General features: G+C 39.1%; 2 protein-coding genes across 4 annotated transcripts; both read left to right on the top strand.

Moving 5' to 3' along the window:
- Window positions 1-9436: 9436 nt before the first annotated feature.
- On the top strand, window positions 9437-22957 carry IDO1 (indoleamine 2,3-dioxygenase 1). Its single transcript, XM_045779165.2, has 10 exons — window positions 9437-9626; window positions 12177-12272; window positions 12390-12509; window positions 15475-15593; window positions 16761-16775; window positions 18713-18812; window positions 19561-19678; window positions 20724-20775; window positions 21215-21363; window positions 22391-22957. The coding sequence occupies exons 1-10, from the start codon at window positions 9528-9530 to the stop codon at window positions 22705-22707; spliced, it is 1185 nt and encodes a 394-aa protein (XP_045635121.2). The 5' UTR covers window positions 9437-9527; the 3' UTR covers window positions 22708-22957.
- Window positions 22958-38604: 15647 nt separating this feature from the next.
- Window positions 38605-100721, top strand: IDO2 (indoleamine 2,3-dioxygenase 2). 3 transcript variants are annotated; one of them, XM_045779107.2, is made up of 11 exons: window positions 38812-38874; window positions 48801-48852; window positions 56782-56877; window positions 62564-62683; window positions 64920-65038; window positions 67204-67218; window positions 68730-68829; window positions 70150-70267; window positions 92179-92230; window positions 98660-98808; window positions 99992-100721. In XM_045779107.2, exons 3-11 carry the CDS (start codon window positions 56812-56814, stop codon window positions 100345-100347), a joined length of 1095 nt encoding a protein of 364 aa, XP_045635063.2. In that variant the 5' UTR covers window positions 38812-38874; window positions 48801-48852; window positions 56782-56811; the 3' UTR covers window positions 100348-100721. The 3 variants fall into 3 exon arrangements, with proteins under 3 accessions (XP_045635062.2, XP_045635061.2, XP_045635063.2); XM_045779105.2 differs by lacking the exon at window positions 48801-48852 and having other exon boundaries at window positions 38608-38874; XM_045779106.2 differs by lacking the exons at window positions 48801-48852; window positions 62564-62683 and having other exon boundaries at window positions 38605-38874.
- The last annotated feature ends 43458 nt before the right edge of the window (window positions 100722-144179 follow it).

Here is a 144179-nt window from a genome sequence, read left to right as displayed (position 1 = left end):
ATTTTTGTAACACTGTTCTTAATAGCAAAACCAAGAAAACAAATAATTAAAAAGAAACAATAACCCAGAAATAGCTTTTATGTACAAAAACATGAAAATGAATAAAGTCTAACATATTTATAAATTGAGTGTAATAAAGCAGTGAAATTTAGTGACAATTAACATATTGATATGGATGAATGTTACAAAGATAATGATCATTGAAGAAAAGGAAGTTGTGAAACATATGCAATAGAATGTCATTTTCAAAATTTTCAAAAACAAATAATAGTAAACATCATATTGTTTAAGATTACATGCAGGGGCGCCTGGGTGGCACAGTGGTTAAGTGTCTGCCTTCGGCTCAGGGCGTGATCCCGGCGTTCTGGGATCGAGCCCCACATCAGGCTCCTCCGCTATGAGCCTGCTTCTTCCTCTCCCACTCCCCCTGCTTGTGTTCCCTCTCTCACTGGCTGTCTCTATCTCTGTCAAATAAATAAATAAAATCTTTTAAAAAAAAAAAGATTACATGCAAACTTTGTAAAACTAAAAAAAAAAATGAAAGTAATGATTAAAAATGCATTCATATCTATTCAGGTCCTCTGCCCATTTTATCAATCATATTGTTTGCCTTTTTGGTGTTCAGTTGTATAAGTTCTTTATATATTTTGGATATTTAGACCTTCTCAGATATATCATTTGCAAATATCATCTCCCATTCAGAGGGTTGCCTTTTTGTTTTGTTGATGGTTTCCCTCACCGTGCAGAGTTTTTTGTTTTTGCTTTTGTTTCCCTTGCCTTAGATGATAAATCTGGAAAAATGTTACTGGGACCAATGTCAGAGAAATTACTGCCTGTGTTCTCTTCTAGAGTTTTTATGGTTTCAGGTCTCACATTTATATCTTTAATCCATTTTGAGTTTATTTTTGCATATGGTGTTAGAAAGTGGTCCAGTTTCATTCTTTTACATGTAGCTGGCTGGTTTTTGCAGCATCCTTTATTGAAGAAACTGTCTTTTCCCCATTGTATATTCTTTCTTCCTTTGTCATGGATTAATTGACCTTTGGGTTTATTTCTGGGCTATCTACGCTATTCCTTTGATCCTGGTGTCTATTTTTGTGCCAGTGCCATACTATTTTGATTACTGTAGCTTTATGGTGTATCTTGAAATCTGGAATTGTGATAAGGAAGATGTGGTACATACATGCGTGTGTATGTGCGCGCGTGCACACACACACACACACACACAGGAATATCATGTAGCCGTAAAAAACGTGCCATTTATGACAACACGGATGGACCCTAGAGGCTATTATGCTAAGTGAAATAAGCCAGACATGAGAAAGACAAATACTGTGATTTCACTCATGCGTGGAATCTTAAAAAAAAATGGATAAACAAACAAAAAGCAGAATTAAACATGAAAACACAGAGAACAAACTGATGGTTGCTAGAGGGGAGCATGGTCGGAGGTTGGACAAAATGGATGAAATGGAGTGGGAGATACAGGCTTCCAGCTATGCAATGAATAAGTCATGGGAATAAAAGGCACGTCATAAGGAATATAGTCAATGTAACAGACAGATGGTAGCTACACTTGTGGCAAGCATAACATAATGTATAAACTTGTTGAATCACTGTCTTGACACTTAAAACTAATGTAACATGTGTCAACTACATTCACATAAAAAAATGTAATAGGAAAAAACATCACACTTGCATTCAGGATACTGTTTCTCTGAAATAGGAATGGGGGTCTAAGGGAATGTGATTGAGAAAGAGCATCCAGTCTGGGTATTTGGTGATGTTCTGTTTCTATAGGTTTGTTTTAGTATTAGCCTTTATAACTCAAATGTAAGTTTTCGTATGTTCACTTGTCTTTACTAACCACATTTCATGATAAAAATATTTAAAATGTAAAAAAGAAACCAAACAAAAAACAACCAAATATTAGGTGAAAGATACAGTGATAAATAAAGAGGGATTTCATCACGAACATGTTCCTGAACCTTGTCTTTGTATATTTGCATCTGACAATACTTTATATTCTTGGCTCCTATCCAAAATATTACAGATCTATTTGGTAGAATATTTAGATGGTTGGCTTGGCAACCTGGCATTCCCCTTGGCATTAGAATCAAGTAATGAACTCAAATACTTCCACATGTTTTTATGAATTTATTTAAAAGGAAATTAAATAATAATTTCCTATTGTCTCAGAATTTTGGTTGAAGCTCAAAGCAGAGGATAATGTTCAACTAAATTGATAAGAATTCTAATTCACTAATTTTTTATGTAGCTGTATAAATTCTGCTGTTTATTATGGACATTAACTACTTCTATACCAACCATCTGTGCTTGGTTTCTTTTTCCCTTTCCCTGTTTTATTCTTATTGCATATTGTTCTTCACTTTTCCTTTTATTATTTAATATCTGGAGATTTCTAAGTACAGTTAAGTTGGGATCTCTGACTAAAAATGTATTTGCAGCATTTAAAAGTGCTTTTTGAGTGTGGTGTGTTTGAACTATAAACAAATAGAGATATACTGGCATAAATTTCACAGAATTGTCACAACATGTAACTAGTTTGTAGAAATCCTCTCCTGGAAACTCATGTAACTTGTTAAACCCAACAGTGAAAGAAAACAAACAAACAATCAAACAAAACCAATGCTTTGTAATCTCTTAAGAGAGGCTCCATAGCATAATAGTTTTAAAATCATGGACTGTGGCACCAGACTGCTTGAACTCAAATCTTGTCTTTCCACACTTACTTTGTGAACTTGGACAATTACTTAACTCCTGCATTTATACTTCTCATCAGGAAATTTAGAATAATAGCATATTTAGGATGATCGCAAGGATGATATGGGTTAGCATTTGTAAATTGTTTTAAAAAATTTATTTAAGCATTTCATAATTAAAATATTGATGACTATTTGATTTACATGGCATGCTTTCAAAAATTTCATAACAAAAAACATATTTACTCCATATAATTGGCACTTCTTTTTAGTTAAAATTTGCAACAACAAAAAAAGTGTCTCATAGTCTCACTTGAATATTAATACATTTTAATTGCTTGTCCATTGTAGTGAGGTTCCTTTTTTCATTCCTGACATTAGATATTTTCTCCTTTATTTTTTCTTTATTATTCTTATCAGGGGGTCACATTTTTTTTTCAAATATATGTATATATTTTTCTACTTCATTAATGTCTTCACTTATTTACTTCCTTTCATATTACTTCTTTTACATTTTTTGAGATTAATGCATTGTTTTTCCAAAATCATGAGATAGATGCATAGTCTTTTTTTTTTAAATAATTTATGCGTTGTAGATTATACATTTCCCTCTCAATATACCTTTAGCTGCATCCCAGAAATTTTTTTTTTTTACCATTATTCAAGTCAGAATAGTTTCTTCTTTACATTTTGATGGGTTTTTTAACCTATGAATTATATAAACTTATATCTTCATTTTCAAACATACAGAGATCTTCCAGTTAACTTTTTGTTATTTATTTATTTAACCTGGGTTAAAATATGTTCTGTAAGATTTAATCTTATGAAATTTTTTTATAAAGATTTTATTTATTTGACAGAGATAGAGACAGCCAGCGAGAGAGGGAACACAAGCAGGGGGAGTGGGAGAGGAAGAAGCAGGCTCACAGCAGAGGAGCCTGATATGGGGCTCGATCCCACAACACTGGGATCACGCCCTGAGCCGAAGGCAGACGCTTAACCGCTGTGCCACCCAGGTGCCCCGAAATGTTTTGAGATTTTATTATGCACCTGCATATACGTATATGGTCAATTTTTGTAAATATTCCATTGTACTTGAAAATAATATGTATTTTGAAATTGATGAATTTTACATTTATACATATTAATTAGATAAGTTCATTAATCCTGTTTTTAAAATTGCTTATATATTTAATGATTTCTGACTAGCTATTCTATTAGTGAGATTTTAAATAAAAATAAAAATTTACAGTCGAATTATTAGTTTATCTCTCTGTCTTTTGTGTTCCATCTCCAACAGTTTTTGCTTTACATGGTTTTAGGTTATGTTGTTTAATGTATAGAAAATTTAATACTGTTATATCTTCCTGGTAAATTAAACATTTTGTGTTATAAAGTACTCCCCTTTTATCTCTGTGATAGTCTATTTTTTGTCAACCTGGCTTTGCTATAGTACCCACTTATACAATGAAACACTAATGTAAGTTGTTGTGAAGGTATTTTGTAGAAGTAGTTAATATATATAATTAGTTGGCTTTAAGTAATAGAGATTAAGTATAACAACTTGGGTGGGCCTCATCTAATAAGTTGAAAGGATATAAGAGCAAAAACCTAAGTTTCTCTAAAAAAGAAGAAATTCTGCCTGTGAACTGAAACGTTAGGTCCTGTCAGAGTTTCCAGTTTGCTGGCTTGTCCTCCAGATTTCAGACTTCTTAGCCCCCATAATCATTAAAGTCCATTTCTTTATATGTATCTCTTTATCTACCTATATTTCTATGTTACTATTTATCTATCATCTATCTACCTATCATCATTATCGTCATCTATCTATCATCCAACTCTACTTATCTAAAATATCTCTTTATTGGACCTGTTTCTCTGGAGAACTCTGACGGATACAATCTCTAATACTGTTTGCCTCAAAGTCTACACTACTTAATATTTATGTAGCTATGACAGATATTTTTATTGTTTGCTAATTTCTATTTTTGTTATTTTATTTATTAGCCTTTATGCATCTTTGTATTTCTAATTTTTATATTTCAAACAGCATATAAATTTGATGCTTTCAAAAGTCCAGTCTGATTATCTTTGTAATTTTAAATTGAACGATTTAGTTCATTAACATATAATGTAATTACTGATATATATGATTTAAATCCACCGTTAAACTATTTGTTTTTTAAATTTAATTAATTAATTCATTATTTTGAGAGAGAGAGAGTGAGATGGGGGAGGCTCAGAAGGGGAGGGAGAGAAAGAGGGAAAGAATACCAAGCAGACTCTGCATTGAGCATGGATCCCAATATGGGGCTTGATCTCATGACCCTGAGATCATGAGCTGAGCAGAAATCAAGAGTCAGATTGCTTAACTGACTGAGCCACGCAGGCACACCTAGCATCTTTTTTGTTGTTGTTGTTTAATGTTGTCTGTTGTATTGATTAAGATTTATTTATTAATAAGCTTTTCCCACCTATTGGCTTGTTGCTTTTCATTGTTACATTATTTATCTGTTGTTAGTAGCCCTAGAGATTAAAACAAATGCATGTAAGTTTTCAAAACGCTTACAAATTAGTTCTTACCAGAAAATGCAAGAAATTTAATGACATTTCTATTCCTCTTCATATTTATGCTGTTGTTGATATATATTTTTAATTCAATCATCTAAATAATTATTTTTCATTTCTTGTTATTTCTGAAATTAGTTTTCCTCTACAAAAATAAACACACAAACAGAAAACCTTAATTTTTCCTTGATTGTGGGCTAGCTGGTAACAGATTCTAATCTTTTGTTTGGTTAACTGAAAATATTTTTATTTTATTTATATTATTGAGTATTATTTTCTGTGCATATATAATTATGATTTGAATTTTTTTCTCAGCTCTTTTGAGGTATTATTCCATTGTCTTCAGGTCTCAATTGTTTCCTTGAGAATTTAATTGCCAGGCTGTTTAGTTCCTTTGTAGGTAACTTGTTATATCTTTTCTAATTTTAAAATTTAAAGATTTTTGGGATGCCTGGGTGGCTTAGTCAGTTAAGCATCTGTCTTCAGCACAGGTCATGATCTCAGAGTCCTGGGATGGAGTCCCACATCTGGTTCCTTGCCCAGTGGGGAGTCTGTTCCTCCCTTTCCCTCTGACCCTCCTTCCAGATCATGCTCTCCACTCAAATAAACAAATAAAATTTTGAAAGAAAGATAAAGGAAAATTTAAAGACTTTTATCTTTTTTTTTTTTTGCTGTTTTCCTATTATGTCTGTAGGTTTCATTTCATTTAGCCCTTTTAAATAGTGTTTTGTCTATTTGTGACTTAGAATCTTTTACCATGTTTAAAATTTTCTCAGCCTTATTGCTTCTTTCTACTTTCTATCTTTTCTTCCTTTGAGACTCAGATTGCATCTGTGCTGTATTTCCTCACTTTACCCTCTCTCTGTGTGCTTTACTCTCTTTCTCTCTTTCTTTTCTATCTTTTTCCCCCCTCTTCAGGCTTCAATCTGTATTTTCTTCTGCTATAGCTGCAAATTCCTTAATTCTCTTATCAATGATGCTAATTCCAGAATATTCATTTGGTTTTCACATTTTCTGCAAAATTCCCCAATCTTGTCTTTTATTTTTTGAATATATTAAACAAATTACTTTTAAAGTCTGTGTTTCCCTGTTCTTTTATCTAATTCCCCGTGGGTCTATTCTATAGATTGTTGTTTCCATGATATCACATGGTGTGCCTGATTATTTAGTTAATAGCTGTCAGATGTCTATAAAAGTGACAGAAATACTTAGGGGTACTTCTTTCAAGGCAGTATTTAGTTTTGTTTTGTTCAGGCAACTAGAGGCACAGAAAATCCTGAACTACCTTAATTTCTTCTTAGGGTTATCATGAGGATTTCCTCATAAGATAATAATGAATGTTACATTAGTTATTAAAAACAAAACTTTAAAATTCCTGACACAAATAAGTGTTCAGAAAATTTTTGATATTATTAATGTAAACAAAAAACAGTGGAAAACAATCACCAAAACAATGGTGACTATCAGTGGATATTGATATTTCAATGATTTTCTTCATTCTTCTTGTATGTTCTTGATCACTTTTTTAACTGAAAAATCTTTTATTTAAAACAAAGCTACTCTTTACATCAATTAGCATAACATAATGGCAAAGAGAAACTTGGATTATCATATATGATTGCATGTCATTGGGGAAAAAATTTGTGTCTGTCATGGTCCTGGATAAAAGTCCTTTTGTGGGTCTATTCACAATAGTTCTGGTATTGTGCCCTATGAAACAAGGTAACAGGAATTCCAGATGGAGATGTTCACCAGACACCTGGAAATGAAGTTTATAGCTGTGGAGATAAATCAGACAAGACAAGCATTATAGAGAAGAGACCGAGCCATCAAAACAGGTGATGTGTACAAGGCAGACAGATTCACATCTGTCAGAGCTGGGAGGCTCAAGGGCAAAATGCTGAGTTTTGACTTTCAGGAGCTTTCTTTCACAATGACCTGGCCACAGGTAAAAAGAAAAAGAATCTACAGATGATAGTAAGATTAAGATGTTTTTCTGAAGGCGTACCTGGGTGGCTCAGTCCATTAAATGTCTGACTCTTGATCCCCACTCAGGTCCTGACCTCAGGGTCATAAGTCAAAAGAATTTTTTTTTAATGTTTTTCTGACACCATGTGAAAAGGGATTTTCAATGGGATATGGTTATTGCTGAGGAAAAATCAAGATAAATGAGGACTAAGGATCAATTGAGAATGTAGTTTCTGAAATGTGAAAAGGGTAAAAGTGTGTAGGTAGAGATAAATGGGTAGAGAATAAAGTAGGATACTAAAATATTATTGTTTCTGCAGTCAAAGGTAGGATGGATTTTTTTTAAGATTTACTTATTTGTTTATTTATTTATTCATTCATTTATTTATTTTAGAGAGAGGATGTGCGAGCATGCACGAGAAGGGGAAGAGGTAGAGGAAGAGGACTGAGTGCAGGGCCTGAAGTGGAGCACAATATCATGACCATGAGATCATGACCCTGAGATCATTAACTGAGCCAAAGTCAAGAGTTGGATCCTGGGGCGCCTAGGTGGTGCAGTCCTTGAGCGTCTGCCTTCGGCTCAGGGCGTGATCCCGGCGTTCTGGGATCAAGCCCCACATCGGGCTTCTCCACTAGGAGCCTGCTTCTTCTTCTCCCACTTCCCCGCTTGTGTTCCCTCTCTCAGTAGCTCTCTCTCTCTCTCTCTCTCTCTGTCAAATAAATAAATAAAATCTTAAAAAAAAAAAAAGGAGTTGGATCCTTAACAGACTGAACCACCCAACCACCCCAAAAGTAGGACAGAGTTAATGAAGTAGTTGGATAAGCGTAGTCTAGAAAAGTTTTTAATAAGTCAGACTTCTTAAAAAAATCAGTCTTCAGAAACTTTTCCAAGACAGAATTTCTGAAACTTCATTACATGTATCTGTTTTGACTTATCCAGGAAAAACTCAGGAACAATGAGCGAAAAACCATAGGAATAACACATTCACTGATTCTTAAAAGCTTTTTGGAATTTTTGGCTTTCATATTGAAATGATTATCCAACATGATACTTTTTTTAGTTTGTTTCTTTTGCCTTGGTCCTGGTTTCAGAAATATCAGCCTTATGAATCATTCATTTTGAAGAAGCTTAGCCAAGTGTTCTCTTTGCTGTTAATTTTAGTTTCAATTTCTCTTACTTTTATTATAAGGAGACCGTATTCTTATAAAACTACTTATTAAAAAAGAAAAACAACCCATGACGTAATAGGAAAGAATAGTGTGATAACTATTCTAAAATGCAAAGTCATGCACCACTGAAAGTTATTTCAAGTACTGCATTCTTATAATGTACTGAACATTAACTCCTGACCTCTTTTCTCCTTTTGATCATCAAAAAGAACGATATGGTTTCTGCTTTTGCATCAGCTTTGAACAATGCCTGTTAGTGACCACAGAACCATATTCACCCACAAAAACCTTTACCAAATGCAATTTTAATTTGCATTTTGAAAGAAATATTTTCAAGGTCTTTTATCTTTTATTTACACTTTTAACACATTACAAGCTCTCCAAATGTGAAGGACTGTTGCCTCATCATCAGTCCTTAGCAGTCAAATATAGTAGAGATGCAGAGAAGTCTTCCTAAAAAGGATTTATATGGAATACAAAGAAGAAAGAACTGTATCATTGTGAACACAGATAAAAGATCGGGTAAGAAAATGGGGGTGAAAAGGAGTACTATCTTAATTTCTCCTTTGCTCAATTTTTTTCTAGTTCAGAGGGATTGACTAATAGTTCAATATACCACAGGTTGCATTTCATAGCTGCCAAAATAAGACACTAATATGTTCAAAGAACCCTGGAGACTTAAAGGAAAGCCAATGACAGTGCTGACTAAGTTTAGGACTTCAGCCTAGGTCAAATTCATTATATTATTTCAAAGATTTAAAAGGTCCCATAAAAAATTTTTTTTTTTTCTGGTTACCTATGTCATGGTTTTTGTTATTTCAGTTTCTTTCTGACTTCCCTGATGGCAGCAAACAAATGATGTTCCAGGGAAAAACACCTCATAGGAACATAAACTTTCATGTGATGAATAGTGATGCTTTTGTGGTTTTATTGTTTATTAAATTACAAAGAAAGAAAATGAAACTATTCCAGAAGTGGAAGTCATTTCTTATTGCCTACGTGAGAAGTTTGTGGTCATTGGCTATGGCAGCCTTTCTAATAAATAGATGCTCTGAAACCCCATCAAACTGAGGAGGGCCAAAGGAGGAGACTGCAAGGATGGCACATAACGGAACACCTCTTATGGAAAGTTCTCAGGAAATTTTTGAAAAATACCAGATAGATGAAGAGGTGGGCTTCGCTCTGCCAAATCCACTGGTAAGACAGGGCACTGAGATATGGGCAAAAATGTTTTATTATCATTGCTTACCTGGACAAGTTTACTGTGGTTCAGTGGTTCAGTAATTTTTACTAAACAAATGGATAAAGTAGTGTCAACACAGAGGCAGAGTTTTAATAAATGGTTCATCCTTAACTTAAAATTTTCTACCTAGAAATTTAGTATTAAATGCACTTTTTAGTTACCTTATGCAGATAAGGAAAGTGATGAGATCAGGAAACTATAGAAGTATTTTAGTTTAACACAATTGCATTTTTGGAGGGCATTTTGGAAAAAAACAAAGTAATAAATTATCCATGAGTCAAAGGAATCCCCTTTCTTGGCTGATATACCTTAAATTGTATGAAGTATATGTTTGTGCTTTGATTAGGTTTTTGAGATGGTATATCAAGCAACTTTGTGTTGTATTAATACTGCTTGTTGTTATTAAGCATAAGATTCAAATGAGTCTGAACTACCTCTTTTTTTTTTCTAACAAGCTTTGCCTACAAATAGCAAGACAGGTAGATTAAACGTTTGCCTTTAAAACTCATTTTTCTAAGTTGTATGCTAAAGAATGCCATGAAAACCATCTTATTATCTATTTCAATTATCAAATATTTATATAGCATCTTTAAGCAATTTACAAATATTCTTACTCCATCTTCACACCCATCCTAAAAGGTATTCTAAATTTTCCTGAAGAGAAATTAAAGCCGTGAAGAATTTAGGTAATTACCCAAACCCACACAGCTAGCAATGGCAAAAATGGAATGTGAACCTGACTAGTCTGGCTCCAGAGTCCATGATCTTAAAATTATTATAATAGGCTGCTTCTCTTAAGAGAAGAAGATATCATAAGGCATTGCTTTCCCCCTACCCCACTCTTGGGTTTAATAAGGTTCATGAGATTCCATATGATTTCTAGGAACCAGTTACATGTTGTGACAATTCTGTATACAAATATATATCTATTTATTGTAGCTCAAACAGAGTCTGTATTCTAGAGGACTTTTATTTTAGAGAGAGAGAGAGAGAGAGAATGAGTGAGGAAGGGGCAGAGGGAGAAGAATCTCAAACAGACCCCTTGCTGAGTGCAGAGCCTGAAGCAGGGTTCAATCTCACTACACTGAGATCATGACCTGAGCCAAAACCAAGGGTTGGATGCTCAACTGACTGAACCACCCAGGCACCCCTAGAGGGTATCTTTAAATGCAGCTAATATATTTTAGTAGAGATCCAATTTCACTGTACTTAGAAATAACATCCTATAAATACCTTGTATAATACAGGCAAATCTAAAGCAAATTCTTCCTCTCAATCTAATTATTCTTTTCAAATTATTAAGTTAATTTAATGTTATTGCTAAAAGCACCTAGTTTACCTTATATTTGCAAATCAATAATAGTCGGACTTGCTACTCATCCATTCAAGCACACCAAAGTGCTAGAATAAGATGGTTTCGAAAATGTACTTATCAGTGGTATAAGAACAAACAACTTCTTCAGAAACTGTGAAACGTCGTATCATTTTCCCACAGTAAGTTCTCTTAAAAATTAAGACAATTATGATAATTACGGAGACATCTAGAACAGATTCCAAGGGGTAAAGTAAAACCCCCAAAGCAAAGCAAAAAAAAAAAAAAAAGAAAGAAAGAAAACAACAAAACAAAAACAAAACAAAAAAACACACACACAAAAACCCCTTCCTGAACTACTTACAAAATAATGTTGCTATTTAAGATGCTTAGGAAGCTAGATCATGTCCTGAAACAAGAACGATAAATTAGGGGCTACTTTAATTTCTTCATTTAAGATCTTTCCTTGAAATTATAAACTCAAAAATGTCCATTTCACCTCTTATAATCAATCAGCTTTCTATTCCGAAAGAAAATAATGCATCTTCTAATTCCACATAGATGCAAAATACATTCTCTAACCTAGCAGAAGTTGAATGACCCTCTGTGTTATTCTTCATTGATTTGTATTATACCATTTAAATACCCTCCAAACCAGAAGTATATATATATATATATACATATATATATATTTGAAGATTTTATTTATTTATTTATTTATTTGAGAGACAGAGCACAAGCAGGGGGAGGTGTAGGCAGAGGGAAAAGCAGACTTCTCGCTGAACAAGGAGCCTGAGTGGGACTTGAGCCCAGAACCCTGGGATCATGACCTGAGCCCAAGGCAAACACTTAACCGACGGAGCCACCCGAGAGTCCCTGAACTAGAAGTGTATTATTGACTGAATTTTACATCTGTTGATAGTTCTGTCAAGTAGAAGGCTAATCATGATATATAACCAAAAAAAAAAATTCCATTATTTGGGGAAAATAGTAGCAACCAAAAATTTGGTTATGCTACATAATAAAACACAGAACAAAAAAAGATATATGTATTATTACTGGACAGGTAAGTGTATGACAGGACTGCGTTGCACAGAACAGATCTAGAGGAAAGACAGACTATCAGTCAGAAACAGAAATATTTTATAAAAACTTTTGCTACTAAATAAAAGTCCCATTTCTTTTCTTCAAGGAGGAGCTACCTGCGCCTTATGATGAATGGATTTCCATTGCTAAAAATCTGCCTGAACTAATTGACAAAAATGAACTGCGTGAAAAAGTTGACCAGGTTTGGAAGAGCATCACATTCGTCTTCCTCTATTATAGCTTCTCAACATTTTTAACTTGGCTTTCAAGCTGTGCTGTCACCCATATTGATTTGAGTCGACCTCTCTTTTATTCTCAGTTAAAAATTCACAGTACTGATGCCCTCAAAGATCACAAGTCGCAGCGCCTTGCACATCTGGCCCTGGGGTACATCACCATGGCATATGTGTGGAATCAAGGTGACGGAGACGTTCGAAAGGTTTGGAGATTTTTTGGTATTTCTTATGCTACTTGACAATTTACATCCAATGTAATGTAAAAAAAACATTCTAAAAGTATTATAACTAGATTTTTGTGATGCTTGGGTAACAGAAAAAAAATAAAAAGGAAAATAATCATTCACTGATTTAACATGCCAACTGCTTTCATTATTGGATTTTTAATCTCTTACTTATGTAACACACTTTCTCCCTCCTGTGTATATAGATGTATGTTCTGTGTCTTCACTGAAATTATACCGTAAGCATTTCTTAGCTCTTACACAATCCTTCTAGTCATCATCTGAAATCACTTTATAGTTTTTCATTGAGTTCCTGAACTTTATTTATTCAATCTTCTACTCATAAATATTGTACTTGTTTTTAATATTTTACCATTGTAAATGACACCATAATCAATATATTTGAATATGAAACATTTTTTCTATTTATGAGTTTTGGGAGATATAAACATATTATGGCTTTTCTTAATGTTAAAGTGCTATCTTACACCTGTCAACATGGAAGAACCTATGGGTTTCATTCTACTCTCATCAACAGTAGATAACTTTAGATTTAAAATAATATCATCTTGTATTTTATCTGGCAATCCTAATTACATGAAACCAATACAGACTGTAATACAGATTCTCTAAACCACAGAGAGAGAAAATAGATTCCAGAAGCAACTTCTGTCATTTAGGGAATTTTTTTTTTTTCCTTTTTGACAAAGGTAATTAGAAATTTATCTTGTTTGTCTTCCCACATCCTGTTTAAATATAGAACAACACATATTGTCTGCCTATGTGATGCGTCATCCCCTGATATGTAAACAGAAGGGAAAAGTTGCTCTGCATAATCGTGGGAACATCTTATACTTCTTTATAATCATCAAACTATCATGTCTAGATTTTTGATGACACAAAGGTTTAAGATAGCCTGACAACCAAGCACACAGCCTCACCAGACTTGCTAGAATCTGAGCCTAGCTAAATGTATAGGCATTGTATAGAAAGATCATCAGTAACAAAGGGCAGCATGTGCTAGGTACAGAAGCATGAGAGCCCAGAATAGCTAAAAAGTAGTTAGTATAATAATGAAATGCTTCAAGGAAGAAGTGGGACCAGAACTACCTCTTGAAATATTGGTAGAGCTTATCCAAAGAGGAGAGGAGTAGCAAAGAGAAAGACAGGACCAGCAAAAAATATGGAGACCAGAATGTACATGGGTTAATCAAAAGATAATAAATTTATGACAGTGGAGATCAGAATTGTAAATGAAAACATGAAAATATATTTTAAATTTATCTAGTTTTTGTATACCACATTTTTCCAAAAAGGATTTTAGAAGCCAGCAACAAATATATTTAAGTGAGGAAATTGTAGGAAAGAAAGATAAATGGTTAAAAAATAAGATACATCAAGATAAGACACAGAATGGACTAGAAACTACATCTGAGTTTCTTAGTAACTACATGTCTCTAATAGATTAAGATGTGTCTGAACATTTTCTTTCTTTTTCCCAAGTCATTTCAAATTAACTTTTTAATTAAGCAACTTTCCTTTTGTTTCCCTTTGATCTTTTCTTTAAATCAGAAAGAGCAAAAATTTCCTTTCGAAACGTGTAAATCATCTGCAAACCAAAATATTTCAATTTCCAGAGGCACAAGCTTGGCAAGGGGAAGCACACATCCAGGTGTTATTTTGATAGCCAATGTTTCTCCTTCTAACATTTTGTTCTCTTTGTTAAACCATCATCTCCAGGTGTATTAAGTTAATACAAAGCCACTTGGGTTATAGCTCCATGATTTTTGCGGAACTGTGGAGTGGGCCACCTGGTCATACCCCCTCTACCACTGCAGTCCCACTGCCCACTACTCCAGATGAGCTACACATCCCTGTCCTTTGCCTGGTTAGATACACATATTCCAACCACTGGCTGCTGATGACAAGGGTGACCTTAACTGTGACATGGGAGCATCTAGTTAAAAACCAAATGATAGTTAAATGAGGAAGTCAGGCAGATAAAGAATAAAGATTCAGTGTCATGACTATAGAGTGATTGGAAAACATGGCTTGCATGTGTGGCAACAATGGGCCTGCTAGGAAAGCATTTACCCATCAGAATTGCCCGTGGGGGTAGGAGCCTTTTAGAGTGTGGCCAGACACGGAGCAGAATCCTGAGTAATAGACTCAGGGAAAAAAGAGTTGAAGACAAAGTTTGCTGAGCTGCAATCCCACTCCCACACTCAACCATTCCTCTGGGAAAGGGTGAGTGAAAGAGCCAAGAGTGTCACTCCAATTGATAGACTCTGCATGGAAATAGAAAAGAAGGCTGGAGGAGATTCCTCCTGCTGACACGTCAGTCTTCAAGGATGAGCGCCAATGTCACTCTATGGCGAAGTTTTCTAAAAAAATCATCCAGGAGAGAGTTTCTGCCAGCACTGTGCTCCAAGGGCAGCAAACCACTTACACTTCTAGTTTGCATCATATCCCAAAGTCTTAATTACAAGTGGCTGAATTTCTTGGAAACAATTGCTTTTATCCTTGTATTGCCTGTAGATAAAGAGCTCCTCGCCTAGCTGAATTGCCGAACAAATACTCATGGGGTGGATGCACGGATATGTAAATGACTGCAAGTAACTCCCAGGTCATTAGAAAGTCAAGGAAGCATCCTTTGTTCCTTGTACCCTCTACCTGTTTTTGCTCTCTCTGACTAGATTATGTCCACATCAACCTACATCTAAAACATAAACATTTAATAATTACCAGGACTAAGTCAGGAAATGAGGAAGAGAAAATTACAGTTGTTTGGTTTCAGAGTGCCACTATGTAGAACAGCTCACGTTTCGGCACTAATAGCGCAGTTGGAAAGGTAGCGGGAGAACAGGTAGCGGACAGGTAGCAGGAAGCAGAAGAAAAGGTAAGACACTTCAAAGGTTAATATTAAATTTTGTGTTTTCATTAGGTCCTGCCAAAGAATATTGCTGTTCCTTACTGTGAACTCTCTGAGAAGCTGGGTCTGCCTCCTATTCTGGTATATGCAGACTGTGTCTTGGCAAACTGGAAGAAAAAGGATCCCAATGGGTATGTGAACTGAGATTATAACAGGAACTAAAGAGGTGCATGCTATTTACATCAATAGGGCAATTAGTCAGTCATTGGTTTAATTTTTGGCAGCACAGATTTCTTCTCTGTTTTGGGGGTATGATTTCTTTGGCTGGCATACAGCTACAAATGTATAAGAGAAAGGTGTGTTTGGTGATTTTGACTATTCTATACGCATGGAGAGCCCTAAGCAAGATACAGACTATCACCTCTGTAGCTCTTTCCATTCGATTTTCTCCTCTACCTCCAGGTAAACATATTTTGATTTGTCATATTAAAAATTAATTTTTTTCTGCTGTTGGATTTCATATTAATGAGGTTATGGAGTATGTACTTTTTTCTGTCTGGCTTTCCTTAATTAACATGTTTTGGAGATTCTACAAATTTGATTTTTAACTATCCAGTTGAGTTAAAGAGTAGACACATTTTCAGCAGTAAAGATGGCAATGCCTGGGCCTTCGGTGCCACCTGCTGAGGATCTAGGCCCCTCCTCTCCTTTAAGCAATGTGATCTATTACAATAAAGGGACCAGAGACTTGTGGTGCCCCAGGGCTCCCGGTGTGTATCTGCTGAGGAGTATTGTAGACAGGGAACGTAAATGAAAGGATTTGATCTAGAAAAGAATGGGAAGTTATCAGAGAATGAGAGGAACTATGAGAGACTCTAGGAAACTGAGAGTTGCTGGAGGGGAGGGGTGTGGGGGGATGGGGTAACTGGATGATGGACATTGAGGAAGACGCTTGATGTAATGAGCACCTGGTGTTATATGCAACTGATGAAATATCGAAATCTACATCTGGCAACTAATGATGTACTATATATGTTGGCCAATTGAATTAAAATTAAAAAAAGTTTATTAGTAACAACTAGTTTTGACTAACCTTGTGTGTTCCTTGAATATTTAAATTTTTTTACTTATGAAGTCCTAAGTTAAGTGTTTGCAATGCCTACTTGATAAATATTTTTTAAAAACACACAATATATGTATGTGTGGTTTTTTTAATCTATATCTTTTTTATCTATATCTTACCTTTAATAGATCAGTAGTATTAAACTGAATAAGAATAACTCAAAGCCATTTGATTTTTAAATTGATTTTCTTTTTCTCTTCCAATTGGTCCATTGCTTCATGGCTGCTTTCACAAGGCCCATGACTTATGAGTAAGTATTTGATTCTTATTTTATTATAAGAATTGTTATTCAAAGTGAGTATAGGTTTATAAATATCCTCCAAATGAACTTTTTAAAAGATTAATTGAATTCAAGCAAAAAATAACTCAAGTAATTGTTTAAAGAGCAAACAATCCCAATCCTTAATTAGATCTATGACTGTGATAGGACTGTGTCTGCTTGATATTGTAGCTATAGATATATACAAAAATAGCACTTGCATATATAAAAATGTAATTAATATGCATAAATGCAAATGCACATACATATGTGTGTCTTTGACTTAATGACCACAATGGCCAGATACATAAACCTGTTCTTTTTGACCCGATCCTTATCATTTTTAATCTACATACTAAAGGGATGCTAGGAGCTAGGGAAACAAAGGTAAATACCCCAGGAATAATCCTGCCCTGGTGAAGAAAGCAGATATAGGAAAATTATTCAAATTGCTTTATGATTAAGAAGAGAGTAAGAAGATAAAGTGCCGAGAACTTTACATAAAAGGGATGAAGAAGGAAACCCTGTAGCAAGTTATTTAAGCTGAGTTCCGAAGAGTGAGTAGGAAGGAATTAGCTAGAAGGAAAAGATGAGTGTTCATAGTGGAGGAAACAGCAAGAGTGAGGGCCTCAAAGTGACGAAAATTGTGATGCATTATTAGAACTGAAGGAAGGTTAGTGTCGGTGATAAGTAGTGACTGATGGACGTAGTAGTGTGGAAAAGGGATGAAGAAATAAACTTAGCAAAAGGATTATGTAGGACTTTGGCTATGATTAGGGGTTTAAATAGTACCTTAAAATCAATGGGAATGTATGGAAGATTTTTAAATGGGAGGATGATATCATCAGTCTCATTTTACAGATGAGAACACTGAGGCAGAAACATGTCATGCAGCAAATTAAGTTGCAGAGATGGACTGGCTTCAGAGACCATGAATTTAACCACCATGAATTTCATAGATCTACAAATACTGAGACCTTGTTTGCACTAGCGCAAAACTTCAATGAAAAAGAAAATAGGGGGGCACCTGGGTGGCTCAGACGGTTTCATGTCTGACTCTTGGCTTCAGCTCAGGTCACGATCTCATGGGTCGTGGGACTGAGCACTGCATAGGGCTCCACACTCAGGGAAGAGTCTGCTTGAGATTTTCTCTCTCTCTCTGCCCCTACCACTGCTTGTGCTCTCTCTTTCTCTCTCTCTCTTTCTCAAATAAGTCTTTTTTTTTTTTTTAAGATTTTATTTATTTATATGACAGAGAGACAGCCAGTGAGAGAGGGAACACAGCAGGGGAGTGGGAGAGGAAGACGCAGGCTCCCAGCGGAGGAGCCCGATGTGGGACTCGATTCCGAAACGCTGGGATCACGCCCTGAGCCGAAGGCAGACGCTTAACGACTGCGCCACCCAGGCGCCCCTCAAATAAGTCTTTTTAAAAAAAGAAAGAAAATAGGGTCTAATCGGTTATTTGCATTTCCCAGGTTTTTTGTAAAGCAGGTAAAGCACTGAAAAATTGAATCAGGTTCACAGATAAAAATATGGATATGAGTATATTTATTTAAAGCAAAGAGATTACTTAAAATTATGCCTCAAAAATGTCTCTGTAAGCATTAAATATGTATAAATACATAAATACGGCAATATATATGCATGTGAAAAATTAATGAGAGAATAGAAACAGAAATGGTCTTAGAATTTCTAGTCCAAAATTCTAAAATGGAATTTCAGGTCCCAACTTAATCTACTATTAGATCTTAGACAATGGACCTACACTCAAAATCCCAACAACGTAACATAGATAGTAAAACCTATCACACTTATCTCACGAGATTTTTTTGAAACTGAAATGGAATAAAAATACTTGAAAACTACAAAGCACATAAATGCACCAGTATTTTTGCTAAATTCTTGACTTCCTTGACTTGTTTTCTTAGGAACATGGACATTCTGTTCTGGTTTCCTGGTGGAGACTGCAGTAAAGGATTTTTCCTGGTTTCACTATTGGTGGAGATAGCAGCTGCTTCTGCAATCAAAGTATGTCCATCCCTACAAGCAAATTTTTATCTCCATTTGCATAAGCAGAGCAATCACTTAGTAACTGAACTACATTATGCATGAAATAACTTTATCTTGACTAAATACAGCATTCAATTATTTAATTGGATGTAAGGGATCATCTGGTAGAAATATTTTATTTATTTTTGTGTATCACCTAAGATATAAAATATAAGAACCAATTATTTATTTGTTTATTTATTTTAGATAGAGAGCACAAATGGGAAGGGGCAGAGGGAGAGAAAGAATTTTAAGTAGGCTCCACGCTCAGCATGGAGCCTGACGTAGGGCTAGATCTCATGATCCTGAGATCGTGAACTGAGCTGAAATCCAGATTTGGATGCTTAACAGACTGAGCCACCCAGGCGCCCCAAGACCCATATATTTAGAATTAAGTTTGAAACCATAATAGGAGAGATGCATTTTTAATGCAATTTGGCATTGAAGCTAGATCACAGAGTGACATAAATCTAATGGTTTTGACTATTAGAAATAGAAATAAAACTATATAAAACTATATAGGCTTATCTCTAAATGATAAATAAATAAGAATAAATTCAAGCTTAATTAAATATAAGGAAATTAGTCAGACAATAAAAGGGTACTCAGCCCAAAAATGAAGTGGAAATCTTACATTTAATTTAGGGATTAAGAATTAGGAGAATTTTATTCTATGCCAGTATTTAGTGCTAGGAAACCTTACATGTTCATCTTTTTTTTTTTTAAGGTAATTCCTGATTTATTCAAGGCAGTTAAAAATGAGGACCAGAATGCTTTGCAAAAAGCACTGTGCTACATAGCTTCTTGTCTGCGCCAAGCCCATAAAGAGTTTGAACAAATTAATGGTAAATATTATATGCCCGAAAACATTCAAAGCTCGCAGTCACGTGCTTCTGATTTTCTGAGACTAGAGTTGTTGAGAAGATGGAAGAAAAACACTCTCACTTAATGGGTGTGTTTTCGCTTTATCTTGCTAAATAACTGTACTTTCCGGCGGTAGGTTTTATTATGTGCATTTTATGGATGAGGTAATCTAATGGAGAGATAAGATAAGTGGCCCAAGGTTACACAGGTAGTAAACTGTGAAGCCAGATCTGCTTAACTCTAAATAATGTCATTGCCTCCCTCTGAAACAGTGCAGAAACTTGCGGAAGGTTCAGGGCGTTCTAAGTTCTGAAATACTTAGCTTCTGCTTTATAGGAACTCCCTACAAATTCTGCTTTTTCCCAAGTTAAGTAAGAAACAACATAGAAAACCCACTGAGCTCAAAAGCTATTACAAAATTAACAGCTAAAAAACAGCAATAACTAAAAAAGTACATAAACGAGGATTTACAAAAAAAAAAAAATTGTGCCCTACTGGACAGCCTTAAGAACTACGTGATTGTGTATCACTGGACTTTGAGTTACTGCTGATGGGTCCTTGGCAAGAAGATTCACTTTTAAATCAGAAAAGTTAGTAACCTTTGGGGAGGGAGACCCAGGGATGGTGTCCATTGGGCTCCTGAGGCTCTTGTTTCTTTTCATTTTGTGTAGGTTTATTTCTTTATGTAAGTAGTTTATATGTTATATCAGTAAACATATAAAATAGCTTTAAAGAAACGTTGACAGTTTAATTGTTCTCCTGAGGACGAGTCTTAGGTAGGCCTAGGTTCTTTGACCCAAGCTGTGTGTAGCCCTAGGCAGACCCTGTTCAGTGGATAGGGGGCTCCCCTCGAAAAGGTCAGGTGAGTGCGAGAGAGCTTGTCCTCAGGGACTTTTTCTGCAACCACTGACACAATGCCTTTCCTGCAGCCTAAACTGAAACCCACTATCAGTTGTTTACAGTATCTTGATCTCCTCTGAAAGTTCTGATAACTGCTTAATTAAGCACACCTCATCTTTTTTACAGACTATGTGGACCCAAGCACATTTTTCAATGTTCTTCGCATATACTTGTCTGGGTATGTAATCTTATGCTTGAATTTGTTTTCTCTTAAATGATTAATGTAAAGAGCACATCAAATTCCCACTGATGGTCCCCACTATCCAACGGGTTTAGGAAATAAATCCTATCACAAAATACATGTTGTAGAGAAAGAATAGACTGTTCTCCCTGTTATTACTTGGCCAGGCAAGCACTGGAGTATGGATAGGAAAGGTTGTCATTCAGAAAAAAAAAAAATGGAATGATCTTTGCTAGGGCAAAGGTCTTATGCCAAATTTGCTCAGAACCATGTTATTTATCATTCTTAAACATGAACATGAGTGGAAGGGGGGTGTGGGAGAAGAATAATGGGGTTGATCTCATGTCACTTTCCATTCATCCTCTATTATAAGATTTTATACCTGAAAATTTGGCAATTATCCAAATAGTGATTTTTTTTTTCCTTCCTGGCCTAGCTGGAAAGGCAACTCCCAACTGCCAGAGGGTCTGAAGTATGAAGGTTTCTGGAACACTCCACAAGAGTTTGCGGGGGGCAGTGCAGCCCAAAGCAGCATCTTTCAGTGCTTCGATGTTCTGCTGGGCATCCGGCAGAGTTCTGGTGAAGGTGAGTGGGCAATGACAAATAATATTCATCTCATATGTTAATACAGTAGTGTTTTAATATCTAAAAAGTAACTTCTCATTAGCATCTCATCTGAGCTTATCTGATACTTTTAGAAGAATTAGTAAGCCAAGACTGTATTGTCATCATCCCATTTCACAGACAATCAAGCAGGGACTTCTAAGTTTCTCTAGAGCATAAGTGATGGGCTCCTTATTAACCAGCTAGAAAGCAGTGAAGCCAGAACCAAAACCCAAGTTCATCACCCTCTTAATCTTGACATTTGGGCATGTTTATAAGGCCTAATTGACTGTGGTCATAGCACATGTTCCGAAAACGTACGCTCAGATTCAGAAAGACAAAGTCACCTGCAAATGGGATGGACCGAAGTTGAGGAGTTGGAGACCTCAGTTACAAGGGGAGGCTTGACACTGCTCTTGGTCGGTTTACTGCCCCGGCAGCTCAAATTTTAAAGATGCACCAAAGGTGAAATGAATCATATTCCTTATATTCCTTCTAGGGGTTTAGAGCAGGCAGAAGCTCCGGTAAGAACTTTGTACTTTTCTCTGTTTTCCTAAACTTCTACTTAATAGTCAAAGGGAAAAGCATTGGCATAGGTGAAGATATGCTTTTTTTCTTAGTTAATTCATTTATTTAAAAATTGTCCCTTAAAATCTCTTGGACTCAGTGTCATGATCTGTCAAGTGTAGATTATATATACCCTATCTATATCATCAGCTTTTTAGAAGGATACAGTAGGGAAGTGAGAAAAGACACACACACACAAAACTTTATAATGAAAGAATGAGTTCAGCTCATGTGGTTTTCAGAATTAAGTATATATTACAATAATTATCATTACTAATAGCAAGACCAATAGCATTCTAATAGGATGGTTGTAAACTCATTGCCTCTTGCTGCAATGGTGATGTGTGATCTCCTACCCACTCTGACCTCACTCTGCCCTTCTCACCTGGATTGGGGAATGCTTTGGCTTCCCTACTACCTAATCTCTTTCTTGTTCCTTCAGAATCCGCTTCCAGATTCCTCCAGGAAATGAGAAAATATATGCCACCAGCTCACCAGGAATTTCTTCTCTCATTAGAGTCAGGCCCCTCAGTCCGTGAATTTGTTCTTTCAAAAGGTGATCCCAAACTGCGGGCAGATTATAACGAGTGTGTGAAAGCTATGGTCTCCCTGAGAAACTATCATCTGCAAATAGTCGCTAAGTACATTGTGATTCCTTCAAACAAGCAAGAAAATAAAGGAACTGGAGGCACTAGTGTCATGACTTTCCTGAAGAGTGTAAGAGGTACAACTGAGAACTTCCTGCTGAGAGATAATTAATGTAACTCAAACAAGGGCACAGTTTGTCAAGACAAAGATGTATATGTATATTAGTGTCACTGCTCATTATATCAGACCCATGAATTAATAATGTACAACAACTCTTTAATAGTACTTATAAAAGATTTCAAAATGTTTTTCCAATATCTGTGCCTTCCTTGTATGAATATAATATTAGATGTGTTATAATCTTTATTTTGTAATTAGAGTATAATGATGAAATTCAATAAAAATTGATATGATATAATAAGAGGTCTAAAAGTTGCTCTATTCATAACTATAATTAAATACCCCTCTAGATGAAACCTAGTCTACACTGCTAGCTTTTAAACATGGTTAATCAATTCCTGTACTTTCCCTACAGTAATATCACACTTGTTTATAATTACCTGTGTACTTGTCTATATTCTCATTACATGAAAAGCTTCATGATGCCAGGGATACATTATTGTTTACTGACCCATGCATCCTCTGACTTTAGAAGATACTTTACAAATACCAGTTGAATGAATATATACAAGATTGAGTGACCTCAGGAATAAATTAATCTGGGCTAACAAGAAGAGGTCACTTTTGAAATATAATTTCTCCTGGGAGGTCAGGGTTATCTGGCACTCGCAGTCTGGCATGAATTTATTTAAAAATGGAATTTAAGAATGCTGGAGAGGACCTTAAAAATTATATGATCCAGACTCATTTTAAAGATTAAAGTTGAGGCTCAGAAGAGTGAAGTTGCTTACTTAGGGTCACACAAATACTTACAAATGGGAGGAAAACTTAAGTTTGTTGATGACTCTCATCTTTTCCACTGGACTTGTAGACCAGGTTCAAGAGGGAGGAACTTGGGAAGCAGAAGGGGAGGAAATGAGATGACTTGACAGAATCTCATGAGGTAGTAGTAAATGATTAGCTAGAGATTGGATATGATTTAAAGATGAGAAGAGAAAAAAGGCACAACAGTTGCCTGGATGCAGAATTAGCAAGAAGAACTTTCGATTTATCAAAAGCCCAGGTTGAGGAGATGGGTTGAGTGCACACAAGCAGATTCAAAGAAGGAAATGTAGTCACATATTTCTAAGGTCAAATATCTAAAAACTATTTTAATATTATTTTACAAATACACTCTAACCCAATGAAATTGATGAAATCTCCCTGCTCATAGCAAAATTTCACTTGATTCTAGAGAAAATATACTAAACGTCAATGGTAATAGTTTTTAGGTGCATGGGACACATTTTCTTCTTTATTCTCCTATCAGTGTTTCTGCAATGAGCATATATAAGTTTATAGTGAAAGAAGTATGGGGCCGCCTGGGTAGCTCAGTCAATTAAGTGTCAGACTCACGATTTCAGACTCGTGATAATCTCCGGGTCATGAGATCAAGTGCCACATTGGACCCCATGCCATGCATGGTTCCTGCTTAAGATTCTCCCTCCCTCTCCTTTTGTCCCTCCCCACTTGCATGCAGGTGCAAGACCCACATGCTCTTTCTTTCTTTCCCTCTCTCTCTCAAACAAAAAGTATGCATGCATGCATGAGTGTATGCATGCAGACCAAATATATGTATATGTGTAATTTTTAAGGGTTGGCCAGAAAGATTATCATATCTTAGGACTTGATGCAGTTCAGAAAGCATTAAACAGAGTCAGGAGACCAAGATGTGGGTTTCCTTTTGCACATCTATCATCTTTGTGACCCAAGCAAGTCATTTTGTATTTCTGTACAACGAGCATCATGATTCTTGTCCTGCCTCACTCACAAGCTTACTACTGAATGAAATATAGTGCTGAAATCTTAGGAAACTACAAAGTACTACTAGAATATAAGTAGGTAAATTGCTAAGGATCGTTTATTGGCTCCAAGTTAAGATTTTTTTCTGAACTGTCTTCTACACTGATCACTCTGGCTTCACAACTACACACCTAAAGGTTACGCATCAGGAATTTCTTCTCCAGAGTTGGTTTTACCTAATTAGTAATGAATCACCTTGACATGCAAAACATCTTTGAGTCCCTCAGTCAGACCTTGAACCCACATCTTCTCTTTAAGAACATCACATATATCTGACCTGGAGGGATGAAAAGTAGGTAGAGGAAGGGAGAAGCAGGGAGCATTGTTCCTAACACAGCATTGTTGTTACATAGGTGGTAGACAGACTGAAACTGGGCTTCAAGTTCTCCGCAAAGAGTGTGGATGCTTGTTCCTCAGAGGCTGTTATCTTCTATCTGTCCAAATAATAGAAATCATGATTCCTGCCTTTCTTCTAATTCAGTCATCTCTAGATTGGAAAATGTACAAAAAAATACTGGATGTTTCTAAAGAAGTCGTGGTATTCTTGCATCCATGCCATGTGTCCTCTGCTCATCACAGTGAGTGCTCCTGGGGGAGGGGTCATTGAATCACTAGAAGGTAAAGGTAGTCTACTACCATAAGAGAAGGTTTTAGCTAGATTCAGTGAATTCTTAGTAACATGGGCTCTATTTGAATAGAATTAACAGTAATTCCATCCCACTCTATGTCTTAGTAAAATCAGAAGTGTATAGTGGTATATTCCCTACACATTGTTTTCCATAAGTGAGGAAAACTTACCTGATAATACATATCTTTTTCATATCAAGGATTCAGAAAACTAAGTATTCTTTTCACCCTTCCTTCTATACTTAACTTTTGCACAATAAATGATTGACGTTCCTTACATATAATTTACATTTTTCTCACTCTAATATCTTAAATATAATATTACATGATACAGAGGGAATATTACTTAATTCATGCATTCTGGACTCCTCATACCATTCTGTAAGAGTTAATGCACAGAGACATACAGTTCTAATGGTGAGCCATAAACTAAAGATAAGAATTTATTAATTTCCACAGAATTGTTTTATAGAACAATAAACAATTGAAGGACACCTGGGTGGCTCAGTTGGTTAAGCATCTGCCTTCAGCTCAGGTCATGATCCCAGGGTCCTGGGACTGAGTCCCACATCAGGCTCCTTGCTCAGCAGAGAGCCTGCTTCTCCCTCTGCCTGCCTCTCCTTCTGCTTGTCCTCACACTCTCTCCCTAGCAGACAAATAAATAAATTTTAAAATCTTTAAAACAAATTAAAAATTGGAAGTTCAGACAGGCTAAAAATTTAGCATATAAACATGCACTTGGTGGTCTCTAACGTTCTTGCCAAGTCAGAGATACAATGACCCATACAACACATGAATCCCTCTCCAATGCCTCTGACAATATAGAAAACTCCTATTTGGAGCTTTCATATATCAATTCACTTCAGTATTTCAATGAGCCAATGAGATAAGTACTAGCTACTTTTAAGGAAATTGAGACCCAATGTAGTTCAGTGGCTTTTAAAAGCTACACAGCTAGTGTATGGCAAAGTGAAAGATTAAACCCAGGCAAACTGACTCCAGAATTGTCAAACCACTACAGAGTAAAAACTCCCTTAAAGGAAAAACTGTCTGTACGTGGCAACTTTGCCCCTTTTGACCTTTGCAATAGAAGTATTGGGTACTTGATTGCATGGGCATTCCCCAAGATTTCCAACTCATGCATGACTTTTTTATTATGTTGTAGTAATGAGAGTAGTGGAGGTAGGGTGGTATTTTTGTTCCCATTACTGCTATTTTGTCAGCCAGTCCTAGTTTTCTAAAATGGAAGTTCAGAGGCATATTCCTGACTTAAAAGATGTCCTGGAGACCTTTTTGAGGCTGTGTTTTTGCCACTGGAACTGTAGCCATGGAAACTTAGCCTAATGGGAACTGAGCTTAATAGGAGCAAAAATATGTATCCTGTATGGGAAAAATATGTATCCTGTAAAGGAAATTTGAAAGTTGGAAATCTGCTTGGTAAAGGATCATTTGCTTTTGTCTACAGAGCTGAGACCATTCACACTGGCTTTGAAGTGCAGTCAAAATAATAGCCAAGAAAGTTGGAATGGGTACAAATAGTCCAACATGTGGTGAAAAATCCATTGCCAAATTGGATCAGCCTTCTACTTTGGATCTTTATAACTATTTTGAAAATAGCAAGTATGTGTACTTAGTATAGCTCAATACCATGAAAGCCAGATGTGAAAAATCCACAGTGAATATCATTCTCAAGAGGGAAAAACTGAGAGCTTTTCCCCTAAGGTCAGGAACATGACAGTGATGCCCACTTTCACCACTGTTGTTCAGCATAGTACTGGAAGTCCTAGCTTCAGCAATCAGACAATGAAAAGAAACAAAAGGCAAAAAAAATCAGCAAAGAAGTCAAACTTTCACTCATTACAGATGACAAGATACCCTATGTGGAAAACCCAAAATACTCTACCCCATAATTGCTAGAACTCATATAGGAGTTCAGCAAAGTGGCAGGATATAAAATCAATGCACAGAAAGCAGTTACATTTCTATACACTAACAATGAGACAGAAGAAAGAGAAATTGAGGCATTTGATCCCATTTACAATTGCACCAAAAACGACAAGATACCTAGGACTAAACCTAACCAAAGAGGTAAAGGATTTCTACTCTGAAAATTATAGAACAGGTATGAAAGAAATTGAGGAAGATACAAAGAAATGGAAAAACATTCCATGCTCATGAATTGGAAGAAAAAATATTGTTAAAATGTCTGTGCTACCCAGAGCAATCTACATATTTGATGCAATCCCTATCCAAATGCCATCAACATCTTTCACAGACCTGAAACAAATAATCCTAAAATTTGTATGGAACCAGAAAAGTCCCCAAATAGTGAGAGGAATGTTGAAAAAGAAAAACCAAAGCTAATGGCATCACAAATCTAGACTTTAAGCTATGTTACAAAGCTGTAATCATCAAGATGGTATGGTACTGGCACAAAAACAGACACATAGATCAATGGAATAGAATAGAGAACCCAGAAAGGGACCCTCAATTCTATGGTCAACTAATCTTCAACAAAGCAGGAAAGAACATCTAATGGAAAAAAGACAGTCTCTTCAACAAATGGTGCTGGGAAAACTGGAAGGCCACATGCAGAAGAATGAAACTTGACTATTTGCTTATACCGTACAGAAAAATAGACTCAAAATGGATGAAAGACCTAAATATGAGACAGGAACCCAACAAAATCCTAGAGCAGGGGCGCCTGGGTGGCACAGCGGCTAAGCGTCTGCCTTTGGCTCAGGGCGTGATCCCCGCATTATGGGATCGAGCCCCACATAAGGCTCCTCTGCTGTGAGCCTGCTTCATCCTCTCCCACTCCCCCTGCTTGTGTTCCCTCTCTCTCTGGCTGTCTCTATCTCTGTCGAATAAATAAATAAAATCTTTAAAAAAAAAAATCCTAGAGCAGAACACAGGCAGCAACCTCTTTGACCTCAGTTGAAGCAACTTCTTGCTAGACACGTCTTCAAAGGCAAGGAAAACAAAAGCAAAAAATAACTATTGGGACTTCAAGATAAAAAGCTTTTGCACAGCAAAGGAAACAGTTGCTAAAACAAAAAATCACCTGTGGAATGGGAGAAGGTAATTGCAAATGTCTTATCGGATAAAGGGTTAGTATCCAAAATCTATAAAGAATTTAATCAAACTCAACAGCCCAAAAACAAATAATCGGCTCAAGGAATGGGAAAAAAACATATAAATGGCCAACAGAACCATGAAAAAATGCTCAACGTCACTTGGCATCAGGGAAATACAAATAAAAACCACAATGAAATATTACCTCACACCAGTCAGAATGGCTAAAATTAACAAGTCAGGAAACAACAGGTGTTGGTGAGGATACGGAGAAAGGGGAACCCTCTCACACTGCTGATGGGAATGCAAAGTGGTACAGCCACTCTGGAAAACACTATGGAGTTTCCTCAAAAAGTTGAATATAGAGCTACTCTATGACCCAGCAATTGCGCTACTCGGTATTTACCCAAAGATACAAATATAGTGATCTAAAGGGGCACCTGCACCCCAATGTTTATAACAGCAATGTCACAATAGCCAAACTATGGAAAGAGCTGAGATGTCCACTGGCAGATGAATGGATAAAGAAGATGTAGTATATTATCAATGGAACATTACTCAGCCAACAAAAAAATGAAATCTTACCATTTGCAATGATGTGGATGGAACTAGAGGGTATTACACAAAGCAAAATAAGTCAATCAGAGAAAGATAATTATCATATGCTTTCACTCATATGTGGAATTTAAGAAACAAAAGAGAGGATCATAGCAGAAGGGAGGGAAAAATTAAATAAGACAAAATCAGAAAGGGAGAAAAACCATAAGAGACTCTTAACTCTAGGAAACAAACTGAGGGTTGCTGGAGGGGTAGCTGGGTGGGAGGATGGGGTAAGTGGGGGATGGGCATTAGGGAGGGCACTTGATGCAATGAACACTGGGTGTTGTATGCAACTGATGAATCACTAAACTCTACCTCTGAAACTAGTAATATACTATATGTTAATTAATTGAATTTAAATTTAAAAAGAAATGTACCATAATAAAAAAGCAGATATGTAAAAAAACAGAATGAAAATCTTTTCAAAAACCAAAGTTTATTAATTTTTTCTATTAAGTTATGTTAGTCACCATAAAATAAACAATGAATCATGGAACACTACATCAAAAACTAATGATGTACTGTATGGTGAGTAAAAACAAAGTTTAAAACATCATGCACCAGATTGTCACAAGAATATTGTAACTTCATTTTCATTACATACTACCCTAGGAATTCACCTCTTATGTAAAATGTGAACATTAAAATGGCCTATTTTAGGCTAGCAACTTAATTGAAAATGGCATTATAAAAAGCACTATACTTTATTTGATACTCCTAATTACATTTACCCTAGAAATTGCAACTCACATTGCACATGGTCTTGAATAACATTTGATCCGTGGGCTGTATGCTTAGACATTACTTATTCGGAGGACAGCTTTGACATTGACAGTGTCAAAAATGCATTAAATAAAGTAGTATCGGCAGATTATAAAATGCTAACTTTTTTTTTCTAAAGAAAGCGAAACCTGAGGTATGGGGCCACAGTTGTGTTAGCAGAAACGTACATTGTGAAACATTACATCTTTTTTTTTTAACTATTTACAGGTTAAAATCAATCAGATTGAAAACCATAAATATGTTGGTAAATATGTTTTATTCAGAGAAGGGGTGAGTAAATTTTCTAAAGGAGTTCATATAGCTACTGCTCGAAATGTGATTATTATTTATTATCCAAATGATGGAAAAGGTTTTCTCTTTTTCATAGAATGTGCTTACCTGCTGACAACATCATAGGTATAGACTTGACAAATTACCAGACGTATTGCGGCAAATAGGAATATACTTCCAGGTTCAGCTTATAAGATCTAAGACTCTAAAAATGACCTATCATACAAGGTAGTATAAATGCACTTTGATGGAAAATTACCCTGTGTTGGCTTTGTGGGTTGGTTTTATGATGGGCCAAAATACCCTAAAGAGAAGATTTAAATCAGATGGTTGATAAAACTGGGAAATCTTACACCTTCATAGCAGAAAGTAAAGTTAATACTTGAAAGAGGACACAAAAGATATATATGGTCCATGTCATCAAAAGTCATTGCATTTGCTTCACAGCAGGATCCATAATTTGAGGAAAGGAAAATAAAATTTATGTCTACACAAAAACGTGCACGTTTAAATTTTTTTCATATTTATTTATTTATTCATAATTGCCACAACTTAGAAGCAAGCAAGATGTCCTTCAGCTGGTGAATGAGAAAAGAAACTGAAGTACACCCTAGCAATGTCATATTATTCAGCACCTTATAGTTTTTAAAGATTTGTTTATTTATTTTGGAGAGAAAGAGAGCGAGCTCAAGTGGGGGGAGGAGCAGAGGGTGAGGGAGAGAGAGAATCTCAAGCAGCCCCCCACTGAGTGTGGAGCCCCATGCGGGCCTCAATCTTACCACCCTGAGATCATGACCTGAGCCAAAATCATAAGTTGGACGCTTAACTGACTGAGCCACCCAGGTGTCCTTTATTCAGCACTTTAAAGAAATGAGGGATCAAGGAAAAAAAAAAAAAAAGGAGGAACCTACCAAGCATATTAACAAGTAAAAAAAGTCAATCTGAAAAGGCTACGTACTGTATGATTCCAACTATATGACATTTTGGAAAAGGCAAAAGCATGGAGACAGTAAAAGAATCAATGATTTTCAGGGGTGAGGGAAGAGGGACAGATGAATAAGCAAAACAGGATTTTTAGCGCAGCGCAATTATTCTGTGTGACACTACAATGGTGGATATATATCATTATACATTTGCTAAAACCCATAGAATGAACAACACCAGGAGTGAACCCTAATGTAAATTATGGACTTTGGATGATAGTGATGTGTCAGTGTAGGTTCATTGATTTTAACAAGCATACCACTGTGGTGTGTAAAGCTGTGCATGTGGGGGCAGAAGATTAATGGGAATTCCCTGTACTTTCTTCTCCATTTTGCTATGAATTTAAAACTGCTCTAAAAAAATAAAGTCTATTAAAAAGAAAACTACTATGTGAGCTTAAATAATTCACTTACCTTCTCTAGTCTGTCTGTACACATCGAAAAGATCAGAAATAAATAGATCATCTTAGGGTGACTTCCAACTCTGTGATTCAGTCATATATGTGACCTGCAAATTCATCCATGAAAAAAAATTAAACGACAGGCTAGATCAATCTAATGGAAATTTTAAACAACATAAAGTCAGCATGTGTTCAATATTAGAATAGCACTGATATTTCTTCTAGATTACAGTGATTTTGCTGTAATAGCTATTTCTATATATTTGTGTCTTTTACAAGTTTACAAAATCAACAGCATTGTTTCCTATCAATAACACTGCCAGTAAATCAGAACGGGAACTCTTTTTAGTTTTTGCTGATTTTCAAAAATGTTGGCAGCAGGTTGAATGAAGAAATGGCAATACCAGAATAACCTGTCTTTGGAAGAAAGCGTCATTTGAAGGATATGCATACCAGACCCTCCAATTTTCCAAAGAAGAGCAAAGCCTTGTGAACTCTGAGAAGAGCTCCAGTGATCATACTGATACAACCACCTCCCACATGTCCATTTCTATTTGAGAACCGATATGTTAGGCCATTGCCCAAACCCAAACTGAAGGATTAACTTGTAGAGAAGTTTCTCTCAACTCTATTCCCATAGATTTTTAAAATTCTCTGTTTGAATATGCCAGTTTTGCTCTTATCTAGTGATTATGGCACTCTCTTTCTGTGTGTATGTGTATTATTTCAGCTGCTAATTTACCGGTTCTCTATAGTTAGGATCCATGGCTTTTTCATTCTTACATCATTAGCACTTAGCAATGTGTTTAAAATATTGGCTACTAAGAGAAGAAATATATAAATGCTATATTGACTCAAGCATAATTTCATTAATGGTGTTAAATCTTACCCTATAAGCATCAGAATTTCTATCCTAAGTACTCATCGGTTCAATAACTATTTAGTAGGCAAACATGGTTTGCTAGTCCCTAAACTAAGTAACAGAGATGGAAAGATTAAGGACACTAACCATACTTCAAGGATCTCCCTAGTGGGGAAAGGGACAAATGAATTAATTCAGAACAATGGGATGGAAGCTATACAAATACAAACAGAGAGTGTGAGAGCAGAGAGGTATAGTCCCTAACCCAGACTAGTGGGCAGCAGAGAGAAAGAAAGGGCAAAACAGGGAAGGGGAGGTGGTACTGAAGAGTTGTGATAAGAATAGACTTTCTTTGATAAGGTAATATATGAGATGAGTTTTAAAGGGTGATTAATACATATGCAAGTAAAAGAAAGTTTTGAAAATTTCAGGAAGAGAGAAGAGTGTACAAAGAACAATGACAAAAGCATGGTCTGCCTGAGGAAGTACACATAGTTCAGTATGGCTGAAGCATAAAAAAATAAGGCTGACGTGTTGGCGAAGCTAAACTGTGATCAGCTTCGAGGGCCATGCAATGAAATAGTTTCAATTTACCTTGAAAACCAAGGGAAAGATTTTAAGCAGAGAAATGACATTATTATATTTGCTTTTTTGAATAATATTGAAATGAAAGTCTGCCCATCACAAATAAATAAATATTTAAGTGACTCTGGTAGTAGTTATAAAGAAATATTGTACGGGTGGGATAAAATGGAAGGTCATGATAAAGACAGGGATATGAATTTGGAGGTTGTAAAAGGAATTCAAGTCTCAAAATGGGAAAGAATTATGGGATTAGATTTGAGGCAGAGAGATCAGTTAGGGATTATGATGTAATATTCCGATAGTAAATAGCAAGAAATCAAAAACAATGGCAGCAGGACTGGCAATAAAGGGAAACACAAGAAATACTAAGGCAGCAGGACCAGCAAGACAGATGTTCTGTTGCATATAATGGAAACGACTTCCAGGTTTCTAGCTGGTCACCTGTGGCTACAGAAGAACCAGGGCCAGGTTCATGGACAGTCAAGCTCTACAGTCACAAAGGGTTTTGCATACAGAAAGGCCTAATGCTTGGCTTAATATTCTACTGTCAGTATCTTGAAATTCTGAATGATTTTGAACAAGGTCCTTACCTTTTCATTCTCCACTGGCCCCTCAGATTATATTGCTGGTTCTGAAGGATACCATTTACTAAGACATGGAATAGATGAGGCAGATGAGTTTTGTTATTATGAAAGAATAAATTGATAAGTACAGCTTGGACCTGTCATTAGTTAGTGGGCTCTCTGCTCAAGACCCGGAACTAGTTGCTGGAGGTTTTAAAAGCTTTTGCCCCTGCCTTCATGAAAGGTATCTAAGATATGCACTCTGTGTTACGATTTTCATATGAAGCTTCTATAGAACAGTGAAGTGAAGACCTCTAGTAGACGGCAGAAGAGATCCATCTAGAAATAAAACGTTGAGAATCATCAGTCTAGAAATGACAGCCAAAGTCTTTGAATAGATGAAGTCATCCATGGAGAAGGAACAAAGTGAGGAGAGGGAAGTTGGGATCTGAACTATGGAGATCACCAATAGTAAACTGTAACCAGAATTCACAGGAGAGAATAACCAAAGCAGGGAAGCCCTGCCCCTAGTGCTTAGTAGCGGTGTTTATTTTATTTTATTTTTATTTATTTTTAATTTTTTCCCCTCCATCTCCACTAGGAGTGGTGACCTTAAAGTCAGATTGTCTATGCTCCAGTCCTGACTCCACCACTTACAAAAAGTATGACCTTAGGCTTTTACTTAAGTTTTACAAGCTTCAGTTTTTTCAACTGAGTTATGGGAATAATAGGACCTAAGTCACAGGGCTGTGTGAGAGTTAAATGAGATAATTCAAGAAGAAGACTTGTCACAGAAGAAAAATCAATGAGTATTAACTATTTTTTCTTATTATTTTTAAGTACAATCAAACCAGAAGGAATAGACGTCCTAGCAAATGTTAAGAAGAGAAGAGAGTTAAAAAAAGGGGGGGGGGAGGGAGAAAGAGAAGAAAAAAAGGCAAAATGCCAGATTCCCGCATGGTTCACCATAGAGGAATGAAAAGTCCCACTGAATTTACAAACAAAGAAGGGATTAATGAGCTGTACAGGAATAGTCCCAGTGTACCAGCACTGTTTGGGTTGATTGTTTGTGACAAGTCAGATGAACTTTATCAGTTTGAAACTAAGCATATCTGAAATTGCCACCATTAAACATATAAATGATACTTTGGGGTGCCTGAGTGGCTCAGTCCGTTAAACTTCTGACTCTTGATTTCAGCTCAGATCATGATCTCAGGGTCGTGAGATTGAGCCCCACATCAAGCTCATGCTCAGCATGGAGTCTGTGTGTCTCTTTCCCTCTGATCCTGCCCCTGCTTGTGGTCTCTCTTTCACTCAAATAAATAAATAAATAAATAAATAAATAAATAAATAAAATCTTCAAAAAAAAAATAAACATATAAATAATATCTTAAAAATTAAGTTGTGAATGTTTTCCTTTTCTGAATACCCCTTGTTCCATTTCTAAAAAGCCCTAATTCCCAGTAGGACAAAAGAACCCTTGTTGCACACGGATACCACTGTAATTGATGGGAAAGCTAATTATAGAACTCAAGACTGAAATTCCAAACCTTTCTCTCAGGAAAGGAAGTTCCTGTCCACAATTATGTTTCACCACCTTCCTCTTAGTAAATAAGAAAGATGCCAGGCAGAGCTTCATGGAGTGTGTGGCCACTATGTTCCTTAGGGCAGAGTAAGTCTCTGGGGCGGGGCCAATACAAACTTCTACCTGGCATCAAGACCCTGGTTCTAAAAATATGGGGTCCACCATGAGACTCTGAGAGACCACTCATTTAACAAACACTTCTTGAGCACCAGACACTGGACACACGCTGCTAAAGGAAGATGCAAAGTTGGGTATGAATTCTTCAAGAAGCTTACATTCTAACAGAAAAGATGACATAAATGTGTTAGTAACTGTGAAGCCAGGAAGAACTTGAATAGGACATGAAAGAAGTCCAAAGTGATTGTACAATTTTGAACAGCTAGAAAGATGATAAGGGGTCAGGCGATGGACATTATTGAATGCCAGATCAAGAAAACTTGAACTTTATTTAATTTACGGTGAGGAGCTCTTTTTTAAAGATATATTTATTTATTTATTTGAGAGAGACAGAGAGAGCATGGTGGGAGGGGGAGAAGGAGAGAGAATCTCAGGCAGACTCCACACGGAGTACAGAACCCCATGTGGTGCTCAATCTCACGACCCTGACCCTGAGATCAAACCCTGAGCTGAAACCAAGAGCAGAATGTTTAACCGACTGCACCACGCAGGCACCCCACAGTGAGCAGCTCTTGAAAGATTTTCTGGTAGGACCTGAGATGTTCACTGACCCACAAGTACCATAGGATCTAAACCTTGGGAGCCAGAAAGGTCAAGACTGAATATGCAGCATTGGGAAGCTGGGCATATAGAACTGATGGCTAAGATCATATGGAAATACATAAGCATATTGAAGCAGAAAATAGTTGTAATAACACTACAAATATGTATATGTTCATGGCCAATATTAAAAAAAAAGGAGTCAGTGATTGAAATAGAAAAGGATATAATCAGAATGATAGGAAAGAAAACCAGAGAAACATACTAAAAAAGGATTTCCAGAATGAGATGAGAAGAGCATGAGAAAAATAGCATTTATTGTTTTCTGATAAGTGCTTCATTTAATGGTTTCTCATTTATTTATCCCAAAATGTCTCCGGGATAAATTTACTATTTCCTTCAGAGGTGGAAAAAAGAGGCTCAGAACCTTAAGCCACCTGTTGAAAGACTCATAGTGGATAGGTGACAGAAATTTACACGAAGGTAGGCCTGGCTGAGTTAACAGTGGAAAGTTCTGGATTGAGAGACACCAAGTCAGAATTCCAGTCCAATTCTTATGTGCACTTCCAGGATGACATTTGGTAAGTCATTTCACTCCCATATATTTCAGGTTTTTATACGTACAGTGAGGGTGTTAAACTAGATCATGTACTCCGTAATGTTCCTTTTTAGTTCTGATTTTATGATTCTATGCTTTTATAACATTATAGTAAATTCCGGAGAGGGTGCAGAGGGAATGGATGCAAAATAGCATGACTAGCATCAACAAAATAACTGGGACTTCTTTTCATCTGAAAATGAAGAAGAGAACAAGATGATTAAACATATGAAGTTTGAGAAATTGCACTTGGAAGGCATAGGAAACAATTTCAAGACTGGTTGGATATTGGGTTGAGGGAAAGTAGATAACTGAAAATGGCTCTCAAGTGTTTGATGGACCATAAATCAATTATGCTTTTGACATACAACTTTTAAAGTTGAACCTTCCATGGGAATTGTTCAATGAATGATCAGAGAACTTCCTGCTTTTAGCATGTTTTAAAAACATGTTATTTATTTATTTGAGAGTGAGAGAGCACACGTGATGGGTGGGGAGAGAGAGGGGTTGGGAGAGAGTGGAGGAAACAATCTCAAGCAGACTCTGCACTGGAGCCAGACTTGGGGCTCAATCCCACCACTATGAGATCATGACCTGAGCTGAAACCAAGAGTCCCATACTCAACGCTGAGCCTGGGACCCAGGCACACCTTAGCTTTTCTATTTATCTTAGAGAAAGGGAGGAAGAGGAAGATGTGTTTAGATAAATTATCTTCCAAATAAATCTGTTTGGGGAGGAGGGCACTTGGGTGGTTCAGTTGGTTAAGTGTCTGACTTTGGCTCAGGTCATGATCTCTGGGTGTTGGGTGTTGGGATCAAGCCTGCCTGGTGGGGAGTCTGCTTGTCCCTCTCCCTTTCCCTCTGCTCCTCCCCCAACTTGTGTGCATCTGTGCTCTCTCAATCTCAAATGAATAAATAAAATATTTTAAAAATATAGCAAATAAATTTGCTCACAACTTTATGACCCAAGTTCAGGGTCCATTGGGCAAAAGGCAGAATCTTCAGAATTTCCATAGAGCAGATCTGTGGCATGGAACTTGTAAGTGGGCTCATAGTTAAGTGAATTCAAGCTGTGATAGCACTTTTGACAGACAGCCTGGTATCCTGATCTGGTGAACACAGCAATGGCTTGGAAGTCAAGATACCTCAGCTCTAGTCCTCACTCTGCCAATAATTAGTAGAGTGACAACAGAGTTATTCACATGTGTGTGCCCCAGTTTACTGATCTGCAAAATCAGTAAAATTAATAGGTATTTCATAGGTAAAATCATGTATCTTTGTGGTAGGTTCTCAAAAGATGGTGAATAAAGGTAGAGGGTTAAATCGAATCATCTGTTTAGGCTCTTAAGTTTGTTAATATCCACTACCTCATTCATTAAACTTAAAAATATATATGTCCTTCCCCCAAAAAATATATATGTCCTCCTTATTGTGATTAAAGATCAGCATTGTCCACAATAGCTAAATCGTGGAAGGAACCGAGATGCCCTTCAACAGATGACTGGATTAAGAAGTTGTGGTCCATATATACAATGGAATATTACTCAGCTATCAGAAAGAATGAGTTCTCAACATTTGCTGCAACATGGACAGCACTGGAGGAGATAACGCTAAGTGAAATAAGTCAAGCAGAGAAAGACAATTATCATATGATATCTCTCATCTATGGAACATAAGAACTAGGAAGATCGGTAGGGGAAGAAAGGGATAAAGAAAGGGAGGTAATCAGAAGGGGGAATGAAGCATGAGAGACTATGGACTCTGAGAAACAAACTGAGGGCTTCAGAGGGGAGGGGGGTGAGGAATGCGATAGGCTGGTGATGGGTAGTAAGGAGGGCACGTATTGCATGGTGCACTGGGTATTATACACAACTAATGAATCATCGAACTTTACATCAGAAACCAGGGATGTACTGTATGGTGACTAATGTAATATAATAAAAAAACATTAAAATATAAATTTAAAAAAATAATAAAAAAAGATTTTGAAAAATTATTAAATATTATTTCTTAAAGAAAATCAAAGCAATTGTATTTTAGAGTATGTTGTTCAGTTAGAGTATGTTGTTGTTCAGAACCCTTTGAAGTTCTGACATGCGTTTAGAGTCTTCCTCTCCTCGCCAGTCATCACCAACCACTGAAATATCTGTCTAAATGTAACTAACTTCCAGTTTTAATTGTTTACTCTTTTGGGATAAAGACCCACTGTGTCAAAAGTCATTGTGGACCAGGTTACTGTCAGGGTATTTGGGATCAGCCACGCCCAAAGTTCTAGTTTATTTTTCCCTTTCCAAAGGAGAACATATTTGTGTCTGAATTTAAAATCAATCTTCTCATACTACACATGTGTGAAAAAAAAGGAGACAATTTTTTTTCTGTTATGGTTTTGTTTGCCTGTTTGTTTTAATCAGCAGTCTCGAATTATTTACTCAGCCTTGTGTCAGAGAAAGTTCATGGCAGTCTGGAATTCAACCTCAGACCAAGGTTCTTCTCTGTTGCTGAGGCACTGCAGAATTAACTTCGACAGGAAGATGCGATTCTGAAGCTCCCTTACCCTGGATCTTTGATATATTTGGGGTAGTGGGCACTCAGGAACTTAGGCTTCAGTGTAGACACTTCAAACAAAATTATGGAGAATCCAAGTCAGAATTTGAAGACAGCACCAGTATTATCTTTAAGAAGATTTCACATTTCTGAAGATTATGGCTTTCTTCTTCCAAATCCCCTGGTAAGTATAGAGCCTTGGACCAGGGCAGAATTGGTTTCTCGAGATGCTGATTTATTCCTTCTTTTGTTTGGTTAATTTATGTGGTCGTCAGGGGACAGGTGATCTAAATACCTGGACAAGATGCTACAAATAAGTCAACGTGTAATCATGAACAAAAGAAAAGTGGCAGCCGCAGCCCAGCACAGTACAGCTCAAAAGGAATGTTTTAAGGCCAGCTGTTTTTAATAGATTGTCATTCAGTCCAGTAAACTTATGAACAAATCTGTAGTTACCAAGGAAAAGACAGAACTTAAAGATCAATTGAGGGAGCAAATCAGTTTATCTTGGCTTGCTAGTGGGAGAACAAAAGAACACTGGAGGCCATGGGTACTTTGGGCATTTGGTGGGAAGAATCAGATAGTCACCGCCATTGCTGAGAAGAGTAACTAACCCTTGAGAACTAACAAAAACTATTTCTCAATTATACTGAAGATACAATCTGTAATGCACTTGTTTCATAACTTAACCTTTAACAGTACTGTTTACTCTCTGAACGGGGTCCGAAGCCTAGAATGTTAAGACTGTTAAAGAGTGCTTAGAAACCATCCGGTCCCAACTTCCTACTTTTACATTTGGGCTAGCTGAAGTTCAGAGGAAGTGACTTGCCAAAGTCATATTCGTGTCAAAAGCAGAACTAGTACCCAGGGCTCTTAACATCTTTTTTTCTACTACATCATAGATAAGGGCCACAACTACTTGGTTGAGAATCTAGGGGTCCAATATTGCAGTTACCGCAACAACTTAATAGATCCAATTCCCCCCCTCCCATAAGCCTACTTTGTCATTTAACTACAATTAAAGAATGGTCTAGAATTCAATGAGCTTTTATTGAATACCTACTCTAATGCCTATTTACTTTCAATTGGTATTTGAGGAATGCAGATGAAGATATCATCTATTCATTGGTTCCAAAAGCTGTCTGTAGAGCTGTTGGTTGAGAGAACAAGCCACAGATCTGCAAGTAACTTGAACTTTAAGTCATTAAGTAATGACTTCAAGGTGTTATGAAGAGTAGGGCTGTAGCCCAGAGTATAGGTTGTACTCTCTGGCTGCCACTAGGGTGACTAAGAATTTGCTTTTGCCAGGGACTTAAGGGATTCCCAAGATGTGGGTCTTTCAGGGCTAAAGCAGGAAAGTCCTGGGCAAACCAGAATATGTCAGTCACCCTGACTTGCACTCTTCTAACCCTGTATGAATCACAAACAGTCACATGTGACCCTGTTTTCACATGGAGTGGATAGAGATCTAGAGCCACTCCCACCGGACTGCTGTGGGATGAAACATTTTAATAAATCCAGTGAAAGACTAGAAGCAGTTCTCCTGACCTTCAGTCCAATGCTTATTACAAACTCCATTCTGTGTGTAAAACTTGATTCAGGAATATTCACATCATCCCTGGTTCACAAGGAAGAAGGGGCCAATAGGCTAACACGTTCTTATTGAGATTAAATAGGTACACTAAGCAGAGAAAAATAATCTTATAAAGTATATAACTTTATAACACCATGATGATTGAGTTCCCCTCTGTTTTTCCTTTCTGATAAATAAGAAAACTAGATAAGAAACAATAACAGGTATCAAGTGCTTGTGGTGTCCGGAACCAGATCATGTCTGTCTTGTGATTTGGTTAATGGATAACCCCTTAGAAGAAATTTCCATTTCTGCGTTCATATAAAAAATCCCCTGGCAAATTGGGCCTCCTTTAGAGTAGCTATATGTCAGATTTCTGAAAATGTAATTCTGTGTTTCAGTTTTAGTTTCCTTTCATTTGTGTGAAAATTTTAAACATCTCCATTTCTGGGAAGAGATGAGAGAAGGAAGTTTTCATCAGAATCTGCCCCAGGTTGCTCCATCCATCAGGAGGGATTTTGTCAGCAGTGATACCAGACAGCAGAGGTGCTGAAACTGATCACGAATTAGGAAATGTCTGTCACTGACTTTGCTAAGGGCACAAATAGATTTTGCTTTCCTTTAGTTGAAAGGCAAGTGATGGGAGAACTGTTCTGTCCTGTCAACTAGCCCAAAGCTAGCTTCAGCAAGCTAGCAAGCTTGGATGCTTACTATGAATATTTACTTCCAAGTCTCTGAAGAAAACAGTTAAGCTGATGAGGGGAGGGGGCTGGCTTGGTTTTAAATATTCTACCCCACTGTTTCTATCCACTCTCAAGCATTTCCAGGGGCTAACGTTTCAGTGTGGAAAATGTATACCTGTCAGACTCCGGTCCATAAATATGCTCCAAAACTCCTTTGCCAGATCACGTGTCCTGTGCGTGCGTATGTGTGTTTGGGTGGGGGAGATGGGAAGTAATTTTTCTTTAGACATAAAGAATACAAGGAAATCAGTTTGGCAGGAAAGGAGGGGCCTACTGTAGATTATAGTCAGAGATTGGATTGGTATGGAACAGAGGTCTCCAATGTTAGGCTCAGGAATTTGGATTTCACTTATCTACAACTGACATAACCCAACCGGCCTTTGAATATTTTGCCAGCACAACGTTAAGCGTAGGGTGGGTTAGAGCAGCAGTCCCTGGACTGTACACCGAAATCACTTGGGGAGCTTTAAAAAATATTGACACCAGAGCCCCACCCCAACAGTTAATTTGGGCTCCTAGCCTAAATGGCTCAGTGCTTGAAAGCTACAGAATACATTGAGGACAGTGCAGGTCCAGCTGAGAGATGAAGGTCTACACTTGAGAGGCTGACTATAGCAATAAAGGTGTCATGGCTACAAGAAGCATTGAGTAGAGCTGGGAAGTAATTTAAATACAAAACCAAAGGATGCTTCTATGAACATGAACTTCTTGTCAACTATTTACTTTGATGTACTGTTCTTATAAGGGCAGGAAAAACGCTTGATTCTTTCCTTTTCTTTCTTTCTTTCTTTCTTTCTTTCTTTCTTTCTTTCTTTCTTTCTTCCTTCCTTCCTTCCTTCCTTCCTTCCTTCTTTCTTTCTTTCTTTCTTTCTTTCTTTCTTTCTTTCTTTCTTTCTTTCTTTCTTTCTTTCTTCTTTCTTTCTTTCTTTCTTTCTTTCTTTCTTTCTTTTCTTTCTTTCTTTCTTTCTTTCTTTCTTTCTTTCTAACAGTTCCAAAGTGAAGAGTTAGTTCCCAGGCATCATCCAGAGTGACTCATAAATGAAGAATAAATGATGGAATTAGAATATCACCATCTCTCTGAATGTACCAAATGTAAGGCATAGCTGCCACAAAACAAGGCCACTGACAGCCCCCCTTCACTACTCACTGCTGCTCCAAGTACCTCTTGAGAGCCGGCTGTTTTCAGGCACTGTGGTGGGTGCTGGTGGCATGTGAGAGAAGTCCAGTCCTGCTCCTGCAGTTCTGGTCTGCTGGGGGTGCTGCTCTAATGACGACAGGATGGTCAGTGGAATCACAGAGTATGCAAGAGGATTGCCATTAGAGGAAACCTCCTGTCAGAGAAAAGCTTTGCTGAGCCCAGGCGCAGGGGGAAGGGGTGGGGGCAAGACAAGGAATTGGAGCTGAGGTCAGTTGTGAATCAGATGTTGTCACTGCATTCTCATCCTCTTTGGAATGTGGGCTGTGCTATAGGTATCAGAGGAGTGGAAAGATATGATCTGACCAGCTCTTGTTAAGCAGGTTCTGAAAAGGGGGGCGAGGAGGAGAAGGCACATCTGGAGGGCAAAGTCTGGCAGGTGGCAGGTATTGGAGAAGCAGTAACAGCCTGGAGGTAAAGGCACCAGCAGGAATGGAAAGGAGGCAGGAGCATGAGGCCTCCCATCTGGAATGGCTGGGAGGGTGCTTTCTGTCAAAAAGGATTCTAGTGCTGAATGTGCATTTAGCTGAAGGAGGAGGAACATAATGCCAAAGCGTCTACAGGATGACCTGTGGGCAATGGTAGAAGGGACTAAAGCTGTTCTGGAGAAGAGAAGCTTTAAGGGTAGAAAGCAGAATTGGGAGTTCAGAGGTGATCCTGGTGCACACCAGAAGTGATGGGGAAAGCTTCCTGGAGAAGACAGAACTTGAGCAAGTTTGCAAGTTTAATTGGTAGGTTTGGATAGACAGAGGGGACTCCCTGACACAGTCATCTTACCTTGACATAGTTTTAATGTTCTTGCTATTGGTTTGTCATATTTTAGTTTTCTTCTGGGTTGTTTTGGTAGCATTACTTACCATTTGCTTGGGGTTTTTTCTTAGTTTAATTTTGATCAAAATATTTATTAAACATATTTTATGTGAAAAAAAAAAGAAATACCACCATCTTATGAAACCCAGTGAAATAATGGATGGAAGAAAAAATAGTCAATGGTGGCTCAGAACCAGACACAATGCATTTCCTAATAGAAGTGCACATTCCTCACTGCCTATGAACTATTCTTGCCAAAAATTCTAATGAGGTTGGCGGTGCTTCTGATGGCTCAGTGTTCTCAAAGATGATCTTTGTCCACGGCTCAGAAGTTCTCACTGTTTAGCAATAAATCCCTAACTGGTCCTCCAGCAAAACAACAATAACAACAACACACAAAGGAAACAAACTGAGGGTTGCTGCAGGAGAGGTGGGAGGATGATGGGCATCAAGGAGGGCACTTGTTATAATGAGCACTGGGTGTTAAATGCAACTGATGAATCACTAAATTCTACGCCTGAAACTAAAAATATACTATATGTTAACCAAATTGAATTTAAATAAAAAATTTTTTAAAGATTTTATTTATTTATTTGACAGAGATAGAGACAGCCAGCAAGAGAGGGAACACAAGCAGGGAGAGTGGGAGAGGAAGAAGCAGGCTCCCAGCGAAGGAGCTTGATGTGGGGCTCGATCCCAGATCGCTGGGATCACACCCTGAGCCGAAGGCAGACGCTTAACGACTGAGCCACCCAGCCGTCCCTTAATAAAAAATTTTTTAAAAAAAGGAAAAGGGAAATTTTAAGTGTGCCATGGAGCAGGAGAAGAGGACTAGTACCAATAGTCATAGGGATGTTGGGAACTTTATTCTTTTTCTTTTTTGAAACTTTTTTATTTCGTTTTTTTTAATTTAAATTCTAGTTGGTTAACATACAGTGCAATATTGGTTTCTGGAATAGAATTCAGTGATTCATCATTTACATATGACACCCAGCTCTCGTCATAACAAGTGCCCTCCTTAATACCTACCACCCATTGAGCCCATCCCCTTGTCCACCTCCCTCCATCACCCCTCAGTTTGTTTTCTATCATTAAGAGTCTCTTATGGCTGTTTCCCTCTCTCCCTTTTTTTTCTTTTCCCCCTTCGCCTATGTTCATCTGTTTTCTTTCTTAAATTCCATATATGAGTGAAATCATATGGTATTTGTCTTTCTCTGACTGACCTATTTCACTTAGCGTAATACATTCTAGCTCCCTCCATGTCATAGCAAGTGGCAAGATTTCATTTCTTTTGGTGGATGAGTAATATTTCATTGTATGTATATACACCACATCTGCTTGATCCATTCATCAGTCAATGGACATTTGGGCATTCTCCATTGTTTGGCTATTGTTGATAAAACGGCTACAAACATCTGGGTGCTTCCCGTCCTGTAGGCTGCCTTTTAGTTTTGCTGATTGTTTCCTTCACTGTGCAGAAGATTTTTATCTTGATGAAGCCCCAATAGTTCGTTGAACTTTATTCTTTATAGTGATCAAATAACTATTTGGGAAAAATAGATACATATATACTGTTCTGTAGAAATTCACAACCCTTGATGGAAGCAGTGGACTCCAGATGGTTAGAAGGAGGAGTAGAAAAATAATTGCCTCAGTACTGTTTTGTAGCATTGGGGGCTGTAGTTTTCAGACAGAAGTTGTAGGTAGGAAATATTCAAATATTTCCCTGAGAAATTATTGCCACCTCCCCTAGTTTCCTGGGCATGCCTGATAATGTTGAAGGGGGATGTTGGGAAGTGATGGTAATCTAGTAGAAATAGAGACAAAGAGGTCAGATTTCATAATAGTTAATGTAGGTCAATAAGGAAAAATGTGTTTGGAGGTAGGGAGGTTGGATGGGGTATAGATTTCTGTGTCAAAATTAAGGAACCAAGAATGGGGGTGCCTGGATGGCTCATCCATTAAATGGCTGCCTTTGTCTCAGGTCGTGATCCCCGAGTCCCAGGATCGATGGAGCCCCACATCAGGCTCCCTGTTCAGCAGGGAGTCTGCCTCTCCCTCTGCCCCTCACTCCACTCTTGTGCTCTCTCTCAGTCTCTCTAATAAATAAATAAAATCTTAAAAAAATAAAAATAAAAAATAAAGGAAACAGGAAAGGTAAGTAGAGCCAGGGGGAAACTGGCAGACAGAGATAAGGATGTAGGAGCAGGGATAGCCAACACGGTCCTCTGGAAACTGGAATTTTAAACAATGATGCCACTTAGAGTTTTCTGGTTCAGGGTAGCTCAGTTGCAGAGAAACATGAGACAACACGGGGACACAAGCTGATGGATGCTAAGAAAGAATGAAAAATTGGCCACAGGAAAATACAAATCTGCTCCTTTCATTCAAAATGAGGCTCCGGGCATTTACTAGTTTCCCAGGACTGCTGTGACAAAATTAACACAGTTTTGGTGGCTTAAAACAACAGAAATGTATTCTCACAGAGTGCTGGAGAGCAAGTCTGAAGTCAGGGTGTCGACCAGACTATTTTCCCTCTGGAGGCTGGACAGGAGAATCCCCCCCTACTGGCCTCTCCTGTCTTCCTGTGGTTTCAGGCATTCCACTTTCATGGCAGAATAGCTCCACTCTCTGCGTCCATCTTCACGTGGCCTTCTTTGTGTCTGTGTCTTCTTCCTCCTGTCTATGTCTTCTCTTCTAAGGACACTTGTGCTTGGAGCCACCTTAATTCAAGATGATCTCATCTTGCAATCATTGACTAAACTACACCAAAAAGACCTTTTTTCCAGATAAGGTCACATTCACAGTTTCCAAATGGATCTTTCTTTCTTTCTTTCTTTCTTTCTTTCTTTCTTTCTTTCTTTCTTTCTTTCTTTCTTTCTGTCTTTCTTTCTTTCTTTCTTTCTTTCTTTCTTTCTTTCTTTCTTTCTTTCTTTCTTCTTTCTTTCTCTCTCTCTCTCCCTCTCTCTCTCTTTCTTTCTTTCTTCTTTTTCTTTCTCTCTCTCTCTTTCGCTCTTTCTTTCTGGAGGCATACATTCATCCACCATGAGGAGTGGGATGAAGAGATAGGTAGAGGGAGAGAAGGGCCTGAGCAACCAGAACGATTGTCCTAAGACCTGACCACACACGCATGGGACGGTGAAGACAATGAAAAGCAGAGTGCAAGATATCAAATAGTCAACAAGCCAAGGGACAGTTAAATATCATTGACCCGTTTTATCAGCATAATGTTCACCAATATGACCTTGATACTCTGAAGAAAAGGGACATCCTCTGATGTAAAATTGTACCTTTGAGGTCAGAGGAAAGCTGGAATATGAAAAAACATCATATGCCTTTGCAGAAGAGGGAAGAGGAGCAAAGACATATTCTTGAAAGTGCATAAGTACCAAGAAATTTGACTGTGTTTTCATTCTCTGACTGGAAATAAAAACAAAAATTTCATGTGATAATAATTTGCGATTGTTTCTATAAAATCATATTTTAGTTTCTTTCTTCATTTTTTCCAACTGAAGTCTTTGGATCCTTGGGAAATTATTCTCTGGGGTCCATGATGTTTCTTCTTTTAAAACAATTCTGGTTAGGAAACAGTGGATAATTGATATGACAAATTCTGATTAATGGCATAGTCAAGCTCTACACTAGTCAAATTGATTTGAGTTTGAATTCTAGCTGAAGCTCTTATCAGTTTGAAAACTAACAAGTTGTTTTTAATCTCTTTGAACCTGATTTTTTCTATGTGAGGATAACACTTCATGGGTATGCTACAAGGATGAAAGTAAGAAATCAGTAAAAGTTAGATATTACTGATCTATAAAGCCCCTTATAATTCTGACATTCTGGTTTGAGTCTAGTACTCAAGTCTAGTACTCAAGTCTGGGGCTTACTGACAACACGGTAAGTTAGGACAATATAGCCCAGAATTTCTAAATCATGACCAATTTGAAATAGAATATTTGATCGCATTCCATAACATAATTATGCCAATATTTATCAAGCTATGTGTCTTAATTTGATTTTGAAACATGGTTACCATGAATATCTCCCAACTGCTTTTAATAACATCTTATGGCTTTATTAGTGATCAAATTCTTTCAATTACATATAATCCACTGTTTGATATTTTACTTCACATTTCTTTTTACTGTTTATTCATTATTAACCTTTAGAAATTGGGAGACTACTGAAGTCTGGTGGGTTATCATTAGCCACAATGAGTGATTTTATGGAAAAATGTTCTAATTGTGGTTATTTTATTGCAAAATTAATAAAAGCATATTAAATAAATATTGGAAAATTTTTAAAATGTATAAACATTATTCATGGCTCCACCACAGAATCCAAATACCTTTGGTGTATTGAGGGCAATTTACCTAAGGGTGTGTCTGTCTGGGTGTGTGATTGTGTGTGTGTGTGTGTGTGTGTGTGTGTGTTTGCAAAGTCGTAAAGTTTCAATCCTGTTGTATATCCAAACCTGTTCTCTGCATGTTTAACCTGATATATAAAATAAACATTTGCCTAAAATTAATCAGTCTTAATAACATAATTTTAATGCTTCCGTCAAATCCCATTTGCATGATGTAACACTGCCATTTAAATGGCATTGTACATTTGTGTTAATTTCAATTTCCTCTCATAAATAAAACTGATACATGAAACTTGTGCATCTATTCCACCCTTGATGTTTTAATTCAGACCAAACCATTTATACAAAAGTTCCCTAACTTGTTCCTGAAAATAACTTTTCATCACCAGCTAATTTTGAGGGCAGCTGTTTAGAACTCTTCTGCATCCTACTTTATAACCTCCAACCATTGCTCGCTCTCTCTCTCTCTAGTGTCAAATTAATGACCTTCTCTGGATTTACTCTTCTCTTATTATTTATTTATTTTTTAACTGTGTTTTATTCATTGTTTTAACTTAGTAATTTTTCACTATTTTCTACATTGAAGGGCACTTAGGTAGATGCTTAGAACACAATAAAAGACCAAAACAAAATTTAGTTTAGTGCCAATTAAAAGTTATAGTCTGTACTATTTGTCTGGTGTTTATTATGGGGAATGGCGGTGCTCCCATTCTAGGTGGCAAGAGGAGCCAGAGAAGGTGAACTGCTCTCTATGGGAGCTGCTATTCAGTGCTCTTCAGCTTCAGTCTCAAATCTAGTTAGCCGTCCCTCAGGGAGAAAAACAAAAACGAAAACAAAAACAGAAAAAGTAAAGAAAAGAAAATATTTATTGTCAGGTTCCTTCTCTTTCAAGGCGTTTTAGCCATCATGTATTGTTACTCTGGTATGTCCTCCAGCAGCTTATGAAAATATTCGCTCCAAACATCTTTTATATTCTTTGTCTAGGTTTTCCTGATTTCATGCATAATAATAACTTTCTAATGTTTTAATAGACTCACAACAATGCTCAAAATTGATTGGTCTTTTGACATACTATTGAATTAAGTTAGATAATATTTTATTTAAGGATTATCCTTTTCTTTTTTTAAAAAAAAAAGATTTTATTTATTTTTGAGAGACAGAGAGAAAATGAGCTAGGGGGGTGGTGGAAGAAGCAGACTCCCCACTGAGCTGGGAGCCCGATGTAGGGGCTCAATCCCAGGACCCTGGGATCATGACCTGCACAGAAGGCAGATGCTTAACCGACTGAGCCACCTAGGTGCCCCAGGATTATCCTTTTCTATTCATAAATAACAGTGGTGTTATTCTTTCAAGGACTACTCCTGAGGTTGTTGTCTTCATAAGATAACGTTAGATGCTGTCTCATTTTTTTTCTATGCTCCAGAACAGAAAATAAATCATAGTTCCTGAGACTTCCTGAGACTAGAGAAATTTTAGTAAGTTTTTAACTACGTTTCCTATTGTTTTCTATGCTTATTGATTCGTTTAAGTTTCCTACTTCTAGATTTAAAACAAAAATGGATCTTTTACAGTGTTCCAAATGGCAATTCAATTCAGATTTTCAAATGTATTAACAAAATATATTTATACCATTTTCCTGTATTTCATTAACAGTTGAGTTTTTCTTATTTCCTATTATAAGCCCTTGATAATATATAATACAATAGTAGTAATTACTATTTAGTAAATGCTCACTTGGTACTCTGCCTGTGTTGACCTTAACTACACTTTACTCACCTGAGCCTCACAATAATCTTCGCTAGTCACAAATGATTCATTTGAGAATGAGTGGATTCCACTTTATCTCTGAACTGTACTCCCAGCTATCCACTCTCCTGGAATCCACCATCCCTTTCCCTTGGGCTATTGCCTTCCACCTGGTCTCATTTCCGCTTTGCCCAGCTATACAACACTCTGCACAACAGTCAGTTATGTTTCTTTCTTTCTTTTTTTTTAGCATTTTATTTAATTAATTTATTTTTTAATATTTTTTTATTATATTATGTTAGTCACCATACAGTACATCCCTGGTTTCCGATGTAAGGCTCGATGATTCATTAGTTGCGTATAACACGCAGTGCACCATGCAATACGTGCCCTCCCCACTACCCATCACCGGTCTATCCCATTCCCCCACCCCCCTCCCCTCTGAAGCCCTCAGTTTGCCTTAAAAGGAAAATCCAGCCTCGTCACTTCGCTCTTTCAAACGCTCCTTAAAACTCTCTTGCTGCTCTTTAGAACAAACCCAAATGTTTTGGTGTAGCCCCCAAGGCCCCTCATGTTGCTTACTTATCTCTTCAAAGCCGGCCTTTGATTTCTTTCACCTCCCTTGACTTTGCTGCAATGTCAGATTGCTTCTTTCCATTGACACAAAATCTTTTATTTCAGTTATAGCCATCTGCTTCAAATGCTAATCTAATAGTTTAAATTCTAATTTTTACAATATTCATATTGTCACCCAGCTTTGCTAATATTTCCCTGGTTTATTTTTATTCAGACTTATATTTTTAAACTTTCCGTGTTATTTTCTTAACCAGAAGTTTTAGTTAACTTAACCTAAGTGCTAATCTAACAGAGTTTATTATTCCTATAGGATAGATCCTTTTAAAAGTCTACTCTATTTTATATTATAAGCGTGTTGAGAAGAATTATCCATAATAAAGCTAAAGGATGGCTGTGTGTTCGTTTAATTATCATCCTGGACCCCTAACAGTCTCACCTGAGGATTATTTAGTCATCTAAGGAATGTCCTTTTGTTTGATATGCTACTTACTGTTGATTTTGGCCCAATCTATAAGGTTACATATTAACTTGAAGACTGTTGTACTAACAACCTACAATTGATTTCTTTTGAGTAGAAGATACACCCCTAAAGTTATGTACATTAATTGGATCATTGCTATTTTTAAGCCTAGTAATTTTATTTCAACATTCTTTTTTTTAAGACTCCGCAAATACCCAGTTTAACAAGTGCTTTTGAACCAACTTTATCATCCTGCTGATTTCCTCATTAAGGAACCAAATGTATTTTGAATATACATTCTCTATTTGTGTAATTTTTTTAAGTTTTTGAAAACTATACTTTGACAGATGTGTAAGCCTAGCAAAAGAATAATAAAATAGGAAATTGGTTTCTATAAAGGAAAGAAGGCCAAATATTTCATTATCTTTGTCCATCCCACTCCTGGATCTTCCAGTTATTGGAATGAGAGTAAGAAAAACACACAAAATTTCAACTTCCTATCCAGGTACAGCCGTATTCCATCCCCTATGTGCACTGTTCTCCCTGTGTTTATTCTGAGGCAGTAATAAGTGCACTGAACTCTGAGTAAGAGAAGGTTGTGTAACCTCAGGAAAATGGAAAGCCATCCAGCATCTCTGGGCTCTATTTCAAGACGGAAATGAGATAATATGTTCTTTTTTTTTAATGATTTTATTTGAGAGAGAAAGATAGCAAGAGAGAGCAGAAGCAGGGAGGAGAGGGAGAAGCGGGCTCCCTGTGAGCCTGACATGGGGCTCGATCCTAGGACCCTAGGATCACAACCTGAGCCAAAGGCAGACACTTAACAACTGAGCCACCCAGATGCCCTGAGGTAATGTGTTCTAACCCATAACATATACAACATAAATGTAGAAGGATTACAGTTGTAAGCATCAACAATTAAACCAGAAATAGCCTATACAAATATTGTTGGTATGGGAAGAACTTTCTAAGCATAATGTAAAAGCCCAATGCCGTAAATGAAAATATTGGTTCATTTGACTACCTTGTTGTGAATGGCTGTTTCACATACCTACACAAAATGCAATGATCAAAGCATATGAAAAGATATTCAAACTTGTTAATAACCATGGAATTGTAAATGTATACAATAGTATGATAGCATGTACAATTTCTAGAAAACCACACGAGAAACTTGCAAGTGTTGTCATTAACTAGATGGGAGGATGAGAATCAGGGTACTTTTACTTTCCACCTTATAAATTTTGTGCTTTTGGACTATTTTGTCATAAACATTGATTGCATTATTTTTTTTTTAAGATTTTATTTATTTATTCGACAGAGATAGAGACAGCCAGCGAGAGAGGGAACACAAGCAGGGGGAGTGGGAGAGGAAGAAGCAGGCTCATAGCAGAGGAGCCTGATGTGGGGCTCGATCCCACAATGCTGGGATCACGCCCTGAGCCGAAGGCAGACGCTTAACCGCTGTGCCACCCAGGTGCCCCTGATTGCATTATTTTTAATCACCATTTCCAGAAGAGGTATATTTCTTGTGAAGCTATTTTAATAAGTTTATTAAATATTAAAATAATTATAGAATTTTAATGCAATGATACACATGTCCTATCTTAAAAGTATAACGAAACAAAACAAAAAGTTTGGTAATGCTTGTGTCTAGAATCATAGCTAAGCTGGCACTCCCATTATAAATCACATACTGTAATTGCAATTATAAATTTATATAATTTTTATGTTAGAAAATCAAGAAGCGTTTTTCAACCTTTCCATGTGAAGAATCTTTAATCCAGCAAATCCACTTTCAGAAATTTGTTCTAATAATAAGAAAACATCCAAAAATACATGTATAAGAATGACCATTTCAGATTTGTTAATAGTGAAAAATTAAAAACAATTAGTAATATTCATTAATAGAATACTGGAATACCATACAAGTTTTAAAACACACGCTAGATATGTGTGAACTGACTGAAAAAGGGTGCTATTTCATGAAAAACTCATCAGCTAATCCTGTCTCCCACCTTGTAATTAAAAAAAAAAAGTCTGGCAATCAAAAAATATTTAACAATTCAATACCTTCTTCTGTCTCTAGAGGAAAAGCTAAGAAGAAATGCTACATTCTCAATAGTAGCATTACTATCTTTAAATATCTTTAAAATCCTTTCTCCCCTTCTTGATCATTGTCAAGGTCCCCACGTCAGTGGTTCTCAAACTTTGGAGTAAATCAGCTTCACCTGCAGGGTTTGCTAAAACACACACTTGGTGGGCCCCACCCCAGAGTCTCTGATTCAGTAGGCCTGGGGTGGGGCCCGAGAGCATGCATTTCTAACAAGTTTCCATGCTATTGGCTGAGGGACCACACTCAGCCCAGGTGATCACAAAAGCTCGTGGTTTTCTTGTGTGTGTGGGTGATATTCAGAAACTCAAACAGTAGAACTTTTTATTTTAATTTTTTTCTTTTTTTTCCTAATTTTTGTTTAAATTCTATTTAGTTAACATACAGTGCAATATTGGTTTTAGGAGTAGAATTCAGTGATTCATCACTTACATATGCCACTCTGCTCATCATATCAAGTGCCCTCCTTGATACTTATCACCACCTAGCCCCTCCTCCCCACCACCTCCCTCCAGCACCCCTTGGTTTATTCTAGGTTTTTAAGAGTCTCTTATGGTTTGTTTCCCTCTTTTTAAACAAGGGAGAGGAAAAAACAGGAGGAAGGCAGGGATTACTTTAGGAATCTAAGGAAAAAGAAAACATAAATACTCCACTGCAGCCTAGCTGAAGGCAAGAGTTAGTATGTAAGAATTTCCATGCAGGTGAGGAAAGCAGAAATCCAGGATGCCTCCATTTAATTTTCAGAAGAAGATTCCTTGTCTAGGCATCAAAGAAGGAAGGCTGGAGGTGATGATTTGGTTACAACTTTCCTGCTTAAAACCCATTTTATTTTTTTTTAATTTTATTTTAAATATTTTATTTATTTATTTATTTATTTGAGAGAGAGAGAGAGTAGAGGAGAGTTGGGGGGAGGAGCAGAGGGAGAGGGACAAGTAGACTCTGCAGAGTGTGGAGCCCCACATGGGGCTCAATCCTATGATCCTAAGATTAAGACCTGAGCCAGAATCAAGAGTCGGACACTCAACCAACTGAGCCACCCAGGTGCCCCTTAAAACCCGCTTTAAATATTATGACTCCACATCTTTGATTTTTCTTTTATGAAGATTATATTCCATTGTCTCTGTAAAATTGTATTCAGTTTTTGTTCATAAAACATATGCATCATACAAATGAGATAACAAACAAGTTGCCAGTTCAGAGTCCGTTTACCATAAATGTCTCTGCCTTTATTCTTGCTAATATTCTCAACTCTGCCACCACTCTGTAAATCCCCAAACTTGTGTCAATGTAGTTATCAGCACTCTTCAATTCTGCACACACTGCTAAGCATTGCTGGGGAAGATTATACTACCATGCTTAGAAACTTTTTCTCCCAGGGAGAAGAGCGGGAGACCAAGGCAGACTCCTTCCCAGAAGCAGGGGTATTGCGTGAAGAACACCTGAGGATGAGGCTCCTGGGGGGCTCAGTTGGTTAAGCATCTGCCTTTGGCTCAGGTCATGATCCCAGGGTCCTGGGATTGAGTCCCGCATCTGGCTCCTTGCTCAGCAGGGAGCCTGCTTCTCCCTCTGCCTCCTGTTCCCCCTGGTTGTTCTCACTCTTTCTCTCTCTCTCTCTGACAAATAAATAATATCTTAAAGGGAAAAAAAGAAGACCACCTGAGGAGGAGAGCGTGATGGGATTTTCTTCCCATGACATCTGAATCTATGGTAAATTTAAAAGTAATATGATGTTGGTATAATCTGATTTGTTGTGAAAGCTAGTCGGGGGTTCTCAGTTTGTCCTGAACTGATTCACTTTCAAAGATGAAAAAGAGAGGATTAAACAAAGTCTAATTTTCAGAGATTGTGGATTGGACATTAAATTCACCCAGGTTATGAATTAATTAGGAGTTTGAACCCAATTTTATCTCAGATTCTGAGAGACAGAGGACCGCCTCCAACAAGTGAGTTATGGGCAATTCATAGTTCCATACCTCTGCAAACGTACACTTTCCAAACGGTGCTGGGTCTTATACAGTATTATAATATAGTATAATGTACATAAGACATATTATAGTGTATTATTTTTATTCTTATGTTTAATTTCCTATTCCTTCTCCCTTCTGTAATTAATTTAACACCAACCCTTTTCCTTCAAGTCATAGAACCTGATCTTCACTCCCATTTGGTGAGAAATTGAGTTCATAAAGAGCAAATTCCCTCAAACTCCAGACTTTCTCCTTCTATCACTTCAAAGCCAGATGCTTCGTTTGGCCTCTTATTCCCCTTTTCCCCTTCCTCTGTGACATTTTGCCTGCCATTACTCCTGTCTGTCCTTTATCTTCAAAATCTTCCTCTTTCAAGACTAAACTGCTCAACGTTCTCATTTTAAAATTGAGACAGCTCTCAAACCCACATGCCTCCTTGCTAATGCCCTGGACTGTAAGAAAGATAGTAATTTACACTTTCAGTCTCTATATTCTCACTTCCTCAACACACTAAAATCTGAACCCTGCTTCCATGACCCTGACCTACCTTTCTATATATAGAAAGACTAATATACATGAGTATCTTCTTAATTTTTTTTTCCAAAAGAGACAGTCTTCCTTTAACTTTCTACTGATACACCTGACCTTCTGATGGGTCCCTTCTTTGATGTCTTCTAATGTCTTGACTTCTGTAAGGCGATTCTCTTCTGGCTCATTGAACCTGTCTTTGATCTGCAGGCTGGATTCACTTCCTCTGCCTGCTGTCATTATTCCCCAGTGTGCTGATCTGGGTCTTCTCCTTTCACATTGGGACTTCTGAATTACTTTATACACTCTCGTGGTTTTAATTACACGTGGAGTTTTCACCATAGTTATGCCTCCCAACCGTGCATTTCTAATCCTAATTTTTTTTTCCTGAACTTCATACTGCAGATGCACTCACCCGGTATGTGGCCATATCTTGACATTCCACAGACATTTTAGACTATAAATATTGAAAAATAAATTCACTATTTTTATGCCTTCTCTTTGACATCCCCCTGCATTTCTGTTTCAATCTGTGTTCCCATCAATACATTCAGTAACCTATTTTCTAAATGTGGAAATCACCCTTACGGCCTCTCCTTCTTAACCCAGAGACACAACATTCAGTTGCAAAATTTATATTCTGAAAAAGGAGGCCCAGACCATAGGGATAGATGAGGAGTTGGCAAACTCTTTCTGTAAAGGGCCAAACAGTAAATACCTGAAGTTTTCCATACCATATAGTTTTTCTGTTGCAACTACTCGACTCTGCTTCTGTAACGTGAAAGCATCCATAGACAATATGTAAACACACAAGGGTGACTGTATTCCAATGTAAGTTTACTTACAGCAATAGGTATAGTGCGCCATTTCCTGGGATGGAGTTAGGATTGCTGAAATTCAGCCTATGTTCTACTTGGCTAAACCCTGGATCAAGCACAGGCACTGCTATTAGACTAGAAGTCATCTTGCCCTTAGCCGCCCCCCGCCCCCGCCGCCACCCTCTAAATTTCCAAGGTTTTTTTTTTTTTTAAGATTTACTTATTTATTTGAAAGAGAGAGAGTGCAAGCTGGGGGAGGGTTAGAGGGAGAGAAACACAAGCTGGGGGAGGGTTAGAGGGAGAGAAACACAAGCAGACTCCTCCTAGCCAAGTGCAGAGCTTGGACGCTGGATCTCACCACCCTGAGATCACGACCTGAGCTGAAATCAAGAGTTGGACCCTTAACTGACTAAGCCACCTAGGTGCTCCTTCCCAAATATTTCTTGAACATTTCTTTCCTAAATTCATTGTCGTTGCCTAAATTTAGTCCTCAAATAGTACTTCAAAGCTTTCCTAATCTGACTTTATATTTTCAAATCTTACAAACAAAATTATCTTTCTAAAATTCAAATCAAACCATGTCACCAAGTATATGAAAAGTAAATTCTTATGTACTTCATAAAAAGCACATTTGATCTGATTTTCTGATCTCATCATCAATCACCTTTTCTCTTGAGCTTTATATTCCAGTAACACTGAGTCACCTGTAGTCCCAGGAAGCACCACTGTCTCTATATCCACTATCCCTTCTGTTTTACTGCCTTCCCATTTTCAAATTTCCCCCTAGCAAAGTCACCTTCAGACTCTAACACTGGCCCCAATTGTCATATTTCTACAAATACTTCCCTTTAATTTCCCACAACCGCTGACAGAATTAACAACTTCCTCTTCTTTGCAAGTTCTTAAGCTTATACACACATCAGTAATTGAACATATTACACTGCACTGGGATATATCTGACTACGTTTTTTTCTGCCTTACTAGACCACATGCTCCTTAAGCCCAAGGACTGTATTTCAGTCATCTGTGTGTTTTTAATGCTTAGCATAGGGACCAGCATAGACTGAATTGTCAATACTTGTTAAACTGAACTGACCTGAATTCTAATTTAAAACTGAAATCTGAAAGCAGCTACTCCCCCAAGGCTGTTTCCCAGAGAGGTCTAAAATACTGAGATGTTTCCATTTTGAATGCAGAAAGAACTTCCAGATCATTTTAGGCCTTGGATGGAAATTGCCAATGAACTCCCTCATCTGATTGAGAGTCACCAGCTTCAAGCTCGAGTGAACAAGGTATACCTTTTTTATTCTTCTCTTTAAGTTCTTTTTTTCTCTTTAAGTTCTTCTCACCATCCTATTTTCATTCCAACACCACATTCCTTTCTCAGCATTATGGAAGTGGGCCAATGGACCCAGGGACACCAGTTATGCTATTGAGATTACCAAGAAAGTTAACTCACCTTTTCCGAAGAGTGGAATGATTTTTTCCTCATATTATACGCATTTCCCTAAAATTTTCAAAGCCTGCACAAAACAACTTCTGGAACATATTAAGTACTCAACAAATATTTGTTTTCAGAAGGAAGGCTGTCTGGTTGGGAATTATAGGTAAGCTGATGGATAAGACCTAGCTGGAGAAGGGTAGGCATTGAAATTCTCAGTGTCCTCCTTGCGTATCACATGGTTAGTGTTCCTGTCCTTTGATTTTACCATCGGGGTCTCATAGAATAGTTGAGCCAAGAGAATTGCTGAGTTATAAAGTTAGGTTGGTAAGTTCTGTAGAAATAATTGATAAGAGGAACAATATTTTCCATGAATGAGTAAGAAACAGTGAAACTTCTTGGTCCCAGGGGGGAACTCAGTATCCCAAAGTAATACGAAGAAGATGTAACAAGAAAACATAGACTTTGAATCAGGAAAACCTGAGTTTGAATCTTGTTTTTATCACATAGTAGCTAACCAACTTGTAAACAAATTATTTCACCCCTGTAATTCTGCCTCTTTATTTACAGAAGGAGAGAGAAGTTCTGGTCTCATAGAATTGTTGCAAGGACTAAATGACTTCCTTAGTCCCTGCCATTCAACAGTGTTCAATATGTTTTTATACTTCCCTCTAGTCTCTTCTCCATGGGCTTTAATCCCACCAATGTGGAGTGCCATGAGGTTTCAGAGATACAAGAAAGGTTTTCCATTCTGCCAAATTCTCCATCATGGACTTAAACATATTTAATACCTATAAATACTAATGGATTTCAAAGTACTTACCAGATTCCTTCTAAGTGCAGACACAAGATTGGAAATCCTGTAAGAGATGCAAGAGACTGTCTTCAGTGTTTATGAAGATGGCAAACTAAACCTAGTTATTTTCCTGTTGCATAAAGTCTCATTAAGATGACCGAAGAAATACAAAATGAAGAAGAAAAATAAGAAAATATCTTTAAGTGCAGGAAAACAAGAGAAAGTATCAAAGGTGGATAAAACTTTAAGAATGTTTGTTTCATATTAAGCAAATTATATCAGAGTCTATGGTACCCACGCAAAGCATTCAACCAAAGCGAATTCAACTGTAGCCTCCTTCTCCCATCTCAGAGTAGCAGGGCATAGAAGCAAGGTGGGGTCAGGAACAGTTTGTAGAAGGACAGATTAAGTTTCAGTTTGTGAACTACACAGTTCTCTGTGCAGGCTTTCATTAGGCTTTATTTGACTAAACTATCACGAGTGAAGTGAAGGACTCATTGAACTGGTGCTCCTCATATGTTAAATATCAGTGAGAAAAGGCCGGGAGTGTACAGCTAACTTCTGGCTACTGAAAACGTGGAAGTTGGGCAAAGAGTTTAGTACAGTTGTGAAAATAATCCCTTGACACTTCTATTGGGTTGAATAGTGTCTCTCCAGAAATTGTCCACTTGGAACCTAGGACAGTGACCTTATTTGGAAATAGGGTCTTTGCAGATATAATCAAGGTAAATGAGGTCATACTGTATTAGGGTGCACTCTGATTCAATATGACCAGTGTCCTTATAAGAAGAAGGAAATGTGGACACAGACTCACATATACACAGGGAAGAACACCATGTGAGGATAGAGGCAGAGATAGGAGAGATGCATTGTCTACAAGCCAAAGTGTGCCAAGAGTTGCTGATAATCACCAGAAAGAAACTGGGAAGGGAACATGGAACAGATTGTCTCTCAGAAACTCCAGAAGGAACCAACCTTATACACAGCTTAATTTCAGATTTCTATAGCCAGAATTGTGAGAGAATACAGTTCTACAGTTGTAAGCTTCTGAGTTGGTGTTCCTTTGTGGAGGTGCACTAGGAAACTATTACAACACTCGTGGCCAGTTTCTACATTTCTAATTAGTTATAAAACATCTAACTACATGAAACCACTTTTAAGACTTCACTGGGGCACCTGACAGGCTCAGTCAGTAGAGTATATAACTCTTCATCTTGGGGTTGTAGTTTCGAGACCCACAATGGGTATAGTGATTACTTAAAAAGAAAAAAAAATCCTAAAAAAAAAAAAATAGACTTCACCAGCACAGGCTGAGACTGAATCAATTGGAAATCAGTCATGGAAGGCAAATATTATGGCTTCCAGGACCATACATGGAGCTACAGACCAAAAAATTGTACTCTTGAGTCCTTTACTTGGCACAGACAATACAATCATTGGATTTACATTTTTGATCTTAAAGTACCTCCAGGCCAGTCACCTTGCTCTTAGAAAGTTCCAGGAAGCCTATCTGTATTTTGGTAAAAAGCAAACAAAACTTGTTTCTTGGTTTAGGTACACCCATCCTATTCCAGAAAGAGTCCCCTTTCTCCACTCCACTGCCACGAAACACGACAGGCAACTGACTTGCTCCCAAGAAGCTACATAAGAGGAGACCCAGCAGCACTGTGGAAACACGATTAAGGGACGCTGCAGTAGCCACTAGTTCTGATAGAACCAACCACCGTTCCTGAACACAAATGGATAACACCAAATTACCATGTAATATGAAGAGAAGGAATAAGTCAAAACGCAGTAGGAAGGGACTGGACATTCACAACTAATGGCTTTGATGAGATCAGATTCTAATTAATGAGATCAAGTTCTAATTAATGTCTCCAGTGTATTTACGTCATAAAAATAAGTGAAGTTGTCCATAAAAAGAACTATTGGGGGAGCAAAGAAATAAGCAAGCAAAAAACTCAATATAAACTCAAATAAATCAGAGAAACATTGATTATAGAAAAAGGACACACTCTTTATAAAGTATAAAGCAAAAATGAAAGAAACGCCAACTCTCAGAAAGATAAAGTATATGCAAAGGAGAAATGGATGACCCAATTTCTACCAACTAGACTTCCTAAAACAGAGTGGTATAGGAGGAGGAAAAGCAAAGCTTCAAGCATAGAAGAACAAAGTTTTTCAGATCTTATGAAAGATTTGAGTACTTTATCAGAAAGACAATGGGGGTGGGGGGGCACACACAGATATCCTTGTGAAATTTCAAATTTTCTAGAACAAGAAGAAAACTTTGGAAGTTTTAATCAGGAAACAATAAAAAACAAAACCAGTTTACTTATGGAGTAACAGGATTATTTATAATAAGTATTAAGAGACAATTTAACACCTCTTTGAACAAATTAAAATTAAAAAAGAAAATTCAGCATAATCAAGTGCTGATGAGGATATGTACCAAAAGAGACACTCATTCATTTTGCTGGTGGGGATGCAAAAAATAGTACAGCTACTTTGGAAGACAGTTTGGCAGATTCTTATGAAGTTGAATATAGACTTTTCATATGACCCAGCAATCACTTTCCTAAATATTTACCCAAGTCAACTGGAAATTTATGTGTGTGGAAAAGCTTCTATGTAACTGTTTATAGCAGCTTTATTCATAATTCCTTAAACTAGGAATAACCAGCTTGTCTCTCAACAGAATAGTGAAACTGAGTACGTGGACTGAATGTTTTTATTGCTCCCAAACACAGATGTTGAATTCTTTTTTTTTTTTTAAGATTTTATTTATTTATTTGACACAGATAGAGACAGCCAGCGAGAGAGGGAACACAAGCAGGGGGAGTGGGAGAGGAAGAAGCAGGCTCATAGCAGAGGAGCCTGACGTGGGGCTCGCCATAACGCCGGGATCACGCCCTGAGCGAAGGCAGATGCTTAACCGCTTAACCGCGCCACCCAGGCGCCCCCAGACGTTGAATTCTTAATCCCCAATGTGATGGTATTAGAAGGTGGGGCTTTGAGGGGGTGAGTTAGTCAGGGTTCTCCAAAGAAACAGAAGCAATAGGATATAGGCAGACATAGAGAAAAAGATTTATTAGGAGGGACGGGCCCACTTGACTGTAGAGGCTTCAGCCTGCCAGTTAGGGGCCTAGGAAACCTGAGGGCCAAGGTGGCCAACAGTGTAAATCCCAGCCTGAGTCCGAAGGTCCGAGCACCGAGAGCACCGATGTTCCAAGCCAGTAGAAGATGGCTGTCTCAGCGCAGACAGAAAATTCATCCTTCCTTCACTTTTTGGTTTTATCCAGGCTCTAATGGAATGGATGATGCCCACCCCAGTCACTGAACACAATGTTCTTTATTCAGCCTACTGTTCAAATGCTATTCTCTTCCAAAAACACTCCCTCAGAGACACACCCAGAAATAATGTTTTACCAGTTTTCTGGGCATCCCGCAGCCTGGTCAAGTCGACAAATGAAATTGACCGACACAGAATGTAACTAGGTCGGGAGCGTGGAACCTTCATAAAGAGGATTATTGTGTGCTTATAAAAGTGCACTCAATAAATAACCATTGTTAGAATTTTCAGGCTGCTTCCGGTTGACACGCAACATCTCAGCAGCCACCCCCGCCCCGCCCCCCCACACACGCAAGCACGCGAGCCTAGAGCCCATTGCATTGCATTTGCGATTCTGTCCGAGCCAATTTTTGGGAGGAAAAAACACGCAGCTGCTCTGGCAGACAGACACGGAAAGGCTGCCCTCTAGCGGAGAACAGAAGGAGGATTCTGTCCCAGAGGCTCAGGCGCGAGCTGCAGGGAGGGAGCCTGGGTGAGAGAAGCCCCGGGTCTGAGGCTGCTCTGCGGTGCCTGGAGCTTGAAACGATACACAAGACGTCCGCTACCACCATTTGTGGCACTTTCGGACCCCAGAGAGGGGAAGCTCTGGATCAGGCTGTGTCTGGCGCTGGGGCAGCCGTGGGAGGAAGGAGGAGAGCAGAGGTGGGGAGGGGGCGCGCCAGGAAGCTGGCGCTCCTTGTTGGCGTCAACCAAGCCCGGCCGAAAGGGAGAAAGCGGCCATTGTTTAAGCAGGGCTGTCGATAAGTAAGTTCTGTGTACGGGGTGGTTTCGTGAGGACACCCTCTGTAAACTTCCAAGTGACACATTCCCCGAGGAAAAGGGCATGGGGAGGTGAAAACACCCGGCCAGGGTCATTGGAAGTGTTCAAAGAAGAACGGCACAACCCTGGACCCAGTTCCGCTAATGCGCCCTAGGGATTTGGTCGGGATTTGGTCAAATTCCCAACTCCCCTGGGCCGCCTTTCGCTTCAGAGGGTCAGGAGAGAGCAAGGCCCGCAGCGCAGGCTTGTTACCGCGCCAACCAAGCAGAGGCGCCTCGGTGGGCAGGGCTGGTTCTGTGAAGTAAACGACCCCGGTCTTGGGAATTCGTTCTTCGAGAACACTCTAACCAACCTGTCAGTTCGGTGGAGGCGACCAGTGGGTGGCACAACCATGGGGGCCATTTGGGAGCTTGGATGGAGTGGTTCGGTGTTGCCCGACCATGGTGCCTGGAATCCCTCCATACTGCGGGGTCTTCGGATCAGGGGGAGGATGGCTGGGCACGGAGGCGCTTCGTTCCTCCACTCAAATATAACCTGTTCCTTACACACGAAGAACCCTGCAAGTCAGAGAACCCCTGTGCCCATCCTCCCCCCTGCCGCTGATAACGTGTGGGTATTGCCGTGAACAGATGCCCCTCCTGAACTGCCGGTTCCTCGGGGGTTACCGGGAACAGCGCCTCGCCCACTTGGTTCTGAGCGTGATGACCATGGGCTACGTGTGGCAGAGAGGAGAGAACCAGCCCGAGGAGGTAAGGGACGAAGAGATGTCCGCCTTGTCTGTGGCAGGTCTGCTGCTCCTGGAGTATGCTCCCTGCTTGGCCTCACACTGTTTTTCTGGAAGATAAGTCCTCTCTTGTTTTCTCTGGCTCTCCGTTGAAGGAAGGGCAAGTGGCCCATTTCAATAAAAGAATTTTTTTCCCTAAGAAGCTTTTTTTTTTTTTTTTAAACTTGTAGCCTTTTCTCCCTTTCATTAGCTTTCCGGCAGTCATGCCTCATGATGCATTTGAAGGCAAGAGCTGAGGTCCTATAACTTAATGATAGCTTACCTTTCACGGCATTTTGTCTGCCTCTGCACTTACATTATCTCTTGATTTTCACAATCCCATAAGTAAAACTCCACTGTGCCCATTTTACAGACAGCTGAGGACCGCAGAAGGTGAGGTCCTTTTCTGAGGTCAGAGAGCAAGTGAGTGTAAAATGGAAGGCCATGCTCAGACCTTTTGATTCACCGATGTAACCTTTCCCTAGAGGCACTCATGGACATTATCAAGACTGATTTTAATTTTTAATACTACTTTCTTTCTACTGATTATTGGTCTCTTAATAATTTATTTAAATCTCTTCTGAATCTTGACTTAACGTTTTATGGTTTCATCCTGAACCTTGCGACGTGAAGTCTCTGAGTTCCACTAACGGCAGTAAAAAGCACTACTCCCTTTCATTTTGCAGAAGTGTGCCTTTTCCAGGAATCGGAGTTAGCATTGTTCGAGTACTTCATGTTCACTGGGCAGCCCCAGCCTATTTGGTTTGCTTGATTGATCCTGGCCCTTCCTTCCAAGTAAACAGGGAAACTCCCTAAGAGAAAAGGCAGGGAGGCTGAGAAGGGAGAGAGGAGGACGTAAGAGTTACTTCAGAGTTTTTAAATGTCAGTACATCTTATTTTTTAAAAATTGTGTGTCTGATAAAAGAAAGTTTGAAATCTAGGCGCACTGCAGAACATCCCACGGAGTTCCCCTCCCCCTTGTGTTCAAACCATAATCCTAGATCCGGGGAAGGGGTAGAGAAGGCTGACAGGACAGGGAGTCTCTAACTTCGAGGTGTGTGCTTCCAGAGGAACAGGGAGCCCCTGTTCACGGCCTTAGATCATCTGTGACCTTCTCTGCATCTCATCTTGTAACTTTTCACTGAAATAAGCACCTCCCTTCCACACTGCCCTCCTCTTTCCCTAATTCCCAAGGGAAGCTAAACTTAAGTTTGAATTTTAAGACTCTTTAAAGTTCTTCATTGTTTTCTTCCTAAAAAACAGTTCTGCCCCAAGTCTAATCTAAAAATCTAAGGGAAAACAAAGGCAGAAGTGGGGCTCCTTTAATAGGTACTTTTATCTTAGGGGGAAATAAAAGTGGAAGTGGAAGATAGGGAGTATGAGAATGTTCTTTTGGATCTAAGCTAATTTAGCCTTGTCCGCAGATAAGAGACCTCCTTGGTCCCCCATAGATCTGAATGGTTTTTCTGGACTTCTGGGCAGATAAGTCTCTTTGGAGTGGTCCTAAGATAACTTAGGGGTTGAAAGGGAACTGTCTTCAGGTGACTTACGTGAAGCTATTATTGGGTTTGACTTACGAAGTGATGGACAGTGTTGGCTGCCACACAGGATGAAGTGTTCTATCCTCCCCATTCCTCTTCCCGACTGACAGAGAAACACACACACGTACGTGTGTCTATACATACATACATGTGTATACGTGCTTGTGGTCTTATACACACAAACAGATATATCAACGTATTTAGGTAGTTGTCTCTGTCTGTAGATAAGTAGATAGATACAGAGATAGAGATTTTTTTCCCGCTATTCATCAACTCAGTCCCCAGTTTATGTTCAAACATTTGGTGATGCCCTTCTTTGCAGTCAATTTTCAGAGATTATATTGTACTGTATCTGTATGTATGTGCTCCAGCTTTGTAATATTCAGATATATTTCAGCTTGTACTTATAAACAATATATCCGCTAGATTGTAAACAGAAAAAATATGAGAGTAAGGTGTGTGTTTACGGATCACTCAGATAATACCAGTTTTATTGCTTCAGGTCATTTCTCTACCACAGGATTGCTGGACTAGAGGGCAACCATGAATACCTCCTCTGCTGCATTCTTTCTAAAATATACTAATTGTATATTCTGTCATATCATATTGTATGTGGATTTGTCTCTCTGTTGTATATTCTATCGTATCGTAATTGCATGTATCTGGATTTATATCTAAAAGGTTCTGCCGAGAAATCTTGCCATTCCCCTTGTCGAAGTCTCCAGGAGCTTGGGGCTCCCTCCTATCCTGGTCCACTCAGACCTGGTGCTGACAAACTGGACCCCTAGGAATCCAGAGAGGTAAGATGGGGAGTGAGCGCTTGGATGTGAACAGACTAAAACTGAGTCCTGTGACTTTTACTCTCCCTACAGTAAAGGCCCTGGCTTTTTCAGTGAACTTGTGATCAGAGATGTTCATATTTATTGTCTGCTTTACGGTTGCAAAGAAGGATGAACCTGAACACAAGTTCAAAATCGCAGTTCCCAGCAGTTTCACTCTGAATCATTGGTACAGGATACACTTTTCTTGTTTGCTTCTATATCCGATCTGAATTTCTCAACTCGACCTTCAAGCTCCTGCATAACTAGACTTCACTCAAATTATCTCCTGTTCCCTAACATGCCCTCCATTCATGTCAAGTTAGGACCAAAGACTTCAGTAAGTGATCGTGATATAGCGATCATAAATGAATGATTATGGGTGAATTAAGTGGAGAGCTCTGGATAAGCTGGATTGAGAACTGGATGAATGATGCTGTTTCTTCTACCTAGCTGGCATCAATCCTCTGAAAGTTGGGCTTGGAATGTAGGCAGGCATTAGTCTAAAGAAAAATAGCGTGAGTTTTTAACAATCAATAGAGTGGGTGGAAGAGAGGAAGTATTTAATTTCCCTTTGAAATTTATTATCACAGCTGGATTTATTTCAGGCTGTAGATACAAGAGATAGTGCTTTGTGACTTAATAAAATAGCTAAAGGGACATTTAGGTTAGATGTGAGGAGGAACTTCCTCAGCATGAGGTTTGTGGGTAACCACGGGATTTCAGAGGAGATGATGGGAATCTGTTCTAGAGGATTAAACACTTAACAAACAGTGTAACTTTCTGGACTAATTTGTGTGCTCCTTGGAAGAAGAGAGGCCATCTCATCTCTCTAAAGAGCTCTGAGCCCTTGGAGGATACATTTTCCATAATTATTAATAATGATCTTTGACCAATTCTACTTTCATAACAAAATTGATGATCAATATTCTCATGAAAAGCTGTTGAATCTGGCTCAGAGTTTTGACAGAAAAAAAATAATAACTGTGTGTGTAGAAATGATTCTGGTCGGGGCACCCGGGTGGCTCAGTTGATTAAGTGTCTACCTTCAGCTCAGGTCATGACTCCGGGGTCCTGGGATCAAGTCCCACATTGGCCTCCCTGCTCAGTGGGGAGCCTGCTTCTCCCTCCGTCCCTCCCTCCTGCTTGTGCACGCTCTCTCTCTCTCTCTAACAAATAAATAAATAAAATCTTTAAGAAAAAATAAACCTCATGCAAGCAAGTTTATTACCCCATTTAAAAAAAATTAAATTCAGACTTATAAAAAAAAAAAATCAGGAAGCAGCTTGGTGAGGGGGTGAAACTTGACCTAAGGTGTGTGCTAAAGGTGAGTAAGAGCAGAAGAGTTAGAACAGAAATGTGGGTTTGTGGCGATGACAAACATATGAAAAGAAGAAGATAATTTATGATGCTGGCCACAAGCTAAATGTTCTGGGGCTCGTGTGTGAGTTCAGATTCAGCTCACTCTGTCACTCCGTGGCTTGCAGGAGAGGAAAACTCCCTTCTTCCCTTCTAGGTTCGTTGGCTGGTCTGATAATTAAATGGACATCAGAGAGATTAATAAGAGAAAAACAAATTTAATTTTGTGCATACGGGAGCCCGTAAAAATATGAGACTCCAAAAGTGACCAAAACAAGAAGCTTCTCTGCTTTTAGAGAAGAAAGCAATACATTCAGGAAGGATTGACAAGACAAAGGGGTTTGGACAAGACAAAGGGGTGGCAAATTCGTGAAGAAGTAACAAAGTGTGTTTATGCAGGCTTCTCAGCCGGAAATTCCCTATTGCAGGTGATAAGGACACTTTCCATTCTCCTGGTACAGGAGGGTACCTTTCATGTAGCAGATTTATTTCCTGCTTTCAGGGGAACAAAGGAGGTCAGAGTGTCCTTCTTGTACCAGCTCTTTCTTAAGTAATGTTAGTTCAAATAATCAATGTGCCAAAGCGATGCATTTTACGGTGGCATATTCTGCTCACAGTGTAGTCACTACCTGTGACATCCCAAGTGTGCGTGGGTGTGCGTGCACTGCAGGTGCATTTGCACACAGGTGTGCGTGCCTGTGTATGTGTGACCGCAAAAGGCATACCCGGCTTACAAACTCATTTGTTCTTTTATTCTTTTTTTCTCTTTGTGGTTGTCAATACTGAAGACCCCTGGAAATCGGGTAAGTTCTCAGGAGTCCTTCACTCACTTTAGAATCCATACAAACTCAAAGCTTACAAATAAACAAAAAAGAAAGCACACTAATTTTTATGTATGGTATATAAACTACCTAAAAATGCCTGAAGAAAAAAGACTAGAAGGACAATTGCCAAAAAGTAGCAGTCCAAAAGTTAACAGTGGTGCCTCTGCTTTGTAAGAATTAGGGGATTAATTTTCTTTACTATGTTTTCCAATCTGTGCATAATGAAACAAAGTGCAATGGAAAGAAAGAAAGAAAGAAAGAAAGAAAGAAAGAAAGAAAGAAAGAAAAAGGAAGGAAGGAAGGAAGGAAGGAAGGAAGGAAGGAAGGAAGGAAGGAAGGAAGGAAGGAAGGAAGGAAGGAAGGAAGGAAGGAAGGAAGGAAGGAAGGAAGGAAGAAAGAAAGGAAGAAAAAAAGAACTCTACCAATTTTCTAATTCTCTGTGATTCTTTGAAGTCTGGTGATCTAAAAAAGATCCCTGGTCTCACCATAACGTCTGTGAATGGCCAAATTGCAGGCAGTGGCTGCTGCAGCCACAGAATGCCTTTGAAAGGTCTTGTTTTACATGGACTGGCGCTCGTGGGGCACGTCTGGTCCAGACATCCTCAGTCCCCTCTTTCCCCAGAGAGCAAAATTAGCCTCTGAATGAGGCTCATGAGCGGGTTCAGTATAAAAGCTGTAGCTCAGCAGATGGAGGGTGGAAGGGTAAAGACACCACCTTCCATGCTAGTCTGACTCCGCCGGCACAGAGGAGTTGCTGACTTATCTTTCTTCTGTGTTTGGTTTTCATCTCCTGTCATGCTTAAGATGTTAGAGGCAGAAGTGATTTATGGAGGGAAGTGTTCGGTTTTATAGACTGGATCGACATCTGGGATATTTGAATCTGTATGATGGCTGGTCATTTAAAATCGATCCCTGCATCACAGTCTTCCTGCTGTCATTCTACAATAATACAGCACTAGGGGAAAAAGGTCACTGATGAGAAAGAGCCCTAGTCTGGGTTATGAGATATTCCTGCCCTGGTCCTGTGACTCATCCATCAGCTGCGTGACTCAGGGAAACCATTGTGCTTCTCTGGGCCTTGGTTTCATGTCTAAAATAGGAGCATGGAATTAGCTGTTGCCGGTGGTCACTGCAGCCCCGGGACTCTCTGCTCCTGACAGGAATGGTGTGATGGGCCCCAGATGGCCCTGTGGAGAATCAGCAGTGCCTGCCCACGTATGCTTCAGTTGATGCACTGGGGTGACAGGCGGGGACCGTCAGAGACACGCTAGACTTTGGGAGTCTTCAGGTCCCGGGGTGTGGGCTGGAGTAGATCTGCTCTCTCTTTTGTTTTTGAACGTGTCTGGAGGCACATCCTTCTCCCCAGGGCTATCTGAGGGGGTTTCTCTCAGAGACCTCTCGCTCTCACGTTTGTCTGACTCTGAGGTGGCCTGGGGCTGTGCCTCACGGTGTCCAAACCTCACTAACCATGTGGTCATTTCCTTTCCAAGGAACTTGGACATCATTGTCTCATTTCCTGGGGGAGAGAGCCTGCGTGGCTTTATACTGGTGACTGTTTTGGTGGAGAAAGCAGCAGTACCTGGGATTAAGGTATTTTCTTCACAGAACTTATTTTTTTTTCCTAAATGAGGAATTAGCGTGAGCTTGACTTGCCACCAAGTCCCTTTCCCTGTGGTGAACTAATCAGTATAGGTGAGCACAGGCCTTGTCCTAGTTGGTTCATGTCTGAAAAAAGAGGTCTGAGTTCTAGCCCACAGAGATACCTCCCATTCCTCAACAACCATAAAACCTGGATGACCCTTTGTCCATTCAATAGACAAGCCTAGTTCTAAGCAATGAATGTCTGGGGGAACAAGACAGACACAGTTCTGGCATCCACATAAGCTCACCATCCAGTGGAGGAAGATGGACTGATGGATACGGTAACAAGAAAAAAAAAAGGTAGTGTTTCATGAAAAGACATCTAAAACCTAATCCAGACTTGCAGGGTCAAGCAAAGGGAAATGAGAGCTGGAGTTAAAAATCCAATTAGTATGGGGTAGGAATTGAGGTTTGGGAGTGGTATTCCTGGTCCAGAGAACTGTAATGCAAAGCTTCAGAGGACAATGAATCATTCAGATACCCTAGCCTTGGGGGGTTGCAAACCCGAATTTCTTCAGGGGTCAGGCAGGTAACAGGAAGGTCAGGTATGAGTGGCAGGTGATCAGCTAGAGATTTTATGTCTTGCCTAAAGATATTTAAGTGGATTTTTGTCTTTCCTCACTTGCTGCCTTCACTGGTAAGCATACTTTGAATGCTTACCGTGTCCTTAGTAGAGTGACCAGATTGTGGTACAACTATTTTAGCACTCCTCTTTCCCCTCAAAAGTGAAACTATATGGTTACTCTACTTCTCATTCCTGTGTTTAGTTCTTTGAAAGATACAGAGTAAAGTATTGATCTTCCAAATATAGCTTACCTAAGGTGGAGACTGCCAGAGACAAGGAAGGCTTCCTGGTGGAGGGGGTTCTGAAGGTAAGGGATCTACAGAATCTCATTTTATGTACAACAGAGCTCAGGAGTGAGGGTGCCCCAATTCAAGATCACAGAAGGAGCAAGCAGAAGTAGAAATAATCATAATGTGAGACAAATCCAGAAGAAGGAACAAAATTGATGGTGTTATGCCCTTGAGAGTTACAAGAAGTAGCAACCAATGGGAAAGATCCAGAAAGACTTAACTAGGGATCTGCCTGGGAGGTGCCCAGAAAGATTCTGGCTCTCAGGAAGACCTCAGCATATCTAGTTCAGGAATGCCCCCGGGGAGTGCAGCAGTCAGAGTGGTGCCCTTCCTCTAGATTCCCACCGCTCTGCTGCTCCCTCCCTCTCAATGGACTGAATGTCAGTGAATTGAGTGAATGGATCTCCTCTTTAGGCACTTGTTCAGGCGGTGAATGCCATCTTGCAGCGCAGCCAGAACTCCCTGCTCCAAGCCCTGCAACGACTGAAACTCTCCATTCAGGATATCACCAGAACCTTAGGACAAATGCATGGTATGCAGCTCCTGAAGAGTGAGGGCTCTGCTTGGGACAAAAGGGCCTGGAGGTTTGGCAATGTCCACAAGATGGCAATGGTGCATTAGCTTTGTTTTAAGACAACCAGTTGTACTCCTGGAAAATGATTTCTCAGTTTCTTGTGGGTTTATTCTTCTTTATATTCTCTTGTGATTCGGTGGCTGCTGCTTCTCGTTGGCCATCTATCTCTTTGCATGTTGAGGTCTTGCATGAAACTGGGGAGGGAGGGGTGGAGCATGCACTGGTTGTACATGCCTCTGTCCAGCAATGCTAGGTTACTGCAGGGCAGAATTATGGTATGAGGGAGTTTGTGCTTACACTCTTGAAAGCCTCTTTGATTCTTTGTTCTCAAGTGGGACCTGAGATGACTGACCTTGGCTGGCTTTGGGCCTTAATCTGAAGGCCCTTCCAGTGCTCTCCTCTGTGGCTACTTTAAGGATGAGTTATCATAGGCATGGCCAGTTAAGTGGCCTGCCCTCCCTGTGATTGATTACCTCTTATTCTGATGACCCCAGCTCTTCAACTTCCTCTATCAGAAGAATCTAGAAAATGGAACTAATGTGTGTTTGAGGAAGGTGTGGGAGAGGGGTGTGATCTGTTTAACAGGGGGTGAGGATCTAACTATCAGTTTCCCTGAATCTTGTTTCACTGACAGATAGAGGGAGTCCAAGAAAGGAGAGGTTTATGGGAAACAGGACAGGAGGGAGGGAGGGGGGAGCAAAGGAGGACATAGGGTGGTGCCCAGCTTTATTGCCTTCTATTAAAGGAGTAAATTTATTTGTCATCTCAGGCTCTCTGCACGAGCAGAAGTCCATCTGAAGTCATGGCGTTACGTATTATGGAAATAATACATTATTTTCAACTTCCTGTTTTACATTTCAGGTTCACATTTCCCTGAACTTTAATTTTAAAGCCCTATGGATCGCATCAGCAGGTCTCCTGCCAAACAAGCACTCCAAACTGAGTGACATGGATTTGACCCTTGCCAAAGGACCCTGAGGATATCACTCAGGGTCCCAAGACCAGGGGAGGTACATTGCAGGTGCATTCAGGTCATATGAAGGAGCCAAAGTGAGTAGTCTGGAAGCTCATGAGAGGCCCTTCACCCTGTCACAGTGCCTGCAGCGGTGAGATGGCACCGCCACGTCCATCACAGCCTTTCCCCCTGCTCCTCGTCAGAGGCACATCTGCAGCCCTGGTGCTCTCTTGACTATTGTCTGTAGGAGGTGTGATGGCCAGGGGAGGTACCAGGCCCACTTCCCTTGTTTCCCCGAAAAGGCAACTTTTCCCACACAGACATAATTCCTTTTAAAGGCTTTACCTGGGGTCACTGTGGTGAAGTAGATGAATGCAAGCATCAGACTGCATTTTCCAATGCGACTCTGACGCGCCTACGGTCTGTGTCCTCACTTGTGAAGTTGGGGGGCTCGGGACATGCCTGTAATCAACAGCAGGCAGCAGAAGCAACACCACCTGAGCTGAGGCAGGCTAGAGAAGGTGATGCGACTGCCACCTCGTAGTCACCACGCAAAAATGCCACCCCCTCTGAGGCCCCGGTGCTGTGAATGAGGGGTCGGGCCGTACAGGGAGGCCATACGCAGATGCTCCATTTGGCATCTGACCCGGGTGCGAATGAGCCCTTGGTATGATTCTAGGTTCCCACCTTCAGATCATCCTCAGTCTTCAGTCTTCCCAGCTGAGGACCCAAACACTGAAGCAGAGGAAAGCCTTCCCCTGTGTCCTGTCCAAATTTCTAACGCACAGAATCCATGAGCATAGTAAACTGGCTGTTTGATGCCACTGACTTCGGAGCGGTTAGTCATGCAGCCATAGTAAACAGAGAAATGAAATTATAAAAATAACAAATACTAGAAACTGCAGAGTTTAAGAATCATACGGATTTGTTAGTCACTGCGTCTGGTTTATCATTAATGACTTTTTTTCTGCACCATCAACAAAGCTCAGCTGTAATTTTCCCTCTGCTTTCTCCCCCCAAATGGAGCTCACCCAAAAATTCTTTTTGAGCTCAACCTTAGCAAGAGTGGTGGGCTCTACTCCCTTCATACATACCTCACTGCCAGGCTGGACAGCCTGGAAACATGCCCAAGGCAGGGGAGAAGGTACTCTTTATTTTAAGGCTGCAGTTTGTTTGCCGAGGACCCCCGTGCTGTCCCTAGGCCTTCGCCCAGCCCACACGTGACTTCTACCTCCCAGCCTTACATGATCCTCAGCACGGACCGGAAAATAAAGCCAGACCACTCTGTGTTCATAGCCTGACTCTTCTTGAGGCAGAATCCCTAACAGCACCACACTGAAGACCATGCCCACCGCCCTGCATTGCTTGCTGCAAGTCAGCACTGGGCGCCTGCAGGATCTGTGTGTTGGAAGGTTAAAATATGTTCGGATTTCCAAGCAGCCAGATTACAGTGGCACATCTTTTGGCATGTTTCTCAATAGCTCTTGTTTTTAGGAATTCATTTCCTCCTTAGAAAAGCTGAAGGATAAATTGCTTTCCAAAAAGCCACGGAAATTTTTACCTTGTATTTCCTTCTGCATCGACACAATTTCTAGCTTCTCCCTGACCGATTGGTAGCTGTAAGATTTTTTCCTTTAATAGTAGAGCAAGGAGTCAAAATGTTTCCTTTTAACAGTTTGGTTTGTGTTTATTTTTTTTTAATTTTTTTTTTAATAATGATTTTTTATTATATTATGTTAGTCACCATACAGTACATCCCCGGTTTTCGATGTAAGGCTCGATGATTCATTAGTTGTGTATAACACCCAGTGCACCATGCAATATGTGCCCTCCTTACTACCCATCACCAGTCTATCCCATTCCCCCACCCCCCTCCCCTCTGTAGCCCTCAGTTTGTTTCTCATAGTCCATAGTCTCTCATGTTTCATTCCCCCTTCTGATTACCCCCCCTTTCTTTATCCCTTTCTTCCCCTACTGATCATTCTAGTTCTTATGTTCCATAGATGAGAGAAATCATATGATAGTTGTCTTTCTCTGCTTGACTTATTTCACTAAGCATTATCTCCTCCAGTGCCGTCCATGTTGCAGCAAATGTTGAGAACTCATTCTTTCTGATTGCTGAGTAATATTCCATTGTATATATGGACCACAACTTCTTAATCCAGTCATCTGTTGCAGGGCATCTCGGCTCCTTCCACGATTTAGCTATTGTGGACATTGCTGCTATGAACATTGGGGTGCATATGGCCCTTCTCTTCACTACGTCTGTATCTTTGGGGTAAACACCCAGTAGTGCAATGGCTGGATCATAGGGTAGCTCAATTTTTAACTTTTTTAAGGGACCTCCACACGGTTTTCCAGAGTGGCTGTACCAACTTGCATTCCCACCAACAATGTAGGAGGGATCCCCTTTCTCCACATCCTCTCCAACAATTGTTGTTTCTTGCCTTGTCTATTTTTGCCATTCTAACTGGCGTAAGGTGGTATCTCAGTGTGGTTTTGATTTGAATTTCCTTGATGGCTAATGATTTTGAACATTTTTTCATGTGTCTGTTAGCCATTTGTATGTCTTCGTTGGAAAAGTGTCTGTTCATATCTTCTGCCCATTTTTTGATTTGTTTATTTGTTTCTCGTGTATTGAGTTTGAGAAGTTCTTTGTAGATCTTGGATACCAGTCCTTTATCTGTAGTGTCATTTGCAAATATATTCTCCCATTCCGTGGGCTGCCTCTTAGTTTTTCTGACTGTTTCCTTGGCTGTGCAGAAACTTTTAATCTTGATGAAGTCCCATAAATTCATTTTGTCTTTTGTTTCTCTTGCCTTTGGGGATGTATCATGAAAAAGGTTGCTTTGGCCGATGTCGTAGAGGTTGCTGCCTATGTTCTCCTCTAGAATTTTGATGGATTCCTGTCTCACATCGAGGTCTTTCATCCATTTGGAGTTTATTTTTGTGTATGGTGTGAGAGAGTGGTCAAGTTTCATTCTTTTGCATGTAGCTGTCCAATTTTCCCAGCACCATTTATTGAAGAGACTGTCTTTTTCCCACCGGATGTTTTTTCCTGCTTTATCAAATATTAGTTGCCCAAAGAGCTGAGGGTCCATTTCTGGGCTCTCTATTCTGTTCCATTGGTCTATGTGTCTGTTTTTGTGCCAGTACCATGCTGTCTTTGTGATCACAGCTTTGTAGTACAGCTCAAAATCCGGCATTGTGATGCCCCCAGCTTTGTTTTTCCTTTTCAACAGTTCCTTGGAGATTCGGGGTCTTTTCTGGTTCCATACAAATTTAAGGACTATTTGTTCCAGTTCTTTGAAAAACGTTCTCGGTATTTTGATCGGGATAGCATTGAAAGTGTAGATTGCTCTGGGTAGCATGGACATTTTAACTATGTTAATTCTTCCGATCCATGAGCATGGAATATCTTTCCATCTTTTTATGTCTTCCTCAATGTCTTTTAAGAGTGGTTTATAGTTTCTAGAATAAAGGTCCTTTATGTCTCTGGTTAAGTTAATTCCAAGGTAACGTATGGTTTTTGGTGGTATTGTAAATGGGATGGATTCCCTGATTTCTCTTTCTTCGTTCTCGTTATTCGTGTACAGAAATGCAACTGATTTCTGAGCATTGATTTTGTATCCCGCCACGTTACTGAATTGCTGTATAACTTCTAATAGTTTGGGAGTGGCTTCTTTTGGGTTTCCCATATAGAGTATCATGTCGTCTGCGAAGAGAGACATTTTGACTTCTTCTTTGACGATTTGAATACCTTTGATCCCTTTTTGCTGTCTGATTGCTGTTGCAAGGACTTCTAGTACTATGTTGAATAATAGTGGCGAGAGTGGGCATCCTTGTCGTGTTCCTGATGTTAAGGGAAAGGCTTCCAGCTTTTCCCCATTGAGAATAATATTTGCAGTAGGCTTTTCATAGATGGCTTTTATGAGATTGAGAAATGTACCTGCTATTCCTACACTCTGAAGGGTTTTAATCAGGAAAGGATGCTGTATTTTGTCAAATGCTTTTTTGGCATCGATTGAGAGGATCATATGGTTCTTGAGTCTTTTCTTGTTGATATGATGTATCACGCTGATTGATTTGCGAATATTGAACCACGCTTGCATCCCAGGTATGAATCCCACTTGATCGTGGTGGATAATCATTTTAATGAACTGTTGGATTCTATTAGCAAGTATCTTGTTGAGGATTTTGGCGTCCATATTCATTAGGGAAATCGGTCTGTAATTCTCCTTTTTGAGGGGGTCTTTGCCTGGTTTGGGGATCAAGGTAATATTGGCCTCATAGAATGAGTTTGGTAGCTTTCCTTCTGTTTCTATTTTTTGAAATAGCTTTAGGAGAATAGGTATTATTTCTTCTTTGAATGTTTGGTAGAATTCCCCAGGAAAACCGTCCGGGCCTGGAGTTTTGTTATTTGGAAGGTTGTTTATCACTGACTCAATTTCTTCATAATTAATTGACCTGTTTAAGAAATCAATTTCTTCCTTTTTCAATCTTGGTAGTTTATAGGTTTCCAGGAAGGATTCCATCTCCTCCAGATTGCTTAGTTTATTGGCATATAGCTGTTGATAAAAATTTCTAATAATCCTTCCAATTTCAATGGTGTTCGTCATGACCTCTCCTTTTTCATTCATAATTTTAATAATCTGGGTCCTTTCTCTTTTCTTTTGGATAAGTCTTGCCAGTGGTCTGTCAATTTTATTGATTCTCTCCAAGAACCAGCTTCTAGTCCTGTTGATCTGCTCTACTGTACTTCTGGTTTCTGCTTGATTGATTTCAGCTTTATTTTGGTCAACTGCTTCCTTGTGCGTGGATTAGGCCTGTCCCTCTGTTGCTGTTCCAGCTTCTTGAGGTGAGAATATAAAAACTGCATTTTAGATTTTTCTATTCTTTTGAGTGAGGCTTGGATGGCTATGTATTTCCCCTTAGGACTGCCTTTGCAGTATCCCATAGGTTTTGGACTGTTGTATTTTCATTCTCATTGGTCTCCATAAATTGTTTAATTTGATTTTTGATTTCCTGGTTTATCGAGTCATTCCTGAGCAGGATGGTTCTTAGTCTCCAAGTGTTTGAGTTTCTTCCAAATTTTTCCTTGTGGTTGAGTTCCAATTTCAGAGCGTTGTGGTCTGAGAATATGCAGGGGATAATTTCAATCTTTTGGTATCGGCTGAGACCTGTTTTGTGTCCCAGAACATGGTCTATTCTTGAAAATGCTCCATGGGCATTAGAATAGAATGAGTATTCTTTGGTTCTGGGGTATAGTGTTCTATATATATCTAAGAGGTCCAACTCGTCGAGTATGGCATTCAAAGCCTTTGATTCTTTGCTTAGTTTTTGCCAGGGTGTTCTGTCTATTTCTGAGAGTGGAGTGTTGAGGTCCCCTACTATTAATGTATTTTTATCTATATGTCTCTTTATTGTGGTTAAGAGTTGGCTTGTGTATCTTGCTGCTCCCCTGTTGGGGGCATATATATTTATAATTGTCATATCCACTTGTTGAATACTTCCTTTAAGAATAATATAGCGCCCTTCTGCATCTCTAACTATAGTCTGTAGTTTAAAATCCAATTTATCTGATATGAGAATTGCTACCCCAGCTTTCTTTTGAGGTCCATTTGCGTGAAAGATGGTACTCCATCCCCTTACTCTCAGTCTGAATGCATCTTTGGGTTCGAAATGAGTCTCTTGTAGACAGCAAATGGATGGGTCATTTCTTTTTATCCAATCTGCAACCATGTGGCGTTAAAGCAAGAATTTAAACCATTAATGTTAAGGCTGAGTACTGAGAGATATGCTTTTAATTCTGCCATGTTGTCAGTAAAGTCTTTGTTTGTATTGGCTGTGACTTTCTGTTTTGTATCACTCTTGGGGCCTTTTTACTTTTATAGAACCCCCCGTAATACCTCCTGTAGGGCTGGTTTCGTGGTTACGAAATTGGCTAGTGACTGTCGATTCTGAAATGTCTTTATTTCTCCATCAATTCTGAATGACAGCCTTGCTGGATAAAGGATCCTTGGCTGCATGTTTTTCTCTGAAAGAGCTTTAAAAATGCTCCCCCAACCCTTTCTCTCATTCCAGGTCTGTGTAGACAGGTCTGACATAATTCTGATGCCTTTGCCTTGGTACGTGAGAAATTTCTTTGCCCTGGCCGCTTTCAATACTGTATCCTTGGATCTCATATTTGCAAATTGCACTATGACGTGACGTGGTGTAGGTCTGTCATGGTTGAGCTTGGGAGGGGTCCTCTCTGCCTCTTGGACACGAATTTTTGTTTCCCTTGCTAGATTAGGGAAGTTTTCAGCTACAATTTGTTCAAATATCTCTTCTAGACCTCTGTTTTTCTCCACCCCCTCGGGGATGCCGATGATTCTAACATTGGATCGTTTCGTTGAGTCAGTAATCTCCCGTAGCCAACATTCGTGGGCGTGGATTTTTTTAAGACCATCTTCTATTTTTATTTTTTCCTCTATTAACCCATCCTCCAATTCACTAACCCTTTCCTCCGCTTCGGTGACCCTGGCCGTCAGAGCCTCTAGTTTTGCCTGCATTTGGCTCATAGAATTTTTAATTTCTGTCAAATTCGCTCTCATTTCCGCCCTTAGGGATTCTATATTCTCAGTAATATTTTCCTGAATACTTTTTTCAAGTCTACTCATTATCTTGACCATTGTTACTCTGAATTCCATTTCTGATAATTTGGTTACATCCATATCCGTTACTTCTGTGGCAGAAGCCACTGACTCACTGTCTTTTCTTTGCTGGGGGGGGGGGGGCTTCTCCTTCTTGTCATTTTAAAGAGGGGAGGTTGCGGGGTTGTCCAGAGCCCAAAATTATTGACTGGGTCCCAGGCCGTGCCCCTTGTTTTATAGGGATCTTAGAGATGTGGGCTTCTTCTTTAAAGATTTTATTTATTTACTTATCTGAGAGAGGGAGACAGACAGTCAGCAAGAACGGAACAGAAGCAGGGGAGTGAGAGAGGAAGACGCAGGCTCCCAGCGGAGGAGCCCGATGAGGGACTCCTTTCCGGAACGCTGGGATCACGCCCTAAGCCGGAGACAGGCGCTCAATGACTGCGCCACCCAGGCGCCTCCGGTTGTGGGCTTCTTGATTTTTCAGCCTGCCTTCTGGGGGAGGGGCCTGCCGCGCCGATACTCAGGCAACCCTGTTTGGTTAGAGTCTCCGTGTCCCCTGCGAGGGGGGATTGGGGGTGGGCACACTGTGAGCCGGTATTTCCAGGCTTTTGTTCTCTGGCGGCTTTCCCTTGCGGCCGGCTATGCCTCTTCTGAGGGTCAGAGCAGCAGAGGCTGCGTTGTCACAGAACAGAGGGATTGCGGCCCGTTCTCCACTGATGTTCTGGCCACTTTAACTCTATTACTGTTGGTGCTGCTCAGCCCTGCAGCGTCCCGGGATGTGCGCACCAACTCGGCGACCCTGCCCTCACTTCCAGGGCTGGCGCATCTCTGTCCTTTGTGTTTCTAATGCCGCCAGCCACTGGCCGCCCCGCGCGCTCCCGGGTCTCCCGGTCTCAGTCTATGCCCTGTGAGCACACCTCGATTCCGGAGTTTCGTGAGAAGCCTGGTGGCGCGCGCACCTGGTTCAGGGTCTCAGTCTGCTGTTTCTTGGGTGCCGACCGCGAGTCCGCCCGCTCCCCCGTGCAGATGGCCCGCCAGCCGCCAGCCGCCCCGCGCGCGCTCCAGGAGTTCCTGGTCTCAGTCTGGATCCTGTGAGCACACCGGGATTCCGGTGTTCCGGGAGATGGCTGGTGGCGCGTTCACGGCTCACCGGTCTCAGTCCGCTCTCTCGCGGGTGCCCTCTGTGAGTCCGCCCGCTCCCCCGTGCAGGTGGCTGCCGCTTCCCGGCGCCCAAACGCGGCGGCTCCCTCCCCCTTCCGTTTATCTTCCGATATCCGTGCACGGTTTACAGCTCCCCTCTTCGTACCTCAATACTCAGCGCTGGAGATGTTCATTTGTAGAGATCAGATGCATCTTCCTGCGTCTCAGGCTGATTCCGTGGTTATTTAGGCTGGTCTGGTACCTATCCAGCTCGACTCAGGGGACCGGCTGAAAAAGGGGTCCCCTACTCCTCCGCCATCTTAACTCCTGGTTTGTGTTTAAATCAGGTTTCTTAATCAGTGAATGGGTGTGAAATGGTGTGTGAACTTCTGCCACTGCCCCCATCTGGTTGGCTCACTTAATTTTGTCTAAGGGATTTTTCTTCCTAATTTGAAAACTTATTTTTGTCTAAAACCAATTGGAAACAAAAGTCTTGCTTTCATTTTTATTTATCTTAAATTGAAACTTTAAAGTGGGGTGTAATCAGGACACTCTTAGATTTGTTGAAAGTGTTTTTGACATTTGTACAAAAGAATTTGTGATAAAGTTAGCATATCCAGGTGCTCCCCAAAGAATCACATGACAACTAAGTTTTGTTTGTAACTGATCCATTTTCATGCATTAATAATCAGCAGGAAAGACTGTCTGGATGTTGGGGCCGCTCTGTGCTTTGGGTCTGTAACCTGTAAAAACTGAATTCAGTACCCTAGATTTATGGGTAGCTGTTAGGACTTCTTTGATGAAAGTTATTCCCCTTCCCAGCCTACCGGTATTTCTGTTAATGACTTCTGGAGCTTGAGCTCCCTGTGCTGTCTGAAGAAGGTATTACAGTCAGAACCACGTACTGGTGATAAAAACCTCTGCTAGCAATAACAGCTGTCCTTAACCTTTGAAAAAATAAAATAAAAAATAAAACCAATTGGAAAATAATTAGCACAGAATTCTTACTAAATACCATGGGATAATACGACCACGTTCCTATTTCTAAAGTTTTCTCTCGTGGATTAGTTACCCACGGTAATCTGGGGATACCCTGGTCACCTGAGCCACCGTATTTGATCTTAAATCCAAATTTATTATGTCAGTGCATCAAATCTAGAAGCATGCCCACACAAAACCAGTTCTTCAAATATTGAAGAGTCCCATAAGTCTTCACAGATGTTTTCAGGCATACAAGGAAGAGTATACATTGCATGTCATACATCAAAAATATCCAGAAATCTACAATGATTGTTATTGTTTCATATGGTTAAGATTCACTCAGATTTGCTTGCATATTTATAACTTTTTTTCCCCCCTTCACTCCATTACACACATTTCTTTGCCACTAGAATTACCTCAGTGAGGGCCTGCTGCTGGTAAATTCTCTGGTCTGCAAATTGCCCTGTGTCACTCCCATTCCTGAAGAATATTTTTGCTAGCAGCTGTATTCTTTTACATGTTGAATAGATAACTACATCTTTCGGTTTCCACTGTCACTCTAGAGACGTTAGATGTCAGTCCGTTACTTGTTTGGGGGCAACCTCCCTTTTCGCTGTCTGCTTGTGAGTTTCTCTTTATGGGTCTCTCTTTCCCGTTGTTCATTTATTACGGGTGGGATTCCTTACACTTCTTTAATTGATACGATGCGTCGTTCTGGAAAGTCCTCACCTATTAGGTCCTCGCAGATCTCATGGCTGGTTGTCCTGTTTTCTAGGATCTATGCTTGCTTCTTTTTCCTTTTATTTATTTTTTTCCTAGGTATTGCTCATTGTCCTTGACAATGTTTGTAGGCAGTCTTTTGGAACTGGGATAAAGAAATATTTGTATTCAGTTCTTCCTGGTTCTTGGAGATATTAAAATTCTGGACCATCTTGGATCAAGTTCAGCAAGTGAGGGCCCATGTACCAATTAGGCAATTAAACTTGGGCTGAAAATGTGCAAAAAAAAAAAAGTTACAACTTTGCAGGGACAATTATGTTTTTGTTTTTGTCTTCCTCTTTTGCTCAATGCCAGGGTAGCCCGATTTTGTCTCCTAGGGCAAGCAGTGTTGGGGTGGGAGCTCCGATGCACAGTGCTGTTGAGATATAGGCAGTTGGGACACCCGGATTAATATGAGCAGGGTATCCTGTAAAATGCCTCACCATGCCTGGAACCAGGGTCCTACTCATGGCACGTACCATACAGAGAAGCCACCAAAACCAAGCCCAGGTGTACCTGGATTGGCAAATGCCTTCAGGAAAAAGTGGTTTTGCCACTCTAAATTTCTGCCTCCCTTTCTGGGGTTCCCACTTTCCCTTAAAATTTTGCTTGGTGCTTTCTTGCTGTTTCTTCAGCTCCTTGATGCCTTTAAGATGTTTGCATCTCTTATCCATCTTTTTGGATTATTTGTAGTGGAAAGATAGGTCCAGGTGAAGCAGCACTCCATTACCCCTATTGGAAGTCTCCTTCTGGAGTATCCAGAGCATTCCTTCCTTTCTCTCTGTTTGCATCACTTGCTGTGGACCCGGCTCTCCTCATTACTTGCAGGACCCTGCAGGGACCTTCCACATCCTGTCTTTCATCTGCCCTTTACCTCGTCTCATTCATTCTCTGCACAGAAGCTGGAAGTGCAGGCTGCATCTCTCTGACTCCTGAAACTCCTCAGTTTGTCTCCTGCATGGTGCAGGAAGGTAGCCTCCAGCCACATGTGGCTACCGAACACTTGAACTGTGACCAGCATGACTGGGAAACTAATTGTATTTAATTGTGTTTAATTTTAAACAATTGAAATTGACATTTAAAAACGGAATCAATGTAGGGTAGTTTTTTGTTAAACACAGCTTCATCACTGAAAGGTCATATTTCACTTAATTGTTGAAAATTAAGCATCCAGGTTGAAATGCAGTGTAAAATAATTTTTTAAATAATTTTATTTATTTATCTATTTGAGAGAGAGAGCAGGGGGAGGAGCAGAGGGAGAGGAACAAGCAGACTCTGCACTGAGCAGGGAGCCTGATGCGGGGCTCAGTCTCACAACCCTGAGATCATGACCTGAGGTGAAATCAAGAGTCATTGACTTAACCGACTGAGCCATCCAGGTGCCCCACGTGTAAAGTAAATTTTAAGTCTGTAAGCATATACAGAAGATTTCAAAAACTTATTACAAAAAATGCATTCATAATTTCTATATTGATTATGTTTTGAAATAAAAATATTTTGGATATTGTGGGTTAACTAAAATATAGTATTGGTATTAATTTTGCTAACTTTTTTTTTCCTTTTGAAATATGACTACTAGAAAATTTTAAATTACATATGCCTGTCACATTACATTCCTATCGCAGTCACTGCCTTATCCATTATTCTGAGAAGGCCAAAATCCTTAATCCATTCTGCAAGACTCAGCATGATCTGACCCCAGAATATTTTAATTTCAATTTATCTTTATTTGACCCCATGTTTCCCTTCACTTGTTCTTTCTGATACTAGCTTTTAGTTCCTGGAAAGCACTTTTGTCACGAGCACGCTATGAAGGCACACACTCGCGTTGTGTCTTTCCACAATGGCAGGTTTATTCAGTCCTAAAGCGAAGTTAAATCACAGTTATAAAGCAGGTTCAGGATTCCAAACTCAGTGACAGTTCCCCATGTGATTAAACTTGGCTTCTTACACAGCACGCAGAACAGGAGAGAAGACAAACCACACAACACACAAGGTAACAGAAGGGTGCAGGAAGTGAAGAAACCAAACTCGGAGTTGGTCTGTGGGTGTGTGGTTGAGATAAGGCCTGGATCTGGTGGGTCTGGTGGGTCAGCTCTTGGCAGTTACTGCTTCTGATGTTCAAGAGCTGACAGCTCTCGGTTCTGTTTGGAGATCACGGGGATCAATCGGGCAGAGCGTTCGGCAGCGGTTGCCTTTTCTAAGTGGTCAGATGAAGAGAGTGTGACAGTTTGCTGCCAAAATCCTTCCCTTTTTAAAAGGATTTGATCAGTTTTGGGTCTCTGCAGACCTCTCGGTTCTGCATGTTATCAGGTCTGGGGTGTTGCCTGATGTGGGTCCTGGCGATATCTCCTAGCTGCAGTACCTTAACTGCTCGCGTCATTGCTTGACATTAGCCCCTTCTTGACATGAGAGACTCCATTTTGTTCTCTACAACTTTCTTCAACTTCAAGGCTTGTTTATGCACTGTTCCTTCTGCTTCATTCATTCTTTCCTATTCACCCTCTGCCTGGTTCACTCTTACTTTCATAAACTTCAGATTTAAGCCCTGGGGACATCCAGGCACAAATAGCTGCTTACTCCCTGCCAACAATGCTACCAAGTCTGGGAAAAGGGGAAGGGCTAGAGCCATCCCAGCAACAGAAGAGACAAACAAGGGGCGCCTGTGTGGCGCAGTCGTTAAGCGTCTGCCTTCGGCCCAGGGCGTGATCCTGGCGATCTGGGATCGAGCCCCACATCAGGCTCCTCCACTATGAGCATGCTTCTTCCTCTCCCACTCCCCCTGCTTGTGTTCCTTCTCTCTCTGGCTATCTCTCTCTGTCAAATAAATAAATAAAAGCTTTAAAAAAAAAAAAAAGGCCTGAGCTGAAATCAAAAGTTGGAGACTTAACTGACTGAGCCACTCAGGTGATCCAAGGCAAGACTTTAAAAAAAAAAAAAAAAAAGAAGAAGAAGAAAAAGAGACAAACGAGATATCAAGGAAAAGGATGAAGGATTGGCAGAGTGTAGGTATGTTCAGAGACAGAAGGAGGTGTCCAGGAAGTATATATGATTTCAAAGCTGGTTAAAAAAAAAAAATCACAATGCCTCTGGCAAAGACCTGTCACTTGGAAAATTGAATCAAGCTCTGCTTGATGGGCTGGTTGGTTTTCAGAGTAAATAGGGACACAGAGGAAGGCTGATGAACTTGCTTTGAGGTATGTCATGCTTAAGGTGATGACAAGACATCCAGTGGAAATACGTGGCTTTGACCGTTGGAATTACATGAAAAAGTTACGGTTTGGTGGCTGTGAACGTCAGATGTATGGTTCAGTTACGCATCTGCAATGCTTTATTGTAGGTGTCAGAGCACTTGCTGTGTTACTTTCCAGTGGGACCAGATGGATGTTACTAAAGTAATGTGAGAACACTGCCGTACTTCGGCGTCTGTGGTTTTACAGCACTGATCCAAAGCAAGGATTTTCTGGTTTTGCTTTGCATAAAGACTACTTCTCAGTATAAAATCTAAATCCCTACCCCTGAAAACTTTGAAAGCAAGTCTCCTTAAACAAAAACATAGTGCTTATGACACAAAATTATCATCAGTGTAAATGAATGAAAGCAGACATTATCTTTCTCTAGAGTCACTTGGATTTAAAAGAGAAGGATGCTTGACCCACATGCTCTGTGTTTTGCTGGACACAACCACAGAAACACTGGAAGATGCCTGGCCAGGCACTGAATGGACCTGCAGTCGGCCATCCAGGCAGACGCTGTAGTCCTTGGTGGCTTTTTCCCACTCTACCAGGAAGCCACGTGGAAGGAAAAGGAGGAGGCGTAACTCAGGTGTGTCCTTAGATCCTCTGTGTCATTGGCTTTTAGGAAGCATCCTCCTCAGCCAGAACGGGCACGTATTAGACCCGGAAGCCAGAGTGCTTACGTGGTTCTCCTACCTTACCAGCCCCATGTTAATAGAACAGGAAGTTTTCTACTTGGTATTTTCTGAACAGTGTTCACAGTCTGTTGCCAAAATATATTTCCTAGTAGTCTGTTCTTTTTTATCATTTTTATCTCCCTTAAAATTCTCATTTTGTTCATGTGTTGTTCTCTTGATTTCATTGAATTGCCTTTCTGTATTTTCTTTTTTTTTCCATTTTTAAAAAATTTAAATTCCATTAATTAACATATAATGTGTTATTGGTTTCAGGGGTACAGGTCTGTGATTCATCAGTCTTATATAACAGTCGGTGCTCATTACAACACCTATCCTCCACAATATGCATCACCCAGTTACCCCATCCCTCCACCCCCTTCCCTCCAGCAACCCTCAGTTTTCTTTCTGTGTTTTCTTATAGTTCACCTAGCTTCCTTAAAACAGATATTTTTAATTAATTTTATCAGGCAAATCCCGGGTCTGCATTTCTTTTGGGTCAATTACTGGAAAGTTATTTTGTTCCTTTGGTGGTATCATGTTTCCTTGATTTTTTTTTTATGTTCCATGAAGCTTTGCATTGCTGCAAGAGGTATTTGAAGAAGTATTCGCCTCCTCCAGGATTTTCTGACTGGTTTCAAGAGAGAAAGACCTTCCATCAGCCCTGGGAGTGATTCCAAGGCTTTCTCAGACCTTCTATGGATACACCTGCTCCATACTTCTTGCTCCCTCTTGTGGCAGAAGTTGTAATTGTGTGTGCCTTCTCTAGATCCTGCAATGCCAGGCCCGGTGCTTGCTGACTGCCTTCCATTTGCGTTCCCTAGGACAGTGTTCAAGGCTCCAGTTTGTGTGCTTTCTCCCAATCCCACAGAAATCAGCCAGTTTGCTGCATGAGCTCACTAATCTTCAGCAAAGGCTCACTGTTTCTGCCTTCAGGAGTGCACACAAGGAACTGGGTGAGACCCCCGAGCACCAGGGGGTGGGGTGATCTGCCCGTGAAGCATTCGCAGCAGCTCCTGGGAGGGTTTCTGAATGGAATCTGTGAGGTGATCAGTATGATTTGCATCCCTTTAATGCCCCCCAACAGCCCTATGTGGCATTCTCCTACCTCTTCCCTGCACCCAGTCTCCCCAGGTGTGCAATACATCTCAGTGTTCTGGATGGGGCGACAAAGAAGTGGGTCTGCTTGGCAGCATTCCCATGCAGCTGGGGAAGCCAGGCACTCACTCATATGCTCTTATTTTCCCTCATGGGAAGAATCACGGCCCTAGAAGGTCTCTCTTAGCACCAAGCTCTGCTGCCTTGTGGACAAGGTGGTGTGAGCAAAGTGAAACGTTCTTACCCTCTTCAGTGCGTCCATTTCTGGATCCTTGTGCTCAGCGGTGTGCTGGAACATCTCCACTGAATTCCCAGACTTTCACAAAGGCTCTCTTGTCTATGTGTGATTGTCTAAACCAGTGTTCTCTGTGTGGAAGACAGTGGAGACCTTTTACTCCACCATGATGCTGACGTCACTCCTGCATTCTCTGATTTGAGTTAACTCTCTTCTGTGTACGTGTGTGCATGCACGTGCTGGTTGGTGCTTGCCACTCATGTCCCTCTTTTGTGAATGTATGTGTTTCCTAATATTTTTAATGGCCTTTTCTTTTTGTAAGTTTTTTTGTACATCTTGGCGGTCGGCTCTTTGTTAGTTATATGTGTTGCAAATATTGTGGTTTGTCTTACAACTTTTGAAAGCAGAAACTTTTGATTTAAATATAGTCAAGGTATCTGTCATTTCTTTTGCAGAAGTCTATGTTTTAGGAGGTCTTGCCTAAGATATTGTTTCATAATCATAGGTCATAAGTATATTTTCCTGCATTTTCTTCTCAAATTGTTGTCCTTCACATTTTAGTCCTTAATTCACATAATTATTATCTATATGTAACATGACATAAGAAATAAATTCAGTTTCCTTTGTTTGAATAATGCCTGGTCTGCAATATTGGCACTGTCTTCTATCAGATTTTCTGAAATGACTGGCTCTGTTTCCAGGTTCCCTAGTCTTTTTCATTGTCTGTCTTTCCCATCAGGAATATCATTTGTCTTAAGAACTATAGTTTCATAGTATTTCTCCTTTTCATCTCTCCCCTCTTTTCCAGGGGTGACTGTACTATTTTTGATCCTTTGCCTTTCACATAAACTGCTAGAATCAGCTTTTCAAATTGCATTGAAAAAAATCTCTGTTAAAAATTTTGCTCAACATTGCATTAAATCCGTACATTAATTTGGAGAAAAATGACATGCTTCTGATATTATGTCCAGTCTTTCTGTCTTATGATTGAGGGAGTGGAGAGTCAGAGAATAGCACAGAAATACAAACTAAGGTTGTTGGATAAGCCCCTCCCAACAACCTTCATATTGCTGGCTGCCAGCTAAAATTTATCCAGATAGAGAACTCTTTTTTAGATACATTTTTTCTTTTTGATATTGATACTGAGTTTTCTTATCCATCAACATAGATTTCTTCTTTAATTTCTTGAATTTTCTTTAATTTCAATCAAAATAAGAGACTTAGATATCTTCCTTTTTTTACAGATACCTTATATTTTTGTTTCTAGTGAATATGGTATCTTTTGATTTAAACTAACTTGTATTTGTTGCTGGTTTATAAAATAAAATTGATATTTGACTATTAACCTTGAATCTATACCTTGAAAAACACTCTTATTAATTCTAATAATTATTTGCACATTATTTGTTTCCTATGTTAAAATCATGTTATTTGAGAATCATGTTTTGTTCTTTCATTTATAATACTTATAACTTTTATTTCTTTAAATATTTTTTTTTCATACTCTTCTGGCCCATGTTGAATGGAAGTGCTGATCCTTGGTTTGTTCCACATTTTAAAACACTTATTTTTAATCTTTAAATATCAAGTACAAAATGTACAATAGGCTTTCTGTGAATTTCTTCTATCAGTTCAAAAATGTTCTTCCTATGCTTAATTAGCTCATTTTTCTGTTGGTTATAATCATAAATGGATTTTTTATATCTATTGACAATTTTTTACATTAAAATATCTATTGACTAATCATTTTACTTTTGTGGGTAAAATATTACATTATTGCTGGTCATTGTTGCTTCAGCAAAAATTTGTATGTAATACTTAGCATTTTTGTGGGAACAGAGCACCAGATGGGAAAGATGTAGAAACAGGGCCCAAATAAAAGTCCAGCACATGGGACATTGTCACAGAAGAGCAGAGAGAATGTGAGATCACTCAGGAGCACTGGGAAACCCTGAGGCTAAGGGAAGATGTGAGTGACCTGAGCCCATGGGGTTTCAGAGAACATAGGGATGATGGTAGAGAATAGGTATGATGGTACAGAGATGATATTATTTGGGTCTCATAAAAAAGATGTTTTGGGGGCGTTTTGTTTTCTTTGTTTTAAGATTTTATTTATTTATTTGACACAGAGAGAGAGAGAGAGAGAGAGAGCACAAGCAGGGGCAGTGGGAGAGGGAGAAGCAGACTCCCCCATTGAGCAGGGAGCCAGATGCGGGGCTCGATCCCAGGACCGTGGACCCTGGGACCATGACTTGAGGGGAAGGCAGATGCTTAACTGACTGAGCCACCCAGGTGCCCCTGTTTTGGTTTTTTTTTTTTTTCCTCAAAGATAAACAAGGAAACACAGACAGGAATCCACATTAAAGAAACGTGCCAGGTCACAGAGGGGCCCCATTATGCGAAGAAGAGGGAATAATCTTCGAAAGTTAATGAGAAGAGATATAGTACAAATGTGAGGACATGCTTCTTTATTTTATTTTATTTTTTTACTTTAAATATCTAATCATTTTATTTGTCAATTACACCTCAATAAATCTGGGGAAAAAGAGAGAAAAAAACCCTTAACCTCCCTATATTAGAATTGTCAGTTTCTGTAAATGGCTTTTCATTGGACTGAGATCTTTTTTTTTTTTTTTTAAAGATTTTTTATTTATTTATTTGACAGAGATAGAGACAGCCAGTGAGAGAGGGAACACAAGCAGGGGGAGTGGGAGAGGAAGAAGCAGGCTCATAGAGGAGGAGCCTGATGTGGGGCTCGATCCCAGAACGCCGGGATCACGCCCTGAGCCGAAGGCAGATGCTTTAACCGCTGTGCCACCCAGGCGCCCCTGGACTGAGATCTTTTAACCACATTTTTCAATCCAGTCTCATGTTTGGAGGGAAACTTTGTTTCCTTCTCTTCATGTGTCTATGCAGTGAGACCTCCTCTAGATGATGTTCTGGCCTCCTTCACCCTAGTCTCTCTAATAGGTTGGTGTTAGTCTACACCAGCCATGCTCAGTTCTTCTCCTGTCTCATTCTTTTTTCTTCATTATCCGTGTGTTAGATGAGAGAATATGTATGGTCTTCTCCCTACTGTGCAGTAGCAGGGGCCTGGCCCTTTGGTCTGTGGTTTCCTAGAGCTGCCTGTTGCATTGAGGGTGTATTCAAAAACTCACTTGGCTGACCTCAGACACAATCTCCAGATAACTTTATGGATATTATAAAACATTTTATCTCCATCTGTTGGAACTCTATGTCCATAGCAGTTGGTTCTAAACACAGGTGGGGAAAAAGGAGAATTGTTCATCTCCTAAAATTCCTAATAAATGAATCTCAATGCAATTCTAGAGCTATAAGTGAAAAAAAAAAGTCAGGCTAGGAAGGCATAAGCAGCTTAAAGCAGAACATCTGCTAGAAAAAAATAAGGCAGTCTGGATGTCATACCAACAAACTCCTCCTCAATAAGAAGACAATGAACAATAACAATACCTTTGTTATTAAGTTATACTCCTGTCCCCTTATCTTCCCCTCTTTTTTTTATAATAATTTTTATTGTGTTATGTTAGTCACCATCCCTAGTTTTTGATGTAATGGTCCATGATTCATTACTCGCGTATAACACCCAGTGGTCCACGCATACGTGCCCTCCTTAATACCCATCACCAGCCTATCCCAGTCCCCCACCCTCCTCCCCTCTGAAGCCCTCCGTTTGTTTCCCAGAGTCCATAGTCTCTCATGGTTCATTCCCCCTTCTCTTTACCCCCCCTTCATTCTTCCCTTTCTTCTCCTACCGATCTTCCTATTTCTTATGTTCCATAAATGAGTGAAACCATATGATAATTGTGTTTCTCTGCTTGACTTATTTCACTTAGCATTATCTCCTCCAGTCCCATCCATGTTGCTGCAAATGTTGTGAAATTGTTCTTTTTGATGGCTGAGTAATATTCCATTGTATATATGGACCACATCTTCTTAATCCAGTCATCTGTTGAAGGGCATCTCGGCTCCTTCCACAATTTAGCTATTGCAGACAATGCTGCTATGAACATTGGGGTGCATATGGCCCTTCTCTTCACTACGTCTGTATCTTCAGGGTAAATACCCAGTAGCGCAATTGCTGGATCATAGGGTAGCTCAATTTTTAACTTTTTAAGGGACCTCCACACTGTTTTCCAGAGTGGCTGTACCACCTTGCATTCCCACGAACAATGTAAGAGGGATCCCCTTTCTCCACATCCTCTCCAACATTTGCTGTTTCCTGCCTTGTCAATTTTTGCCATTCTAACTGGCATAAGGTGGTATCTCAATGGGGTTTTGATTTGAATTTCCCTGATGGCTAATGATGCTGAACATTTTGTCATGTGTCTGTTAGCCATTTGTATGTCTTCACTGGAAAAGTGTCTTCATATCTTCTGCCCATTTTTTTTATTTGATTATTTGTTTCTCATGTATTGAGTTTGAGAAGTTCTTTGTAGATCTTGGATACCAGTCTTTTATCTGTAGTGTCATTTGCAAATATATTCTCCCATTCCGTGGGCTGCCTCTTTGTTTTTTTGACTGTTTCCTTGGCTGTGCAGAAGCTTTTTATCTTGATAGAGTCCCACAACTTCATTTTTTTCTTTTGTTTCTCTTGCCTTTGGAGATGTGTCATGAAAAAAGTTGCTGTGGCTGATGTCAAAGAGGTTGCAGCCTATGTTCTCCTCTAGGATTTTGATGGATTCCTGTCTCACATCAAGGTCTTTCGTCCATTTGGAGTTTTTCTTTGTGTATGGTGTGAGAGAGTGGTCAAGTTTTATCCTTTTGCATGTAGCTGTCCAATTTTCCCAGCACCATTTATTGAAGAGACTGTCTTTTTCCACTGGATGTTTTTTCCTGCTTTGTCAAAGATTAGTTGCCCAAAGAGCTGAGGGTCCATTTCTGGGTTCTCTATTCTGTTCCATTGGTCTATGTGTCTGTTTTTGTGCCAGTACCCTGCTGTCTTTGTGATCACAGCTTTATAGAATAGCTTGAAATCCGGCAACGTGATGCCCCCAGCTTTGTTTTTCCTTTTCAACAATTCCTTAGTGATTCAGGGCCTTTTCTGGTTCCACACAAATTTAAGGGATGTTTGTTCCAGTTCTTTGAAAAATGTCATTGGTATTTTGATCGGGATGGCTTTGAAAGTGTAGATTGCTCTGGGTAGCATAGACATTTTAACTATGTTTATTCTTCCGATCCATGAGCATGGAATATTTTTCCATCTTTTTGTGTCTTCTTCAATGTCTTTCAAGAGTGATTTGTAGTTTCTAGAATATAGATCCTTTATGTCTCTGGTTAAGTTAATTCCAAGATAACGTATGATTTTTGGTGCTATTGTAAATGGAATGGATTCCCTAATTTCTCTTTCTTCGGTCTCATTGTTCGTGTATAGAAATGCAACTGATTTCTGAGCATTGATTTTGTATCCCGCCACATTACTGAATTGCTCTACAAGTTCTAGAAGTTTGGGGGTGGAGTCTTTTGGGTTTTCCATATAGAGTAATATGTCACCTGCGAAGAGAGACAGTTTGACTTCTTCTTTACCTTTTTGTTAGGACATGCTTCTTTAAATGCAAATTAATAAACTAGTGGAATCAGTTATCCCCAAGCACCGGTTTAGAGCCAAAACTAGCTGCACAGACTAAGGAATGCAGCTCCACGAACATATACCAGACCTGGTGTGGCAACCCCTGGGCAAGACACTCTCCCTTCCGGCCCTTGTTTCCTGTACAAAACATTGCTTGAGCATTGATGACTTTAGTTTTCATCTCTTGTGAAAGCCTTGAGAGAGGTGACTCTTTTTCTCTGCTTTTCTTCTTTCTACTTCCTACATTCTCTCAAATATCATGTCTGTTTAAAATATGAATTTTTTAAAGATGGCCTTGACCTCTCCTTTTGTTGTTATGAAGTTCAGAAAAAGGAAGTGCCGCAAATAGAAAAGGGCAGCATTTGGAACAGTTTAAAAGTTCTGTAAGTGCCAGTGAGGGGCCACAGAAGAGAACATTCCACCTCCCTCCAGCCACTGCCTTCCTTCCAGGTTTCCATGAGGATCAGATAGAGGAGGCGGCCCCAAGAGAGCAGCAGGACCCATGCACATGTAACCAATTGCTTTTTTTGCCTGTAGTAAAGTTCACATTTTGATTGCTTCTCCAGATTATGTTGATCCAGACATATTTTATGCAGTCATCCGGATCTTTCTCTCTGGGTAAGTACAGTTCAACCGTTTTCCTGCATGAGGCCTCAGTAGCATATTCCAAATTTATGAGAGGAGACAGAAGCTTCCTATAGTAAGAAACACACCAAGAAACCCTTGTTAGCAAAGTGATCATTTGAATCCACTCTTGGATAAAAGAGGTGGGGTACCATCTGCATGACAAATGACATTGTACGTTGAATATTTAAGTTTAGAATAATTTTCCTTAGACCACCAAATTAGATTCATTTATATTCACTTAGAATCCCATCTCGGCAGGAAAAAAAGCCCATTTTGCAACCACAAAGCCCTATCATTTATATCCATTCTCTCCCCCTTGTTACTAAGGCAGATGGGAGCATAGAAAGTGTCTTAAAAGCCTTCTTTCTAATGTTCCTGGAAGAGCTACCCCAAGTCATTTGTTCATACTTGTGGGTCTCTTCTTTTGTCACATGAGCTGTTAATTTCTCCAGTTAGAGAACTCTACCCTTAGATACATTTCTTCCTTTAAATACATTAGTTATACCTTCACATGTTTTACTCAAATTGCTTTCCTATTCACATTAACTGAGAGGAACTAAGTTTGTTTGGTTTTTTTAATGGTGAAAACTGAAAAGTGGAGGTAGTGAACGGATGGTGAAAAATGTGAAATAGAACCCACCTAGTGTTCCATCCTGATAACTAGGAGATCTTGAAGTGCTATGGACAGAAGGAAATTTAAGCTGTGCCTGGAAGTAGTAAGAGACAAGTCCAATATCAAGATCAACAGATTGATCGATTTATCAGTAGGTTTAGTGGTATATTACACTGGTGAAAGAAGGGAGTGACAACGTGAACTCAGTGTTTTCTCAAGATCGAGTAGGTCTGCAGTGTGAGACAGTCTAAGGGGAGATCAGCCTGTGTGGGCATTCCTCACTGCAGAGCTCAGAGAGTGGAAACAGGAAGGTTTCTAGAGAATAACTTGAGAGTAATGGGTACCTGGCTGATGAGGAAACAAGTAAAATAGGGAAGGGTGCAGAATGGAATTGGGAGTGTTTCTTAGAATTCAGACTTTTGCTGTATACCCATTCAGTCCCGAAATCCTCCCCTAAAGAAATTATCTATCCTTAGAACTCTTCTTGCTCTCTCTGTGTTTTGCATATGCTCAGGGTTAAGACAAAGATCTGATTGTACAATAGTGATTCTAGCAACAAATGTTAAGCAAAACTGGCAGATAAGTTTTGGTAGACTTAGAGAGCAAAGGTCATTCTTTAAACATTTTAAATAGACTGGGATTTAGAAAGTACCTAATTCTGGAAAATCTCTTTGTGCTTCCCTTTGCTGTCTAAGTTTGTATTAGTCTTCCACTATTGCATAACAGATTGCCACAAATTAAAACAGCAGTTTAAAGCAACACACATTTATTATCTCACATTTCTGTAGGTCAGAAGGCCAGGCGAACTCAGCTTGGTTTTCTGCTTAGGGTCTCCAAATGCTGAGGTCAAGCTATCTGCTGGGCTGAGCTGTTATCAGGAGAATCTGGGAAATCATTCGCTTCCAAACTCATTCAGGTTTGTGGTAGAATCAAGTTCTTTGTGGTTTTGGAACTGAGGTCTTTGTTTCCTTGCTGGCTGTTGAATAGGATATGTTCTCCATTTAGGGAGGCCTCCTGCTTTCCTTATCACATGATGTCCTCCAACACAGCCATGGTGCTTCCAATATTTCTAGTTCTTATATTCCTCTGATTTTTCCTCCTGCCACTAGCCAGAGAAAATCTCTGCTTTTAAAGTCTCCTGTGATTAGATTGAGCTCACTGAGACAATGCAGAGAACTCTGTATGTTAAGGTCAACTGATTAGTAACCTTAATTACACCTGCAAAGTCTTTGGCCTTGCTATATATCATATTGATAGGCATGATAGCTCATGATATGAAGAGTTTTAGGAATTAGAATGGAAATCTTGGGGCAGTATTTTCAAAATTCTACCCATCATGATTAAATGGACACTGCAGGGTGATATTGTTTTCATTAAAATAAGTTCCAGGTCAGCGATGCGTCTTGTCTGTGATCTACATAAATGCCTCCCTCTGTCTGATCCTCAAAAATACTTCCATGTAGTACAACTAAGTGGCCGGCACCAAATCTTCAATGTATTGATAAGTGTTGATGGCTAAAATCATCGGGATTGTTGAGAATTCTCAAGAGAGTTGTTTTGAAAAATTGAAATCTACTCCTATATTCTTGGCTTATCCTATGTTTGAGTTATTGTTTTTATTTACTTTTTAAAAACATTTTTATTTAGGAGAGTTCTGTCATCTGTAGATTAAACATATTCTTTTTATTTCCCACTCACATTAAATTTCACAGGGAAGTCATCAACTCCTGTGGAAAAATGTCATCTCATTTCTTTCTTTCTTTTTTTCTTTCTATTTACACTTCCTCTTGGGTTTCCTAGAAATTTACTATGAGAAAGACTAAAAATAACCTTGTCCACAGAGATTTGAAAGGAAACTAATTCCTTTCCTTTACAAATAGTAGTTTGGGCCCGAGAGTGCATGGGAGCAGACCTTGGGCTAGTCATAAAATAGAAACCCCATTTCCCTTCCTCAGGCTAATCTCATCACAGGTGGAAAACATGGGTTTTGAAAGTAGATCCCCTTATCTTATCTTTTTTGACTTACATGCTGGTGTTTTTCTCTATCACCTTCAATGTGGCTTTAACACATCCTCTTCATGTTGGGACACCAAGAAGAGATTGATGTTTTTTGGCTATTTGAGCATCTGATGGTTCTTTAAAGCTGGCTAGGTCCTTTCCAGACAAACATTTGGGTCCATATATTCTAGGTATATAATATGGAATTATAGAATGATATTTTTTTCATTCATTCTTTCATCAACCATTTAGTGAGTGCTTCGCATATGCCAGACACAGTTCCTGGTTCTGGGAATGGTGCATAAAACAAAACAGCAACTTCATTCCCATAGAGCTTACATTTCATTTATTTATTTATTTAATTTATTTATTCACTTATTTTAAAAAGATTTTATTTATTTATTTGTCAAAGAGAGAGAGAGAGCGAGAGAAAGCACATAAACAGGGGGAGCAGCAGGCAGAAGGAGAAGCAGGCTCCTCCATGAGCAAGGAGCCTGACACGGGACTCGATGCCAGGACCCTGGGATCATGACCTGATCCGAAGGCAGACACTTAACCGACTAAGCCACAGGCATCCCAGAGCTTACATTTTAATGATGGGAGCCAGATAATGCATAAACAAATATAATTATAATGTTGTAACATATATTGTATGATACTTTCTTTAATTATATTTGTTTATGGGGAAATGTAAAGTAGGGGCATCAGGGAGAGAGAGAGTTGGTGGCTGAAGTTTCTTATTTATTTATTATGATCTGGGAATGCCATGCTTCTAAGTGACATTTGTGTAGATACCTGAAGGAAGTGAGAACTAAACCATCTAGATACCTGTTCCAAGCAAAAGGAACAAAAATTGCAATGACCCTGAGGTTGGAGCATGCTTGTCATGGAGGAATTGTTGCAAGGAGGCCAGTGTTGCTGGAACAGAATATACATGGGTGAGAAAGAGAAAGATACAAGTGATAGCAGAAGACCAGATCATGCCGGGGCTTGTTGTCTCCTTGCTTAGAGACAAGGGCAGCGGTGGCAAATCTGAAGACAAATGACATGATCTGTCTTAAGTTTTGAATCATTGCTCTAAGTTCTAATTGGAAAATAGATGATTTGAGAACAAGAATGGAAGCCAGGAAAGCATTTAAGAAGCTATCCCACAATCCAGCATGGTGGTTTGGACTAGGGTAGTAGTAGTGGAGTTGCTGAGAAATGTTCAGTTCTGGACACAACTGAAGGTAAAGTTGACCAGATCTACTATTGGATTGCTTACGGAAAGAAGAGCAAGGGATCAGTTGAAGATGACTCTAAGGTTTTGGCCTGACCCACTGAAAGAATGGAGCTGCCATTTTCTCTGATGAGAAAGGCTATCAGAGGACCAAATTTGGCAAAGGGGAGGGGAAATTGAGAGCTCTGTTTGGGACATGTTCATTTCTGGTGCAGAGATCTGTAAGTAGGTGGTTGAATATATGAGTTTGGACCATAAGGGAGAGGTCCAGGTATAAGTGTATGCTTTTAAATAGTCCTAATATAGTTGCTTTCTAAATCGGTGAAGCTGGATAAGACCACTTGGGAAGTGAAAGTAGCAGGAAGCCCAAGAACTGAACCCTGAGAAAGTCTGACATACAGAAGTGGTCATGATGAGGAGGGACTGTTAAAAGAGACCAAAGTGACCATCTGAGGTCATCCACAGGGTGCCAAAGACAACTCTGCACCAGTGTGGCCACCGTTTTTGTTCCACTGATGTTTTCAGTACTCCTTGTCCATAAAATGTGGTCTAGAAATTTTACTGAAGCAGTGTCCTGAACTCTGACAAGTCATAAAACTTCTCTGGAACCCATTTAATTATGCAGCAGCTTTAGGAAGTAGGTCCAAATTAGGACTAAGACTCACAAAGGTACATGCAAAGTTACAACATAATGAATGGAGGGAGCAAGGATTCCAACTCACTCTGAATAATATAAAATGGCTAATATTTAGCAAATGCTGAATATGTTCCAGGCCCTGAGCAGGTATTATTCTAATTAGCTCCCACAACAACCCAATAACGTAGATCCTAATATCACTTGGGTAAGGAACCTGAGGCTCAGAGAAGTTAATTAACTAAGCCAAGGCCCACAGTTAATAAATATCAAAGCTCAGATTAAATTCTCTATCTGCCTGAAAAAGAGCCCTCTCCCCCAAAAGCTACAGCATGTTCTAATCTTACGATCAGAATCTGCCTTCGCTGTCCCCTGGCTCTGCTTTCTATGCCTCATCTGTTTCCAGAGTGATGTCGCCCCCACTGCAAAGGCCACTCTGACATTCATGCAGTGGAAACTATACAAGAACTGACCAAACCGGCCTCCAAAGAAAACAACCCACCTCCTTATAGCATTTCCTACCTCAAGGAAGTATTGGGAAAAGGTCACCAACAGCAAGCTGAGCAGTCTGGCCACGGCTTTTGTATGTGTGTGATGTGTTTCCCTTCTCTTGACTTTTAGAATTATAAGAAGAAGGTGAGACATCAACGTAAGCCTGTTATTTAAACTGTTCACAATAGGGACGGTGGCTCATTCCTGGCAACAAAAGGAAAAAAGACTGTGCTTCTGAGTAAAAGTGCAAATCCACATGAGGGGGTCTCGAGAAAATGAAAATAGAAAACTACAAGTTTGAGGCACCTGGGTGGCTCAGTTCAGGTGTCTGCCTTCTGCTCAGGTCATGATCCCAGGGTGCCCCCTCTCTCCCTGCTTGTGCTCTGTCTCTCTCTGTCAAAAAAGAAGTAAAATCTTTAAAAAAAAATTACAAGTTTGGGATTTCCGTTCTGGTTTCCCCATTTTCTAACAATGTGGCCCTGGAGGCTTAATGGCTTTGTCTTTGTTTATCTGTAAAAGGGGTTTAAAAAACCTACCTTCATCACTCAAAGAGGTCAGACGAGAACATGAATGTGCAGGGGGTTTAGAGACTAACACCTTGGAAGTACGACTAGAAGTGTTCTTCATGCTGTTGTTTTTGTCTTATTATGGAGTCACCCACATGGTCTCTGGAATTGTTCAAGACTCAATAACAAATGTGACAGGGAAATGAGTAAAATAGTTGGAAGTAGAAGGAGCGGGACTCAGAACCAAAAAGACAGAGAAATGTAATCAGGGAGACAGAAGAAGAGAGGAAGGGAGGAAAGCCAACTTCATGTGAGCAAGACTCAGAGCCTCAATTCCAGTCCCATCTTCATGTCCCTCTGGTAACCTGCAGGGTTGTACTGTGTTCTCTTTATTGCTGCCCTCATTATCAATACCTGCTATCAAGAACATATTTGACAAAGGTGTTCCCACAAACTCATGTAGTATTTAAAACTGATAATTCAGCATGACTACTGTTAAAGCTATTTCAGGGAAGGGCAAAGGTGTGTGTGTGTGTGTGTGTGTGTGTGTGTGTGTGTGTGTGTGTTTACTTTCAAAGCTCTATTTGCAGAGTTACAGGTATCAGGGTTGAGATTAGGTGAAGATTATTCCAGAGCCTCCAAATTGCTCCTATTGATCAGCACTGATATCATCTTTATGAATGAATTTTTCTAATAAATATATCAGAGGACCAGTGCTAAGGATTCCTCTCTAAAAATCCTTTACTTCTCTGGAGTAATCCCTCAACTGAGCTGTATTCTGTGGCCTGTTATGAAATTGAAGAATGATTAAGTACTTATCTTACAAAAATATCCAATCTTTTGCTCTAAAATTACCATTAAAATTGTGTTTGCTTTCTTACTCGCTGTTTCCATATCAGAAAATATGCTCTTAACTCCTAGCACCAATGCCTTCTCTTTGACTTTTACTCTGGCTTAGATGGAAGGATAACCCAGCAATGCCTGTGGGGTTGATCTATGAAGGAGTCTCCACAGAGCCCCTGGAGTACTCTGGAGGGAGTGCAGCTCAGAGCACAGTGCTTCATGCCTTTGATGAGTTCTTAGGCGTTTGTCATAGCAAGGAAAGTGGTAAGTCAGGCACTTTCTTTTTCTTTTTGTTCCTTAGTAGGGAGGAGGAACAGGGATGTTTTTACCAATTGATAAGACCAAGTGCAAATTAAAATGTCATGAAGTCTATACTTCTCCAAGTCAACCAGGAGGCTGTGCACCTGCCAGATGTTATTGTGTTAAGTCAATTAATATTCGATCTCAGCAGGATATAGGGTTTCATTTCCAAATCTTAAAACATGCTGTATACCCAGCTGTTCCCTGGAGTTTTGTTTGGATCCTAGGGTAGTAGCCTCCTTTCTCTAAAATGGGAGAGAGATCTGGAGTTTGAAGGCTGTGGCATTAAGTCACTAGGTCTGGATATAGCTGGTGATGGGTCTGAGCTCCTCCACTACAGCCTTTCCCCGTAAAAATGCTGCAACCTCAGGCCAAGTCTCTTTAGACTAAAAGAGGGGTCTACCAGTTTAGAAGCTTGAAATTGCTCATTTCCTTACCTGCTAGCAGCAAGGCAGTGTTTAATAATTACAAAAGGGCACTTCAGAGTGCAGCGTTTTCAGGTTGGATTAGGAAAAGAAAGGACTAGAACTTTGTGTCATGGGGTCCAGTCTCATCCATAAAAATCAGTTGTCAAGAACCATGATGGTATTAAACACCTAATGGATAGCCTATAAATGATCTCTCTATCCACATTTCCTATCAATATCTATTGATTTTATTTTTAAACAATGACTTCAAGAGGCTACTATGAAAAACAGTTGGTCATTCTTTATTTTCTTGCCCTTATAGACTCTATTACTTTCCTTCTTCTTAGCACTGCCTCCAAATAAAGCACTTGGGAAGCAAAATTTAGCAGAGTATTTAGTAAATCAGTCTAAGGGTTTATGCCTTACATTTGTAGATCTCTGTCATGATGATTAGCAAGATACTTTGTCCCCCGCGAGTATGTAATAAATATTTATACATGGGCTGATAGATCTAGTTCCAACTCGGTTATCTGAGATGTATTTGCTTCATTTTTCCTTCCTTACCACCTATCAGTAGTCAAGAATATAGTATTTGACGTCTGTGAGCAAAAGAGCCAGCAACGTAGATTGGACAGTTAGGACGAAAGCAAGTTTTTGCTGCACTGATGTTCAGAAAAGCAGACAGCCTCTCTTATCTTTCCACGTGGAGCTATGGCATTGTTCTGGTTTGTTTCTTTCAGCTGATTTTCTCCATAGGATGAGGGAGTACATGCCTCCTTCCCATAAGGCCTTTATAGAAGAAATCCACTCAGGCCCCTCACTGAGAGACCACATCTTGTCCTTTGGAAATGGCCAGCTTCTGACAGCCTATAACCAGTGTGTGGAGGCCCTGGCAGACCTGCGCAGCTACCACATCACAGTGGTGACCAAATACCTCATCATAGCAGCCACCAAAGCAAAGGGCAGGAGGCCAAACCATCTCCCTGGGCCGTCTCAAGCCTTAGAAGAGAGGGGCACAGGCGGGACTGAAGTTCTGAGCTTCCTGAAGAGCGTCAGGGATAAGACCTTGGAGGCAATTCTCCCCCAAAGTGATTAAAAGACTGTCTTCTGCCCAACAGCGCAAAACCGGCAAACATGGGTTTTCCCTTACTCTCTCCCCCATTGGAGGGCACGTGGGCCCAGAGAATAAGAATGTCTGGAATAATCTGAAAGGGACCTCAGCCTTAGTTATACCCCTGCTCTACAGAACACCATCTCCTCCTTTGTTGAGAGCTGTTAGTCTTCACAGAGAAGAATTTTCATGGCCAGAAACTTTCCTTTCCCTACCTGATTACTGGTTAATAGCGAATAGCTTTGGACACTTCCTCATTCAGAACCCCACAGAGGAGCGAGTGTACCCTTATTCTATTTGCAAAGTGGTAGAAAATCAATCTAAATTTCAAAAACCAAATAAAATTGCCTGTAGACAGATCCCCTTGTTGATTTCTTTAAAAAGCAAGTTAAATATTCATGCATTCATTCATTCAGTTAACAACTTATTATGTTCCTACTGAGCACCGGTTTAGGGAGACTTTTTGTGGCCCCAGTCCAGCCTTCCTCTCCCTGTGTGTGCTGAGTTTGTGGCAGGAGGTTGGAAATGCTCCAGTGGTGAAGTGGAGGAGAGAGGAGGCTCACGTAAGTCTTGGAAGTCACCAGCATAACAATGAATAGTTACTGATGCGGGAGTGGATGAGGCTCTTCCACATGGTTCATCAATTTGCAAATTCTATTTTAGTTTCCTTCTTTATTTTTAGAAGAATGATTCTTTCTCCTTACACCGAAAGTTTGTATTTGTAAAATGAATTAATCGACCCATTGGAAATAAATGATCAAAATGGGAATAAATAGTAAATCCACATGTTTAGTTTACAAATAGATGTAACTTTTTATTGATTTATTTTCTATCTCAAGATCTCATTTCATCTGACAGTAGAAAGCTAGAAAACTTTCATCTTGCCAATTTAGGGTAAACTCCATTAATTCAGGCTTGCCTCCCACTATGCACACACACCATATTGGGGACAGTATCTACATTCCAGACAGCCAATCTAGTATCATGGCCTCAAGGAGAGGTACCTGATCATTGGGGCAGCCTCTGCCCAAGTTAGCATCTGCTGAGCAGTCCCCCTCCCCAGATGGGTACTGGTCAAATGGAGCTTGCAGCTTATCTCATCCTGTCCAAGAGGCCTTTCAGATTACTCAGCCCTCAAAGTCCCATCACGCCACTTGAAAAAAACATTTGACTACTTTCCATGTCCCCAAGCTCTTAAACCCCACTCCGACTATATCAATAAATAATAAATAAATAAATAAATAGCATGTATTATATATATACTACAGTTGACTATATGTATGATAGATGATGATAGATAATAGATGATAGATAGATGATAGATAGATGATAGATAGATAGATAGATAGATAGATAGATAGATAGATGATAGATAGATGATAGATAGATAGATAGTTAGATAAGTAGAGATTTTTAAAAATTGGCTTATGTGATTATGGAGGTCAGAAATTCCAAAATCTGCAGGGTAGACCAGCAGGCTGGAGACTTGGAGAAGCACCAAGTTGAAAGGCTGACTGCTTTTTCATTTACGTGTTCATCTCATCCAAACAAAACACTCTCACAGAAACATCCAGAGTCATGTTTGACCAAATGTCTGGGCATCATGGCCTGGCCAAGGTGACATAAAACTAGTCCTCACAAGCCTCCTTGAGAAGAACCTGAATTAGGATACAGTTATGGTATCTGAGACACACTTCCTCACATCTCTACTAGAGAAGAAGAATCATCCTTTGTAATGATGGAGAGGAGGTACAAAAGTGGTGTAGAGTACAGCTACTCCCCAGGAAGGGGTACAGTAGTGCACTGGAGGGAAACCCCAAGGGAAAAGCACAGAATACTGCCCAGAAAAATCTGACCATGTTGACAACTAAAAGCTCTCCATGCTGGGTGATCCATGGAGAATGAAACCATTGTCTCTGATAATAAAAATAACAACCCACTGTTTCGAGGTCAATATTATAGGGCTAATCTTCACTTGGGAAAGGGGGTAAGGCCTGAAGTCCTAAACCTTGTACACGAGGGTCACCTTCACCTCTGCTGCCCCCTCCGCCTAGTCCTTCTACCGACAAGGGGGCACTAATTCCTTTTCATCCTGTGCCCATGTACAGCTAGGATTAGTTTAGTCATTTTTAGAAGACTTTAGTAAAGACTCAGGGATGATTTCAAAAGGAAGAAAACAAAAACCATAAAGGAATACCAGTTAGATGGCATGGGTAACATTCAACAGTCATTCTGTGGGGCACGCAGGCCCTACACTTCCCTCATTCTTAGGCTGCATGCAGGTGAATGGGAAAACCCAAACTCTCAGCTTACAGAGCGTCAAGCTAAGACAGTGAGGCTCAGAGACTGAGTTTCTCCTCCTTCGCTGTTAGTCTGAAATTTGTTTTTTTGTTCTCTCAAGACATTCTATATAGGGTTAAAATCAAAATAAAACTAAACACCAATGATAAGAAATGCTTCAAACCTATGAGATCCTATCCGATTTAAGATCTGGGATATAAAACTTGCGGTACCTACAAGCCAATTATTCCTTCCACAACAATGAATTTCACCCACCAAATTCTGACTTGCATTTTCTTGTGCACAGATGTCCTATTTGCTTTGCTAATGAAAGAAATGCTCTTCTCTTTCTTTGTTCGTGTAACAGTAAACTTAATAAAGAAGTCGGATATCATTGCTTTCTGAAATGAAGTCGCTAGTTAATTTTTGCAGTTTAGCATCTGCTTCCCAGTAACATTAAAAAACTGAGTTCTTGAATGGAAACATCATCAAAAATAAATGACTTTTTTTTTTTTTTTGCAAAGTAATTTCCTTTGTAAACTCACAAATCTATTGGCCTACATGGTTCTATGGCAGCTGTATCGATTTCAAACCAAACTCGATTATGGCATTTGACTTTAATTATCCAAAAATAGGTTTTTTTTTTTAAGGTATCAATCAGAATTTGGCCTCACTGTACATTGGGAGCCATTTGTAGTGGGGTCTTAGACTCTGACCCCTCACAGGCCACATCCTTCTTCACAAGGCGAGGGGTCCTGGGGCCAGTAGAACTTGCCTGTAGGATGATCAGCTTTTTAAAGAACCAGTCAGGGGCACAGCCATGGTAGACAAAATAACAATAATGATAATAATTAATAGTAATAAAAAGTAATTATGTACATAAGTGTTATTAATTTGTCACTAAAATATGAAAAATAAGCATCCATTTGAAATTATATTACCATATTTGGCATTATTTACTTCTCTCTTGCATAAATGTTATTACTTAAACAAAACAATCGGCTAGTTAACAGTGGTGGTAAATAGTAATTAATAAGACTAATTAAACAAATACTATGTAATTGCTTTCATTTTAATTATCTAAACTTTTCAAAAGAGTTCTAGAAACATGATGACAATACTCACAATGTGAAAAATCATACTCATACTATCTCAATACAAAACACAACAGTTAATCCACAGGCAGATGCCTGCTGTTCCTACTCAGAACGAGGACCCACTTCAGATGCTGGCTTTGGTCACGTCATTCAGAGAGAGCAGCAATGGGCCATCTGTCATTGTGGACAGGGCACTGCATTTGCTGGCAGAAAAGATCAGGGGACAACCCACTCACAACGACCATGGAAGACGCATAATCTGCCCCATATCCATTTGACACTGAAACAGGGGGTGCCACCAGATGGATTTTTCACTCTTAGTCTTTTGACACAAGATTGAAAAGTGGAGCTGTTAACATCCCAATGAAGGGTTTCACAGGACAGGGGACTTCCAGTGCTGAAAGCCAGTCAGATTCAGGTAACCCAGTTTGGTCACCAGACCTGCCCTCTAAGAGTCCACACCACCTCCATTACCACCATTTTCCAGATCATGCTCTGGGGCCCTGGAGCTCCAGAACACCTTGCACGAATGGCCTTAAGACTGCTTCTGGAACCTGCACAGTCCTGTCTTCTGGGTTTGCTCCTGATTGTGCCATTGGTAATCATGTACCTAGGCTGACAGGCAGGTTAGGGCTCTTTTCAGGTATGTGGGTGGAGCTCAGACAGGAGGCTGGGGTGTCTGCAGGCATGATGGAGTGGTCCTTGGAAGTCACAACAGAGCAGAGCTGGAAAGAGTGAGGCTAGATCTGAGACTGTCCACATGTCTTCATGTTTGATATAGAATTCGAAGGAGTGAGAGACTTTTACCTTGAATGGGCTTCCAGGTTATTTTGAAAATATCTTTTTCATTTAAAAACAGAACTACTCTAGAACCAGGAATTACTACTAGGTATTCACCCAAAGGATACAAAAATACTGATTTGAAGGGATACATGCACCCTGATGTTTATAGCAGCTTTGTCAACAATAGACAAATTATGGAAAGGGCCCAAATAACCATTTGGATATTTTGGATATATTGACTGATATATATATCAGTCATTAAAAAGGATGAAATCTCGCCATTTGCAGCGACATGGATGGAGCTAGAGTATATTATGCCAAGTGAAATAAGTCAGTCAGAGAAAAACAAATACCATATGATTTCACTCGTATGTGGAATTTAAGGAACAAAACAGATGAACATAGGGAAAGGGAAGAAAAAGAGGGAAGCAAGCTGTAAGAGACTTTTAATGATAGACAATAAACTAAGGGTTTCTGGGAGGAGGTGGGCAGGGGGATGGGCTAAGTGAGTGGTGAGTATTAAGGAGGACACGTGCTGTGTTGAGTACCAGGTGTGATATGTAAGTGATGAATCACTAAATTCTACTCTTGAAACCAATATTACACTATATGTTAAGTAACTAGAATTTAAATAAAAATTTGAAAAAAATCTAAAAAAAAAATATCTTTTTCTAGGTATAATAATAGAACACCTTTTATGTATTTGCTAGCCTGTTTTATAGCTTTTACATGTGTGTAGAACAGAAATGGTATGTGGATGTCCATTTGTACTTTTACCCCAGGCCCTGGCAGACATTAGGGGTGAGAGGGTTGCCTGATGCAGGATGAAGCTTGTCAAGTTTAAACTTTGCTTGTAAGTCTGGCCCAAGACCACCAGAGGGCAATCTCGACCTGCAATGCTCAGCCCCAAAGCTCCAAGCAAGGTATGGATTCTCAGCAGATCTCATAGGCCAAAGGTTTTTCCTATTTTTTAAAAGTATCTCTTTCTCCACAGTAGGACTGAGTCCAGGAATCTGAAAAGCTTATCACCCAGAACCCTGCCTCCGGACAGAACCACACTAAATCAATCCAGATATATATCTGTGTCCAAAAACAAATCATGTTCTATTCCTTCATAAATTTTAATAGGGATATTCTGGGTGTCAGAACTGTGGATAATTTGCATTTCTCTTTTTATATTTTTTCTTTATTAAAAAGAAAAACATTAAAGCATTTTTTTTTCTTTTAAAGCTGGAGAGGAATTCTTTGTCCTACCTCAGTGACTAGTGTTATCCGAGAATCTTTACTGTCAGGGCAGCTTAAATGCTGCCAAATTGTGAAGAGAAAATTAGTAATGGGATTGAGCATTGAAGAGAAAGATCACATAAATACAGGAAACAGGAAAAGCCAAATAACTGCTTTAGGCTTAGAGAAAGGTTAGTCGGGGTTTTGTCTGTAAGAAAAGCAACTATCATGATTCATTTAATATTTTTTTCCTCATTGCCTCCTCACGCCCATCCCAACTCTGTGGCACTTAGCCATGCGTGACTGGTGGGGAACACCTCCTATCATAATAACTCAGTGATGTAATCTGCACCTGCAAGTAGGCGGTCCACTTAAGAATGTCCTATTATGGCAAGCACTGGAGTTATATGCAAACTCTAGAGGGGGGAATGCAGATGCCTGGGGCACTGGAGGGAACAGGGAATGTGGCATTTAGCTGATCTGCTCACTGTTACCAAGCTCAACCTGCTTTCAAAAAACAAAGAGACTTAAAAGAAAACAGACTCGGAGTGCTCTTATTTATCATCTTCCTTGTCCATTAACTTCCAGTGACCAATAACGACGCTGAACAGAGAACTTGAAATTCTCATATGAAACTAATGAAAACAACAAATCTGTACCATATACTACTCAATCCCCTGTAGCCACATAGTAAACATAAATTTGAGATCAGTGATCTCAATACAGAGTGAGAAGCCCACACGAATCTAGTCATCACTTCCTTCCTTTCTATGGCATCTGCCTGGGTACAAATTCCAGTTCCTCCATTTGATATATTTGTAACATCTTCATGTGTCAATTTTAGGGTAATAACCATACTGAGAGGGTATGATAATTATATGAGTAATTATATGTAAAGCACTTAGACCAGTGTCTACGTAGAACAAACATTATCTAACTACTTGCTGCTATTACTATTGCCCTTATTAATTGCCGGGGACTGTTAGAAACACTGTTGAATAGTGTGGTGGAAAGCTTGCTTTCATAAACCCAAGACAGAGTCATAGAGGAGTTCCATTTATTTCTGTCCTCTCCGGCTTCAACCTGAAAGAAATTTATGATCTAAGAACCCCAGAGGAAGGCCTTTGGAAAAATGGAGAAATTTCCATTGTATTGTTTTCTCCTCTTTTTTAGGGAAATGTCTTTCTGAGACTGTTTGATTGCTGTCACGTTCACTAACAAAAACTTCTAAGTTCTAAATAATGTAAAACATATAGTTTAAAATAAAACTAAAATCATGTCCATGTTGTGAGAGAAGTGGAGATACGGAGAATGCGGGAAAAAAACAAACAAACTAGGATCAAAGCTAAAGACTCATAAGCATAGAGGCAAGAAGGAGCTAATTTTCTGGGAGAAGGAATCCTATATCCTACTGCCTGATGGGACTGGCTAAGCTGTAAAGTATGGGAAGCTTATCCTCCACACTTCTAACTTCCCCTCTCCGTGCTGACAACCCCCATCTTGGTGACATCTCTTCTTTCAGGGAAATGTTGTATTTTATATAATCGAAAATCTCTCAAGGATAAGTTTGTTGTTCTCTCATGTCTTAAAATATCCAGGGATAGAACGGTGGCTGCGTAGGGTCGTTGATGATTCAAGTGGCTCTCTCTGTGCCTTGATGTCTTCAGGAGGTTTCTTCCACCTCTTGATTTAAGATGGCTGCTGGAGCTCCAGCCATTCTATCTGCCCTGCAGGTCATGAGAAGAAAAGGGAAAAGAAGGACAATTTTCTGGGTTTTTTGAGGAAACGTCCAAGAAGTCCCTTATCTTTTTTTTTTTTTCTGTATCTGTTGACTATGTCTTAGTCTCGTAGCCTTCCTAGATACAGTAGAGACTGATAAATGTAGTCTTTAAACAACCACACATCTAGCAAAAAATAGTGTTCTGTTAAAAAAGGAAGAAGGGAATGAACGCACATTGAGGCAGCAACCAAACCCAATTGTATTCTTTCTTCCTTAAATAGTCAAATTTTCTCAGGGCCCTTCAAGTTTCTCAAAACTTTTCTCCGGAAAAGAATCTGAAATTCGCTCTTGTAGGAGATTGATAAAAAATGAAAGCATTAACCTTGCCCAAGGTATTTGAATTACCATAGGATGAAAGCCCTAAGTAAGGTTATTGAACATTGCTAGTAAATTTTCAAGTGAGGGAGAAGGAGGATAAGGAGAGTAGAGGCGCTGTTAACAGGAAGAGGGGACGAACTCCCTGCACATAGACAGCCCCACCTCCCCTGAGGCCAGGCAGCTGGCACTAAAAATCCCAATATGATCTTCAACTTGCAGCTAGCTACACTGATATGGAAGAAGTCCTGCCTGTGTAAATAGCTGCTTTCAGGTTGGAAGAAAGTCTACCTGTTCTCAAGGTCAGGAGTAAATTTTGTTTAAATGGGTTGCGTTCCATAAGTTTACAATAGTCTACATCTGAAAGGTTAGCCCTACGTCAGAGCTGGAAAATGTTTAATGCAAATCAGGATTCTTAGGCAAATAAATACCCACGGTGTAGGTAAATGATTGGATTCCTCCTCTCTGTTGCCCATTTGAGCCTCACTGAGTTTCAGTCTCTTGAATTATGAAGCCAGCTGGCTGCACTGCATAATCTCTGAGGTCTCTTCTAACATTCAGTGATGCTCTGCTGGGTGTGCAAGAGGCGGTCCTGGGCTGTGTGCACAGGGAATTAATTCTGTCTGTGATATTAATTGAGAATTATTTTAAGCCCTAGTTGGTTCATTGGTATTTAGGCTGGACTCTGCCTGTTTGCATTAAATATAAGCAACATTTATGACAAATAGAGTGGTAAATAATAGACTAATCATAGTGTAACAATGACATTCACCAGAGAAACCCATCTTCTCCCTTACCTGAAACATCTACCCCACAATCACTAGCTCCATTGAACGAGCCCTCCCTATGCCATGGCCATCTGCTCCTCCCAAACAGTCTCAGGACACATTTGAGGGACTATTGCTATTTGAAATCACAGTATCTTAACTCCTCATCATTTAATAGCTAACTGGAATAGGGAGAGCCTGGAATTCTTCAGCACCTTCCCCTTCTGTCTCTTCCTGATGAACTCCTAGGTATCCCTGAAGTCTCAATTCAGGCATCAGCTTCAGGGGACCCTTCCTGTAACACCCCCCCACCCCCACCCCCCGCAGCCTCGCTGCTGCCTAAAATCTGGACCTGCCTCTATTTCCGGATTTGTTTGACAGGGTGGTTGTAATTACCTCTCCTATAACTGCTTCCTCCATGCAACTATAAATTCCATGAAATCACTGCTGTTTCTCTTAGGCTAGCATAGGAGTATTTAGTAAATAATCTTTCAACGAATGAAGGAATGAGTAAGCTCAGAGAGTGCGTGGCTGAGAACCCAACTGCGGTAGAGCCAACAATGGAAGCAACAGAACTTCTGGTAAAAGGGGAAAAACCTGCCTTCCAGGAAACAGGAGTCTACTTATCCCTGGAGAATCTGCAGCCTGGGGCAAATTACTTTGCGAGTCCTTCCCTCACCACACTTTTATACTAGAAAAATCTTAAAATTTACATGGAGTGAAGTTTTAAATGCTGACTGACTTACAGCATAAGTATCAGGCATAACTCAGACAGAAGCATTCGGGGCATACAACGGTAGTAATAGCAGTAATAATAGAAGTATGTCTATAATTCTGAAGTGCTTTCACAGATGCTATTCCATTTGCTTTTTACCACAGCCTTGTCAGGTAGGTACTATCGTGATTCCTCTTCAGCTAGTAAAGAAAATGGCAGCTCAAAGCAGTTAGGTGAGCTCCCAAAGATCACGAGCACACTAAGTGGCGGAACTAGAACCCAACCCAGATTGTTTGGCTCCCAATGAAGTGGCCTTTGTGCTGTTCTTTCATGACATAGTTGTCAAAGGAGTAGCAATTTCAAACACTGGGATGCATGTTGTCCTGGGGGCAGTGGGAGGAGAATGTCAGCCAGCCTGTCTCGGTCCCTCTCAATTTCTCAACAGAGGACTTGGTTTTCTTGCCTCAGCATTTAGTCATTTGGACTCCTGTCCCAGGGTTGCAACTGCGAGCTTCTGTCACTCTGGCAGCGGCACCCCAGAGACACAGGATCCTAACGTGATGGCCCTAATTGCCGAGTCTATACTTAATGGCTTTGGGCAGAGATTTTCACCAACAGTGAATCACCCTTCAATCACCAGTGAGTCAGACCATTTAACTCTAATCTTAAATTCATACTTCATAAACAGTTCCATTTACTTGAGACGTCTTTAATTTACAAGCTAGGGACAATGGCAACAGCAATTGAACGAAGTCCCCTCACAGAGAGAAAAGAGTGGAAAATGAAAGCAGATGTCCTTCTTCATTTTCAGTAGAAATACCCATTAATATAGCATCTCCTTCTACCTCCTGACTCTGTGGTCACCTCCAGGACTCCTCAATGGTGAAAGAGGGAGCAATCCAAAGTGCATTTGCAATCTGGCCTCCGAGTTGTGGGATTAATCCAGAGACAAGGATCACAGATTATTGCAGCAGTGATGGAAGAACTCCACAGGTGTGACTTGAAATATCCTCCCCAGCTTTCCACACGGCCTCCCTGGGCAGAGAAAGTGGAATAACTTTGGTTTGGTGCTTCATTAGTGCCCATTTCTGAAACCCTAATGATATTATAAAGCTATAGACCCGGATTGTTTTGTCCAAAGAGGAAAGGAATGCTTGATTTACTATCCCAGGCATAATAAAAAAGATCTAGACTGAAATTCTCAGCAATACTGTCAAAGAGCTGCCTGATGGGGGCGCTACTTACAGTTAAGGGGCTGAATCATGGTAGGCGTATGAGCTTTTACATATAGCACGGTAAAATAATTTAGTGATTTTAGAAAGGGATGAAAATATTAGGGAATAGATAGTATGCTTTCAAACCAAGGACATACTTCAAATGCCTGATCCTCAGAGCATTCATTTCTAGACCATCAAATAAATGATAATTTTTGGAGCACATTTTACATTATACATGCCAGGCAAGAGATATATAAATAATATACATAGACAATGGTCTCAAGGCGTGTCCTCAAAGAGCTGCTAGTCTATCCAAAACGTTAGATAAAGGTTAAGGTTCACACGACCAGTGTTACACAGTACTTTGCAAAACACCAGAATGACTCTGCTCCTTGTCTCAGGCAGAAAATGATGCATTAATGTTTGGTGTTTATGCCAGGCAAAAAACTACAAAATATCCATCACTCCATGAGTATTAAGTATTTTAATAGGACTTGCTGTGTGAGCTCTATTCCTGGTCTACCCCCATGCTATTTCACTCATGGTTTTCAGGGTAGCTGCGGGCTATTCCAGAATCCAGGCTTTCAGTTTCCTTTGTTATCAAGCTGAGGAAGATTGATAACACAGGCTTGGTGATCACACTGTTTTTCATTTCTTTGTGAGACAGAAGACTTCTTATTCTATATAAGCAAACCCTGGGGGGTAACTGTTATGTCCAGGGACAGCCTGGTGCAATCACAGGGAGATTCAAACATCTTATTTTTTCTCCTTTGACCTTCTATGTGACTATCCTAATGTGATATCTCTATGTCAAAAGTGCTCCCTGTGTGGCATCCTTCTACACACCCCTTTTCTGAAAAAATGCTGACGTAAATGTTTATTGTCTACAGTGTCCTCTTTCATCTGTTTCCTTTTATGTAATCTTCTCAAATGTTCTAGTGTGTTTATACCCAACTTCTAATTTCCCACATGCCTGGGTCTATCTTACCCTCAAGAGCACTTTCCCACTCCTATTAGTACTTTAGGGTCAAAGTGAGAATGGCTGTTTTCCATTTCATCTATTACCAGTGGGGCCAATTCCAATTCTCCTGCCCACAGATATGGGTGGGTGACTCGATCACATGTGAATAGGGTACTCAAGTACCCAAGCCAGTGAGGTTTGCATGTGACTCAGAGTTAATCAGACTCTTCTCTGATTTTGGACATCCTGGTGCTGTAGGTAAAAGCTTAGTAAGCAGTAAAGGAGACACTGAATATGTAGGTAAAAGCCTGTCTGAGCATAAAACCAACAGAAACGGGAAGTGGAGTCAAGATGGGGAGAGGAGTGAAGAAGGGGGGGGAGAAAGAGAGAGATATGGAAGGGAGTTTAGAAGACGTGTCCCAAGCCACTGTAACTGAAGCTGGCACTGCCCTTCGACTTTCCGGTTTCCTAAGTCAATACGTTATATTAAAAAAAATAAAAAGCTTGGACACAATGATCTACTGTCTGTAACTATTTGTCCTCACTGTGTACCTGTCCTGGAATCTGCACCTGGCTTCCTTGTTTAACTTCATCAGATGTGACCTCAGAGTTATTAACAGAATTTCATGCTCACAGATTCCTGGATGAGGTTTCTTTCTTTTTTTTTTTTTTTTTAAAGATTTTTTATTTATTTATGTGACAGAGAGACAGCCAGCGAGAGAGGGAACACAGCAGGGGAGTGAGAGAGAGGAAGAAGCAGGCTCCCAGCGGAGGAGCCCGATGTGGGACTCGATCCCGGAACGCCGGGATCACGCCCTGAGCCCAAGGCAGACGCTTTTTAACGACTGCGCTACCCAGGCGCCCCTGGATGAGGTTTCATATTCTCCCTGGTGCTAAGTGGGTTTCTCATGCTGGCCATGCCTCTGCCTCTGCTTTTGCTTTATAGGTAAGTTTTAGTCTTGCTTCTGATCTTCCAGCTACACCAGCCCATTCCACCAGCACACCACATTCCACGTGCCTTTCTCATCCCACCCTTGGTTTTCTCTGCTCTTTCCACTTGGCCTGAAAGTACGCAGCAACCTTACCAACCTACACAGCTGAGATTCGATGCCCATTCCGAACGTCAGGTCGTGCTTGAAAAGAAAATACCAAAATTGTAGGAATAAGTCTATACTAGTACTGCAGCTGGTACTTCTGCATTTTGAAAGCAGAGATGTTTGAAGTGAAAAGGTATACAGGTGTGATTTCAAGCAGTTGGACAGGTCAGAGGTCTTGAGCTTTCCCAGCATTCTTCCAGCAGAGCCACACGTAAGATGTTTGTTGTTTCCTGCTCTGCTCACATTCCCTTCTAGGGAAATCTGCTCCATCTATAGGCCCTGCTACCTAGTGGGCCACGTGTTGTACTGTGTTACCCTGTCCTCTTGGAATTCAGGTCAAGCAAGTGATAGTAGAATCAACAGAGAAAAACACCTACATTTTGAATATTTGACTCACACTGAAGGAGAAACACTGTAAGACTTCAAAGAAGGTCTGTGAGTAAACATGAATCCTTGACTCATAAAAAAAAAATTTCCAAACCATTATATATGAAAGAAATTAATATACCCCTTCTGAGCTCCTGGTGCTTACTTAGCTAGGTGACTGCCCCTTGCAACAAACCATGTAAGTCCAATAAATGCTATAAAAACATAGTGTCTCCTTTACCAAATACAAGGATGGCTGGATCATCCTGATAGATTAAGCCAAGGCAAAGTGTTGGGGGGCAGGGACTTGAGGGTCAGAGTGTGTGTGTGAGTTGCGTGACTGTGTTCACCAGAAAGGAGAACACAAGTCAAATTTAACATAACCTGATTTTGACATAAGAGAAGAAAGATTCAATTCTAATCTCTGATCCCTTTTTCCAATACATATCGTCTAGAAGTCTTTTTCTTTCTTTTTTTTATTATGTTCAGTTAGCCACTGTATCATCATTAGTTTTTGGTGTAGCGTTCAATGATCCATTAATTATGTATAATGCCCAGTGCTCATCACAACACATGCCCTCCTTAATATCCATCACCCTGTTACCCCCTCGCCCCACCCCTCTCCCCACTGAATCCCTCAGTTTGCTTCCCAGGGTCCAGAGTCTCTCATGGTTCATCTCCTTCTTTGATTTCTTCCCCTTCAGAATTCCCTCTCTTCCTCTACAGTCCTCCGTGCTATTGCTTATGTTCCACATATGAGTGCAACCACATGATAATTGTCTTTCTCTGCTTGACTTACTTCACTTAGCATAATCCCTTCCAGTTCTATCCATGTTGATGCATATGGTGGGTATTCATCCTTTCTGTTGGCTGAGTAATATTCCATTGTATATATTACCACATCTTCTTTATCCATTCATCTGTTGAAGGGCTTCTCAGCTCCTTCCACAGTTTAGCTATTGCGGACATTGCTGCCATGAACATTGGGGTGCACGTGCCCCTTCTTTTCACTACATCTGTATCTTCAGGGTAAATACCTAGTAGTGAAATTGCTGGGTTGTAGGGTAACTATTTTTAACATCTTAAGGAAACACCATACTGTTTTCCAGAGTGGCTGCACCAGCTTGCATTCCCACCAACAGTGCAACACTTGTTTTTTCTTGCTTTGTTAATTTTTGCATTCTAATTGGTGTAAGGTGGTATCTCATTGTGGTTTTGATTTGTATTTCTCTGATGGCTAGTGATGCTGAGCATTTTTTCATAAGTCTGTTAGCCATTTGTATGTCTTCTTTGGAAGAGTGTCTGTTCATGTCTTCTGCCCATTTTTTCCTTTAAAGAATTAATAAAATCAATAAATCACTGGCCAGAGTTATCCAAAAGATAAGAGAAAGGACCCAAATTAATAAAATTATGAATGAAAGGGGAGAGATCACAACTAACACCAAGGAAATAGAAATAATTATTAGAAATTATTATCAGCAACTAATGCCAACAAATTAAGCAACCTGGAAGAAATGGATGCCTTCTTGGAATCTTACAAGCTACCAAGACTGAAACAGGAAGAAATAGACAATCTGGATAGACCAATAACCAGTAATGAAACTGAAGCAGTCTTCAAAAACTTCCCACAAAATAAAAGTCCAGGGCCAAATGGCTTCCCAGGGGAATTCTACCAAACATTTAAAGAAGAAATAACCTATTCTACTGAAGCTATTCAAAAATATAGAAAGAGAAGGAAAACTTCCAAACTCCTTCTATGAGGCCAGCATTACCCTGATCCCAAAACCAGGCAAAGTCCCCATCAAAATAAAGGAGAATTACAGCCAATATCCCTGATGAACATGGGTGCCAAAATATTCAACAAGATCCTAGCTAATAGGAGCCAACAGTACATTAAAAGGATTATTCAACATGACCAAGTGGGTTTTATTCCTGGGATGCAGGGTTGGTTCAACATTTGCAAAATCAACCAGTGTGATAGAGCACATCAATAAAAGAAAAGACAAGAACTGTATGATCCTCTCAATTGAGGCAGAAAAGCATTTGACAAAATACAACATCCATTCCTGATTAAAACTCTTCAGCATATAGGGATAGATGGAGCATTCCTCAATATCATAAAAACCATCTATGAAAAGCACACAGTATGGGGCACCGGGGTGGCTTAGTCGGTAAGCGTCTGCCTTTGGCTCAGGGCGTGATCCCGGCGTTCTGGGATCGAGCCCCACATCAGGCTCCTCCGCTGGGAGCCTGCTTCTTCCTCTCCCTCTCCCCTTGCTTGTGTTCCCTCTATCACTGGCTGTCTCTCTCTCTCTGTCAAATAAATAAATAAAACCTTAAAAAAAAAAAAGCGCACTTTTCCCTTACGGTCAGGAACACGACAGGGATGCCCACTGTCACCACTATTGTTCAACATAGTGCTAGAAGTCCTAGCCTGAGCAATCAGACAACAAAAAGAAATAAAAGGCATCCAAACTGGCAAAGAAGTCTAACTCTCTCTCTTCACAGATGACATGATACTTTATGTGGAAAACCCAAAAGACTCCACCCCCAAATTACTAGCACTCATACAGCAATGCAGCAATGTGGCAGGATACAAAATCAATGCACAGAAATCAGTTGCTTTTCTATACACTAACAATGTAACCAAAGAAAGGGGAAGTTAAGGAATCAATTCCATTCACAATAGCAACAAAAATCATAAGATACCTAGGAATAAACCTAACCAAAGATGTAAAGGATCTATACTCTAGAAACTACAGAACACTTATGAAAGAAATTGAGGAAGACACAAAGAGGTGGAAAAACATTCCATGCTCATGGATTGGAAGAATAAACATTGTTAAAATGCTTATGCTGCCCAGACCAATCCACACTTTCAATGCCATCATTATTAAAATACCATTGACATTTTTCAAAGAGCTGGAACAAACAATCCTAAAATTTGTATCGAACCAGAAAAGACCCTGAATTGCCAAGGGAATGATGAAAAAGAAAAACAAAGCTGGACACCTACATGTAGAAGAATGAAACTGGACCATTTCCTTACACCGTACACAAAGATAAACTCAAAACTGATGAAAGACCTAAATGTGAGACAGGAATCCATCAAAATTCTAAAGGAGAACACAGGCAGCAACCTCTTTGACGTTGGTTGCAGCAACTTCTTGCTAGACACATCTCCAAAGGCAAGGGAAACAAAAGCAAAAATTAACTATTGGGACTTCATCAAGATAAAAAGCTTCTGCACAGCAAAGGAAACAGTCAACCAAACTAAGAGGCAGCACATGGAATAGGAGAAGATACTTGCAAATGACATTACAGATAAAAGGCTGATATCCAAGATCTATAAAGAACTTCTCAAACTCAACACTCAAAAAACAAATAACCCAGTCAAAAAATGGGTAGAAGTCTTTTTCTTACTCTCCAAGGATGAGATTAATCATTTATATAAATGTTGCATATCAGCTAGGGTAATTTGGATGAAAGCAAGGCATACTCCATTAAGCAAAAGAGGGCTTTATTAAAAATATATTAGGAATTTATGGAACTGAAGAAAGGTTTGCATAACAAATTCTTTTTAAAACTTTGTTTAATATAGTTACAGATTCACAAAAATTTGCATAGATAGTATGGAATGGTTCTATGTAATCTTCATCCAGTTTCCTTCAATGGTTATATCTTATATAATTAATAGTGCTATGTATTGAAACAGAAAATTGACATTTGCATATTTGTGTGTGTACTTGTGTGTGTGTGTATGTTTCTATGTTGTTCTAACAGCTGTGTAGATTCATGTAGCCACCAATGTAATTATGGTACAGGACTATTCAGTCCCCACAAATAGACCTCTTTTATTCCTTTTTATGGTTACATAAAATCATCCCCACCTCCCCAACATTCCTAACCCTCAGCAATCACTTATCTGTCCTTCACCTCTGTAATTTTGTCCTTTCAAAACTACTATGTAAATGGAATCACACAGCATGCCACCTCTTGAGGTTGGCTTTTTTTTCACTCAACATAATGCCCTGGGCTTGAGATTGGCTTTTTTTTTTTTTCCACTCAACATAATGCCCTTGGCATGCATCAAAGTTCTTGATGTATCAATAGTTTATTTCTTTTGATTGCTGAGTAGTCTTCCATGACATTGTGGGAGCACAGTTTTTTTAATCATCCACCTATTGTGGGGAATATGACCTGTTTCCTGTTCTTGGCTATTACAAATAAAGCTACTAGAAACAATCATCGTACAGGTCTTTGTGTGAACATCAGTTTTCAATTCTCCAGGATAAATGCCCAGGACTGTGATTGCTAAATCATAAGGTTAAATGTATATTGTTGCTGTTTTTGAGAAGTCAGCAAACTATTTTCCAAAGTTATTGCATCATTTTACATTTCTACCAACAGCGTATGAGAGATCCAGCTTCTCTGCATCCTTGCCAAGATTTGGTATTATCACTATTTTTAATTTTTAGCCATTCTGAAACATTGTAATGATATCTCATTGTGGTCTTAATTTGCATTTCCTTAATAGTTAGCAATGTTGAACATCTGTTAGTTTGCTTATATGCCTGCCTTTTGTCCTTTTGGGTAAAATGTTTCTTTGTGTCCGTGCCATTTTCTAATTGGATTGTTTAATTTTTTTATTGTTGAGTCTTAAGAGTTCCTTATATATTCTAGATATGAGTCCTTTGTCAGACATGTGGTTTGAATATATTTTCTCCTTGTCTGTAGTTTTTCTCTTTGTACCATTACAAAAGATTTTAATTTTGATGAGGTCCAATTTATGGACTTTTTTTTTTATAGATTATGTTTTGGTGTCACACATTCCAAAGTCAGTATCAAGCCTTAGTTTGCAGAAGTTTTCTCTTATGATTTCTTCAAACAGAGTTGCACTTCTGCATTTTATATTTAAATTTATGATCCATTTTGAGTTAATTTTTGTGCGAGGTGTGAAGTTTAGGTCAAAGATCTTTTTTTTTTTTTTTGCCTATGTATATATAATTATTCTGGCATAATTTATTAAAAGGACTATCCCTCCATTGAATTGCTTTTATACTTTTATTTAAAAAATTAGTTGGTTCCACTGATATGGGGTTATTTCTGGGTTCTCTGTTATTTTCTGTTGACATATGTGCCTATCCCTACTCAAATACTACACCTTCTAAGTTGTTATAACCATATAATATACAACTCTGAAAAAGAGGTAGTTATTCCTCCCACTTGATACTGTCTTCTCAAAAAATTTTTAAGCAATTCTAGTTCTTTTCCATTTCCATTTAAATTTTAGAATAATCTTGTCAACATCTGCAAAATAGTCTTGTGGGAATATTGATAGGAATTGCATTAAACTTATATATCAATTTGGGATGACTGACATCTTTACTAAGTTGGGTCTTTGAATCAATGAAAACAGTATGTCTTTCCATTTACTTAGATTTTCTTTGATTTCTTTCATCAGTGGTTCAGAGTTTTTGGTATACAAATCTTATACATGTTTTGTTAGGTTTATACCTAAATATTTCATATTATCAGGTGATTATAAATGATACTGTATTTTTCATTTCAGTTTCAATGATTTTACTGCTAGTGTAGTTAAATAAAATTAATCTCTGTGTGTTGATCTTGTATCCTTAAATTGCTAAACTCACTTACTTATTCTAAGAGTTCCTTTATAGATTCCTTGAGCTTTCTACAAAGACAATCATGTCATCTGCAGATAGAGTTTTCATTCTTCCTTTACAATCTGTGTTGTATTTGTTTCCCTATCCTATCTTATTATATTGGCTAGAACTTCTAGTATGATATTGAATAGTAGTGGACATCTTTACTTTTTTCTCATTTTTAGGAGAAAAGCATTCAGTTTTCACCATTAGGTATGTTTTCTGTAGGTCTTTTTACAGATGTTCTTTATCAAATTGAGGAAGTGCTTTATTCTTAGCTTCCTGAGAGTTTTAATCATTAATAAATGTTGCATATTAATAGATCATTTTTTCCAAGAATTCATATAATCATGAGATTTTTTTCCTTACTTGTAAATACAGTAGGTTATATCATTTGATTTTCAAATACTGAAACAGTTATAAAACCAACTTAGTTATGGTGCATAATTTTTCCATGTATTGCTGAATTCTATCTGCTATTATTTTGTTAAGGATTTTTACATCTATATTCATGAAAAATATTGGTTACAATTTGGAGGGGTTGTTTGTTTCTTTTTCAGTACAGACTTTGTTAATATTGGCTTTATAAAATAGTTCAGTAGTGTTCCATCCTCTTCCATTTTATGGAACAGATTGTGTTGAATTTAGGTTAAATCTTCCTCAAACATTTGGTAGAATTATCTGGTAAAACCATCTGGTCCTTAATAGTTACAGGGATATTCAATTATCTATTTTATATTGAATGAATTACAGTAGTTTATGCTTTTCAAGAAACTGGTTGCTTTATCTAAGTTGTCGAATTTATTTATGTAGAGTTTTTGTAGTATTCCCAATTGATATTTGCAAGGAAGGTCTGTAGTCATAGCCTTTATTTGTATTGTTGGCAATTTATGTCTTTTCTTTTTTTCCATTTGCCAGTCTTGCAAGAGATTTTTTAAAATTTTTTTGATCTTTCCAAAGAACCAGCTTTTTATTTCATTAGGTTTCTCTATCATGTTCTGCTTTCAATTTCATTGAATTCTGGTCTTCATTATTTCCTTCCTTATGTTTGTTTTGGGTAAATATTGATCTTCTCTTTTTATATCATGAAGTGGGAGCTTAGATTATTGATTTAGATTTTTCTTCTTTTCTAATGTAAGCATTTAGTCATATAAATTTCCCTCTAATCAGTACTTTCACTCTGTCCCACACATTTTGATATGCTGGATTTTCATTTTTGACAAGTTCAATGTGTGCATATATTTTTTCCTCTTAAAACTTCCTCCTTAACTCATGGATTATTTTTAAAATGTGTTTTCAAGTATTTAGAGATCTTCCTTTTATCTTTCTATTATTGATTTTGAGTTTGATTCTATTGTGGCCAGTAATCACAATCTGTACGATTCCAGTTATTTTAGTTTGCTGAGACTTGTTTCCTAAGATACTGTCTACTTTGATCTTTGTTCTGTGAGTGCTTGAAAGAATGTATATTCTACCATTGCTGGATGAAGTGTTCTATAAATGTCAATTAGATCAAGTCAGTTGTGTTGTTGCATTTTTCTATATACTTGCTGATTTTCTGTCTAGTTGTTCTATCAACCGTTGAGAGAGGAGTATTGAAGTCTGCAACTCTAATTGTGAATTAATATTTATATTTCATATCAGTTCTATCAATATTTTCATCATATATTTTGTAGCTCTTTTGTTTGATATATACAACCAAAATTGCTATATCTTCTAAATGGATTGATCCTTTTATCATGTAATCTCCCTGTCTGTCCTTGATTAATTTTTTGTTTGCTCTGGAGTTTACCTTATCTAATTTTATATAGCCACTCCTACTTTTACTAATTAATGTTTCCATGGTGTATACTTTTTCATTCTTTCACTTTGAGCCTATCTATACTGTCATTTTGAAGTGAATTTCTTATAGAGAGCATATGGTTAGGTGATAAATTCTATTTTATTTTTTAATCCACTCTGTTAATTCTGTTTTTTTTTTCGTGTATTTAGAGCATCTACATTTAATGTAATTATTGATATGGTAGTTCTTCTGTCACTTTTGTTTTGTTTTGTTTTTCTTTTTTGTTGTTTGTTTTGTTTTCTTATCTTCCTGTGGATTATTTGAACATTTTTACAATTTAGTTTTATTTGTTTACCGTGTTTTAACTGTATCTCTTTGTATAGCAGGGTTTTTTGTTTTTTGTTTTGTATAGCAGCTTTCGTGTTTGCTGTATTATATACACACAGTATCACTTTATATGCACAACTTCTATAAGGTCTACTGGTATGAACATTATATCAGTTCAAGTGAAGTGTATTAACCTCACTTCACTTTGCACACTTATCCATTTTCCATGTACAATGTAATTGTTTTCAGTATTTCTTCACATACTTTGAGATACACATCAAACATTGTTATAATTTTTGTTGAAAATATCAAATGTAACTTAGAAAACTCAAAAGTAAAACTCAAAATATTCTATCATATTTACATATATTTTTACTCTACAGCTTCTTCTTCCTTCCTGTTGTTCCAAGATTTTTTTTTTTAACATATGCATCCTTTCTTCTTCTTAAGGATATTCCTTTAGAAATTCTTTTAGTGTAGTTTGACTGCTGATAAATCTTAGTTTTCTTTCATTTCAGAGTGCCTTCATTTCCCTTTTATTCCCGAAGAACATTTTCATTTGGTATAGAATTCTGGATTGATTTAAAATGGTGTGCCACTTTCTGCTAGACTTCCTAGATTTTAGAGATTCTCAAGTTGTTTTTCTTCTATAGATAAGTGTCAGTTCTTACTGCTTTCATTATTTTTTTTTTTTGTCTTTACTTATCAGAAGTTTGATGTTGGGGGGTCTATCCTTATTGGTGTTGGCTCAAGTTCTTGAATCTGTAAGTTTGTATCTTTTGACAAATTTGGAAAGTTTTTTCTAAGGTACTTTTCCAGTGTCAACCTCTTTTTTCTCTCCATCTAGGACTCTAATAGCACAAACATTGGATTTTTTTTTTTTATTGTTCCACAGATAGCCAAGATTCCATTTATGTATGTGTGTATGTATGTACATTTTTTTCTGTATTTTTTTAGATTGTATAATTTCTAATGTTCTAACTTCAAGTTTCCTTATTCTTCTTTCCTTTCCATTCAACTATTGAGCTCATCCATTAAGTTTTTTCAATATGGTTATTCTTTTCCTCACTTCTAAAATTTCCAGTTGGTTCTTCTTTATGTATTCTATTTCTTTCTTGATACTCTATTTTTTATTTGTTTCAACTGTGTTTGTAATTGTTTGTTGAAGCATTCTTTTATGATGTCAGCTTTACAATCTTTGTCAGGTAATTATAATATATCTGTCATGTCCTTGTTTGTGTCTGTTGATTATCTTTCTTCATTCAGATTGAGGTTTTCCTGGTCCTTCTATGACAAGTGATTTGTGAATAAACTTGGATACTTTATGTATTATATTTAGATACTCTGGATCTTATATTTTCTGATGTAGCAAGCCTTCTCTGATACCATTTCATCAAAGAAGAGAAATACCTTCTCATCACTGCTGGATGGTGTGGAAGTCTGAGTTCCCTACTATATGTCCATCAACACCCAGGGAATGGAGGTGTTCTTCATTATGACTAGGATTTCAGTATCTGCACTAGACCCCTGATAATACTATCTTGGTTGAGAGGTGTTTATCATTACTCCCCAATGAGACAATGCTCCCCAATGACGTTACTGGGTAGTGATTCTCCATTAGTGGTAATTATGTGGTGGTAATTAGTGGTGGTAATCCAGGCCCCCAAATGCTCTCCACTGACATCATGTAGGTAGGAAGGCTAATTACTGCCTAGTGAGGATGAATGTCCTGGGTCTGTACTCTACCCTTTCTGACAATATACTTGTGAAGGGTTAGGGAGCCTCATTACAGCATATTCTCTCCATTGGCCTTTGGTGGCAGGTGTGGAGTTGGGGTAATGGTTTTTCTATAGCATTTGGCTGCAGCAGAGCAGATAGGTTCTAAAAGTTTTCTTTCCTGCAGGCTGCCCCATTCCTGATCCTTTGGCTAAAGATAGCAGACTTTTGTTGGGCTTTTTAATGTCTGCACCCACTGGCATTTCTGGGTTGTTGGCTTCTCTTATATCCAGTCAGGGGTATATGAATCAAAAAGAAAACCTAGTCAATTTACCACCATGGCATTACATGGGTCCTGAAGCCCCTAGTCTGCCTGTCTTCTTATCTCTGCCTTTCAGTTTTTGATGTTCTTTTACATAATGTATCAGGGGATTTTTGCTCTATTTAGCTGGGGTGGGGGAACAGTGAAATTATGTCTTTTAATTTTTCTATGATTAAAAGTCCTATAATCAGACTTTGAAAATAAAAAAAAATTAAAAAAAAAAAACAAGAAGCAAACATCTCAGCAGGGAACTAAGGAACAAAAACTCCAGTTTTGAACTCCATCAAGCTGGTCAATTTGACAGAATTAGGATAAATAATCTCTAATTATTAAAATTCAAAATACAGAGAAAAAAGAATATTCTTTGGCTAAGCTTAGAATATGTGATACCCTGATAACAGAAGTGAACAGTAGGGTCACTTTGGCCTTTGCAGCTTTCACTGCTGAATTAGGCTTCTAGATTTTCTTTCCTATGAATACCTATCTGAAAAGAAAGTAGAATGTTTTAGGAAAGAGGGAATGGATATTGGGAAGTTCTCGTTTACACACAATATCTTCTAAATGCGATCTGCAGGGGCGCCTGGGTGGCGCAGTTGTTAAGCGTCTGCCTTTGGCTCAGCCCGTAATCCCAACGTTCTGGGATTGAGTCCCCCATCAGGCTACCCTGCTGGTAGCCTGCTTCTTCCTCTCCCACATCCCCTGCTTGTGTTCCCTCTCTCGCTGGCTGTCTCTCTCTGTGTCAAATAAATAAATAAAATCTTAAAAATAAATAAATAAATAAATGTGATCTGCAGATCATCTACTTTGCTGTCCAATATCCATACAACTTTTCCCCTTGGTTGAATTTTTTAGAAGAACTCCACCAATTAATATAAATACAACTATTTCACATACAATGAAAACTATGTAACTTATGACTCATAGTTATATATCCATCTCCAAATCAAAGAACTGTGTTTGATGACCATTACTCCTCCAATAAGTTTGCAGCGATTTGCATAATAAATCTGTAAAGATAGGGATTATAGATCTCATTTCTGTAACTGGTCACAAGACAATAACTAGAATTTCTCTCTCCCTTTCTCCCATACATATGCTATATTCCCCCTTGCCGTCCTAGTTCATCAGAGGGTTGTTTAATATGGTGACCAACACCTTTGCCTTACTAACTAACTGGGACCTTAGAAGTCCTTGTATTAAGGACTTCCATTAACCATTTACTACTAGACATAATTTGTATAAACCCTCAAAGGGAAAACTTGGATTTATTCCATGTTCTTTCCTTACCAAATGTATTTGACTAATCCAATTTCTCAGTCTAGTTAAATCTATAACATCCTCCTTGATGTCTTCACCCAGGGACATGGGGAACCCCAGTTCCCAAGTGAATTAGTATTAAAAGTCTCAGGTTTCCAGAGGAGTTAAGATGGTGGAGGATTAGGGGGACCCTAAATTTGTCTCAACGCTTGAATACAACTAGATAGTTATCAAGTCATTCTGAACACCCGAGAAATCAATTGGAATTCTGAGAAAACAAATGCAGCAGGTCTACAGATAGAAAAGTGACCACCTTTTGGAAGGTAGGAGGTGCAGAGACTTGAATCCAATGTGATATAGCTGAGGGGAAATGGCAATGGAGAAGGAGCCTTACTTAATGAGGCTACTGAAAAGTATTATAAACATTAGAACACAGAATCAGAACTTTTAGAAGTCTGCTACCTTGGGGAGCATGCTTAGCTTAAAGGTGCTCAGTGGTGAAGGAGGGCAGAATCCCAGGTGTGAACCCATGATCTGAGGATTCCCTTGGTCACAAGAATAGATGGTGCCTACCTGATGTACTTTTCTTAGGTGCAGGAACAGTGAGTGTCGGTTCTGGCTTTCTGCTCTGTGTTGCCATAAACTGTGAACTGCTGTGCAGTTGTGTGACCACTTTCCTGGGACTGGTCATGTGGGATGGGTTATGTGGGGTGGGTGTCTTTATGATAATCACCTGTGACCAACAAGGAATAACCAGACCCTAAAAAGGAAGCAAGCCATTGAAGGTGTTATCTCAATGGTGTTATCAATAGAAATGTTGAAAGGTTTTAAGTTCCCTGGTTAGCTTTCTATAAAAGACCAACACTAAAGGCCCTCATTGGTAACCCTGTCGGGACCCCTCTCACACTTGAGAACTTTGTCTGTATTTTCACTTAATAAACTTCTATCGCTTTACTCACACACACACACAAAAAAGGCGGAAGTGTAGTGAGACCCTCCTCAGGAGAAACACCATGGGTCCACACAATGGGAATCTCTAAAATTTGGAGTTTTGAAACTCAGTTGTGTGCCTGAGATAAAAAAGCTCAGATACAGGCAGGGTGAACACAGAGTTTTGACAGACACTGGAGAGACAAGAGTAATTGATTGCTCTTCTGTGAGGGCTCACTGAAGAGTGGGGGGCATGAACTTTCAGCTTGGAGGCTAGAGAGTGGGGCACCACCATATTCATCCCACCCATCAGTGCTGAAAGACTTCAGGGAACAAAACAATACCACCTAGAGGAATCTGGTGCTGCTTACACTGAGCCCTTACTCCCTGCCCACTGGAAGCACATTTCCACTAGGGCAAGTCCACCTGAGAATCAGACAACAGGTCCCTCTCCCAGAAGACCAACACAAACAACTTGTCACCAAGTTTGCTGGTGATAGAGTGCTGCAAAGCTTCAGCTCTAGAGGAAAATAGTATTTGGCATCCTTTGTACTTTCATTCTCTAGGTTTTTTAAATTATTTTTTCAGTTATTTTCTTAATTTTTTTCAATTTTTTAATTTTTATTTTTATATATATTTCATATATATATTTTATTTCTTGTTTCCTTTTATTGTATTTCATTATATATAATGAAATTATATATACATAAATTATATATATACATATAATGAAATACAATGAAAGGAAACAAAAGGAAACAAATATGAAAGAAAGATTAAAATATATATATATACATATATTTTTAATCTTTCTTTCATACTATGGGATCTAGTTTCTTTTAACAAGTGGACCAAAACACATCTACGATCTAGTTTTTTTGTTGTTTTTTGTTTTTGTTGTTGTTGTTGTTTCTTTCTTTTTTTTTTTTTTTTTTGGACAAAATGATGAGATGGAAAATTCACCCCAAAACAAAGAAGAGGAGGTAGTACTCACAGTCAGGGATTTAATCAATATGGATATAAGATTTCTGAGATGGAATTTAAAACAACTATTGTAGGGATACTAGGTGAGCTTGAAAAAAGCATATAAGACAGAAGAGAATCCCTTACTGTAGAGATAAAAGAGATAAAAGAACTAAAATCTAGTCAGGCCAAAATTAAAAATGCTATAACTTAGTTGCAGTCCCAAATGGAGACCATAAAGATGAGGATGGATGAAGCAGAAGAGCATGTATCAGTGATATAGAAGATAACATTATGGAAAATAATGAAGCTGAAAGAGAAGAAAAGAAAATTATTAGATCATGAAGGCAGACTTAGGGAACTCAGTGATTCCATAAAGCAAAATATTAACTGTAATATAGGAGTCCCAGAAAAAGAAGAGTGAGGAAAAAGGGGCAGAGGTTTTATTTGACAAATTATACCTAAGAACATCCCTAATCTGGGAAGGAAACAAGTATTCAAGTCCAAGAGGCACAGAAAACCCCCCTCAAAATCAACAAAGATAGATCAACACCATGACATATTACAATGAAACTTGCAAATTACAAAGACAAAGAGAAAATCCCAAAAGCAGCTCAGGAGAAAAGGTCCTTAACCTACAAGGGTAGACACACAAGGCTGGCAACAGATCTGTCCACAGAGACCTGGCAAGTCAGAACAGACTGGCATAATATATTCAAAGTGCTAAATGGGAAAAATATGCAGCCAAGAACACTTTATCCAGCAAGGCTGTCATCTGGAAGAGAAAGAGAGATAAAGAGTTTCCAGAACAAACAAAAACTAAAGGAATTTGTGAACATTAAACCAGCCCTGCAAGCAATATTAATTAAGAGGGTCTTTTGAGCCTAGAAAGAGTCCAAAAGTAAAAAAAAAAAAAACAAAAAAACAAAAACCAAAAAACAAAACAAAACAAAAAAACAGAAAGGAACAGAGACAATCTACAGAAACAGTGATTTTACAGGTAATAAAATGGCACTAAATTCATGTCTTTCAATAATTACTCTGAATGTAAATGGGCTTAATGCTCCAATCAAAAGACATAGGGTATCAGAATGGATAAAAAAACAAAACCCATAAATACATTGCTTACAAGAGACTCATTTTAGACCCAAAGACATCTCCAGATTGAAAGTGAGGGGGTGGAGAACCATTGATCATGCTAATGGACTTCAAAAGAAAGCTGGATTAGCCATTGTTACATCAGACAAAATAGATTTTAGACCAAAGACTCTAATAAGACATGAAGAAGGACACCATATCATAATAAAAGGGTCTATCCAACAAAAATATCTAACAATTGCTAATATTTATGCCCCTAACTTGAGAGCAGCCAAATATATGAAGCAATTAAAAACAAAATTAAAGAAACACATTGATAATACAAAAATAGCAGGAGACATTAACACCTCACAGCAATGGGAAGACCATCCAAGCAGAAGATCAACAAGGAAACAAGACTTTGAATGACACACCGGACCAGATGAATGTAGCAGATGTATTCAAGCATTTCATCCTAAAACAGCAGAATACACATTCTTCTTGAGTGCATATAGAACATTCTTCAGAATAGATCACATATTGGGTCACAGATCAGTTCTCAACTGTTACAAAAAGATTGAGATCATACCATGAATATTTTCAGCCCACAGTGCTATAAAACTTGAAGTCAACCACAAGAAAATATGCTAGACATATCTTCAAAGGCAAGGGAAACAAAGCAAAAATAAATGATTGGGACCTCATCAAGATAAAAAGCTTTTGCACAACAAAGAAAATAGTAAACAAAACTAAAAGACGCTGTACAGAACAGGAAAAGGTATTTGCAAATGTCTTATCAGATAAAGGGCTAGTATCCAAAATCTATAAAGAACTTATCAAACTCAACACCCAACAAACAAATAATCCAGTCAAGAAATGGGAAGAAGACACGAACAGACATTTCTCCAAAGACGACATCCAAATGCCCAACAGACACATGAAAAAATGTTCAACATCACTAGCCATCAGGGAAATACAGATCAAAACCACAATAAGAAAACCACCTCACACAGTCAGAATGGTTAAAATGAACAACTCAGGAAACAACAGATGTTGGCAAGGATGCAGAGAAAGAGGAACCCTCTTACACTGTTGGTGGGAATGCAAACTGGTGCATCCACTGTGGAAAACAACATGGATTTCCTCAAAAAGTTAAAAATAGAACTACCCTGCACCCAGCAATTGCACTACTAGGTATTTATCCAAAGGATACAAAAATAGTGATTCAAAGGAGTACATGCACCCCAGTGTTTATAGCAACAATGTCCACAATATTACTCAGCCATCAAAAAGAATGAGAACTTGTCATTTACAATAATGTGGATGGAAGTAGTGGGTATTATGCTGTGAAATAAGTCAGTCGAGAAAGACAAATACCATATGATTTCACTCATGTGGAATTTAAGAAACAAAACAGATGAACATAGAGGAAGGGAAGGAAAAATAAAATATGAAAGAAACAGAGAGGGAGGCAAACCATAGGAGATTTTTAACTATAGGGAAAAAACTGAGGGTTCCTGGAGGGGAAGTGGGTGGGAGGATGGCATAATTGGGTGATGGGCACTAAGGAGGGGACTTGATGTAATGCATACTGGATGTTATATGCAATCGATGAATCGCTGAATACCACCCATGAAGCACCATATGAATTAAATTGAACTTAAATTTTTTTAAAAAAAAGTCTCAGATTTCCAAGTCCTGAGAACAGGAAGCAATGATGTTGTAGATGTCAAGTAGATATGTAGCCTTGTGAAACACCAAATACATTTCCGTCTTTTAGTACTAAGAACCATATTGGGTAAAACACCATCATATATCAGGTATCGCCTTATAACACCAATTACATTCTCCAGGACAGCATTACAACCTGGTAAGCTTTTTTCTCTTAGCTATGGTACAACTGTTTCTTCAGGGTGGTGAGATACAGAATTCGATCAATGAATACCATTAGCATAGAATTATTGCTTACTACTTTTACAATGAGGCAATATCTTTGATATCATGAAAATGTGAGATATCAAAATGGTGTATGAATACTTCTACAAGCTTATGGATTATAGTGCTGGCAAAGGCACGACAGGGGTGGAAATGTAGGAAAAAAAAAAGTTGTGCCAGTAAAATCAAATCTTTGCCTCCTTCATGATGGAAGTGGCCTAATATGAACAATCTAGCATCATCATGCTGGATTCTCTTTTCGGCAAACAGTGCTAAACTGGATGCTCAGCAATGTAGGACCACTGGATATTCAGCAGTGGTGAGTTGTCTATCAACCTTGGCGAGGGGATGCCCTTGTAGCTGTTCCAATGAACATTTTCCATGTCTGCCAATGTGGCTACTTTGTTAGTGAGTAGATTGAGCAAATCTGGGGTGACAGGAAAGGAACTTACTACAATGCAAGACTGTCCACCTGATTATTAAGATCTTCTTTTGCAGTGACAGGCTGTTGGTGATAATTATATGAAATAGAAAGTTGATTTTATTTAGAGTATCAAACTATCTCACTAGAAAAACTATACTTCCTAGCTGCATTGTACCTAAGTGTAGTCATGTAACTAAATTCTGGTTGATGAGATGTAAATGGAAATATTGTATGGAATTTTCCAGAAGATTGCTAAAAAGAAGCTAATTTAACTCCGAGGTGTTCCTTTTTTTGCTTTTCTCCTCTTCTTCCTTTCTAATGCCTAGAATAGGATTGGCTGGAGTTCCAGCAGGCATTTGAGACCATAAAGGAACCATGATGACCTTGGAGCAGGTATATCAGTCCTGGATGCCCACCTACAACTTCCTAAATGTGAGAACAAAAACAAACAAACAAACAAACAAAAAATGACCTTCCGCTTTGTTTGGTTACTATTTGTAGGGTTTTCTGCTATAAGCTGAAAGTAAGACTAAATAAGATAGGATCCATTGTTCAAGATGCATCCACATACTTCTCAAAACTTCTTTCTCAACAATTTCCTCATCAGACTCCTTCAAGTTCCTCATCATCTGACCAGACCATTAGCCACTGCCCAAGATTAAGTGAGGATCTTATCTCAGACCATCTCTCCTAAACAAAATTGATGAAATGGGCTGTTTAGAATTCAGCTCATGGAAGGATTTCTTTCTTCGTTATGCATCAGGGCTATGCCTGAGTGAGGTTATAGTAATGTGGGAATCATAAGAATAATCTCATTTCAGGGAAATTTGATGGAAGAGAAATGAGATTAATACATTTCAGTCATGTCTTTACTACCTGCATCACATCATCAAGATTCAAGTTCCTGAAAACAAGCAAACAAAAGTATTCCAATTGGCAAATTTTTTTATAATAATTTTTTTATGTTAGTCACCATACCGTACATCCCGTTTTTGATGCAATGTTCCATGATTCATTATTTGCATATAACACCCAGTGCACCATGCAATATGTGCCCTCCTTAATACCCATCACCGGCCTATCCCAATCCAATTGGCAAATTTAAGTCATCTGTCCACATCTCACCCATATGAATTGATAGAAGTTAAAATGTGGTCCCTTCAGCCTCTTTAGTAAAAGGTACAAACATGGATTCATTATCTCAATAACTCTATATAAATAAGAAGAGGTATTTGCCCCCTTCCCCAACAACAGCAAAAAATGCAAAATCAAGATGTCAGTAAGAAGGGAAAATGAATGTTATACAGACAAAAAAATGACACGTGTTCATTATAGATACTTTGGCAATCTTTACCTTATTAGACACAGTAGTGTTATGGGGAAGCTAATAAGATTTCAAGGTCAGACAGAGCTGGTTTAGGTCATAGCTCTACTACCCATTTGCTGGTTGCCTATAGCAAATCACATAACTTTTAGGAGCTTAAATTTTCTCATCTATATAAAGGAACTGTAACAATTTACTAGATGCACAACCTAAATATTAAATGAGACAACTTATATAATATGCTTAGCACAGCATCTGATGATACTTGTTACTATTCTAAGTCCCATTTTTTAAAATGATGGTCCTAATTTTAGCTTTCTGTAAAGTATTCATGCATTCATGCTAATAAAATACTCAAGAGGGGCGCCTGGGTGGCACAGCGGTTGGGCGCCTGCCTTCGGCTCAGGGCGTGATCCCTGCGTTATGGGATCGAGCCCCACATCGGGCTCTTCCTCTATGAGCCTACTTCTTCCTCTCCCACTCCCCCTGCTTGTGTTCCCTCTCTCGCTGGCTGTCTCTATCTCTGTCGAATAAATAAATAAAATCTTTAAAAAAAAAAATACTCAAGAGCAAAAGATTTTGAATCAAATAGACTACTATTTACCAGCTATATGATATTGATCAAATTTCTTCTTGGAATATCCATTTCCTCATACATAAACTGAAAAAAGTAATAAATGCTTCAAAAGTATCCAAATCAAAATTTAAAAAAATTCAAGGAACAAATCAGATGATACACATAAAGCATTTAGTACAGAGTCTAACACACAGTAAATGCTCAAAAGCAGCAATTGCTATCACTATTATTATTATCATTATTATTAAATGTAAGAAATGTTGACTCAAGGTATACTATTTACACAACTTTCTGGAAATATTTAATGCTATATAAGAGTAGAAAAATAAGTGATCTCAATCCTACAAAAGCATTATAAAATGAAAAAAAGAAGCTGTATTTGATAGAGCACTCTGAAACAGGTTTAAATGGATAAAGATAACAATGAATGATTGTACCTATTACTCTGTTTGCTTTATAAAATGTATTACACGCCCACAGTGTACTATAGATAACATAGCTAGTACTTCCCCTTGGGGACTAATTGCCTATACTTAACGCTACAAACTCTTACTCAATTAAGGGGTTTGTTTGGAACCTAATTATAGCCCTGGTCTTCCCCCACTATCTAAACCTGCCTAGATTCTTCAAAAGACTAATACAAAATGGGATATGGGAAAAGGGCATATGCTGAAATAGAAAGTCCAACTAAAATGATGTCTTATCAATCTTAGCAGTGCAAACTATCACAAGAATCACTTACGTGAGATTATAATCACTCAGTGAGTACTTCATGCAATCCACCAACAGCCAGGTCGGGGCATATCCACAGGCCTCCATAGTGATTTATTCTCTGCAAAGCCCTTTCAGGCACATTATGGATCCATTAATTCACATTTATTGAGCACCCACTATACACAGAGCTAATTATTCAGGAAATATATTCATAGCATAAGCCTCACGCCTTCAAGTTGAAAGAATTATGCATACATTCATTAACCCATTCATGCATGTATCCAAGTATTCAACAAATATTTAATGAGCATCTGCTAAGTGCCAGACACTCTACTTAAGAATAGCATATGAAGATAAATAAGACAAAAGTTACTTAGGTGCCCAAAGTTTGATCAAGTGTCAACCACTGCCTACGAGACACATTTGCCTCCTTCCACCTGTGATTTCTTCGTGCTAGGGTAGAGTGTGTGGTGGCACACTCATCAGGTTAAGGTAGTGGGGTGGAGGAAACAGTAAGTTGGTGCCCAGGTGGTCCTAAGCAGGTAGCCACCATTATCCTCAGGAAGAGGTGAAAGGAGGACACAAGTCGGAAGTGCACATTTTGTGGCTGAGGTGGCACTGACATGAGTCAGCTAAATTGACCTTTGGAATTTAGAGAAATGTCCCTTGCACAAACAAACATTTCAGCAAATCTGGGAAAACTGGTTTCAGAAACCTGTTGTGCAATAGTTGACCAAGGGCATTTGGTGTGCTTCTCGTTTGCATTTCGCTACGTGGGTATGTTTTCTTCAGTACGCTCTCCACCCTTCTTCATGGACTGTCTAAAACTAAATGTGTATGTCTGGAAGTTAATGCTCTATTGTGCTGCTAGCTCTGTCTGCTTCAGCTAATGGAGTGTAGATAGCCATGGTTGTTTGCAACTTCTGTCCTGCCCTTAGGGATTTTAGTCAGTAATTCCAGCCAGTTCTGATAAACGGAGGACAGAGCGAACTGGCACAGAGGTTGAAAATTGCTTGCTCTGTGCCAATTGCCTGCCTGCCATAGGTCAGTGCCCTCAGGGCACCTGCGCAGCATAGGAACACCACATTGGAAGAACAGCCATGTCCAAATCTGTCATTTGATAAACAAGTACCCCCTAGAGTAGAATGAGTGATGTCTCAGAGATGAAAGAGCCCCTGAAATGTTATCTGGTGAGGAGGCAGGTGAGGAACATGGCGAGGGAGTGTCTTTCAAGGACACTTAATTAGCAGTGCAGATAAAGCTGTGTTTTTATCCTGTCCTTAATTGTTATGTATTTATCAATATCTTGGTTTGGTTTTCCCCCAAGGAAGTCCCCAAGACAAAGGCCTGGGTGCCACTAATTTATTTGTGAAGTGACCTCTAGAAGCACAAATGAGAAAGTGATGACAACAATTCAGGGCAGGAGAAAATTACCATTAGGGTGTGTGTTATACTAGCTCTGTAGGCAACTGGGGCTTGACCCCAATGGAGACCCTATAAAAATCCACTAGGAGAAAGCACCCTTCAGAACTGTTCCACCAGGGAGTGGGAAGACTCCATGATTTATCCAGACACTCTCAACTGCATTCATTGGAGATTCCTCCCAAGGGCATTAAGCCCCTGCACACTTTTCTAGGCTGCACTGGTATGCAGAGAGCAAGTTCAGGTGGTATTGAAGAAAACCCTCAGACAGAGGGAAAGAAAATGTCGGCTCTTAAGGTGAAAAGTTCTCAACATTCTGGAAATTGTCTACTACCACAATAATCTACTCAGAGGTAGCCTGAATACGGGGAGAGCACATCAGTAGTGTTTGCTACAGTCAGCAGACACACTCAAAATTGTCATCTGGGGTGCCTGGGTGGCTCAGTGGGTTAAGTGTTCAACTCTTGATTTTGGCTCAGGTCATGATCTCAGGTTCATGGGATAGAGCCCCAGGTTAGACACCTCCCTCAGTGGGGAGTCTGCTGGAGATTCTTCCTCTCTTCCTCTTCCCCCCCTCAAATAAATGAATAAATCTTTAAAAAATTTGCATCTGGTGAGAAACAAACAAAGAAATAGAGAGGAAGAATCTTCTTTATATGAAGTAAGAAACCAAGACCTGAGGTATTATGATGTAAACAAAGGCTTTAATAAGAGATCATTCCACCACTTTCTAACTGTGTGGTCCCACATTGTTGCCTTAATAATTTTAGACCTCAATTTTCACATCTGTGAAATTGAAAGCAATAGGATCTACTCAATCTTGATGGCTAAAGTTTTAAGAGGACAAAATGAGAAAGTGTTTGTGTAGATGTTTGCATAAAACTAAGCATTATTATAGAGTGAATTTATTTACTCAACCAATATTATTCAATAACTGCCTATTACATGTCAGACACTACACTAAGCATTAAAGATGTGACAGTAAGTAAGACCAATAATGTCCTTGTTTTCACTGAACCTGTAGTCTTTGGAGGAATGTAGACCAGAAACAGGGAAATCTGAATAAAGGATAGTCGGTGCTAAGATGAGGAAGTACAAGGTACTATAGGAATGCCAGTAGGAGCACATTATTCATGGTTGGGTTGAGAAGGGTGCTCAGGAAAAGCTTCCTGGAGAGAGTAATGTCTACACCAGTCCAGAAGGATGACAAAGAGTTAGCCAGGGAACTAGGAGAGAAGAATGTTTCAACAAGGGCTTGTGGAGAGGGTCCGGAGAGAGAGAACTTGAAGCATGTGAAGGTCCAGAGCTCTAAAAGAATGTAGTACATCTAAGGGTCTGAAAACAGCTCAGTGGGGCCTGGAGCTCAGGATGTGAGGACTGGAAAAGACAGAAGAGGGGTGGGGACCCAGAGGTCCCCAGGGTTTAGATCACAAAAGGTCTTGGAACTATATTAGGGGGTTTAGACTCTACGTAGAAGGCAACAAGGAGTCAATGACAATTTTTTAGAAAGAGGAGAGAGGTGATCATGTTTGTACTATAGGAAGATCACCTTGGTTGCTACAAAAGGAGAGAATGACTGAATTTGGCTATTCCGGTCCTGTGGCTTTGCACTAAGACCATTATTGGAAGGGAAGAAGCACAGAACTCACCCTTCAAAGTGTTTCTTTTGACATTGTGCTTCCTTCCCCCACAGCTCCCATAGACCTCTCACCAATCAAGATCTTTGTCTTTGCTACGTGATCTCAAATAGTTTTTTTTTTAATTGTGATAAAATACACATAACATCAAATTTATCATCGTAATCATTTTTACACAGGTCAGTGACATTAAGTACATTTACATTGTTATGTTGCCATAAACACCATCCCTCTGCAGAATTTGTAAAACTGAAATGCTGTACCCATTAAACAATAACACCCTATCTGCCCCCCCAACCCTAGAATTGGCAACCACCATTCTACTTTCTGTTTCTAGGAACTGAATTACTCTAAATATCTCATGTAAGCAGAATCATACAGTGTTTGGTTTTTTGTAAGTGACTTATAGCACAATGTCAAGGTTTATCCATGTTGTAACATGTGTCAAAATGCCCTTGCCCTTCCTTTTTTTTTTTTTTCTTTTTTTAAAGTAGGCTCCACTCCCAGCATGGAGCCCAATGTTGGGCTCAAACTCAAGATCTTGAGATCAAGAAATGAGCTGAGATCAAGAGTCTGACTGAGCCACCCAAGGACCCCAAAATGCCCTTCCTTTTTGGGGCTGGGTATATTCCATTGTATATACCACATTTTCCTTACGCATCCATCCATTCATGGACACTTGGGTTGTTTTCACCTTTTGGCTACTGAAAATAATGCCACTAAGAACATAAGTGTACAAATATCTCTTCAAGTCCCTGCTTTCAATTCTGAAACTTTTTATCTATTGCCACTTGTCATTTTTGGGCAGTTTCACATATGCATATCTTTTCTTCTTTATTAAAGAATATGGAGACTATTGCAGTAGATACACTTCTACTTTTGGGGGTATTCATCAAAGTCCCTGTCACTATTGTTACCCTAGCAGGCAGTGTGGAGTAATGGAGTGTAGACCCACACACTAAAACTGGGTTCTGATTCTAACACTTACACTTATTAATGGTGTAAAGTGATGTAAATCATTTTACCTCTTTAAGGCCAGTTTACTTGTTTTTTAAGTAATCTCCACACCCAGTGTGGGGCTTGAACTCATGACCCCAAGATCAAGAGTCGCATGCTCTACCAACTGAGCCAGGCAGGCATCCTTAAGCCAGTTCACTCTTCTCTAAAATGAGGAGAATATAAATAATCTTACAGATGGTAATACTCAAAGAGTAATCATGTGATGCATTATATAACCAACGTAGGTTAGGAACTCAGCACATACAAAGTGATGTTTAGAAAATAGTGATTATTAATCTTATAGGCACTTACTAAGCTACTTTGAATTTACCAGTGTGTAAGTCAGCAAGGGTGAGTGGAGTTGCTGGGATGTCAGGCCTGAACCAGTTGGGGGCATCCAACTTGAGGCAGAGAAAGTACAGCCAAGATGGGATCTCCCACTGACCCAACCCCCACCCTCCTGCTACAGCCCCAGGTCTAGGAGGCTCAGGAATCACAGGGTTCCTTTCCACATGGACTATCAAAGTCAACTCATTAGCTTTGGACAGAAAACTGGGATGGAGAAGAAGAGATACAAAGGTGAAACCTTCCCATTGTCCCGCCACAAGCCAGTGGAGCCTGGGGAGGGGCTTTTCTTAGGTCTGCTGCCTTATTTCTCTTCAGGCTTTTTTTTTTTTTTTCCTGGTCAAGACACATTCTCCATACCCATGACCCAGGAGACCATTTTTTAATTCTCCCCACAAGCTCAGTCTTCTATTCCAATTGAAATTTTCCCTTGCAATTTTGCAAGCTGACTCAAGCTGATTCCATTCATGGAATGAGGTATAATACAAACACTAGTACTTACCATAGTACTTGGATGTCAGAATATGAAATATGTTAATTGGAGATGGACATCCTGCAAAGCCAATACCGTGGTACTTAAAAAAAAATACTTCCAGGCTTTAAAAAAATATTTTCTAATTTCTGTGTCAATATTTGATGAAATCAGAAATTATTGTAATACCACCTGAATGTGTGGATGATGACATTTTTTGTAAAGTTATCAAATCTCAGTCTCTAAGGTAAGGAGCAAGTTGTGGAGGGCATTGTACTATTCATGAGAAATAACTCCAAGACAGAATCATTTGGTCACTTCATCAATCAGAGTGCAACATTAAAAAAAAAAAAAATCAAAACCACAGCCCCCAAGTCCATTTAGTCTACCAGGAACTGAAACAGGTCATTATTGAGTTCTTAGTCCAAGATGTATTTTCTTCAGTTTCTGGAGCCAGCGGTCTCCAAAACAAACACCAACGGATTCTGCATATAAAGGCACTGTCTACAGGCACTTCCTTTTAGAAAGTGTTAATCAGCAGGTGACTCAGCCTGGTGACTCTTCATAATGGAGTGCCTTTCACTTCAGGAAGGGCCAACTAACACTGTGACATGAGGTCTGAGAGGCTTTGTGCTTTTTATTCCCAGACATCAGTAGAGGCACTTAGAAAGGGAAAACAAAGGTCGGCTACCTCCCTCAGTACTCTCAAATAGGCAAAGACCCCTCCTGTCAAGATTCCCTTTTTTGAGCACAGAATGGTGGTCTTGCTTCAAGAGGTACAACTGTAGGAAGGTAATAGAGTTTCAGACTCTGAGAAGGAGAAAGGTGGTGAAGAATAAAAAGTGTTAACATTTAGAAATTATTTTTCTCCCTCGCCCCCGCCCTAGTAATTCTGGATGGGGCTTCTATTAGCAACCGACATGGCAAATCATAGGATAGAGGGCTTATTATTTTTCCTATTTTAGCATTTTTGGGTTGCTTATTGTGTGTGAATATGTAGGCCGCTGGGGCAGAATATTGGGATGTGCCTTAAGGTCAAGTGGTAGGGTATTTTAACTCATTACTCAGGGTTCGAATCTCACCATGGAACTTACTGCTCTGATGTTCAGGTAAATAGGATCCTATTATTTTATTCATTTTTCAGATATGGACATTGAAAACAGTACCATCCACCCGAGTATTTAACTTTTTTTTGTTTTAAGATTTTATTCATTTATTCGACAGAGATAGAGACAGCCAGCGAGAGAGGGAACACAAGCAGGTGGAGTGGGAGAGGAAGAAGCAGGCTCATAGCTGAAGAGCCTGATGTGGGGCTGGATCCCATAACGCCGGGATCACGCCCTGAGCCGAAGGCAGGCGCTTAACCGCTGTGCCACCCAGGCGCCCCCCGAGTATTTAACTTACAGCTGAAATAAATGAAGGAAATAAAATGAATGAATGAAAATATATGTAACATGGTTGACATATAGGAAGTGCTAAATACATGAAAATATTATCATCACCATCAGTAGTAGTAGTAATGGCAGTACAGCCCCCCTGGGCTTGCTGATCCAAAGCTTAGTTCGTTGTGATCTTGCTCTAAGGAAATATTCCCATTTTGTAATGTGATGCACACTTTGTCAGCTTTAGAGTCTCAGCATTAGGGAATATTCCAAAACGTTCCTCTGGGGGCTGTCTCTAGGATAACATATGGCAGGAGAACTCAGGGACTTATTTCTGATGTGCACACCCCAGACCATTAAAGATCAAAGTGGCAGGTTCAAAAGTAACCATGCTCAGAGAGAAAGTATGATTTCTAAGAAAGTAATGGTAGACAATCAGTAGTTTAATGGCTCAACCTGGTTTTGAAGTCAGCTATCTTTATTAATTTATCTTGACATTCATCTGGCCACATGTATTTATAAAGTACCTAATATATATTAAGCACTGTGTATATATAAAGATAGACAAAGTAAACCTTATCCCTAATGAATGAGAGTGGCATTTAAAGAATAAATACACATAATTACCCATTGTGTTAAGTGCAATGAGTGGGGTGCAGGGTGAGAGAAAACACCAGGGAGGGGGTTTCATAGTTTGGCAGGTGGGAGATGGCATCTCTTGGGTAGTTCTAGTAAAGCTGAGATCAGGGGGATAGATGGGAATTTGCTGGGCAAAGGAAGGCACACACTGAGAACCCCAAGGAAGGAAAAGTTTTAACAGTGTAAGAACGTGAAAGAAGGTCTGAGCGACTTAAGCATAGCAGCACTGCAATAAGTTAGGGGGACAGTAGAAGAGATGGAGATGGAGAAGTCCACAGAAGACAAGAATTCAGGGCCTTTTCAATCATGTTACATACAGGCATGATTTTATGTAGTTTGCAAATGGCACTTAGTTGCTCTATGGATAATGGATGGGAAAGGGCCATGGGTGAAGGTGGAAAGACCAACTAAGAAATTTTTCTCAATCCTGCTCTTATGCCTCCTCTGTCCTTTCCTTGATGCCCTCCTGTTTCCTTGCCTTTCTTCCCTGCTTTTTCTTTCCCATCCTTCCCTACTCCTTCCTTTCCCTTCAGTTTCTTTCTCCTTAATTCCCTTTCTTTTCCTTTATATTCTTTCTTTCACCTGTATTTCCCTTCCACTTCCTTCCCTTCTGGAACAATTCTGTGCACAAGTCATTAAGTGGAGTCAAGTGAGGTATGTGTCTGAGACAGGTGGCTCAGAGCATGAGCCATGGTAGCTCAGAGCAGTGTGTCAGAGCCCAGGCAGGGGAAAGGGGAATCTGTGGCAAGGGCCTTCAGGGTGCAAAAACAAAAAGAGTATCATATCCCAAGAAGGGCAAGGAGGGCATCCATGCAAGAGGGAGCCTGGCATGAGACTTCAAAACCAAACAGGATAAAGAGGGCATGGGAAGCCAGTTTGAACAGGGTCCCACTGGCCAAATAAGAAACAATTTGGGCATCAAAATAAATAATTACAGTCACAAATGATAACTAATTGAATAAAATAAAAACCACACCAACTGCTCTTTCTAATTCTCTGGCTGGATCCTCTCCTCTTCCCAAATCTTCAATGTTGTAGTGTCCTAAGGCTCTTTCCTGGAACTTCTTTTCTTTTAAATCTACACTCACTTCTTAAGTATTCTCAACCAGTGAACTGTTTATATAAATTGTCCTCTCACAAGACTCATTTATCCAACTACCTATTCAACATCCAATCTCCGCTTAATGTTGAGCAGAAATCCAAATCCAGTAAGACTAAAGCTGAATTCTTGATTCCATTCTCTTTACCAGATCCAGCCCATCTCCCAGTGTTTCTTAGCCCAGTATATCCTGCCACCATTCATCTTGCTGCTTGAACTCAAAAGATTAAAATTGCCCTCAATTTCACTCTTTTTTCTCTTTCCACATTCAGTAGCAATAATAGTTAATACTCTCATAGCATTTACTGAGTTCTAGGTACAGTTGTAAGTGCTTTGCATAACTTACTTAATCCTTACAAAAAAATGAATAAACTAGCTTATTTTTATGAAAGTGGAAAGACTGACGTTGTCATTTTCACGATGTCATAGAGATAGCTTGTGCCCAAGAAAGAGTTTCAAATGTGAGAAACCTATCTCCAGAGACCATGGTCTTAATAGTCATTTTACACTGCTTAGATGACCACAACAGTCTCCTAGTTTAGTCTTGCATTTACTCGTATCCCCCACAGTAAGTTTTCCATATAACATGGAAACTATTCCTTTAAACTCAAAGTTAGCTAACACCAGCCTTCTGTTTTAAAATGCTCTTAGGGTTTTCTATTACCTAAAGAATAAAATCAACCTGTCTTACTATGACCTATGAGGCCCTATTGATCTAGCCCACATGAAATTCTGTCTCGAATGTTTATAAGGCTCAGGCCAAAAGTATAAAGGGAGGCCCACAGACCATGTATCTAAATATTACAGTTTACAATGAAATGCAAATAACTTGAATAAAAGTGAAAATTTAGGGGCGCCTGGGTGGCACAGCGGTTAAGCGTCTGCCTTCGGCTCAGGGCGTGATCCCAGCGTTATGGGATCGAGCCCCACATCAGGCTCCTCCGCTATGAGCCTGCTTCTTCCTCTCCCACTCCCCCTGCTTGTGTTCCCTCTCTCTCTGTCTCTATCTCTGTCGAATAAATAAATAAAATCTTTAAAAAAAAAGTGAAAATTTAGTTTTGTTTCAAATATAAGTAAGTCTTATTAAATAGTTTTGCAAAAGTAAAGTGATTTGAACTTTTGACATTTAGTGTCCATTTCATTGTAAAGGTAAATATTGGGTTTTGCTTTTCATGCATTTTACATCTAGTCTGACATATACACAAATTTAAGAGCAATATAAATTGTTTAGTATGATGAAATGTTTCTCGGATACTATGTGCAATTTGTGCTAGTAACATATTCCATGTTTGTTTGTAAATATCTCTCAAACGAAATTGGAACCAAAGGAAACCAAAACTGGGTGCAGCAAACTTCTGGGAAATATAAAAATCTATGGCATTCATGTTATCTAAGAGGTAGGGCTTGATGGGTGAAATAATGTATCTATGTGCTTCTTCCTCTCAAACCCACTGGGCAATTCAAAGGTGTGTCCTCTTAGGTCAGCAGTGGAACAACTCCCAAATCTTTATGGAATTTGAAGAAAATTGGTTTTTATTTCAAGTATATAAGACAAGAGATGTGGAAGATATTTCCTTGAATCTTATTAGTCAAAGAGCAGATGTCACCAGTTACGAGTAGGGCTGGGCTGACACTGAGTGTGGGATTCCCAGATGACAGAGTTGCCCAAGCAGATTTCATAATTGTAACATTGCTGTTGTTGCATTTATAGCATGAGGGAGGATCTGCAGCATGGGGTGCAGGGTAGGAATCTTATTAGTCCGGTTCTGAGGATAGTACTGAGCCAATGGATAATTCTCAGATAACATTTTTTGCCCTTGATTACAATGCTGAAAATACTCTCAGAGAAAATTGGTTTGGTTACCCTCATATTCTGCTAAATCTCTGGATTCCAGATTTCATGCAGAACTTTTCCAGGAAGTTTACACTGTTTGGTGAGCTTTTCAGTGCTTTTAAAGAGATTTTGAAAATATTTTATTCTAGATTTGAACCTGCTTGATTGAGAACACTGATCTCATAACCTCCCCCCCCCACCTTTTTTTTCCTCCAGAGTCCAATTTGAATTCTTTCCAGTTTGGCGTCCCTGTGTCTACTCTGCAACTCTTCTCCATTCTGTGAAGATGTTTACTGCAAAAGTTACTTCAAGATCTCCCCTGTTATCAACCAATAGATATTTTATTAGGCTGTGTTCAGCTCTCTGGCATTTCTTCTACTTCACTAAATATTCCTTCTCAATGTTATTTTCCAGCTGCTTATACTTTATGACACCTGGATTTACCTAAGGCTCAGTCCTTGACTTTTTCTCCTGTGTCTCTCTACTCTTCCATGCATTAGCTTATGAATCTTTTGGCTTCCAGAATTATTTCTCTACCAATGATTTCTAAGTTTTTATCTTCACATTTTTACCTGATTCACAATATGTGCAGTTCATTTTTTTAATTTTTAAAAAAGATTTTATTTATTTATTTGACAGAGAGAGACAGCCAGCAAGAGAGGGAACACAAGCAGGGGGAGTGGGAGAGGAAGAAGCAGGCTTCCAGCGGAAGAGCCTGATGTGGGGCTTGATACCAGAACGCCAGGATCACACCCTGAGCCGAAGGCAGACGCTTAACGACTGAGCCACTCAGGCGCCCCATACAATATGTGCAGTTTAAAAGAGAAAATTCATAAGATTTTCTTAAGACATTTATGAAAAATTTTGATAAATCCAATATTCATTTGTGATATAACTCTCATTCTAAGAGTAGAAGAGAAACTCCTTAGCCTTGGAGAAATCTACATAAAACTTGTGGCACCATCCTATTTCATAGTGAAATGGTAAGAGCTTCCTTCTGCAAACTGGAGAAGCCAACATGTGTGCTGTCACTACCTCCAGTCAACATTACAATGGGAGAGTAAGACAGTATCAAGAATTAAGCACAAGGGTTGCAATGAAAGAAAATCAAGGGCAGTTATACAGAGATGATATAATTTCATATATATTCTAAAAAACTATAGATAAATTATTAAAACTAATATGAGTGTTTTTAAATAGTAGCTGAATATTGAAGAAATATGAAACAACCAATTTTACTTCTATATTATACTAAAAAGTGAACATTTAGTAATTGGAAGTTATAAAATTTAAGAAAAGCATTTTGCTATTTATAGAACAACAAATAATATGAAGCACTTAAGAAAAATCTAATAAAACATGTGACAGACTTCTATGAAGAAATTATGAGGCATTCAGTGTTTTTGAGAGACATTAAAGAAGAAAAATATAAACAGGAGAAGGAATAGATCCTACCGATGGCTTGGAAGACCCAAGATTGAAGGATTCAATGCAATCACAATCAATAACTCAGCAGCTGTTATCGTTGTTCTATTTTAGCGTATGATGGGCTTATTGTAAAAGTAACATGGAAATGCAACTATCAAGCACAGAGAAAGCACTCTTAAAAAAGAAGAAGCTCTTCAGAAGAATTTGCTCTATGAGATTTCAAGTCTTATTATAAAACTATAACAATTAAAAAACTTTCTATTCGCACTGGGGTAATGCAATGAAATAGAATAGAGGGCATTTGTGCTGGGCCATGAATATGTGAATAAATAATTTATGAAAGAATTATCACTTTTTTGAAGTGTGGTTTTAGAATAATTTGGTTTCCATGTGGACAAAATAAATTTGAATTTTACCACATATGATACACAAAACATCAGCTCCATGTGGGTTAACAATCCAAATATAAAAGACAAAATATAATCATTTCATTTATACAAAAGAATATATTTATGATCTAGTGGTGGGGAAATATTTATTAAATGAGACTTCAAAAAATGACTGATAAATTGAGCTACTTGGAAATTAAGGACTTCTGCTAACCAAAAGACAGCATTTATAGAAAGAAAAGGCAAGACACAAAGTATAAGAAAATACTTGTAATCCATACAACTGCTCAAAAACTACTATCTAAAATATGTAAAGAATTCCTATAAAAAGAAAAAAAACTGGAAGAAAAAAGCAGATATCACAATTTGGAAAATGGCAAGGAAAAAAAAAAGAGTGAACAGGTAGCTTACGAAATAGAAATCAAAATATTCAATAAATATTTGCAAATGCATTCAACCTCACTAATAATCAAGAAAACATTGATCAGAACCATAATGAGAAACTACTGTGTATCAACAAGATTGGTTAAAACTGAACATTCCATTACTAGTAA

Source organism: Ursus americanus, chromosome 27, assembly GCF_024610735.1.
Source record: "Ursus americanus isolate L20-20 chromosome 27, mUrsAme1.1.p, whole genome shotgun sequence".
NCBI lineage: Eukaryota > Metazoa > Chordata > Mammalia > Carnivora > Ursidae > Ursus > Ursus americanus.
The sequence above is the reverse complement of the archived record's forward strand: the minus strand, read 5'-3'. Positions and strand labels throughout refer to the sequence as shown.

Bases quoted from the DNA above. Each gene is read 5' to 3' on its own strand.
- IDO2 (XM_045779105.2), top strand. From the start codon at position 38,776: ATGGAGAATCCAAGTCAGAATTTGAAGACAGCACCAGTATTATCTTTA. The intron at 70,268-92,178 runs GTATGCAGCTCC...TTGCTTCTCCAG, and splicing joins AACCTTAGGACAAATGCATG to ATTATGTTGATCCAGACATA. The intron at 92,231-98,659 runs GTAAGTACAGTT...ACTCTGGCTTAG, and splicing joins ATCCGGATCTTTCTCTCTGG to ATGGAAGGATAACCCAGCAA.
- IDO1 (XM_045779165.2), top strand. From the start codon at position 9,528: ATGGCACATAACGGAACACCTCTTATGGAAAGTTCTCAGGAAATTTTT. The intron at 12,273-12,389 runs GTTTGGAAGAGC...TTTTATTCTCAG, and splicing joins TGCGTGAAAAAGTTGACCAG to TTAAAAATTCACAGTACTGA. The intron at 18,813-19,560 runs GTATGTCCATCC...TTTTTTTTTAAG, and splicing joins CAGCTGCTTCTGCAATCAAA to GTAATTCCTGATTTATTCAA.